The sequence below is a fragment of the Anas acuta genome, chromosome 17 (assembly GCF_963932015.1).
Source record: "Anas acuta chromosome 17, bAnaAcu1.1, whole genome shotgun sequence".
Lineage (NCBI taxonomy): Eukaryota > Metazoa > Chordata > Aves > Anseriformes > Anatidae > Anas > Anas acuta.
This window is the reverse complement of record NC_088995.1, coordinates 2,517,068-2,635,969: the sequence shown is the minus strand read 5'-3', so window position 1 is coordinate 2,635,969 and position 118,902 is coordinate 2,517,068. Positions and strand designations below refer to the sequence as shown.

The window sequence follows — 118,902 nt, the reverse complement described above, 5'->3', positions numbered from 1 at the left end:
GAGCACAAGAAGCGCTGCTACGTGCTGGGACGGTGGCAAAATCCCATCTGAGAGCAAATCTCTGTGCATGGTGGGGCAGGCAGGCAGAGAGGGAGCCCGATCCGGGCTGGGCTGTGCTAGGGTTGCTCGTGCTCGGTGGGGGCATTACGGGGGCTGAAAGGGGGCTCTGGGACCCGCTGTGCCCAACTCCAGCTCACTGTGCAGCTGCACCTGGGAGGCTGTGTAGTTTAGAGCAGCTCTAAAATATTGTAGAGCATCCCTGGCCTGCAACCTGGTCCTTGCAGTATTAGACTTGGACCAAAAGGGGTTTTTTTGTGGCTGGTGCCCACCTAGAGCTGAGCTGTGGACTCAGAGGCTGCCTGCCCAGCCCTAGTGCCCATGTCCAGCCTGCCTGCTGAAGGTTTCCAGCTGGGGCTTCAGACTGAAAGCTCTTTGAAGGCTTCTTGGAAGGAGACTGAAGCTGAGGATGGACTCCAGTGATGCTACCTCCAAGGGGATGTCCCAGGACGGACGGACACATCAGGAAGCAGCCGTGCCACCCCAGCAGGTGAGGGCAGCACTGCAGCTGGACACAGAGACCCCATCCCCAGTACCAGGGGGGTTTCTCCTGGTCATAATTTATCCCCAACATCCCCTGGGGAGGCAGAGCGGGGCCCCGGTGCTGCAGCATTTCCAGCACTCAGGGGGAGCACCCACTTGATGCAGTCCTGCCCATGGGACCCAAAATGCCCCTACCAGCAGCTGCTGCTGACTTAAAGCAGCAAATTCAAGAGCTGAGGTGAGCAGGAGTTTCCGTTCAGCTCCCCCTTTCCCCACTTTTGTTATTAAACAAGCTCTGTGGGGCTGGAGCCTGCTCCCAGAGGCTCTGCCCGGCCATCAATATTTGCTGAGCACCTGAGCTGCCGGCGAGTTATGTGACCCCAGCCTCGTCCCTGGGCTGAACGAAACCTTATCTCGCCCAACGGGGCTGCAGCATCCAACCGGGCCTGTGCCTTGCGTGGGAGACACAGGAAAAGCTGGAGGCCCTGGGGAAAAGGCAAAAGCTGATTTGGAGCCCCAAAAGAAGATGAAGTGGCATGGAGGAAGCCTCTCAAGGGCTCCTGCCACAAACCCAAACATCTCTCCCTTTCCAAGGGCCCCGTGGCTGCTGCCCAGGAGGAGGAAGGAGCACCAGGGGATGCACCACTGGGTCCCCCACAGTCTCCTCTGGGGACAGGGGTCCCAAGAACCCTGTTCAGCACCTGGGACGGGTGGCAGGACGCAGCCGCGTTGAAGACTGCCCTAGAAGACACCGCCACCGGGACACCAAGCTCAGAGGGACCCCCCAAACCCACCCCAGCACAGCCTGACCCCACAGGGGGCATCTCCAGCCCTCATGGGGGTCACGAAAAGCAGGAGCAGCAGCAGAGGAGCTGGGAGGGCGACCAGCATGATGGCTCTGCCAGCCTGCTGTGGGTGGCCCGGCCGGGTCTGCTCTTCCAGGGGGACAAGCAGAGCAGCTGTCACCCCCTCGTGAGTATGAGAGGGCAGGAGAGCATCCATGGTGCCACCTTGTGCTACCTGCCACTGTGGTGGCCTGCCCAGCTCTCCTGCCCAGCTCTGTCCCGTCCCCCCAGGAGCTTTTTGGGGGATTTTTTTTTTTTCTTCCCCCTTGTTTTGTTCCCATTGCTAAGAGCCAGGAGCTGCTCTTCCCACAGAGCCTGTCCTGGGTGTTGGGCTACAACAGCAGCCTGGCCGTGCACAGCCTGGCGGGCGGGGAGGACCGGGTGCTGCTCTACGTCTGCTCCCATACAGCCGTGATCCATGACATCCTCGGGGGCCAGCAGTACCACCTGCAGGTCTGGTACACAGCTCCCTCCCCTCCTCTTATCCCGAGCACCTTCCCTTGGCCCTCATCCTGGTGCCTGCATGTGGCCGGAGCGGCCGCCTGGGCGCTGCGGGCATGCCGGCTGCTTTGGGGACACCTGTAACCCCAGTGGGGACAGAGGGAGGAAAGCAGAGAACCCCGGGGAGAGAGGATGAGGAGATCCCACAGCCAAGCAGCTGATGAATGCTTGAAACAAGTGACTGGCTTGGAGCATCCCGGTGCTTCTCTCTTTCCCCAACCAGGGCCACGCGAACACCATCTCTTGTCTGTGTGTGAGTGAGGACCGGCGCTGGGTTGCCACTGCTGACGGAGGCCCAGACCCTCTGGTCATCGTGTGGGACACTTTTTCGGGGTGAGCTGCCGGGAGCCTCCTCCGTACAAACCCCATGTGTCTGTGGGTCATGGAGGGACTGTGGGGGCAAGCCCTTTGCTTGGGAGGAAGGCCTGGGGAGGATGCTCAGCATCAGTGCCGGCTGCTCCAAATCCCACACCAGCACCCTGCCTGCAGACTCCCTCCCCTCCCCAAATTTAGGTTTTTCTCCACAGGATACCCGTGCGCACCATCTTTGACAGCCACCCCGGTGGCGGGGTCGCCGCTGTCGCCATCTCCCGGGACGCGAGGTATCTGGTGACCATCAGTACTGGCAGGGCGCAGGTGAGGAAAACATTGCCCCCTTTGGGGCTTTGTGGGTACCTGGGAGGCTCTTCTTGTGGGTGGGGGGCAGAGAGCGGGTCTGCGTGGGTTTTGCTGGATTTCATTAAACTGAACACGGTAGAGCTGAGAAGCAGGTCTGAATATGGGATAAAAGCTCCCAATGTGCTTTCACTGAAGCAATTCCTAGCAGTGCTTACTGAAATTGAGCTGTCAGGCTATGCTATGTTTATCCTGCTCCAGTCTTTTATATCCCCCCCATCCTCTGAAGCTGGAGGATGGGGCCTGCCTGGAGCTCCCAGGAAGCCACAAACGTCTCCTGGTTTCCCCCCTTGTGACAGAAAGTTTGTGTCTGGAGGTGGACGTCTCCCACCGAGAGCCCTGTGTGCAGCACAGAGCTGAGGCCTGAATTTGGGCTCCAGGTGAGTGCTGCGTGGACCTAGGGCCACCACGCTCTGTTCAGTGTGCCTGGATAAATGCAGAAGTTTTGCATGAAAGAATAAAGCAAGGAACATCACTCAGCTTGGCATTAATGCAGCTCTCACCTTTTAATTTCAGGATTTTGTCGTTTTTAACCCCCAAAATCCCCATGAGTTTGTCAGCAACAGCAAAACCCAGGTGATATTTTACCTGTGGGTGAGTAGGACCGTGGGGAGTCCTCCTCCTAGCACCCAACGTGCTACCAGGGGGCATGGAGGTGGCGTGGGGCCAGGTGCCTGCACCAGGCCGGTCCCACCCATGTTTCCCATGTGTGTTTGTGTGCCCTGTGATGATCATCAGCTTTTGGGAGAGGAGCAGGCGGAGGGGAAGGTGGTTTTGCATGCTCTGAGGGGTCTTGGAGCCTTCTTGGCCCCCAAGCCCAGCTCTGGTCCCCAGCTGAGGGTGGGGAAGGGACACACAGCTGCTGCAGGGTGATGTTATGGGGTGGCTGTCCTCACAGGGACTCACATTCTGCTCTCCCCACAGAGTGATGCCGGCCTGCAGTACAGCACTCCGCCTTTAACCAAGCAGGTGAGCGTGTGGGGAAGGCTGCACGTCCCCTGTTCGCCTTCCTGCTGGCAGCACCTCCACCCTGTCCCCATGCAAAACCAGTGGCCACGTCCCTAGCCTGTCCCCCTCGGTCTCTTGAGGGGGGACAAGCCGGGACAAGCATCATCTCCTGAGGCTCGCTCCTGCAAGGAGAGCTGCCTGCAGTAGTCCCAGCTCAGAGCAGGCAAGGACCAAAGAGGAGAGCCCAGGACTAACTTGTGGCCCTGCCACTCTCTCTGCAGACCTTCAACAGTGTGGTGGGACACTTCAGCCAGTCGGCTTTCCACTTTAACAACGTGCAGGCTCTGACGGGCACCTCAGCCGGGAAGCTGGTGCTGTGGGACATGGCCCGTGCCCTCTCCCTGTCCGAGGAGGCGCAGGTCCAGCCACACAGCACGAAGGCCACCAAGCTGGTGCCGATGCAGAGGAGCAGCATCACGGTGCTGACGGTGCTGGAGAGGCAAGGAGCTGGCACTGTTCATAGCTGTGGGTACAGTGCTTGGGCACCTCGGCCCAGAAATGGCAGAGAGAACGGTGGTGAGCTACTGACAGTGCTGCAGTTTTGCACTTGGACGTGTCACGGTCACGGAGGACACAGCCACATCTCGCTCAGCCTCCGGGCCTCTGCCGGCAGAGGGAGCAGGCAGCCTCCGAGCAGCCCTGGGGACAGCGCTGGGGACACGGCAGGGTCACAGCAGAGCCCTTCAGCTGCTGCCCTGGTCTGTGAGGGGCTCTTCTCATGCACTTGTGCGGAGAAAAGGCAGAAGGGAAGAGATTTGTTTCTACCCAGTAAATACTTGGCTGTTCTCCATCAGCATGCTGCTCAGACGCTTTCCACGGGCCTCATCCCGCACAGCTCAGGGACAGGCGCTGCGTGTCCCCACGGCCACCCCGTGTCCCTGCCCCGTGGGTTGCACCAGTGGAGCGGAGGGCAGGCCAGACCTGCTCACGGTGCCTCTCGAGTCCTAATGCAGAGCTTTCCCTTCCCTCCAGCTGTATAGTGACAGGGGATGTGAAAGGCCGGGTGAAATTCTACAACGGGCGGCTGCAGCTCCTGGCCTGCTACAGCCACAGCGGCGTGGGGCCCATTTGCTCCATCTCCTTCTCCAAACCCCCTCCTGAGCCTCCTGATGCCGCCTCAGCCTGCTCCAGCACCGGCAGCCAGCCCTTCACCACCGGGTGAGCCTCCCCCCATAAACCCAGCTTTCTGCATCTGCCCTGTGGGCACTTCCCAGTGCCCATCACAAACTGGTGGCCCCAGCATGTCTCGGATCACGAGCCGGGTGTGATGCCTCAGTACAGGCTGGAGAATTTTTGGTTTATGCCAGCATGGGGACATCCAGCTGGGCACAGAGCCGCACAGCTCCTCTGTCACGTAGCTGGCACGCCAGGCAGGGCTAATGCCAAGCCCACAGCTCCCGCTGAGCCCCTTAATCCTCCCCCCTTAAATCCCTCCCTGGTGGCTATTTCCAGTCAGATTTTACCACCGATGGGCGAGATAATCCAGGTGGTGCAGCGCTGGGCTGCACAGCACAGCTCGGGGCCTTGGGGCAGCCCCAGCGGGGACATGGCGATGCCTGAGGGGCTGTAGGAAGTCTGTGGGACTGATGATGCTGTTCTGGGGCTGCAAACCATATGGCCACTGCTCCTACTGAGACTCTCCTGGCAGTGTCTGTCCATCACTGCATGTGTTTTCCAAAGAGCCACGTGGAACAGGTTCGTCTCCAATCTGGAGCAGTGCCCCGGGAAGCGTCGTGTTTTCCCAAGTTATTCCATGTCACCTTGCACCTCTTCCTGGCAGCTCCGGGGAGCACCAAAGGCAGAAAACCAAAGGGGAAGCTGAAGGACTGCTGTCGCCTGGCTGCCTCTGCAGGAGGCCCAGCATCCTCTGGAGGCCAGTTCAGAGGAGCAGAAACCAGCGGTGGCCATGGGCCAGCTAGAAATGTTGGCTGCAGCCACGTGTGTCCAGCAGGGCCGGGCTCCTCTGCCTCAGCCCTACACAGTCCTCTCCTGACCCTCCTGTGGGGCCCAGCCTCTCAGTCCTCAGGCCTGTTTGACTGATTACTCAGATGCCTTCTTTACCCGTCACCATTTAGGCGGTGGGGCCGTCCTTGCGGTGCTGCAGCTGGCGCGGCCGAGCCGACGAACAGGCGGCTGCTCTGTCTGCACGCTGGGTCTTGAGCTGTCCTCTGCCCCGTCTGCAGCAGCAAGGCCAACTTGCAGCCACTGACAGTGGTGGTGTGGGGACAAGTGAAAGGACTATTCAGAGAACCCTCAATTGCTCGTTTGTCCATCTCACACACCAGTGACTTGCAAACGGCAAAAGCTACCCAGATGGCGTCTGTCTTCTGACTTGCCTACCCAAGTAGAAAAGGGAACTGGTTCCAGTGCCGTCCTGTGGAGATTCCCCAGGGTGCAGACACAGGGTGCCACCTGCCTTCCAGGTCAACAAGTGTCTGCGTACTGTGTATCGCAAAACATAAGCGATCGTCCTGCTAAGTTGACAAAAAAAGACTGTGTAATATCGCTCAGAGGGACACGAGCCAGCTAGTCTGATTCATCAAATTTTGTTTCTCTCACTAAACAGGAACTTTATCCTTTCAACCTCTGATGCAACAGTGCTCCATGTTGCAACAGACGGGACAAACTTTGAAAAAGTCATGGAAGAGGCCAAGAAGGCAACGACTGCCATCGCCTGTCACCCCCGGCAGGCACTGCTTGCCGTGGGCAGTCACTGCGGGCTGCTCAAAGTGTGGGACTACCAGCAGCCCAAGTACCTCGTTAGCAGGATATTCACTGAGGCCGGCATCCAGTGCTTGTCCTACGACCCCGAAGGTATCCTGGTCTCCTGATCTCCCCATGTGCCAAGCACGGAGCTTCCCAAAAGAGGGGTTGTGGTGGGATTGTTTTCTGGTGGGCTTTGCAGGTTGCTTTCTGGCTGCTGGTTTCACTGATGGAAGTGTGTACATCCTCGATGCCATTTCTCTTCAGTCCTGCTGTGAAGCCTTCAGGTTCTCGCGGGGCGCCGTGACTCACATCAGCTTCTCCCACGACTCTGAGTACCTCGCAACCGCTGTAAGCCTGCTTGGTCCTCTCCAGCTGCCCCGTATGGAGCTGTCTGCCCCAGTGCTTCCTCAAGGCAACAATCCTCACCCTCTGGGGGTCTGCAGAGCTGGCAGGGCTGGCATAAGCCCTGAGGGGACACGTGTGGCCGCCCACTGCTAGCCAGGGGACGTGCCCAGGGGACTGTGGCATGTTGACCTTCATGCTCTCGTTCCAGGATGAGAAATACGCGGTGACTGTTTACAAAAGAGTCCTGCAAAACGGGCAGAGATGCTGGGAACACCTGGCAGGGCTCTACTCCCACTACAAACCCATCCGGAGCATCCTGTTTGGGGTTCAGCTGGACAGCAACGAGCCCCGGCTCCTGAGCCTCGGGGAGGACCGGCAGCTGGTACGTCGATGTGAGAGCCTGAAGGGCAGCAGGGTGTTCTGGTTGAAGTCCTGTCTGGACAAGAGAGGGAGACTCAGCCCGTCCCCACTGGCTGTTTGTCAGCCTGGCCTCGGGGCAGATCTGCCCAGGGTTTGGGGATGAGCCTCTGCTCTGCCGGCTGCTTGCCCTGGCTGCTGCAACAGCCACTAGATCCGGTTAATCTGCCACGTCCAGGATGCTGGCAGATCGCCGTGCTTCCTTGTCTTCCCTCCAGGTGGAATATGACCTGAGCAGCAGCAGCAAGGACCAGCTGGTGATCTCGCACAGGGACCGGGTAGAGCAGGTTGCTGTGCCCCTGTGCTTGGCCTGGTACCCCCAGTTTGGCACTGAGTCCTTCATCCTCACGGCCAACAGCTGCTACAAAATGAAGCTCTACAACACGACGACCAAAATGTGCAGGTTGGGGGGAGATTCAGTCCCAAGCCCCCTCACCTTCTGCCTGGGAGCCCCATCCTGAGTCTCTGTTCTCCTCTGCCCTGCTCACACCTGAGCCCCCACCTTGAGCTCCCACCTGCCCTCTCCCCACCTTGAGATGCATCAGCTGGGCATCAGCTGAGGAGATAGGAGCCCATCGGACCAGCACAGGGACTGATCCCTGAGCACTAAATTCCTCTCTTAGCCCGGTGTGGTCCCTTCTGGACAGGGATCCTGTGCTATCCTTCGTGCTCCCCTTATCCACTCATCCTCATGCATCACAGCGTTTCAGAGGGAGAAAATGTTTTTGTGAGCCCTAGAGTGGGTGACAATGTTGTCTGCTTTTAGGAAGACCCTTCTGGGACCAACTTACGGTTCCCCACTGGAGAAGATACAAATCCTCCCAACAACAAGCACTACAGACCCCCAGAAATGCTATCTGGCCTACATTACAAAGGACAAGGTACAGAGCCTCTTACAGGGCATATTTTGGAGCACTGCTGGCTTAGACATGGGGGTCAAGGGAACCTTCCCTCATAGGGCCAGGAGAAGTGAACTACAGCACAGTCCCAGCCCTCACCTCCTCCTCTCCCCTTACAGGTTGGCCTGCAGATTTTGCCTGTGGATGGCAACCCTCACAAGTCCTCAGCTTTCATTTGCCACCCAGACGGCGTCTCAGACCTGGCCTGCTCCTACGACGGGTGCTACGTCTTTACGGCGGGGGGGAACGACCGCACTGTTCTGAAATGGGAGGTGAACCTGAAGTGAGTACTGTGGGAAGGAGAAGGGAGTCTTGTTGTGGCTTTCCACAGCTGCTTGGCCAGCACAGCTGAAGCAAATGTTTCCCAGCATTTATACTGAGAATGGGGCTTTTGTCCTGGAAGGTCTCTGTTGGTGTCCGGGGCAGCTAAAGCCAGGTCTCCCAGCTATTTCTTTTCCCTCTCTTTGCATCGTCTCTTCTGCCTGGGAAATAGCATCCAAATGCCAAGAAATTGAGGGATTTCTGGTCCTTGTGAGAGTCTGGCCGCTGGGATAGGGATTATCTGGTTAGGGGATCAGGAGGAGTGTACGGGGCCACGGCTGATACAAAAAAGTCTGTTCTCCAAATGGGATAGGCCAGCATTTGTGAGGAAATCCCCACTGCATTTGAAGGCTGGATTTAGGACAAGCCACCGTAATCCCATAAAGCTCTGCTTACACGAGCAAATGGGCTGCAATAAACGGGACGGCTGAAGGAGCCAAGGCTGCTTTGCTCCTGAGGCATCCCGGGCTCTGGCCCAGCGTGCCAGCAGCGAGCTTCTCTGCCAGGTTTCCTCTGCCCTTGCCAGGGTGTGTGGCCCTTCATGGCCTGCCAGGCGGGCTCCTGACCCAAGGGATGTGTGCTCCCGGAGGTCCCATGAGGCAGGATCTGGATACCATTGCTCGGCACGCCAAGGACTGAAGCTTGCTGCAATGTGGGCACTGGCAGAGGGCTCACTGCAAGCACACGGTGAATGTGCGTACATCGGAAGGGAGCAGCAGCTGGGAGAGCAGTGTGGCCTCTTATTTTTGGGGTGTGCTGCCCCTACGAAACACCCTTCATCTTCCTAGGAGGCAGATTTTGTGGCTAAGCATGCAGTGGTCCTGTGTAAACGGCTCCTGCAGGTACTGCCTGCACAGCACAGAGCCAGGAGGGTGCTGAGCTCGCTCACCTCTGTGCGCCAGAACAATGAAACCTGGGTGGGAAAGCAATGGGCTTATTTATTTTCTTTTCCACTTTGTGTGGCTTAAGCAGTCGGGGGTCAGAATAAGCGACATTTTAAGGAAGGCAATAGAATATAAATGATCCTTCTTTATAATGGTTGGCCAGAGTCCAGGCAACACTGAATTTCTGTGTAATTTGTTTTTGGAGCGGAGCTCTTGATGAGCTAATTATCATTTTATTGCTGCTCCTGGCATCTTGTGCATCTCCACTGTGTTTAATACCCAAATAACTTAATTATGAAAAAAAAAAAGCACTGAGCTTGCAAAAACCAGGTGGAAGCAGTGCAACGGAGGTGTGCATCGAAGCTGCAGCCCTGCTGCGGGCACGGGGTGTTGTGTGGCAACGCTGTGGCGAGATGGTGCTGCCAGGCTCCCTTTCCTTCTTCATCTGCACAAACCGAGGAGATTCTTCTTGCTAAAGCTGCCTGGGAATGGGAACGGAGAGGTGCTGTGTCCGTTTAACATGGGCTGCACCTGTGGCACTGCTGCTTGCACTCGCAGCGTAAGGGATTGCGCCGAGCTGTCGGGGAGGAACGTGTTGGAGCGAGGGACAGGGAGCTGGCTTTGTGTGGTTTCTTGCACACACCGAGTCCCGGCGCTCCGCACGTTCAAAATGCTGATCTAGCTAATTCGTCTCCCTCAATGTCTCTATAAGGAAGCAGGAAAGCTAAATGCCAGACACCCAGCTCGAGTCCATGGAAAAGCTGCTGGCTCCCAGCCCCGCGCTCGTTCCCCCAAACAAGAGGGCCATTCAGGAATAATTAATTCCCACACTGTGCTATTGTATGTAAAACCTGGGTATGAAACATGCTGTAGAAGTGCAGGCCGATGATAAAATCGCACACGGTTCAAGGCAATGCTTCTCCTTCCTGCATTCTGAGGCCGGGGATTTTATTTATTTATCGAAAGTGTCTCTGAACAATGGCTAGAAAGGGAAATGAGCCATCTCCCCCTGCACAAACCCTTCCTGCACCTTCTTTTCTCTGCCCATGCCAGTGCCTTGGAGGCTGCAGCGTCCCTGGGTGGGGAGGACCTGGTCCCGTTCTACAGCCTGCTGGAGGGCGGCCGAGAAGGCGAATTCTTCAGGGTAATTGTGCTCACCGTGACCGCTGCGCAGCAACATCTGGTTGGAGTTTAAGATTCATTTATACAGGCCTGACATTTCTTTAGTTTTTTTGTCCAGATCGCCTTTAACAGCGGTCTCATTGATACGCCTGTTAGTGAACCTTAAAAGAAGCCTTATCTCCCTCGCCTGTTGGTGGCTGAACTTTACAGTGTCTCGTTTGAATCCCTTGCAGGAGCTGGAAGACTATTTCTACTATGTGCAGCTGCGCAGCCAAGGCATCGACGCGCTGGAGACCAGACAGGTGTCAACGCATATTCCCTTGGAGGAAATTCCTTCTGTAATGAGAGCAATGGGATTTTATCCATCAGAGGAAGAGGTTTGTCAGATGTTTTTATTATTATTAAAAAAAAAAAAGAGCAAGAATGATTGCGTTTACTGAGCAGCCTGAGGGCCAGATTCAGACCCTTGCCATGCTGGATGGCTCTCAGGGTATATCTGCTGGCTTAAATGTATTTAGCCTGGTCTGCATCAGTACTGTAGTGATCAGAATTTGGCAGCAAATTTATAAAACAGTAATGGCTTGTCACTGAAGAGCTGGACAGCCGCAGGGGTAGGCTGAGACAGACCTGGAGCCTGAGAGTTCAGAAATGCTCGCCCAAAGGTGACCTCAGGGTGCTGTGCAGGCTGAGTGCCCAGAGCCTCAAACCAACAGCCAACATCTCTGTAGAGAGCTGGGTTTCAGAGGATGAACTGAGAAAGCTGAGGAATGACGTTGTGGACAAGTTGGCCATGGTCCTGGGCAACCTGCTTGTGGGGGGAGGTTGGACCAGATGGCCTCCAGAGTCCCAACTTCAGCTGTCCTCTGCTTCTGTGTTTCTGTGAGTCTTCCTTTGGCTCCCAAGGCACAAGTCTCCAGCTTTCCACAGTCCATAGGCTAAAGTACCTTGTGTGCAGGCAATGTTGTGCTTTGGTCTTCCTGTGCCTTCCAGGAGAGTCTGAACTTCTGTGCTTCTTGGTGCTGTGTGAGCCCGGTCTGGGAGGAGACAGCCAAAGCGTGCTCCACGCACTACTGGTGCGGGTGGGAGTGCCCAGCTCCGTGCTTTTGGGATGCTGACAGAGCCTCTTTTTCTTGTTCTGTCTCGGGCTGATGAAAGAACGGTTTTAGATGGAGCCAGCAGCTTTTATTCCCACGGAACGTAAAGCTCTTTCATAACTGATAAACTCTGCAGAAGCTCTCTCTGAGCTCGCCTTTGAGGTTGCAGCAGAGGAGCTTCCTATCAAACATTTCTTAAGAGCTTTTTAGCTTCAAATTTTACGGCAGGCAAAGACAAGTGATTTAATAAGGGTGCTGCTGCTTCTCCCTTTGTAGCTTTTTCTACGAGGCCGATTGCATTGTGTACAGACCTCATTTGTAACCTGGCAAAAGGGCAATTAAAACGCATCCAAAAAAAATAATAATTACAGAACCTGATGCAAGGAGATTTAAATAACAACCTCCTAGCACCAGATACAGCCCTTCAGCGCAGGAGGGGTTCTCCCAAGGGAAGCAGCACGTCGCTGCGCTCCCTTCGGCTTTCCGCGGGGGAGGCTGCCTGCGTCTCCGCTGACTGTGCCGGACCCCCCAGTGCTGCAGGTCGGTGCCACCCCATCTGCCCGGCCGTGTCCCTGCCAGGGAGCCCGCAGCAGGCTTGCTTTGGAGCCCTGGCACCCCCAGAATGTTCCTCCAAGCTGGGACTGCTTTGTCCTTGTGTCAGGCTGCGGTGTTATTCCCCGGTGCTTTGTTAGAGCTTCTCCTTGGCTCATTGCATTTTTGCCTCTCAGGGACAGAGAGAACATATTCCTCTGAGAAATGTCTCCGGAAGAATAACTGTTAACCCCCCCCCTAAATGAAAATCATAACAGCGTTTCAGGCGTGGAAAGAGGTGCAAAGCTGCTGGGAAAGCAGGCAACCTGCAATCTGCTTCTCAAAGCAGGCAGGACAGTATTAAAATGCAGAAAGTCCATCTCTCTCCGGAGTATTTTAATAAAGGAAAAGCAGGAGGGAGAAAGAACAGCTTGGGCTGAGTAGCGAGGCTTTGGGGAATTGGTGTTTTTGTCTGTAGTTCAGTGGGGCTGATAAAAAACCTAATCCCAGATCAGCCAGAGCTGAGTCAAATTGACTGCTCTCGCCTGGCACGGCATTCACTACGGGGAAAACATAAGGCGAAGATTTCCCCCTTCCCTGGGCTTCATTCAGTGGAAAAACTTGTGACACGAGGACAAAGGCTGAACGCAGCGTCCTCCCCGGGGAGGTCTTGCATCAGCTTCCCTCCCTGGGGGGCCGCACGCACGGTGCGTGCCGGCACGGGGACTGCTCTCGGTGCTTTTTCACCGCCCACGTCTGTGCGAGGGGCTGCCCTTCGGGGCACGAGGACACGAGGGCAGGGAGCAGGAGCTGCCCGTTGGACCCATCGGCACGCTGCCAGCTGGGCTGATGCACGGCACCAGACCTCAGGAAAACCACGGGCACCCAGCACGGCCGGTGCGTGGCACGAGCAAGTTTCAGATTTGTCCCGTGCCGTGACAGAGCCGTGCCAGACGCCTGTCGAGGCGGGTGGAGGATAATAGGAGATGACTGCTGATGCCTGCTGGGGTGTGTAGGTCCCTTGTGCAGCCTGGTTGTGTCAGGAGTTGCGTGCACGTATTTTTGTAGCGGGCTGGTGTATTTACTGCTCTGCGGGTTGCCTGCCCGCTGTCCCCAGAGTGCAGACACAGCTGCAGCAAGGGTACTGGGGACAGCTGCAAAGTCATGGGGAGCCCTCGCCATGCAGCCCCTGGGGATGGTTTCTTCCCCTTCTCGCAGCAGTAACATGCAGCTTCCTGGGCAACACGCTTATCTGAGAGGGACAGATATTCCAGAGTGCTGCAGGATTTACACTGTTAGCATTAATGTAATTTGGAGCAGAAACAGCTCACTTCTACTTGTGTAAATCTAGAGCAACTCCATTGGCACCACTGAGAGCTACCACACCAGCAAACAGAGGAAATCCAAAATGATTATGCATCTGCTACCCCCATTTTTAGCTGAAATTCTCGTAACAATGAGCCCGTGACAGTAGCTGTGTCCATCCTCGGCTGCTGAGCACTAGTGCACTGCTGGGATCTGCCGTGACACCTGCGGCACCATTTGGGGGATCAGAAGCCGTCCTGATGCTCTCCAAAAAGCAAATGTCTGACAGTCTGCCTTGCCTTCATCTGTAGATCGAAGAAATGATAAATGAAGTAAAATTCAGCGAGTATGTGGACACCGGAGAACAAGTGACAAAAATCAATTTAGGGGATTTTATCAAACTTTATATAAATCATCGGCCTGCGTTTGGCTTGTCAATGAAAGCCATACGGCGAGCGTTTCAGGTTCTTGGTTATGACAATGAGAACGGAGACAAAGTTATTGACAGAGGAGACTTACTGTTGCTGCTTCAGTGCAGAGGTGAGTTATTTTTCTAATATTAGTTTTATGCTCGCTAGTTCTGTCTTCAATTTCAGAATGTATTCACTGCAGCAAAAAATTAATCTGGAACTATAGCTTGGTAACCAGGGCAGGCGTGGGGAGCCACCTGCCTTAGGATTTTAAACTGAATAATCACGTCTGTTGTCTCAGCTGCACTTCTTTTGCTGCTCTAGAAATTTCTGATGGTCTGAAGGATCTTTTCTGGCAAACAATGAGTATGGGTCTTGGCAAATCGTATCCTTCCTCCAGTGTACCCTTATTACCATTCCCCACACAGTCTCCAGAAAGATTATAAACAGCAAGAAAAGAGGGTGACAAGAGAGGAGGGATGAAATTGGTCAGTCTTGGACTGAAGCTGAAAAGATGGCATGGTTTTGTTCAGCTGAATCAGAGGAAACACTGTAAAGGCATGTATAAATGTACTTATGGCCAACGCTAGAGTGGTAAATTACATGCTGCTATTGTCTTGCTCCTGCTGTCAAAACAGGGAGCTTTTAGTGCAGCTAAGCACTAAAACAGGTAGAGGGAAATGCTGTTTTACTTAGCACAGCACCCAGTAAAACTCCTGGCCACAATGATAAGTAGAAAATGAGGATTCAAGCAATGTGAGAAAGGTTAGTTATGTATATGGATGGTGTGAACATCCATAAATAGATAATTAGATAGGATAGAACAGTTTCATAACAAATCTATAACCTTATGCTTCAGGGTACAAGCCAGCCACGAGCTGGGAACAAGCACTGTGTTCACTTTATCCCAGGATATTAGAATAAAACTTTCCTGCACCATCCTCTTCCTCTGTGCAGAAATGGCTACAGCCCTGGCCACAGGGCTACCTGGTCTGTGGTCTGTCCTGGGCCGCAGATTCAGTGGGAACAGCAGCTCAGGCTCCTGCAAGTGCAACATAGCCTTAAGAGCCGTTTGCATCAGACCTTCTCCCTTTGATAGGCATTTTTGCCCCAAATGCATGCAAGACAGGGGAACTATTTTCCTTGGGATCAACATTTTCTTGTGTTGGGATCATGTGCTTTGATTGGTGATGGGATCTGTGTCTCAGAGAAGCCAAGTCCCTTTCCAAACTACCCTTTTTTGTTTGTACATTGTTCATGTTTGAGTTGTCTTCTGTTTTTTTTGTGCTAACACCATAACCCAAGAGGCTGGTTTTACTTCATCACATACAGGAGAGCATATGACGGAGGACGAGCTGGCGCAGTGTCTGGCTGCCCTGCTGAGCAGGCATTCAGCGGGAGGAAGATTTGACCTGGACACGTGCGATCCCTCAGGTACGGGATTAACATTCTGCACTGCACAGAGGCAGGATTGCTTCACTTCCCAAACAGAGTAATTTAAATTGCAAGCCCATTACCCTGTTAGGCCAAGAGCTGTCAAAAACACTGAGATGGGATTGCAAGAATAGTCAGAGAGCCGTAGCTTGTCCTTCATCCATGCAACAGTTACATCGGTGTCTCTGAAAATAAATGAACAATGAAATGTAACTGAGACCTGACAGGATTGCATTGCTCTTTGTCTGCTGGCTTGGAACCAAAATTGGAAACACAGAGTGGAAGGTTTACACGCCAAAGTCCACAGGCAAAAAGGAATCCTGCACTATGCAAATTACAGTGTTGACTTCACCCAGGCAGCAATGCCCACAGTAACAGAACTCTTGATAAAAACCACGTTCGTATGCAGTTAATGTCCCATCCTACCCCAGTCTAGAGCAGTGACTCAGAGAGCTGATTTCACCCATGTCACCCTGCCCATTGCCACTGGGAACACTGATGAGCACCGTGCTTTGTGCACCTCATGTCCCAGTCCCCACCAGTCCGGAGCAGCACCTGGTGAGCTGGCAGCAGCTGTGTGCTGTGCAGGAACCACACAGCACCGCACACTGACTGCAGTCCCTGGGTGCCCGAGGATCCTAGAATCATGTCAAACCAATGGAGTGTAAAAATAGTCTGCTCCCTCGGCTCTTCTGTGGTCTGTATGTACTGCAAGGTGATTCAGCCACACACATTTGGCAGTTTTTCCCCAATAAGAATGTATAAAGTGTTAAGCTAGTAAGCCAATACTTCATGATTACTCCATACATTGTTAAAAGCATTCCATCCGCTCCCTGCGACTTACAAGTATTACTGTTCTGGAATGCCCTTTTTACATTGCTATTGTGTGTTTTGTGTTGTTGTTACTGCTTTCCAGGTGCAGCAGCTTTGACTGAAGAAGAAATTCCAGAGGAAATCACAGCAAAGAGGTTCACTGCTGACATTCTTGGCTTACCTATTGCCGAGCCAGAGAAAAGAACAGTAAAAATCAATGAACAGTTGATCTGTGAAGACTCAGAATTATAGCTGCCACAATTCTCTACTTGTTCCCACCTTCCAACATCCTCTCCTCAAGTATCTGTGAAATTTATATTCTATGTTTATTAAAAACTAAAGGTCACAAACTAAAGTCTGTAAAGAGTGACACCGTGGTTGCTGCACTGTCTTTTTGCACAGATCACCCCTATCCTTGGCTAGAGCCTTCCTAGAACTTATTTCAGGGTGGGTTTTTGCCAGATGCTGTCTGTTTCCATTATGTTAAGAGCGTATTTATTTGTAAAACAAACAGGCAGCAAAATAGCAATATAAAAGTATTGTATCGATTATATACGTTGATAAATGTCCTGTACGAAATGCTTGGAGAGGTTAGACTGGGTTTGTAATTACACAAACAAAACCACCAGACTTTGGTGATGCAAGGAACGCTGTGATATACACTGAAACCAGGTTTCCCTTTTGGCCTTTGAAACTTTGGTTTCCTTTCTGAAAGTAGTAGCTCCGATGAGAAGTGCAATACCGATGGGACAGCATCTTACGGTGTTTGTGTAAACAGCATAATGAGGCTGATACAAGTTGCTGTGGGAAGATCAGTGAAGTGCTGTTGAACACGCTTCCTTCTTTACATCATCCTCAGCATCAATTTGAATAATAATGTAGGGCCTCGAGAAGCGTTCCTCTCACTGGCAATGTTTTTTAAACAAGAGCTTGCTGTTACGCAGCCTGCGAGTTATCCGCGGTTGTGCAATTAGCACAAAGGTGCGTGCCGGGGGTGAGTTAACCAAGTCCAACACCCGGTGTGCGTGTAACTGTCCATTTAGCGATGTGTTTGTGTATGGCTGTGGACGGGTCGGGTTTGATTTTCTACTTTGAACCAGCTTTATTCCACGGCAATTATTTCGGGCAGCTCGGAAACCTCCCAGCCGCTGCCTGAGGCAGAGCCCCGCGGGCCGGGGAGGCTCCGGGCTCAGCCGCCTCAGGGGGGAAGCTCCACACCGGGGGGGGCCGCGGGGGGCAGGCAGCCGGGGAGCGACCGGGTCCGATCCATTCTGATCCGACGCGATCAGATCGGAGTGGATCGGATCCGAGCCGTTCCCCATCTCCCCGCCGTCCCCCTCACGGAGCCCCCCTCACGGCGCCATCCCCCCCTGCGCGGGCAGCCCCCGGCGATGGCGGCGGCTCCGGGCGCGCGTGCGCAGTGCGCGGGCCCCGTTGGCGGGCGGAGCCGAGCGGCGCCGAGCTGAGGGAGCATTGTGCGTGCGGGCGGGCGGGCGGACAGACGGAGGGACGGACTGGACGGACGGACGGACGCCGCGCCGCATTCCCCGCCGCCGAGGCCGCCCTTCCCCTCCCCTCCCTCCCCAGCCCCCCCAGCAGCATGTCGGGCCGCTCGGTGCGGGCCGAGACCCGGAGCCGGGCGAAGGATGATATCAAGCGGGTGATGGCGGCCATCGAGAAAGTGCGCAAATGGTGAGCGGGACGCGCCGAGGCGGGACCCCGCGCCGCCCTCCTCCTCCTCCCCGGCACCCCAAAACCTCCCTGGGGTCCCCCCAAAAAACATCCCAAACCTCTCCTCCTCCTCCCCCCCCCCCCTCTCTCCCTTCCACCTCCACCCCTTCACGGCGCCCTCCCCTCACGGAGCCCGGAGCCCGCCGGGCGGCCGCGGGGGGCGGGGAGCCGGCGGCGCCCAGAAGCCATTTCGCGGAGCCGCTCGCAGGAAGGCGGCGGCGGCTGAGGCGGCTCCATTGTGCGGCCCCCGGCCCTCCTCACAGCCCCCCGGCCTTCCTCACGGGCCCCCGGTGCCTTCCTCAGAGCCCCCGGTTCCCTTCTCGCCGCCCTCGCTCCCCTCCTCGCCCGCCGCCCCCCTCACGGCGCCCTGAGGGGGAGGGGGGGGGGCTCCGAGGCCGGGAGTGCCGCTCGAAGGAGGCTCTTTTTATAAAAAAACACCACATAAAACAGCACCGTACAACTCAAACGGCTTCTCTTGGGTTCGAGCTCCTCTCCCAGCCCCTCAAGGCTCCGAGGTTTGCGCGCACAAAACCGGAGCGGGGCCGGAGAGGGCGAGCGGGACTGCCGCCTGAATTTGTGGTGGAACGGTATAATTAAAGGCTGGTGTCCCCCCCACACACACGGTGGGACGGGTCCCTTTTGTTAGGCCCTCAGTGTGTTTGGGCATTTTCTGCTTTTGTCTTTTTCTGCTTGCATTCTGAAAAGCGAGGCGAGGCGTTTCGGCGGCACAGTGAAGCGGCTGCTGTCACGCTCCGCGCGGGCAGGCCGGCGCTTTCGGTGGGCCACAGCGAGCAGGGACTGCAGAGAGTCTTTCTTCTGACAAGTTGACTCTCTGTTCCCTGATCTTAAAGTGTTTTCAAACGTTTGAAATCCACGGAAAATCCCCTGGGTTGGTGTTAATCTGCATAACCTCGTTTTGTCTCCAACCTGATGAAGTAAGGGGCACCTCTGTTACAACGCACAGCAAACTCTTCAGTTCCATTGAAAGAAAGGCAAAATAGGGAAATAAACGTGCCTGCTACTCCAGCGAAACGGGCTGTTGCCTTTTAACAGCCTGAGCACACGAGTGGGCCAGTTGGCTGGAGCTGGACAAAGAAGCAGGACGTGTGCCCAATAATGCAGGGCACGGGACGGGGATCTCAGACAATCCACCTGCTGAGGAAGGAGCCGGAGCAGCCTGGGCATCACAGTTAGGTTCCTTTTAGGAACTCTTTTCTGCTCAGCTGGCGTTTTGAAGTGCTGTTTGCTGCCTAGTGGGCCAGCTCCGAAGGATCGGAACGATGCGCGGTGATGTGACGCTACTTTTGATCAGAGAGTCTTCCTGCTGGATGTGTGGGACTGTAGTGTTTTGTCTGTAGGTATTTCATTCATGAGCGCAGCGTGCTTCCTTTGAGTCCTAGTTTGTGGATTTCAGGGAGGAGGAGAGGCAGAAGCTTGGCCATTCAACAAAACATCTAGACTTTTTTTTTTTTTCCCTTGGCAAGAGCTGTTTGCCAAAATGTCAGTTGCTATGGCTTCCTCCTTAAAACAAATCTTGCGGTATAAATAGATTTTGTACACTTTAACCCTCATCAAAGACAGCTTGCTTTAAAGGGTTACTGTACAGAATCCTGCAACGTTTCTTCTGATCGCTGTCAGAAGTACCCCGTGGCTTCTTGTGCATGCCTCTCGCAAGTATTTACATAAACCATTTTTCCTACTTTTAAAGGAATCATAATTTGATGGTGAATCTCATGATTACCCACCACCACCTGCAGTCAAGTACAGTGGAAAATTAGCAAGAGAGATTCTGTGTTTTGTGGTTTAAATGTTTTGAGAAGACTTCTGAAATTGAACTTTATACACTAGCAACTCCTGCATCTTCAGAGGAGCCACATAGGCAATTTCAAGTGTGCAGTTTTATTTGCATAATAGGAGCAATTTGTTGCCATCCACAGCTCTTCTGTGGAAATGCAGCCGCTGAAGACTAAAACACCTTGCATGCAACACTTATAGGACAGGGTTTTCTGAGACCTGTGTGCTGAGATTTTTCAGTACCGGAGACGAGGAGAGAGGCAAAACGTGCGTGCCATAAACTTCTGAACCGATGGTGGGTCCAGCCATAAGGATTACCATAAGGTAATCCACAAGTGAAGGGTGCAACAGCCCCACTGTGCAGGTTTCTGTCTGCCTCTGTTGCCCCAGCTCTTCGTGTACCTGTGTGAAGTGGGTTTCCATCAGCTGAGGCTCTGTTCCTTGGAAAATGCATTTGTTAGACAGCGAGCCCTTTGGTGCAGGTGCCCTATCTTCCCGTGTGTTTGCAGAGCGCCGGGCGCTTCTGGTATTGCTGGAACTTGGCTTATAGTAGTAAACAGTGAAGTTGTTAGGCTGTTATCTTGAGATTAATGTGGCCCTATCTCTTTTGTTTAAACCACTCTCGTGAATGAGCTTCTAATTTAGACAACGCTAAGACACGTGTCTTACAGAATACATGGTAGCGTTGTATTTATGTGGCAGAAGTGTTAGATTTTCAGGCCTAAAGAGGGCATTTAAACTTTTTTTGTTAACCATACTTATTATTTATTTTTCATCTAGTTGAAAAAGGAGTTAAATTTACTGAAATTTACTAGTTGAAAAAGATACAGGGTTATTTTTTTGTCTTTGGACAGAGATGTGTAGTTCTAAGTGGGCTCTCAACAAGAGAGGGGAAAAAAGAACTGTGTCCCTGTGTCCTCAACCAGCATTAGAAAGCAGTGGAAATGCTCTTGTCTTACAAAGGCTGGATTTAACTGAAAGAAAATGCAGTTATTTACTAAAAGTAGAGTAATGGGTAGCCAGCAAGCTCTAAGTAGCAAGTTGTCTTGGGAGGCAGTGAAATAATTTGCATGGCTTACCAGCACTGCTGAACCTTCAGACAACTGTGCAAACATTTCAGGATGGAGGCATGGTGTGGCTGCTGGGGGTAGGTACCCCGGTCAGGAACGAGGAAATCTCCTTGTGTTGAGTTGCAGAACCTTTGTGTAAGTCATTTGGCCTTTTTCGGACCTATTTATCCGAGCTGTAATCTAGGGATTGTGGTAATACCTCACAAAGAAGAGGTGAGCGTGGATCGCTGCTGACAGTAGTTGAAGCGCTGTGTGTTTATTATGGAAGCGAGCTGGCTGTGGAGCCAGGCGTGACTTGGGCTGGAGCTTAAAGCCAAGCGTGTGGTGTGAAAGATGCTGAGCACAATAACCACGGGAGGGGAGATGGTGCTGCCCGGTAGCGTGCCTGGCATCTCGCTGCCACCAGTCAGCAGAACTTGTCGGCGCTGCTGCTGTAGCTTCTCTGTTCTTGCCTCCGCTCAGGCTCGCTAACATAGTTTTACGTGGTATGTAATGCTCTGAGATTGAGCTTCTGCAGATTTTGCTGCCCGTGCCTCCTTCTTGAAAGAGATTTTCACTCCAAAAAGTGGTTAGGAGGTTGAACCTCTTAACGGGATGCCTCTGGAAAAGGCTGCCTGCCTGCTGCTGCCCTGTGCCCCTTGATTCAGGCTGAGGGGCAGCTGAACTAAAACCACCCAGTGTGCGAGGGGGCTGTCTTGGAGTGCTGCAGCGATCCAAGCAGTTACCATGGATGAATTGCAGTCTGGATTTTCTGGCTCACGGTTACTTCCTTTTGAGCCAGAGCGTGCTCTCTGACTTCGGTGGGAGCTGGACGTATGTAAAAGGGAGAGTTCTGTCGTATGCAAACCGTGTTTGTCATGACTGTAAGAAAAGCTGCGTGTGGCAACATGGGGCTCAGCACAACGTGGTTAAAAACCTGCTGGCATGTGTAAGTGAAGGAGACTGTCCAACTGTAGCACACTTTGATGAACTTAGACAGAAGGTGGCCTTTGTCCAGTCGTGCTACCTCCTATTTCACTGTATTTGTGGCATGGTCAAGAAACACCACGTGTACTGGGGCTACCTCACATTAGTCACTAGACAAACATCTGCATAGCACTAGGCGTGCTGTGCAAAGCCAGCCTCCATTTCAGAAACATCTTTATTTGTGCATCTGACAGCACTTTGTGTGTATAATAATGGCATTTTCTTTCCCATCCCCCTCTCTCCTTTGCTTGATCCCACAGGGAGGTCATAATTCTGTGATTTTCACCAAACTCTGTTGCAATGCAAGTGAGTGTGATGTGATAATTCAGCATTATGACGTCACTTCGTGATCATCAACAGAAGATGGGGTATGTGGGAGCAAATCCTCGTGTGAATACACGTCACTTTGCTCAACGGTAGTCGTGGTAAAGAGCCAAACACGTGTGTGAAAGCCTTTCCTTGAATGACGATGTATTGGCAGCGAAGGCTTTCTGTTTCCGTGCCATCAAATGTTTCCAGCACTCGTTGCTGCTGCAAAAGCTGCCTTGACACTTTATGTCTAAGTGTAATACACACTGCTGTGTTTGCTCACCAGTGTATTACTTTTATACGTGGAATTTGGTATGCATCTTCAGAGCTTTAGTGTTAGCACACAAAATATAAATACATCCAAGAATCCTGGGCTATTTGAAACGGGGAATCGAGTATATAATTATATAACTTCTGGGATATTAGTATGCCTCAGGCATAACCACTAAAGAAGTGTTGATGTTAATGGCTACCCTACGTATCCTTGGCTGTCCTTAAAATGCTGTACAGATATGGTTTGGAATTTTAAAATGCTTTAACACAATTTCAGATCCGTGTAAGGGTTTGTTTCTGCTTCCTTGACTAGTTTCTGAATTGCCCATAACTAAAATATTTAAGATACTTTTCAGCGTGGAAGATTAAAGCAAAGAAAATTATTGTATGTATTTTAAGTTCTGCCATTTCCATTGGTGTTATGCTTGGGTCATGCATGGAGGAATAGGAGAGGTTTAGAACCACAAAAAATTATGATTTTATTTTTTTAAAAGCTATGGAGTTTGTTAGGGAGACAAGTGAAATTGATCCTTGCCACGTTTTTAGCCCGATGAGCTGTCAGGCTGATGGTGGTCTTCCACCTTTTCCAGTCCGCCCATCAACACAGAGACCAAGCTGTGTAGCAGAGTCCTGCAGAACAAATTCTTGCCCAGCAATTGCTTAACAAAGGTGGCCTGGAGTCACCGGGTTCTGGTCAGCATCTCCAGATCCGTGGGTTCAACAGCAGAGCTGTTTTACAGCCAGGAAAATGGGCAGAAATTGGGGTTTTGCAACAGAATGGGCACGAGAGCTCACAAATTCTTATGCCCACTCTGGCTATTGGCCAGCGAGAGTATTTTGTAGGCACCACTTAGCAAGCCTTGTGTTAGAGGCAGCATAAGTCAATTGTGAGCTCTAAATAAATAAAAAGCCACGTCCCTGATCAGCAGCTGGGGCTGGTGACTGTGCACCAAAAAATGAGGGTTTGGAGTAGAACTGGTTTGGGAGGGTTTGGAGTTGGTTGTTTCTTTTTTGTTTGTTTTTAATGGAAAAACAGTAAATACTACAGATAATACCCTAAGCTTTATTTGCAATACACATTTTAAATTCTGAAGTGAGTTTACCCTGTTGATCTTAAATGTCTGAGAGTCATGTTTCTTTGTTAACAGATTTGTTTGTACTGCCAATGATTTTATTCCATTTTAGAGGAGCTTGTCGTCTTTTTTCTTATTAATACTTTTATGGTCTTAAACCATCCACGCTGCAAATGCTTACACATGTAAAATAAGTGAATAACAGCAGTTTGGTGTTGGGTTTTCTTTTTAACTGTGTTTGCAGGACTGGGATGGTGGTGTGCTTCCATCACCGAGTATCCTTATTCCCTTTGTTGTCTGAATTACTGTGTATTGAATTCAGAAAAAAAAATCCCTATAGCTGAAGGTTGTCAGAACTTAAAGTGGTACTTAAGAAGCTCAAAAGATTAAAATGTCAGGGCTAACTTTAATAATAGAAGGAAAAAGTTACTAATATAGGTTTCCTCCTGTGTTCTACAGTCTGTCCAGTGAAGATGCTGTGTGAGGCTGCTTTGAGATGCTAACAGGTATCTTGAACTTTTGGTTTTCCAGTGCAGCATCTCTAAGTAATATTTTGCTGTAGGAAAAGGCTAAAATCTTGATTTTTTTATTAAACATTTGTTCACCTCCTCCCCCACACCCAAAACAAAACCCCAGCTGGTTTTATTTCCATAATTTCAAAGGTTTTCCTAACTAGAAATGAGTTTAGTTTGTCTTGTATCCTTAAAAAAAAGAAAAAGAAAAAGTTATGTCATGATCATCTCCTCATAATTAAGTACGCTCTCATTATTGACATGCTCATTTCCACTGTCATTTTTATCCCACCTAGAATTAGAGCTCCAAATTAGCTTAAAATTGTTTCTTGACATATTTTAGCCATCTAGTGTACATAAATGGATGCATCTAAACACGCAGAGGGAAAAATGTGCTCCAGAAGAGCAGTGGGAAAGAAAAGAATCTGAAGTAGTCTTGCACTTAAAGTAAAATATCCTCTTGGACAGATCCGAAACATATAAAATTGCCATATATAGCTTCTCTCTTTCTTTCTCTCTCTTTTTTTTTAAAACAGGAAGGTGTCTCCTCTAATAGGAAAACAAATAAGATTGGCTTTCGGAGCTAAAACAAATAGCACAGAGGATGTTTGTGGCATTTGTACAATGTGGCTGCTTTTGATTCCGGGAGCCCTTTCTAAAAACGGAGCTATCACATATGTATTTGGAGTCACATCCAGCTTCTCCCATCCTGCAAAGAACATTATTTTTTAATCTGTAACTGGATTCCAAATCTATTATTTAAATGTGTTTTTAACAACGAAATAACAAAAATGCTTGAGATCTCATGCCAAATTAATTTCAGATGTTCCTGAATTTTTAATGGAATTGGTCTTTGTTGTTAACTTTCAATCGAACCATTTGCAGAGCTAGATTGCAAACCCAGGAACCAGTAGTGGTGATCTGTGACCTGAAAACTGATCTCTGAAATGTGATGAAATTTCTCTGGCATTCTGGACCGTCCTTTAATGTTCTCATTTAAAGACCTCAAGGAATTCATCCCTTAACTCAGTTCAGCCTCCTTTCCATCTCTGCACTCGGTGTCTGTGTGACCCCCTAATGTAGTGACACCCTCTGGCCAGATTTCCTTCACATTTCTCAATGTCATGACTTCGTGGCTGGCTGGCAGGGGTCTGCACAGAGTGCTGTAGGTTCTGCTTTTTCCCTCTGATAGCATCCTCAGCCTCCCCTGCCCAAGAGAGCCAGGCTTTCCTGAGTCTGAATTGGGCCCCACAGCACAGATCGGTACCTGTAGGGCTGTTGGTTCTGAGGCAAGAATTCCAGAGTTGTCTGACAGAAGCGTTGAGTGAATGTTAAATGGCTAGCAGCAAATTCCTACCCAGAAATAAATCTCAGATGGTCAAAATGCATTTAGATTTCTAATGCCATTAAACAGCTTCACGACAATCAAAACACACTGGTCTGTTTAAAACTTCTTTTGCTCTCTGGAAACTTAAGTGAAAATTGTAGGCATTAAATCTGCATTTTCAATAGCTATTCTTCTTAACTGTATTGTTAATCCTGATCTTATTACTGCTACTGCAGTTACTCACCTAGTCAAGTAACAGCCCTCAGAAATCTGGAGGTTAGCAGCGCTCTAGCAAATTTTTGAAATGCAAAGAACAATTTGCACAATGCAGTGCTAAGACGATGTAATAGAGATCATCCTACTTAATAGCCTATTTAAATCCTCGACAACTTACAATAGTAGATTACTTTATTTTGAATACGAATTTTAACTTTAACTTCTCCTGCATTGTAATTTTGTAGGGAGAAGAAGTGGGTGACAGTTGGCGACACATCCCTAAGGATTTACAAATGGGTACCAGTAACAGAGCCTAAAGTCGATGATGTAAGTATCCTGCAGATATCTTGGATTTTTCAAGATGTAGAGACTTGCTTTTAGGGAAAGCTGAACAAAATACGCTCTCAGTTCTTTGAGCCTCCAAGCTAAGACTGGTGTTGGTCTCACAAGCACTTGGACAGAAGAGCTGTAGAGAAAATGTTGATCTCTACAAAAAGTGACGGTGGTGGTTCAGCAGGTGGCAGTCTTCCGGAGTCAGCTTGGATCAATTCTCAGATAACTGTTACATACTCGACTTGAAACTGTTCTGAAATCTTTCTCCAACATAATCATTGATAGAGGTGGGGATGGAAGCAAGACATCAATTATGCTTCTTCTCTTTCTGCCTGATGCCTTAAAGGAAAGCTGCTTTGGAACTGCACAGAGAACATATTGTATCTGTATCACTGTTGCTTTGCTGAAAAATAGGTGCAAAATCTTGAGGTAAGGGTAGGAAACTCCTGTGGAACTGAGACCGCTTGCATTAAGATAACCAGCCCAAGCAGTACAGCCCACGTGCGTCTATTGTAATGTTTGTTTTTGGTAAGTGTTTGGTGTATTCATCATGTTTATACTCTGGTGTGCACTGCTCATTTGCCATAATTACGTGCCATGAAAAACAACAAGTGTAAAATTTCTGTGACGATTAGAGTTGCCTTTTGTCCTTCTTGAAAGCGTGAGCAGCATCTCCATGAACTTGGAAACTTTCCGTTTCCTTCAAAGAACTTGTTCATTCTGTCTAGTTGTCCAATGCTTGGTCTTGATTTTATTGTTTATTAGACATTGCGGGGATTGAGGTGGGGTAGGGAGGAAGCTGGAGAGAGAGAATGAGAAATACTTAGGCTCACAGCTTCCAAAAATAATTTTCCAGCAGTGAAACTATACTTGCATGGTGGGTACAATAGAACTTTAAGTAGAATTTCCGTTGGTTTTCTGGATGGACTTTCAAAGTGCCTGGTACCTCAAGTCAGGTTCTGTGTTAGGAAGAATGGCCTTGTATGGCCGTCTCTATGTGCAGAGTTTAAGTATGGTTTTTGAGCCTTAATCTTCAGGTTTTGGTTCATATTTGCTGAACTGGAGACAGTTCAAGACCAGTTCCTTTCGTGTCCTGCAGTCACGTTCTGCTTGTAACAAGCAGAGGCTGTTCTGCAGCTGCAGTTGCAGGTTTGATGTTGTAAGATTTCTGTATTTTGCTCAGGAAGTTCTTACAATAATAAAGTACATACATTAAAAAACCCAACGACTAGGGTAGAGGTCATTGTGGATATTTAGATTTGTTAACAGACATCCTTTTATATCCAACTTCATCCACTTTTGAAGGAGGATTCTTGCTTTTCACTAGAATAGAAGGATGGGATCTTTTTATTGCTTCATGTTTCAAATGGAAATTATCTATGACTTCAGCAAACACCGATTAGGTTACTCCCCCCCTCACATGTTGCTCCTAAGCCACTTTGACATTTCTTTGAACTGGAATTAAGCTCTATCCTCCCACTAGTTTTGAAAGGCTGTTGTGGAACCTCACTTTGTTAAACAAACAGCAACAAAACCAAAACACCTTTGAACTTAAATAGTTCAGTTACTTCTTTTGTGCCCAAAGTGTCCTTTTACCTTAAGAAAAGCTGAGAGAGATTATCCCCTCTGAACTTTGATTTTGCAACAATAGAGAAGCCTGTGTGCTTTCACCTTTGTTTCAAGTATTAGGGAATAAAATCTGGGTCATTCCATTTATTCTCTCTGAAGTAAAAATACGGTTTAAAAAGCCTAATACTCTGTTTGAGATAAAGGAAAAAGTCTTTCCAGATCCTACTTGTTGAATTTCTTCTGCAGTCTTAGACTGTGCTTGGTTTCATTCCCTTCCTCGTTGGAGAACGATGTCCTAACCAAACGGAGAGGTTGTTTGAACATTCTTCCTAGAGTCAGGCTTTTAATCGTCTTCTCAGCAGGCACGCAGGGTCCTCCAAAAGCAGTGCAGCTGGCTCTTTCTCCTCTGAGACTGATTACGTCACCTCTTAATTGAAAATGCTGCATCCCTTAGCAGATGCAGATTTTCCACGTGATGGATGCCAATGGCTCTTCCTTTGTTTTAAGGCGTGCAGTCCGTACTGTTGTTTGGTCCTGAGCACGTGGTGACCTATTGTCCCTGTAGGACTGTCTTGTTTACGCTCTTTGTTATAAGCAGTCTGATTTTTCTTAATCCATCTTTTAATTTTAATGAAGAAATAGAGTTAGGTATAGAGAAGGAGAAGGTTTCTGCAGCACTGGTTGTTGAGAAAGAGGTAAAAAGCTGTCTCTTTAGTTTTAAAATTCTAGATCTGTCATTATTTCTGGTGTGCACGCATTCCTGTTGCCTAGGTGCATAGTACAAGCTTCCTGACACAAAGGGGAGAATATCCTGAGTTAGGCAGTAGTGTGTTAATACACGTAAAACAGAGTGAGCAGAGTTAAGCAGGCAGAAATCGGGTAGCTTCTGAATCTTTGTCCCTGCCACTGATTAGTGTGCCTCCTTCTTCCCATTGTGGCAGAGATTCTTTTGACCCTGCTTTCGTAGCTCATTGAAGTGAGTACAAAGTTAGCAGCCAACACCTCCCAAGTTCTCTGACTCAGTTTCAGCGAGTCATTTAATCATCGTGCCTCTGATTCTGGGCTTGCAGAATGAGAGGTAGTACTGAGAACTGTTGTGCTTGTTCCAAAAATTGTGCCGCAGCCTAATGATGAAAAACATGTTTAAGTACTAACAACTACTAGAACTTCTGGCTAGTGCTTTGTGTCAGGAAGAATGTTGCTTTGTGTCAATTAGAAAAGCAGTTCTGCGATTACTGGGACTAATGCACTATTGATAACATCAGTGATTATCACCTTGGTGTTTTTTCACTTGAAGTGAGATGCTTACAGAAGCAGTGAGTGGAAAGGGCTTTGTATTGAAAGGTTTTTTCTTTTTTCTTTTTTTTTTTTTTTTTTCATGGTGATAGTCCTGTTTGTGGTACCTTCTGTTTTTCAGAAAAATAAGAATAAGAAAAAAGGCAAAGATGAAAAATGTGGCTCTGAAGTGACCACTCCGGAGAACAGCTCCTCTCCAGGGATGATGGACATGCATGGTGAGTGGGAGAAGGTCAGCCCAAATTACCCTATTACACTGCTGTGAAAGTGGAAGCTAACAGTGTCAAATTCTCCGTTGCTCTGTTGTATGGACAGTGTAATGAGGCCAAAGTGAGAATGGCATCAGACACCAATTTGGTACCTTGCACTTCTATTCTGTGGCTGTACCGACAGTTGTTTAAATGCCGTTTTTATTTGGGCTGTGTATGTGGGGGGGAAAATTGGTGGCAGAGCTAGGTGTGAAAATAAAAATGTGAATATCTACTATCCAAATGCTGTACTCTTAATTAGGTAAAGTAAGTAACTCTGTCAAGCTTGCTGCTTGAAGAACTGGGAGACCCCTAAAGCCTCAGTAGCGCCTACTGTCACTTCTGCAGGTTTTGTACTTGTTTAATTGAGTAGGTGAGTCAGGTCAAAAAAAATCAGCAAGAGCCAAGAGAGCAAGCTGTGGTGCTGCTTTGTCTTCCTTCTCCCTCAATTTGATGAAATTAACTGGTTAAGAAAACATTTTGCTTGCCAGTCAGTTGTTATTAAATCAATTTAAAAAGTGTGCACTGTTGAATATCAGTGTGGTATTTTTTACAGAGAAGCCTGTACAGCTCTAATTTTTTACTTTCTAGATGTTTGGATAGCAATTGTGGCTGAGAATGCAGCACTATTTGAACTGATAAGAGAGGGTCACTTTTTGGCAGGATTTAATTTTTTCATTTCAACTTTATTTGCATTTTTATTGCCTCTTAGTTATTTTTTTTTGCAGTGTTTGCAATGAGAATGATCTTGCGATTAAAGGATTGAGTGGGATATTCACAGACTGGATTAATTTTTCATCAGTGTTGCCAACTTCTTAGCTTTTGCCTTGGTCAGATCATTTAATTTTCTTAAGCCTTGTTCCCCCATCCATAAAGTGAATATAATACTTGCTTTATTAAACATATATCATTTGTGTTTTTAAGCCATACTGTAGAATTTCATGATAAGCTTAATCTTATCTTCAGGCTACTCTGAAAAGAGATGGCTATCCCATCACTGGCTATGCATTTCTGAAGTCCTTTGGATGTAATGATTGTACAGATGCAGAGGGAAGTAGATCAGCTTACATGCTAGTAATTTAACTAATAATGTTTGCTGGGTTAGTTTTCTGTAGGGATCAGGGGCTTCTGTCTCAGTTCCCCATGGTTAGACTGGATTAAAGATTACAGGAAGCTGCACCCCAGTGCTATCAGTAAAGTATTAGCTGAGATATTTAAACCACTGTCATTGGCTTTCACAAAGAAGAGGGTGCAAGCAGGATGTTTAAGTCCAAAGACATGATCTGTGTTGCAATAAGCTTTCGTGATCAAGCTTCTTGAGGCTAGTGAGTATTCTGGACAACTATGGCTAAAGTACTGTTGGTATTAGGACTGGATGGTACATTTTACCTTGATAGCAGCGTGCACTTTTTTGACCTTCAAGACACTTTAAAAACCACCTGCTCATCAGAGCTTTGCGGTGATAGATATCTGTAGCATGAACGTTTAATTGGCCCTTTATTAGGTGGGCTACAAAATTAGACTGTTGCTTCAGTTGATCTGTGTTACTTCTATTATAAAATTCCAGGTTCTTTGGAAGTAACCTGAGTAAAACACTCTTGGTTTTATTGTATAATATTACTTAAAGCACCTTTCTTGAAGTCTTCTGATTTTTAGTAACTGCTGGAAGACTCCTGATTATAGCATAGGCTGCAAAAGTTGTGATGGTGGTGATGTAGACTAAGCTTAGATACAGTGTTAGCATAAATACTACTGGACTCCAACAAGCTAGTCTATACCCTGTGTTATCAGGGGATAAAGCAGGAGAAAAAAAAAAGAATTAAGGTGTGTTTTTTATTCAGATCTTGTCAAATTGGCCTTTTGTGTTCTAAACTCTTCTGTTAACAGATGACAATAGCAACCAGAGTTCAATAGCTGATGCTTCTCCAATAAAACAAGAAAACAGTAGCAATTCAAGTCCAGCACCAGAGCAGAATTTGGCAACACAAGCAGATGGCACTGAAGTAAAGTCTGATGAAATTCAGACAGAAGCAAAGGAGCAGCCTGGTTCAGAAGGTAAGCTGAAAGACCATCCTTAAAACCAAACAAAAAACCTTTATGGTGGTATCATTTATTTGCTTGTCCATTTTAAGAACTGAATAATAACTGTTTGAAATAAATGGCTTCTGAGTTCTCAGCATTTATGTGAAAATGGGCCATAATCTCTCTTGCTGAACCGTGATTCTTCCATACAACAGGAAAGGTCAGACTGACATTCAAAGTCATTTCAGAGAGGAAACAAACAAAATACTTGGTTTATCGTTGTCATAATCTATCTTAAATAATTTCTTCTTTCAAAGTAATGTTTGAAATGTCTGTTTCTATTTAATCACACAAACTCTGGAGTTACTTCTATAGGTCTGGGAATGTTTGTTGCCTAGTGTGAAAGTAAAGTGGAGTTGAGATACTTTTAAATCTATTTATTTTTTTAATTATGCAAAGTATAATGTAAGCTTTCCTTCTCGCTTAACCTTGTTAGTTGCTTATTCAAAACTTAGTTCTGAATGCTGTCCTCGTCTTTTAAAAGAGCTACAATATTGTATTGCCGTTGTACACAGATGAAAAATACGTGTGGGTTAAGAGATTGTTCGGAACCACATTCTTTGAATGGTATTTGGATAATTCAAACATGTTCAGTATATATATTCTTTGAAAGATAAGTGACTTTATCCTATTATAACAGATAAAATGTCCTTAACACCATTCTAATTATTGGGTTGCGAAATTCTTCCCATAGCAAAGCAATTAAATTATGCCCTCCTGATTAAGTTCTTAGCTCAGTGGATCCAGTAACCAATTTAAATTTAGAGCTTTTATCTTGGTAATACTAGAACGGTGAAGTATGTGAAAGTCATCATTGTTCATGGGGGGGTTAAATTTTTACAAATGAATCATCACCAAATTGAAATAAAATAGAATGCCAAATCCTTCAGAGAAAAGCTAAACTAGCATATTTGTGATATGGTAAACTGTAAGGATTTACTCCAAGGTCTAATATTGTCTGAACCCATTTGTGAGAAGCTGTTACATAGCACACACGCTCCCCTGACTAAATTTAGATTCAAGGAAAATCGTACCAAGTTCTCTGGATTAGTTCCAGGGTTGGTTACTGTAAAACAAAAGGGAGAAGTAATGGCAAAAACAGCGCCTTATTGACACGGTCTCTCTGTTGGTAATACGCTGTGTTTAAAAATGTATTAAAATGTATTAAATAATCCACCAAAGTGTTAATCTGATCGAGCCCCTGCAACTGTAACATAATTCAACAGGGTAGGGTTAATGACCTTGTACATCCCTCTCATGTTAACTACACTAAGCCTTGCGTTTTGAGCAAGCACAGGTGTGGGTTTTATTTTTGTTTTAAAGAACAAAAAAAGTTGAAAGCAGGTAGGAGCTGTAACAAGCTGGATGGCTTCTTCACAAGTATGCACCAGACTTGAAAATTCTATGCCCTTAATGGTTAAGATATCTAGCTGAATTTCTAGATTTTATCTTAAATGTAGTATCAAGGGAAAAAAGTGCATTTTAATTATCTGAATCAAAATTCCCCAATATAACTTTGCCCTATAGCCTTAGCTATGTAGTTTGTGTGACATTAATTATCACAATTCAGCCCTTTCTGTAGCTGCCTCTTCTGGTTTAAAATTGTCCTTGCATTCATTCAGCCCTTTTGCAAAGTTTATGTTGAACCTTGTTTGCTGATAGCATCCCACAGTTCTGTGTCCCAGGGTGTGTGTGAGTTTAGCTCCCTCTAGGGACAGATTCCAGCAATTGTCCGCAGCCGGCAGCATGGAGGCAAAGGTCTTCCGTAGTGGCAGCAGCCAGTGGTTTTGATCTTGGAATTTAATCTTAATACATTATATTCATACCGTTATGTATGTTATCAATGGTCACATGTGGGAGAAATTTGTATGTTCGGGGAGTGATAGTGAGAAACCATCCTAAAAGCTCCTGCTGAATGCTTTAATTTGTTTACAATAATTTCTTGAAATTTCAGATACCTCCGATGAACAGAACTCACAGTCTTCAATGGAAAATTCCATGAATAGTTCAGAGAAAGCAGAAATTCAGTCCTCTGGAGAAAATGATATAATTACAGAGGCATCTAAAAACTCTCAGGTAACCTTATGCACAAAAGCCCGATTACTTGGGATTTGGAAAAGAGCATTTTTACCAAAAAGCAAATGTAAGGAAGCCAGTAGTGTATTTAGGCTCATTTCCTAAGGTGATGACAGTAAAGCAGCTGTAGAGTATTAAATGCATAGGTGTATCTAGTGGTGTGGTTAATTTGATTGCCTTCTTGCATTTCATGTAATATGAAGGGTAACACTCGATTGGTCTGGTTTACTTTTCAAGTTCCAATACCAGGCTGTGTTAGTTTTGTAAGGAAGTACTAAAGTTTAATAATAAATGGTTTGGACATAACCTACTGAAAAAGTGCCTTTGAGGACCCTTCAGGGATAAAATGCTTTCTATAAAAGTAAATTCATACAGGGGTTAGGAATGGGAATTTTTGTAGATTTCATGGGCAAAGTGTTCTGATGTTTATTCACTGAGAATACTGAAAAATTCCGGTTGGGTGGGAGAAGGCAATTATCACTGTAATTGTCCCTTTCACACTGAAATCCTCAGGCAGAGCACTGCTCAGACCATGGATTTTCCTCTGGGGTGGTTGGCTTGTTTCAGTGCACACCTTGCTCTTTCAAAACATTCCGTGTTCTGTCCTGTAGAGGTTGCTTTTGCTACGGCAGGAACAAATTCATGTGCACTTGGTGTGGGTTGTGCTCACGTGTGGAGCTGAGGGAAGTCGGGTATAGCCTTGCTGGTGCTTGGAACATTCCCTGCGGCTTCTAGCCCGGAACTATAATTTTGTTTGTCAGTAGATGACGCAAGTGTAAAGAAGCTGAAGTAAGATGTAAGTAGAGGAGTGATTTTCCGGAAGCAAATTGACTTGGTCACGTTATTTTTGTCTCCAGGGATGCTTTGTATTTCACAAATGACACACCAGGGAATTTGTTCTTGCTTCTTGTTTGATGTTTATGGCACCTGAAATTGAGTGCAATGATAACATGATTGTTTTTCTTTCCCCCCACCACCATTAAGGACTCTGAAGGAGTGCCACCTTCTAAAAAGATGAAAGTAGAGGCTTCCCAACAAAACGTTGAAGAGATTTAGACTATAGATTTTTCTGGTCAGTTTTTACGTAAGGTACATCAGTGGGCTTAATTATAGAACAACCTTACTTAAGCATCTTCTCTTGGATGAGGACAGAACTCCTAACTTTTCAAGTTACCAAGCAAAAATCCAAGAAAGCCTAACAAAGGTTTAACTTCTCAGACACTGAAAACTTTTTCCTGTGAAACAAACATTGAGAACTTTAAGTTACTGTCTCTGAAATGGTTGGAGTAAACAACTCAGGAGGGGTCTACGCACTGTTTCTAAAGTCAAAATTACAATTATGTTGCTGCTGTATTTTTTTTCATTTCTCTATTTAACATTGTAAGATATTTAAGGATGGTACAGGTCAGGTATTAGCTTTCATGTGAAGTTCATTGTTCTGGCGTGATGTCTGCTTTTGTTTTGTGCCTTGTGTTCTGAAAACAGTGCTAACTTTTAACTTTTAAAAGTTGTTTTGCAACTGTCTCCTTTGCAAAGTGGCCTATGTTTGTATAATGCCGTGTAGAAAGGCTTTTTCTTTTTCTTTTCCTTTTTTTTTGTTTGGGGTTTTTGTTTTGTTTTTAATTTTTAAATCCCTGGTGCTTAAATCTTAATAAATACAGATCAGGAAGCCATTTTCACTCTTGGAGTCCAAGGAGAAAAAGGAGCTTGATATATTATTTTAGCAGCTATAGTGGAGATCTTTTATTGAATGCATGGCATTCGCAACTGTAAATTTGGTCTTCTAAATACTTAACTTCATCAGAAGTTAACATGATCTGTTTACCATTTATAGTCCAGATCTGAATATATAACACAACAGTTAAAATACTTGCGTATTAGGTCCAGATCTCTGTACTGGGTACAACTTGCTTTACAGAAGTGTTCCGCTATGTACATACATAGGATCAAAGGGATTGATGCACAGTGAATTTACTTTCAATTGGTCTTTTTTGATATGAGGTTTTCACTGAACTGGATTTCATTGTACTGTTCCTTTATAAGATGTTTACTTCTGTGTTCCAGGTTAATACTGTATTTGGGATTTTTTTTTTCCTTTGAGCAAGTCTTGTAAATAAGCCTTGTTTTTTTTCCATAGTATTTGCATAATTGATAGAAATGTTTTTTTTCCAATTATGTCAAATTGTGCTTATGCTCAACTTGATTGAAAAGCACTAAGCATGTGCAACTCCCTTCAAATTAGTGGCATTTAGAAGTGCAGAACCATCTGCAAAGGTCAGGTCACAAGGGCCTGATCTTCCAGTGGGCTTTGTGCTTCCAGGATGGGCACCCGGTTATAAATACTTGGTATCAGTGGGAACCGCTTTATTTCTCACTTTAATTCTTTTTATACACACACGTGCATGTGCACGTGTGCACACACACATGTTGCTGGATCAGGCCCTTAGTCTTTCTTCACTTTGTGTGTGAGAGGTGGAGCTTGTAATTTAAAATATGATCTCACAGCTATGGAAATGGTTGCATATAGTTTGTAAGCTAAGAACTGTAAATACTTTTTTAAATGAAAAAATTGCTTCCAGTTGATACATTTTCATAATTAGCTCTTCATTAAGCTTATTTATTTCTGAATTCTCCAATAGTGAAAATGGCTTGCACTTAGACTACTGCATTGCGTTTGCAATTACCACTTTATTATGGAAAAACAATGGGGAAGTGGGGGGGGGAGGGCGTAGAGGGAGGGAGGATTGGGGAGCCAATACTGACCTTCCATAGGATGTTTGTAGGATTAAACTCCAAATAACATATGACACTCAGTTTCGGAACTTTTCTTTTGTGTTGAAATAAACTTTTTGGATTTTAACTGAATAAAATTTGATTGCAAATCATTCATGAAAACAGTGTGCTCCCTAATAAGTTTTTGGGATTTCTGGTCTGATCATGAAGTCCATTAAGATTCTGAAAAAAAAAAAAAAGGAAATGAGGAGCCAAAAACTATATTTGCACAATATATGCAATGAAACGGTAGAATTCTCTCTTGAATTGTGTGTATGCCTAAAATGTGGATAACTGGTCAATGACGATTGATTTGTATGTATATTACATTCAGATTTAAGTGATATTTTGTGAGAAGTTCTATTGATATATTAAATGGGCAAATTTAGAAAGATTCAAACTTAAAAATATTTTTGATTTACTAACTTTTTTTTGTTATTTTTAATGCTAAAACAAAACAAATCTGATGCCACCTTTGATAAGTAGTCATTTTTACTAATCCCTATCAGGTGCATCACAGCAAGTTTTTAATTTTAATTTTGTAGAAGTTTCCAAGGGAATAAATAGACTTTTTGTTTAGAAACTAATTCCTGTACTTTAGGAAGAAATAAAATATATAAATAGCACTAAAAATACCTCAAATTTTTCATTAGATAGAAACATTTATTGGCATTATTGACATCAACAGGTTTAATTATAAACTTCCTTTTCTCTCCTGTGGCTTCTGCTCAGAACTGTTCATTGTTCTGTGGCTTACAAGATAAGGCATCATAATCATATTCCTAGAGGCTTTATTTCTGAACTAGTAATGCTTTATTTACAGCTTATACAGGATACATTCAGAACTTTTTTTTGTTAACCAGAGATTCTAGTGACAACAGACAACTGAACAAGCAGATAGATTTGGGTTCCTTAGACCTGTTATTGTCAGCCTCTTAGAAAAGAGACTTTGACATTACCTGGTATGAAGAAATCCAAAATAGTGTATAAGACTGTTATTAGTCTTTTTTTGAAGTGCCTGATAACATTTATGGGCCAACGGATGTGATTAAACACATTTTAATGCCAGAAAGTACAGATGGGACCAAACCAGAACATGGAATTCAAACCAACCTGAGGTTTGAAACCAGATCTAAATCCAGCTTTTTTTTTTGGCTTGGACCTGTCTCTACCAGAAACTTGTTTTATGAACTCACTGTAAAAGGGTTTATTGAAAGCATTGAGACGTGGAGCAGAAGGAGAGATGTAATTTTCTTCAAGATGACTGAAAGTTCTCATACAGCTAATGTTTTAGAAATAGTGCAAATATCAAGAAGTGCTTCCTTGCTACAATGCTGAATGTTGGAGCTTCAGTTACGAAAAAAAAAAAAAAAAAAAAAAAAAGAAAAAGAAACTAGAAGCAAGCAAGTAAATTAGCTGAGTTTGTGGAACGTGTGGGAAGGCCTTCCGAATAAGCGATTTACTCAGCCAAACATTTTATAGCAGAACTATTCCTTGGAATTTTTATGCTTGGGAAAGTAGTTGTTAAACATTCCAAAAAGTGCTGGCACTTACAAAACGACAAAAAAATAAAAATAAAAAAAAAAAATCAACAAGGCAGTATAAAATATTGGTTTTGGGTGGCTATCTTCATACATAAACATTGTCATGTTTTGGAATGTTCTTTATATCTAAGGGCCTGTTAGAAGGTGTAAAGAATTTTGTTTTCTTCAATACCTAATCGTTTTCCATCTTATGATTTGTGTGTGTGTGTGTTGTACAGCAGTATAATTTTTCACTTATTTATTCCATCGGTAGTTATGGTTTGTACAATGTACAATGGTTTCATTTCAAAAATAAAATAAAAAATCACAACATGAATGCTGTGTGAATAATTTTTATCAAGAAACTTAATCTCATTTTGTTTTTAAAATTTAAAATAAATTCCCATTTTATAGTCTTTTAAAATGTGCGTTTTATGGTGTTGTCTTATTTGGTAATGTGTAAAATGATTCACTTGATTCGACCAAAGTTGTTTTGATGTGTTAGCAGAACACTGCTTGGGAGTGGGGGTAATATAACAGCAGCAAACAAATAAATACGGGCGATGTAATTACGGCAGCCTGCAGAATAATTTGGTAATTTAAGGTGCTTACTGCGGGTTTGGTAGTCAGCTAAGGTGTTGTGGTAACTTAAGTTTGGATATAAAGTGTCCTGGTTATTTTCAGTGTTGTGTGTGCTTTGTCCCAAAGCAGTTTCACAGTCTGACAAGCAGCTGTGCTGGCTCACTGCTGCTGGAATAGGGAGCCACGACCAGCTTGCCTGCTCCCGGCTCGTTGGTTTTAATGCCTCCCTTGCATTTAATGGGCTGCTCATGGGATCCTCTTACGAACCACTTCAGTGTTCTACCCTGTGAGAAAAAAAAATATATTGTTATTTTTCCTTTTTTATGGATTAGGGAATTAAATCAGAATTATAAGGGGAAGGGTGGAACTGGGGGGAGAGGGAGAGAGGGGAAAAGAGCGGGTATGAATGAGGGTGTAATTAAAGACAGGTTCCAGAAGAAAAAGACTGAGCAGGTAAGGCTTCTGCCAGTAAAGGAGTGAGCAACAGCGCAGCCCAGAAAGCTGGATACAGAGCTGGAGGTTGGCCCTGTGGTTTGCCTGGGAGCAGGATGGGCAGAAGGGTCAGTGGAGCGGTAATGGGATGGCTGGACTCCCAGCTGCTGCAATCAGCCCCATGGTCTGAGGCTGTGAGTAAGTCTCCTTGAGCTCCCATGCCTCCTTCCTCATCAAAACGGGAAGGCTTATCTTCCTGTCTGTAGATTTAGAAGGATAATTTCTTACCACTAAGTGTTGTGGAGTACGCTGCAGGTATATTTTTAATCAGCTCGAATGTCTCTCTGCTCGATGTGTGTTACAGCTGAATTCTAAGTAAATGGCTGTTTCCTCCTGTGCTAAAAGCCTGCTCTGGAGAAGGAACATCAGCAGAAGATGGGGGCCTATGACACTGTGCCTTGCACTGCGGATTGCTAAAAACAGTAAGAAAAAGCATAGCCAAAAGATGCTGCTGTGGTCCCTTAGTATTTCTCTGTGCCTCCTAGGATTGTTGCTGGTGACGTAAATGCTAGTCAAAAGGTCTAACTCCAAAGTATATATATTTTTTAAGGGATGAATCTTTTCTTGCATCTGTGGTATTTGCACTGAGGATGATTAGAGGAGAAAACCCTTGAGCCGCTCTTAAAACCCTAAACTGAAGACTGCTACCTCAGTTTTAAATAATGGTCTGGTGTACTACTAACACTTCTTTGGAAATTACATTGCTACCCAGCAACTTCATTTTAACAAATTACCTCTTTCCATACAGGAAGAAATAAATCTGTAAGCAGGCCACCCTTGCCAGGTTAATGTGCAGGCTGTTGTGCAAGTCCTGTAGCCAGTGCTGCCACTGATGTGTAGTTGTGAGGTTTCATTAGTTCATGTACATTAACGAACTTTAACCAATTTTACAAGGTTTACCCTGAATGTCGCTTTGGAATGCTTTCATTTTTTGCACTTGGAGTACTGACAAGGATGTCTTGCTGGGAGATAGCTTTGTGTTTGGTGGTGGTGGTATTTTTTCTTCTTTTTGAACACCATTATCACTAAGCTAAGCTAGCAATAATCAGCTTCTTTGTAGCTAAATTATGAATGGCTTTTTCTTAAAAATTGTAGTCATACATAGTGTTGACCAAGAGCTGAATGTCAGTCTTGATTTTAAAGGCTTCTCTTTGGAGCCCTCACATGATATGATGTCTTCCTGCTCCTTCCATGTGTGGGGAGATATTTAACTTAACACAGTGATCTGTCCTGATTTCATGCACTCTAGTGCAGATCACTGCAAAGACATAATTGTGATGTTGTAAGAAAGCCTCTTCCTTCCACGCCCAAGACTCGTTATCTCCATCCCTTGAGTTTTCCCTTGCTCTTATTCCTGGTTTTACAAAGCAGAGAAAGTGGCACATGGCAATTTAGTATTTTCCATCCCCCAAGGAAGACTGTGTAGAAGAGCTTATTTTTCTTTTAAGGTCCTAGAGCTGAACATACATAAACGATTTCAAACCAGTGCTTTGGAGTCTGCCACCTAGAATACAGTTACTCTCCTGGTATTGAAGGTTTACTCTACAGAGTACACAATTTATTTATTTTTTTCTTGATTGATATATAGATCTTTATGTATATTTTTTTTGTGTGTATGCGCTGTCAGCTGCTGTTCTCTCCCCAGGCTAATACATCTGTTGGCCCTGTTGATGGGCTTTTATCCATATCTACAGGGATCCACTGCTTCCTTAATGGTGTTGAGAGGGGTGAAATCCAATCTTCCCCTGGAACTATCGTGCTTATTTTATGCACGGCACCAAGCAGGTTCGTGGGTTAGATCTGAGCCACCTGGCTGTCAGGGGAAGCCCTGGTGTCCCAGACTTTTTTCTGTGACTCCGGGCTGACCCCTTCAGCTGCCTTTGCAGCTTCGCCTGCTACTTCTGTAGCTGCCCTGGCTTTTTGCAGATTGCCTCTGGTCTATAATAAACAGTTTTCAATATTAAAGATATTTCATGGCTTTAAACTACTTCTAGTGTAATCAACATTCTTCAGCAAGCTCTTGGCTGTTCTCTATCTCTTAGGTTTATAAGTTTCCCCCCAGCTTAGAGCCGTTTTTCTGAGGAAGTGTATTGCCAAAGACCTCGTGATGATTCTGTTCCTCATGACCACAGCCAGCTCAGACTTTGCAGTCTTTTGGCCAGAGGTGGTTACGCGTTTCTAGTCGAGGCTTCCCCATACACCACCTCATGCCCCATGAGGTTTTCTAGCGGGGTGGAAGTGCCACCAGTGACCCCCAGGAGGAGTGGGGACAGCCCTGAGGGGCTGTGGGGACAGGGCAGCCTCAGCATGGCTCGGGGGCCTTGCGACATGGTGTCCTCCCTGCCCTTCCTTGGTGACACAAGGCCACTGGATGCCTCATGGGGCTGTTCCGTGATGGTGTAAGGGTAATAGGGTGGGTGCCAGTCATGGCCAAGAGCTGCTTTGGGAACATGGGAGCGGGAAGGACGGCCCAAACCTTTGCGCAGAAATCATTTATATTGTAACCGGGCTGTGGGGATCCTGAGGGAAGGGCCGGGGGCTGGACCCTTCCCTGAGGTAAAATCACCTCGGGGGCTGCACTCCCTGAGGTAAAACCACCTCAGGGCGAGCCCGCGGGGCTGAGGGGGCGCTGCGGGGCGGGCGGCACTGAGGCGGGAGCGGGGCGGGGGAAGGGGCGGAGGCGGCCCCGGCGGCCCCGGCTCCTTTAAGCGGGCGGCGGGGGCCGGCCCGGGGCGGAGCGGGGCGGTGGCGGCGCGGAGCTGAGGGGAGAGGAGCGGGCGGCTCGGCCGGGGGCTGGAGGAGGAGGCGGCGGCGGAGGCAGCAGCAGCGGGGCCATGGCCGCCGATGTGTTCATGCGGCCGGCGCGGCTGCTGGGGGCGGCGGGGCCGCTGTCCCCCCGCACGGAGCCCGATGAGGACTCGTCGGACACGGACGACGGCGGCGCCTCGTCGCCGGGCGGAGGGCGGCGGTGCGGGCCGCGGCGGGGGCAGCCGCCGGGCCCCCAAATCATCCACTCGGGGCACTTCATGGTGTCGTCGCCTCACAGCGAGCACCCTCCCAAGAAGGGCTACGACTTCGACACGGTCAACGAGCAGACCTGCCAGACCTACCAGTTCGGGGCGGCCCGGGGAGGCGGAGGCGCCGGGGGGCGCCTCAGCATCGACGCTTCCCTCACGAAGCTCTTCGAGTGCATGTCCCTGGCCTACAGGTACCGGCTGGAGGAGCCCCTTGGAGGGCTTTGGGGCTCGGCCCCCATCGCTTCAGCATCCCCCGGGCTTTGGGGGGGGGAGCCCCAGGGGCTCTGGAGGCTGAGGGGGAGGGAAGGTCCGGGGGGTTCCCGTGAGGCGCCCCGCAGCTCTTTTGGGTGGAATTCCTCTTTTTTTTTTTTTTTTGGTGACAGGTTCCCGCAAGTAGAAGCTGTCGTTGTTTCCTTTGTTCCGGTGGCTGCGGCTGGGGAGCAGCACTTCCTGGGTTTATCTGCGCCTTTTGCCCACGCTCAGCTTTGGGTTTTCGTCCCTTTCAGGGAGATATCCCGATATTTTCACGTTTGCTCCCTTTGTCTGCCTTCCAAAATGGAGGCAGAGCTTTGGAACAGAAGTGGTTTGGGGAAGATGTGTGTCTGCTTGCAGCTTTTGTTCCGTGTGATACAGCAAAAGGGGATCCGCTCCGGTGCCCTCTGGTAGGCACGGCTTGGAAGTTGATTAAAAGGAAGGATGGAAAGCTCCCCCGAGCCTTACCAGCAGGGAGATTTATCTTCCTTTTACCATCTTAGCTTGGTAAAAGGAAACAAACTTTGCCCACCCCACGTTTCTCTATTCTTTGTTCATTTTACAGAGGCTTTTCTCTGTTTGCAGTTTTTTTTTAGCGAACAGGAAGCAATAGAAGCGCCTGTTCTGTATGTGTAGTGAGAAAACGTGACATAAAGAACCCTCTTAGTCTTTTTACCACAGGAGTTATTAGTTACAGGCAAGTGAGTGAGTCTTAGCAAGGTGTGCACAAAGGTAGATGTGAAATCTTGGCGTTTACAAAGGAAAATAAAACTGCAACGCTTGATTAAAAATTAACCAGTCTGCCCTTACTGTACAGGCTGAGAGGAAAATGCAGAGGAACCAAAAGTATTGCCAGCGACAGAACTTGACTCCTCACATGTGTCTGCTCATCGGCCTCAATCTGCTTTATTTTATGTTGGGTTTCCACCAGTGTGTCTTTGGGATTTGAAGGCTGAGGAGCACCTCTAACAAAGGGAGGATTCTGTGACATAAATCTGAGGGTGCTGAAACCTGTTATAGATGCATACATTTTGCACCAAATTTATGTTGGTGGAAAGGGTTTTATCCTGCTTGTTGGTGGTAGTACAAGGCAGGGTGCAGAAAATGTCTTCTTAGAGGTTGCCAAAGAAAAGCAGATTCTTCATGTTTTGTACATGGGTACCTGAGTGTGGGCTTGCTTCTAATCATGTAAAGTCCTGCCCAGGTTCTGTCTGCTTACTGGGTGGCTTTTTTTGCCTAACAGATTGTAAAATTGTCTCTGAAAGGCGAGACCATTACATCATACTGTGATGAGCATAGGTACAAAATGAGGAGCTGTGATGATTTAAAGAATGGTTGATGGAGCACGGAAGCTGAACCTCTGTACCTGAGGAGTGGTCTCTGTCTGTGTTCTCCTCAGGAAGCACATGGCCCTCAGGTGAACAGCAGCTGCCTCCTCTGCCATGCTTCAGGTTTGGTTTGAGGTGTACGAGCTGGATATGGGGACATTGTAGTTATTGTTGCCTCTGTGGCATCTTCCTCCTCATTATCTGATTCAGCACTGACAAAACCTGCAGATACTGTGTGTACATTTTTCCTACAGCCATCACTGGATAGAAATTCACTCTAGGGAAAAAAAAAAAAAAAACACAAAAAAAAAAAACAAAAACTGCAAAACAAAAAGGTGAAGAAATGTGGTTTGTGGCTGTTGCAGAGCTAGCAGCAAGGGGCATGAGCTAAGTAATCATGTTCCTAGAGCTGGATGATAGCTATGTTAAATATAAAAACAAGGAAGTTGATGTAACAGAGCTGTGTGCTGTATTTATTTACAGTTGACACCCGTTGCTAGTATTTCAGTGTTTAAAGTCTTAAAAAGAAGCACTGAATTGTCTGTTATCTATTAGTTTTACCAATGAGCCAGCAAAAAAAAGTTTTTCTAGATTACCTAGATCACCAGGTCAGGGTGATTTATGTTCAAAACGACCAAATTTATGCTGAATCACGTTCGCTTTGGGATGCACAGCATAGCCTGGGCTCTTTTATTTGGCTATCCTTTTTTTTACTTCCTTTTTTTCCTTTTTTTTTTTTCTTTTCTTATATGGCTTTGTGCTGTTAAGAACTGCTACACGTTTTATATCAAAAAAGCTATTTTCAACCATGAGGGAAGTAATTCCCTCCTGCCTTTGAGCAGTACAAGCTAACCTGATTTTAATTTTCGTCATATGCGCCTCAGTCACGTATCCAGCAGCACAGGTAGGAAAACCTCATTTCAGATGAGCCATTTCACAGGGGGGAAATGTGACTGGGGCATGCTCTGCTGTACAGTTAGGAGATTAAAACAATCTTCTAAATCAATAAGTTACTTATAAACGCTACGGTTTACAACAGGTATCACGTGGGCTGCGCTTTATCTAAATGTCACCAGTTTTTTTCCTGAGATTGATTGTGGAAATCATATCACACCAACGGACGTAAAAGAGCCCTGGTTTTTCTCTTCTCATCCTTTCATCGCAGCCCTCTAAAACACTGTGACCTTGCAGGACTTAGTGTGTGTAGGTGACCCAGGTAACTGTGATCAGCCTGTGGCAGGTAGGCACTTGAAAGGCAAAGATGTAGAAAATGTGCTTTCCAAATTGGAAATGGTCTTTGACATCGTTCATTCTAATAAAGAGAAGCTATGCCAATGGTTGAGTGGCCCATAATGGTCTTTAAGCAGAATTTTGTCAAATGATATGTAATCCTGATAGTTAACTTAGTAAAACCCTTTAATAACTTTACAATTATTCAAATATTTACATTGCCCGAGAATAACTTTCCCAAACTGAACTGTATTCTGAGGTGTTCCGATTCCAGCACATCACAATGTATGTTTTTATTCTCAGATGTGGACAGAAGAATTTTTCCTCTTCCTTTTGGACAGCTGTTGTCTTCAGCAGCAGGATAACGCTCGGCTCCTCACGGAGTCCAGGCTGAAGGCTTACATGAAGGAAAAGCTGTGCCTTAAGAAAGGTCACTGGAAACCATGAATCACCCTGATGGGCTGCAGCGTGGGGATGGGAGTGTTCCCTGTGGAAAGCTCTGCTCTGTGAGCAATGGCATAGAGTTTGCTTCAGTTGCTTTCCAGGTGTGGAGCAGTTAAATGGCAGTGCAGAGTTCACTTGGTACTCACGCCCTGTAAGGGAACAGGAGTTTGATGAGGGCCTGGGACCACGGAGCTCATTTTCTCCATGGAAGCTCCCCTCCTGCGGCACTGGGAGAAGATCTGTGCTGCGGAGAGAATGGGCTGGTCAGTTGTGTGTGGAGTGTGGTCACATACGTAGTGTAAACACAGCACAAGCTTTATTTTAGGAATTAATGAGCATGAGTAGTATCCTTAATGTGGGCGGTTTTCTTTTTTAACTCGTGTTACGTATAATTATGCCAGTTGATGTCAATCTTACTCAGCGGTAGGATGTGATAGGGGCTTTGTGGGCTCCTTTATTATTCAGCAGTCTCAGAGCTCTCACCTTCTAATAAGAGCTTAAGGAGCATGCCAGGTGTTGTACTTCAGATAAGAGCCTTAGCACTGCCATGAGATACTCGCTTAAAACCTCCTGGATCCTGCTCGTTAAAGTTGCACGGAACATGACACTTGGTAATGTTGCACGGACACCGCTGGGAGTGGAGGCATCGGCCAGCGTTTGAAAAACTTGCCAGGTCATTTCTAGATCTCCTCTCTCCTCCTCAGCAATCTGACCCCATCACTTCACGTAGCTGCAAGCCAGAAACGTTCCCTTCGCTGGTGGACTGACGTTAGGGGTCAGCTTGTTTCCAAAGCACGCCTGCCACATTTACTTGGTTAATGCAGCGTGTGCTTTGGGAAGTTCTTAGTGGCGCTAGCAGGTCTGAGATAAAAAGCTTCCAGAACTTAATAATGTGTTATTAGATGCTTAGATGCTGATTTAGGAACTGCTCTGACAGATAGACCTGTACTCATCCCTTGAATGAAGCCTAACTTAGCAGCATTGCTGTGCTACGAGTGCTCGCGGTTAAGGGTAGCAAGGATGCTACCTTCAGGGTGCAGTGTGGATCGGGGCGTTGTTCCTGAGCCTATTACCTTGCGTAGGTCAGAGGCCTGATATAGTCACAAGCTTTTAAGCTCTGCTTAAGATGGGCTTTTAAGTCCCACCTTGCCAACCTTGAACCTCAGGAAGGTCTGCAGAAAGATTGCTGAGCTGTTTTCCTCTCGAAGATGCGTTTGTAAATGTTTAGTGGTGGTGTGAAAAGACATTCGTTGAAATTAAGGTTTTGGTGTCTTTGGTGCTGCACACGACTAGGAAGGAGTGACAAAACCTGTGGGCAGGTTTAGATCCAGGAACAATTCATTTTGTTCTGCTCCTGGTGATTTTGGTGGCCGTGAGCTTCTGGTGGCTTCTGTGGAGCTGGCTGTGGAAGGTACTACTGCGGTCTGGGGTGCGGTGATCACGCTTCTTATAAAAGCCCTGTTGTTGATAGCATCTTGTGATTTACCGTTTAATCTGCATGTTGTGTTGTGGTTCTCTTGTCCTGTGTTTCCACGCAGTAAACAGATCTTATTTTCTGGCTTAAATACAATGTGGATTTCGTAATCACAATTTTTGATGGGTTGCTGAAATAGGGAAGAGGGAGCTAGTGCGTCCTCAGATTGCCAGTTCTCAGTAACTTCTGCATGGTCTGGAAAAACAAAACAAAACTTGGCTGAGCTGCAAGACTTGGAGTTACTTTTACTGAAGGTCTTGTGTTGCGTGGTTGTGGTGTGCTCTGAGTGAAGCAGAGTTTGATGCCCACAGAAATTATCACATCGATTTCCAGCTCTCTCCCCCTTATCATTTTTTTCTTTCTTTCCGCGGTGTGGCAAGAGGAATTAGAGCCAAGAAACTCGAAACTCAAGTCTTAACTTCACTTTCCACATCCTCCTTTAGTAGGTCATTGAATCATTCTTGTTTGTTACTCTCCCATGTGGGGAAAAAACACTCCGCTTCTTTGGAAGGCGGGGTTGGTTACCCAGGCACTTCAGCAGCTGCTTATCTGTCCGCGTGTCCTTAAGCTACGATTAGCCTTAAACAAACGGCTGTCTGCCTGCAGCAAGGTAGAAAGTGGTGGGGAGGAATACCAGGAGCTTTGTAGCCATGCTCAGCTGGTGGCTAGGTGTTTCTGCAGTGGCAGAGGTGTTTGAACTGCAGAGAAAAGTAAAAAACATGAACTCTTGTATGTGTGAGCAGGATTTCCCCCTAATATTTGTTCTCGAGTGATCTCTTGCAAAGAAGGAGGAGGGAGGAGGTGAGGAGTGAGGCTAGGGGCTGGCTGAGATATGGAGCAAAATTAGGAGGATCTCTGAGGAATGCACTGAGTGAATCAGAAGGGCTGAGATAAAACCACATGGTGGAGTTGATAGCGTTGATAGAGGCTAAAACAAAGCAACAACAAAACTTAGCAGTTTAGAAGCTTGGACCAGCTTGGATTTACACTAGTACTTCATTTGTAATTAAAGACCAGGCTATATGCCTGCTACTTCCTTTCCTTTGTATGCAGAAATTAATTGCATTTGCAGTTTTCCTCATCTGTCCTTTGATATTTGAATGTCACTGGCACAAGCAGTCTTTAAAGACAAAACTTCTAAGCTACTTCTGAGGAAAAAGGCAAGGTTTCTGAACTCTTTGATGGCTGTTGAAACATTTTACAGCTTTCATACAATTTTCCTTTCGCTCTGGGAAGGAAACCTTTAAAATATCTATACAACAATTGTAGAGATGATTAGGAAAAGTACTCGTTTCAGTTGCCTCCAAAGAAAATAGAGTTTGTTCTTTGTGTTGCAGACAGCGATGGAAAATTCAGAATCTGATTGTTTTTCGTGCAAGCTGGAGTTCCACTATTGTCACCATTTCTGAAGCAGGAAGGCTCGGGAAGTGGGGTTAGCAAAAGCTGGGGTTTCTAGAAGTGACTGCGGTGGTTTCACTGCTAGAACAGAAATTCCAAACATGGGCTCCTCAAATATATGTTTGCTTGTTCAAAAGGGGGTTGGAAGGTCACTTTTGATTATTTGTTTTGTAGGTAGAATGTGCTGTCTTCGTGCTATTTGTAATATGATTCATGTTGACATCCCTTTGTGAGGAAGGCAGTAATCGCCATCGGAAACGTTCCCGTATGCCTTCACCACAGCTTATTTACTTTGTGACACAAGCACAAAGCTTTTTGCTAGCCTTTACTTTCTGGCCTGTTGATCTTAGATAAATCAGCTAGCTGCTTATTTTTCCCTTTCTCCCATCTGAGAAGGGCCAAGGAGGTCTCAGCACTGCAGAGACTCAGATGTGTGCACCGGTGGGTTAGAGAAGGGGAGACAAAGGCATGGAGTTGAGAAGTGACCTGACACGGGAGTCTGAAAGGAAGCTGTATCAAAGGTTCAGCTACAAACCTAAGTAATAAAGGAAAGGAGGCAAAAGGAAGATTTAGGAGGGAAGGAGGAAGAAGACGTACGGCTGACACCTGTTAGAAAAGCCATTGCTGTTGTAACCGATGAGGAGCTGTACAGGTGCAAATTACAGGGTAATAAAAGCAGGCTGGTGTTTTAATACCCATCTTAACGCATCTGGAAGGCAGCAAGCTGCTGCCTGCCTTTGGCATTCCCTGACCTGCGGGCAAAAGGCACCTGCCTGCACCCTGGGGAGCTGGTGCCTGCACTTGGGAGACAAAGCGTCACACTCCCTGGGAAAAGGCTGCACCTTGCAGGCACCAAGGAAGCTTAAATACCCGGTACATAGCTCTCAGTTGTGAAATCTGTGGCTGCTGGTGGCCCTCTGCAGAATCTAGATTATTTTTCCTAGAAAACTCCTGCTTTTAGAACAAAAGGAGCTGTTGTGTTTGTAGCAGTTTGGGTTTTTCTCCTGCAGAGAGCTGCTCTGTTGGGCTTGGAAGTCCGAATGGCATCCAACTCCCTGAGCTGTCAAACACTTCATTGCCACGTGAGGCTTGGCCCCTTTCTGCAAGAGACATTTGCTCAGGAGGTGAATGCAAAACCCCACTGGCCGCAGGCAGCTGCTTTCCTTCTGCCAGTAGGAGAGCCGAGGGCTGCAGTCGCTGTTCCCTCCTGGAGAAGGTTTCGTTTTGTGCTTCAAGGTGTTCACACCAGGGAGCTATTTAAGAAGGAGCTGAGCATCAGCAACAGTTGGCTACCTGTGTGCAATGCTGGTGGTTCTAAGGTTGGGCTGTGCTTGCGTATGTGCAACAGAAAATGGGAGGACCAAGGCCCAGGCTGTGATGAGTAGCCCTGAGAGCTGCTTCGTCACCTCCAGGCTGTAAAGGAGAGGGCTCGGGCCGGGTGGGAGGGCCTGCAGGATTCCCACAGAGCAGTGTTCGAATCCAGTTTTGTTTAATTAACGATATGTCAGTGTGCTTAGGCCAGACCGTGGCTGACCTACTGATAACCCTGGTGACACGATGTGTTCCGTGCCACAGCGCGGTGCTTGTACAGAAGGGGGGTCGATTGCTCACGTAACTGAGCGTTTGACTCGATGAATTGCAGACTTGTTCTGTAGCTCGTCCAAATATCTTAATGACTTGTCACGTTTTAATGACTGGTTAAAGTTTAGTTGGGCAACTTTTTGGTCTGCAGTTTTGCATTCACAGAACATTATTTACAGCACTAATGCACAGTTACAGGCTTTCTCATCCCTCTGCTTCTAGTTCAAGCAATGGTGTCATGCAAGGAAGCTATGCTATGTTTCATGCTTTTTATTACCTGATTTTATTATGTTTGGGAATGTCTTGCATATAGAGAGAAATACATATATTTTTTTAATGTCATGTGAGATTTCTGGATTTCCAGAGGTGTGTATTTATTGCTCGTTTATACCACACTGGAGCGAGCGGAGGATAAATTTGCAATTAAACTGCGTATGTTTTGTTTGCCCTTCTCTCTTTAATCGCAGATACTTCCCTGTGCATTCCCTCAGTGATATGGGAAATGAAGCACAGAATTTGGGGGAACTGAGCAGGAATAGAAGAGCCTCGGCTGCGCCCAGCTGGAGGAGGAAAGGCAGCCAGCTGAAGGGACCTACTCCCTTTCTTCCACAGCCATCCTCCTACAAGCGCAGGAATCTTGTTCTTGTAGCTTTGTTTCTGTGTGAGCACAGAAAGGCTTCCTCCCGTCTCGGTCGGGAAATAAAAGGGTGGTCTTGTCTTCGCCAGTGTTTGGTGGAGTCAGCTTGTACTAGGGCTGGCTCCTGAGTAAGAGCAAGAATTGCAGAGCTGAGCCTTAAGGGTGACTTGGGGGGGAAGGAAAAGATCCAGACAGCCTTGTTCTGGTGTAGTAAGGTTGTCCTTCCTGAGAAGGAAGATTGCCATCGTTAGTGCTGGAAATGAACAAGTATAAACTGCACTTTTTGTGCTTGGGTCTTGCAAATCTGGGGGCAAGGTGGCATCTTGCAGGTCTCTCAAAGCGGTGTTTGTGTGGTCTCCTGCTGTGCTTGCTTCCTGCAGAACCCTTTTGAAGCAGCCCTGCTGCAGAGGTAACTGTGTTGGGAGTTCAAGTGTACACCAGCCCCTGGCTGTTGCTAGAGCAGTGGTGGTAAATTTGGGGGCTTGGTCCTGAGGCTGGGTAGGAGAGGTGTGCAGGAGCATTCCTCACTCCTGCAGTTTGTACTGCATCCTGCACTTAGGACAGATCTACAGGAACGTGCATGATGTTCACAAGATGGGACCTTTTTTTTTTTTCCTCTGATCCTTCCAGCAGCGAAGCCTGTTAGTCCTCATGTATCAGCGTGGACAGGGGATTTTTATTTTTAAGCAGTATCTCTGCATAACAAGATCCAAGCAAACACTGCAGAGGCACGAAGGACGCTTTTGCTGCTGGAATCTGTCATCTTCATTGTTTTCAGAACTCTGGCGTGGGATGTTTACTCAAAATCCTGGCCTCCGTTTCCCTCTGCCACTTCATTTACTCTCTCTTCCCTCAGGGCCTGGCAGTAACGGGGGCTTTGCCTGCAGCAGTTCAAGGACGCGGCAGCTGAAGTGTGGGGCTGAGACTTGTGTCAGGGCTGCAGTGAACGCAGCGATTTCTCAGTCTGACAGCCACAACAGCTCCCTGTCGGTGTGAGCAGGTTGTCCAAACCCTGTTCCTGCCTGCATCACCCCGTCTCTGCCAGGGGCTGCATCGCCTTGGCTAATTTCTCACCCGATAAGGTCCTAGTGCAGGAGGAGAGCCCATCAAACCAGGAGTGACGGTACAGAGCCCAGGCCTGTGTGATGTTATTTTCGTGTCTCTGGAGCAGCTGGAATGAAGTGGCGTTGGGATTGCACAATAGATCTAAAAATAACTTGGGCCCACTGCATTTAATTACTGTCTAGCAACTGTACATTTGTGTGGCTAAACATGAGCCAGCAAAGACTCTTCAGCTAAACTTGTTCTTGCTGCATCTTGCATCCAGATCTGAGGCTGCTGTTAAACTTTTTCACTGTTTATCTTCACTAATGACGTCATTCCCAAAGGGAGAGCTGCCCAGTTCCTCGTGATTCTTCTCTGAAGTCCGGGGCTGCTCTTCAATCTCTCTCCTTACACAGACCTTTTGGTTCTGGAGCTGTGGTATCACACCTGAAGTAGCCTGTGCTAGTTACTGAGAGCTATTACTTTGTAGCAGGTTAGAAACAGAAATGAGCAACACAGTAAAAAAGGAGAGGCATGCAAGTAAAAATGAAGAAAAAAAAAAGTAAAAAAGGAAATAGCTGAGCTCTGGGCCTGGCAGCTGTCAGAGAAGTGCCAAATGGGAAAAGGCCCATTTGGAGGATCTTGTTGCATTTCTGATGTGCCAATCAATAGTTATGGATATTACCTGCTGCCACGTTTCCCAGAGCAAAGAATGATAAAATTTGTTATTTTCTAGCATGGTTGGTCTCTGCTCATTCTGATGAATTCCTCGATGTTTGTACAGAAGCCGTGGCCACGTAGGCAAGCAAGTTAAACTGCTAAAGTGATACTGAAAGTGGGAGCTGCCAGCATCAGGAGGACTTGCTGCCTTTGAGGGAGGTGACACAGCAAAGTCTGTGCTCTGCTAAGCTGTGGATTCAGAAATGGGCTCTGAGATTCACGTCTGCTAGCAGCACGGAAGGACCTGGATGTTACATACCATTCCTCTCGTGCTAGCTCATTGCGGATGGTGTTCAGCAGAGGTAGGAATGTTCCCCACTATGCTTTCAGACTCCTGCATGTTAATGTCTGCACGGATACTCAGCCTGGTCCAGTTTTCTGTTTGCTGGGTAAACACATAGCCCTGGCAGGATGGAGGGCGAGGACGTGATCGGAAAGCACGGCGGTGGCATGCCAAGTGTGGGGATGCAGGGAAAGGGAGCGATCTGCTTGTGTTTGCTCTCTTACAACACAGCTTTTGAGAAAGAAAATCAAGAGGAGGAACTGTAGTGGGGCAATGGGTTAACGACCTCAGAACGCACGCAATAATGACTCCTTTGGATTTGAGGATATGGAAATTTTAAAAAAGAAATAAACTGAAGGATTTCAGTATTATTGTGAAATACTTAGACCTGCTGTGGAGCAAGAGAAGTACTTCATATGTTGACAGCTTGTTCCAGATGAACCTCGTGTTGGGGTGGGAGAAGTAACTTGACTAAAGACACAGATGTCCTCAAGGAGGAAACTGCACGTACTGCAGGTACTTAGCAATCATGTTTGACAGCTAAAATGCATTGAAAATAGAAAGCAGATGTTGTGAAATAGCTGAGAGCCTGAAGCAATCTATCAAAAAGCTGGGACATCTGAATCTGCTGCGGCAGTCCCCACGATGGCTGTTCTCTGTTAAGAAAGCCATTATCCCTGCCTTTTCTACACAAAGAGCTGCCAGATCAGTACAAGTTCAACTCACATCGGTATGATAAAAAAAAAAAGGGGGGGGGAATATAGACACAGCACGAGGAGAAATAAAGGTTCTTCCAAATCACTTGCAGGGAGTAGGTTGGTATCATTTCCTTTTACAACTGAGAAATGTTTACAAAAGACTGACCTGCTCAGAAATGTGCGTTGAGTCAAGGTATGCAGAGGGCTCGGTTAACCTGCTCCCTGGTCAGGAAGGCTTCAGAGCCGGGTTGGGGCTGTTTTAAGCTCTGGCTGCCCAACCCACCTGGGAATTCATGGAGCTGAGTTTTGCTTTGTCCAGGGCTGCCTGCGATGTGCAGGGCCAGTGGGGACGTGGTCCTAGGGCCTTGCTGCCTTTAGTAATTTCTGAAGATAGCTGGAGGAAGGGTTCTGGAAGTCCTGTTCTTGCTGTTCCCCAAGCACCTGCTTGTGGCCACTGCTGGAGACGGAGCACCGGGAAGCTGGGACCTTTGGCCTGCCCGTAGGGGCGTTCGTGCAGCTCTTACGATAAAGCAGGCGAGGCTGGTGCCAAGTACTACAGCGAGCTACATGCTGTAGTACCAGCAGTGGAAAAAATTCCAGGCAGCACTTTCACTGCTAACCTCTTATCTCCATTAGTAGGAGACTTGTCTTTTGCTGTGTAAAAATTACAGCCTTAGAGCGCTCTCGTTTTGTAGCTTTTGCTTGGTGCAGAAACGTGTTTTTTTTTTCCAGCACAGGGCAGTACGTGTCAGTGGCACTCGGGCTCTGGAAGCTGCAGATAAGTGCAGTTGGTGTTGCTGCGTGGCTGCTCTCTGTGATACCAGCCTGCTGCCCTGCTGCTGACTTCCCCAAGGGGCTGCCTGAAGGGTCCGGGTGTCCCAGGGCCCTGCGCACAGCCAGCCGGTACGTTTGTGCCTCTGGTGCCTCTGTGGTTGGATGGTGTCACCGTGTGATGAGGTTTCACTCACTCACTGTATCAAACCAGCAAAATCTTAGTGAAAAGCACAGCTCAACCACGAGGCTCCGTCATCAGATGCACAAAAATCTGCATTAGAAGCCAGTTCATTGCTGCTCCTAATAAAGTTTTGCTCAGTGAGTCTCTAGGAGCCCAGCGTGCCTCCCATCTGAGTATCCAGTCGCACAGCAGAACCCTCCAATCTCCAGTAAAAATCTTAGTGGAGCTTAAGTAGCCTCAAACTTTTATCAGCAGTTTTTATTAGCACATTAGTAGGCTTGGATCTGACCTTGCGTGTGCTGATTGTACCCTGTGTGCACGGAGTGAGCTTTTAAAACAGAGAGACAGAGCCTGGGAAGTGTAGAGAGATTTGTAACAAATGCCATTTACCTTTCATCTGAGCACTCAGAGGGACCCTGCAAAGTGAAGGCAGCCTTATTGTGATTTTTGCACTTGGAAAAAACACGGTTCAAAAAGAGGCGTGTGCTAGGGACGTTTAGCAAGAGGGAGTTTTGCTTTGATTGTTTGGTGGGGGCTGTTTGTAGGAAGATTCAGGACAGCTCTGATTGTCATCTGCTTCACTTGGGAATCCCCTACATGCTTTGGGACCTAGACCATGCAGGTCCCTGCGTGTCCTTGGACAGGGGATTGTGAGTCCAGCTGCCCTAATGAATGTGTGGGTGTCTGGCACAGGAATTTCTGAGCTGCTTCGCTGGTGGATATTTGGTCGTGGTGGTTACTGCCAGCAGAGGAACGACTTTATAAGAAAGGCCGCTCGTGTGTAGTGTGGAGAGACAGGAAGTAAAGGAAAGCTTTAAACAGCCCCTTTGAAACTTCCTGCTTCTGATTAGAGCACTTTACATGGCGAGGGAGGGAGACATTTGAAGTGGTTGATGAACTCGGTGTATGCTAGGTGTATTCAGGCTCCTAGGGAAGGTTCCTGAGCTCCTCAGCGACCCTGGCTGGAGGTGAGTGCTGGAGGTGTGATCCCAACGGAGATCCTGAGAGGAAGCACCGCGAGTCCCGAGCTGCTGATGGTCGGTCAGGTGCAGTTATAGTGCTGTGTACCCTGACTTCATTTGCAGGATGGGGGCTTTTCTCCCCCAAATATAACACACTCAGCAAGAGTTTCTGTTCTGGCTTTTCAGTCTCTTTTCACACTTCTGAAAGCTTGGAGGCGTCATCGTGTCATAATCACTGTGTGCTCATCCTGGTACCTGGCCTTTCTGGAAAAAGGGATGTCATTTGGATTTCAGTGCCACTGAATTTGTCTTTCCTCAGCCTTAAAGGGAGGGACACGGAAGGGAGGAGAGGATTTGGAGTTGTAGTTGTTGGAGCCTGCAGTCACAGACAGCACTGCTAAAACTTCACACCCCGAGCATCCACAAACCTTCTCGGCTGTCTCATTTTCAGCGATTTATCACTGAACAAATTGTGTTCATTTTTTTTAACAGGCTTTGAAAGCATTTCCTGCTTGTGTCACAGAATCACGCAGACACTTTCGATCTCTGTGCTTGTGTGCTATTCAGTCCTGTATCTATTACAGAGTTAAAAACCTTTATGCACAATCATTATAAAGTAAAAAACTGCTCTCGAGTGCGACTGGAGCTGTGCTGCCAGGGACAGCGCTGGCCTCTCCACCCTGTGTGCAACCAGGAATCTCCCTCGGCCTGTCCAACCCTAACTTGGCAGCGAAAGCCCTGTGGGAAAAGTGAGGCGGATTCCTTGCGGTGAGCATGAGCACGCTTCTCCCTCGTGCCCACTTAACCCCAGGAGGGGTCACTTACACAGCTGCGCAGCTCCTGCTGCTCTCGCCGCTGACCTGGAGGTGAAGGTCTGTCAGCCACCGCTCCTTCCAAGCAGGCTCAGCCTTTCCTGGAGGCTCAGCCTTCCTGGGAGGCTGCGGGTGTGTGCTGCTGGATCCCTGGGAACGTGGCTGCTCCTAGCAGGGGCCGCAGGAGCCGCCTTCCCCTGCTCCCAGCTGCTCGCTGCTTGCTGGAGGCTGGTGCTGGTGAAGTCACTGTGAAAGCATTTGTCTGCGCTTGGATCCAAAGAAGTAAAGATTTTCCTAGGAGGTGTGTGTGGCCTTTCGGAGGGGCCTTTTTTCTATTTAACTCCTTTTTTTTCCCGAATTCCAGTCTCTTTATGGTGACTCTGGCAGGGGTTTTCTCCCTGTGTTACCCTCCAGTAGCCTTAGTAGTAGCAGCACCGTGCCATCACCCTCCTCCTATCTCCTGGGTAGTTCCTGGCTTAGCTTTTATGTATGGCTTCAATAAACTGGGTGTGCTGTTGAAGCCTTGAGTCTGCAGTAACTCAATTTGGGAACGAGCCTGGTGTTTCTCACGCTGCAGGGAGCCGCTCGCAGACAGCTGCTGGGAGAGCTTCCTTGCACAGGGGGCGAGGTGGAGCACCTCTGCTTTTTAAAACACTGAAGTCATTTTCAGAATAAGATCCCTGAAGTCTCGGGGTGTATTTATAGGCTCACAGCGCCGTGCCCAGAACGTTACCCTACCCTCCCCTACCCTCTGTGGCAGAAGCTCTGGTTTCAGGTTTCTGTCCCCGGTAAACAGCTCTCGGTTCCTGTCGGTATGAGAGCTGCGCTGATCTGCCCTGCTGATAGGGTTTGTTTGGGTTTGTCAGGGGCTCTCTGGGTGAAAAGTCTCTGAACCACAATTTAGGTGCTTAAAATAAGGTCCTGGATTATCTCATCTCATCAGCCTATTACCCTAGGCTAAGGCCTTAGCATACCAAAGGATCCCCACCTGCTGGTGGCTCTGTGCAAGAGGGTCCTCCTGGTAAATGGGCAGGGAGGTGCTCAGGGCAACACCTCTGCTTCCTGGGCATTTGCACATGAGAAGAGCCCTTTGCAGTGAGTGTTTTGAGAAGCTTGAGCAAAACCCGGTGATAGGAATCAAGTTTTAGGAAGTGGAGAATTTCAAAAGACTGAGGAGGATCGCTTCCCATAGACTGAAGGTGCTCTGGAAGTGCGTGGTGGAAAGTCAGCCTCACGAGGGAACGCAGGACAGGCTTCAGAACCAAGGGAAAGCAAATACTTGGGTGAAGCTCCTCTGCCTCCCAGCAGGGATTCTGTAAGAAAAGTTCATGTAGAACTGATTCATCCTCGTTGTGCCAACTCAGCATTATTAGATACAGGATGAAATGTTCCTTGAGCAGGAGGGAAGCTGCAGCAAGGCTGATGGAGAGGAGGTGATGGGGAAAAAGGGTGCTTTGGGTGCCGTGGCTGCTCTCTGAAAGGGAATCGTGCAGCAGGGAGGGAGCTGACAATGAAGCTGTTGGCGGAGGTGATACAGCAAAGAAAATCTGGCAACTATCACAGCCCTCACTGCTGCAGATCAGAGCGGAGTTACTCGTGGGCCATTGCACATTAGGGGCCCGTGGTGTGTTAAAATTGTGTCTTTTTGCTCCTTCCAGACAAAGACTAGAGTAAGTGTTCCCTAAATGCAAGTCCTCATTCCGGTGGTTATAAAATAATTCTGACAGCTGTGTAGGTGATGCAGGATGCTCGTTTCTGGTCGTCCTGGCCCCGGAGCACTGAGCTGCGTGAGGCCGCGTGTGCAGTCCCAGCAGCAGAGAGGAGGAGCTGGGTGTGAAGGTTTGATCTCCAGGAGGTTGATTTCAGTTGTTGGCCTGCAGCTTGCAGGCAGAGAACAGCTGCCTGGCGCTCTGGTTTCAGGCTTGCTGCTTTACATACAGAGATAACGTGCTCATTTAGCTACAAGGGTGAGTCATCCAAAACATGAGGCATTACGCTACACCGCAGAAGACATGAAAAGGAATTGACTTTCCACCTTCTTACCCGGCTGTTGTTGGAGGCAGTGCTGGTAGCACCTCCTGTTCTGAGCGCTGCCCACTAATTCCCGCTGTGGAACTGCACTTCTGGTTATTTAGCTGTTAGAGCTGAACTTTCGCATGTTTAAGCCTGTGGCTTTTGGATGAGACGTTGTTCAAAACGGTTTATTCTGTTCCATTAATAAAGCTAAAATAAATGATGTTGCCCACATTAAAAAAGGAAGCCAGAAAAGCTTGATTCATTTTCCACAAATCAGTTACCCAAACGTTTGGAACCAAGGTCCTTGAAATTTGGCAAGAGGGTTGCTCGTGTACCACGTGAGTGTTTTGTCCTGCGAACCTGCTTTTGAGCTTGGTCAGACTGTCATCTTCGAGGGAAGTGGTGACAGCAGCCGGTCCAAGCAGCGAGTGCAGGGGTGGTCTCAGCGCGTCGGCTGGAGGTGAGAACAGGGCAGGGAACTGGAGGATGCCGTTTGGCAGGCAGGCACAGGCGTGTCACCTCACGTCGGCCAGATCAGAGGAGCGGATAATGAAATGTTAACAGGTCCGTGCCTCAGTTTCCCCCCTGCAAAATAAAAGGGAAAGCACTGTGGAAAAACCAGTGAGTTGAGCCTAAGCAATGACTATAAATTATGTTTTGAGTGCTGAGAAGCGAACAGCACGGGGGGCCAGCAGGGAAAGTGCTAAACTAAACACTCGGGCTGTGCTGCATGCCATTCTGTGCTATTCTGTACACGGAGAGGCTTAGGATGTGGAAAAATGGCTCGTGATCCTATAATTAAAGCTTTTAATTGTGAGAAGTGTGCCGAGATACCAGCAATAGAAATTGGGATGCTTTCTGCCTTTTTTAGTGCTTGCATACGCTACCATACATTTCCTTTTATGTAGAATCGAATGATAATTCAATAATAAGCATTCATTGTTGCTCAGTTCCAGTTGGAATTTGAAATCCACTGTACAAAGGATGTCTTAAATCTGTGCAGGGAAAATTCAAGTCCACACTTGAATCACTGATCCTTACCTCAAAGGAAGACTTTTAAAAAACAAAACTGAATACTTAGAAATTGCGATAATCTTCACTGTGTGCTCTCCACATCTACATCTAATCTGCCAGGAAAATAAATTACAGATTATGTCATTTCATACCAGAACAGAAACTTTGGGTTGCAGTGTTTGTTTAAACAAAAAATCAGAACAATTTCCTGGGGAGTTTATTTTTTAAATATAAGCCTGTATTGCTGCAGAAGTTTTGTGGCTCTCCTCATTGTAAGATTTTTTCCTGCTCACTGTGTTTACAGAGCTTACTTCTGGGGAGAGGTCTGAGGAGGGCTGAAATTCTTACCCACGCTGTTATCTGACCAGCAGACACCAGCAAATCTGATTAGTTTAATGTTTATTTGTAAAGGCAGAAAACCCTCTTTCATCGAAGACACAAACTGATTCTATTTTGTCTTGAATTCCCTAGCCAAGTGTGGAAAAAAGTCGAGACTGCTTTCTGCTGTGTTCTTCGTGGACCAAACCAAGCTGAGAACCAGCAATGCTGGTGGATGGGCGAGCTTAAGTGCAGGAAGGATCAAGGAGAGGTGGTGCTCAGGAGTCAGCGGTGATGGATGGTGATGGCCAGGCCTGTTTCTCAGCATTTTTGACTGAAATTATTGCTGACGTTATTTATGAAGCTTGCTTTCTCGCTGTTCCAGCTCTGTAGTAAAGTAAGTCCATATGAGACAAATGTCTGAGAAGCAGGAACATTTTTAGAAGTATGGTTTCTGACTGGAAAACAGAAACTATTTAAATAATCTGTGTCTTTAAATAGGCACTGGCTGAAGGACACTGCAGCCTCCAGGTCTCCTTGGTATTTGTCCTGTTCCCTGTTCCCCTTCACCCCATGCTATTTCGGCTCTCTTTTTGCCCTTTTATAACTTGCCTGAAGCCTGCTTCTCTGGAAAACATTTCTCCAGTCATCTTTCCCGGCTGGCCACCAACCTTCCTCTTCCTGTAGCAGCTATTGCCCTGTTAGGTTTGGCTAAAACTACAGCACAAAACTTTTTTCCTTGACTGATGTAAGGATGGCGTAAAAAGCTGTCAGCGCAGATATTCCATCACCAGCACAGATGTGGTCTTTGTCACGGCAAGAGCCCAGATCCTGGGCAAATCACATTGAACTTTAAAACTGAGCTTAAAATGATAGATTTTAAAGCTAAATACAAATGAAGAGCGTTTCGGTTATGGTGTGTTTGTTGGGTCAGGAATGTTTGCTCCTGCAGTGTGACTGATCTTCTACTTTCCTGTTCCTTTTCAGGAGGTGCATGCCTCAGCCTTCCTGGGTGAAATCAGTCTAGATGATGTGTCCTGGGCAGGTGTTGCAGTTCCAGTTTGCCAGTGGATGACTGGTTTATTTTTTAACACTTCTATCCTGAGCATCATGTAATTTAGAGGCAGTTTGTCCCTTTTAGTATCTCTGTCCTCAAGATTGAAGTGTTGTTTTTAAAAGGACCAAACAATGGGAGAGTTTGGTTGTTTCAGAACATTTGATGTAACTTTAGCACAAATTTCTCCTTTGTGGACTTTGGGCAACGTAAAATCCCTCCACAGCCTGGACTCTGCTACTGCGGGAGGATCTCAGGTGAGGAAGGTGAACTAGGTAACCTCGAGGAAATGAGCTGCCTTAATGCTTGCTTTTAAAATGAGCTCTGGCTGGGATTAGTGTCCTGGGGCAGCAGCTGGAATTAGCTTTGTATCTACAAATAGTAAGATGTGAAAGTGTGGCCTCCTTGCAAGTCCTACAGACTTGCTCAACGTAGGAAAGTTTTTGTTTCACTTGCCTGCCTCCTTGCTCCAGCACACAATGCATATAATCTTATTCTCTGAATGAACCATTGTTTGGGGAAATACTGTTAGTTTTGGCTCCTGGAGAGCTGAGCTGACAGGCCCAACTCCCCAACAAAACACTTCGGAGATTAAAAAACAAACTGAAACCATTCCTTCCGAAAAAAAATGCTGGGGACAAGCCAAAAAGTTTATTTTCTGTGTTGCTAGAGAAGTTAATCTAATTAGCTACTGTAATACCAAATTGGATTTTTTTTTTTTTTTTATTGCTTAAATTAAAAGCCTCTCTACTGTCACCTGCTGTAAAAGGAAAAATTAGCGTCTACCTTAAATACTGAAAGGTCACGACAGGAAGGAATTGGGGAAAAACGCAGGGGAAGTGGGTTTTAGGACAGGAGTTAACAAGGCTCTTTTGGCACAAAGACAATGGGAATCTGTTAACTAAATAGAAAAAGCACACTTCTGGAGCTGGTTCCTGCAATTGAATTTGCAAAATTCAGGTGTGAAAACACAATAATTAATTGCTTAGCACTACAGTACACAAGAGCCATATGGCCTGTTTGAGAAGGGACTCCTGCAGGTCCCTGATAGCTGCATTTCAAGGTATCTTTGCTGTATCTGCTGTGAATATATATTTGGGCGGCAGGGTCAGGCCTGTGGAATGTGAACCTCGGTGCTCAGAGGTTTATGTTTAAATTCCATCTACGATAGATCTAGGCCAGGTGCTATGTGCGGGCAGGAGAAAAAATAACTGCTGAGCTGGAGAGGCAACTGTAGCAGGAGGTTTTCTTCCTTGTCCCTACATACCAAACCAAGTGGCAGAGGGTGGGAATGAGGCTTTGACACGCAGAACACAGCAGCGTGACAAAAAATCTCTGTCCCACTCGTAGCTCTGTCATACACACACTGTGTAGCCTTGGGTGTATAATTCGGCCTTAATGTTTGTTACCTTATTCTTAAGCAACAAATGGTGCAGTACCTTTCTTTTTCTCTCGGTATTATACAGACCTCATGCACAGCATTTAATTCAGCACAATCGCAGGACAGCTTGCCAACTGGAGTTCCTTGGTCAACACCATTCACATGTCATGCTGTGGAGAATGCATTTGATTTTTTCTGGGTGGAGGAAGGGGCTTTTTCAAACTGGTATTTAAGGCAAAGCCTTCCCTATTGTCTTCTATCAAAAAAAAAAAGAAAAAGCTGAAACTCAGTGCTAAACTCTGCTGGTTTGACCATTTCTGAGGTAGGCTAAAACCAGGGAACTGCAGGTTGAATCAGAAGCGACTAAAGAAGTAGGTTTTACTGTGTGGATTACGTGGTGGTGGTGTACCTTGCTGCAAATCTGGTGGCATCTGAATGGTTTTCCATTGCTTTTAGAACACAGCTGCACTTGCCGGAATCTCAGGAGTGGAGTTCAGGTGCTCGCAGGTTCCTTGTGGCTGCCGAGCTGGCCAGCGAGCTGCTCCTCACTTCGTGCCAGAGCAGCAGGAGGCAGGTCTTGGTGGCTGGTTTTGTTGTTTGCTCTGCTTTCTTTCTTTGAAATCTGGAGATCGGCTTCAGGTAGGCACTGCTCTCAGTCCCCGAGCTGTTCAAAGTCATCGACTTTCCATTGCCTTTGGAATTGGGAGCAGTATCTAAACATCGCTGTCAGCTTCATGCTGATTTCTCTCACTGAGGCTGAAGTTGTTTCACTTACGACCTCAAGCTGGGCTTGTGCTTTGCTCCCATGGGAACTAAAAATAATAATTATTTTAAGAATAGGTTCTTAATCACTTCCTTCTTTTGATGCACTACTTTTTGTTTAGTATTTTGGAAGAATGTAATAGAAAATGTTTTAAAATATTTGTGTTTTAATTCCAGTTCTAATTGCCTTCTTGAAGATGCAAGGAGTATACAAAAAAAAAATCATTACAGTTCCTTTCAGGGATGTATAAACATATATATACTTCTCTTCCAAGAAAAGCATTTCTTGCTGTTATTCTGAAGATTATTAGTTTTTTTGCTTTGGCAAACTGTCCAGTCACATGGAGCAATTGAGATGAGCATTAAGTTGACGGATTTCTTATTCAAAGGCACGAGGCATTTTGTCAGTGTTAATGGCTTCGCTCTGAACTGTTAATGTACAGTGGAGAAATGGAAAAGACGTGGGTTTAATCTGGGTTTAGAACGAACACTAAGCCAAGCCAAGATGTACGGTGAGGTTGTGAGTGCTGGCTGTGTGGTCAGTGCCGTGAAGGTGATGAGTTGGCTGGCGGAGATGGGGAGAGGATTTAACAAAGTGGCACAACAAGCTTGCAGAAAGCTTGAAAACAGAATGAGATGATCTAGACTGGGTTCTAAAATGAATGGAGATCCGTTGTGTGCCCTGAACCCCCAACAGCTGAGCAACAGGGAGATAAAATTGTGTGGAGATCCTTCTGTAGACTGGAAGTGCCCACCCTGAGGAGGCAGCTCACAGACCCTGGTGAGCGCAGGACTCGCTTCGTAGCCAGCCTCTACACCCACTTCCCGATGCATACAAAAGAGAAGAGTAATCCTGCTCTGTGAGTACTTGTGTAGCTGCTGTGGGATAGTAAATCCACAGTGCCCCAGTGGAGGCCACCTCAAATCCATCTGCTGGCACTGTGCTGCCGATGGACCAGGTGCTTGGAGGTCTCCAAAAGGACAAGGTTTGGAGGTGACGTTGCTCCTGTCGCTCGTCTGTGCACCCTCCACCACAGAAGACCTTAATTTCTTGGTTTACAATGTTTCGAGACAAAGCTTGTGCCTTGGCTCGCCTTGTCCTACTGATGGCAGTTTGGGTTGTTGGTGTGCTTATGTGGTAGTGAGGGTAAACAGACAGCAGAGGGAGACAAAGTAGGAAGATGTGTGAATAAAACCACAAAAAATGAGAGAGGGAACCTGGAGAGAGGGGTGATACGTATACTTTAATCTGTGACTTGAAATTTACTACATTATGAGTATTTCCTGCTTCTGCTGCTCTCTCAGGAACATGGATCGATGATTCACAAAGTTGTATTTAAGGGCTGGGTACTTGGTGTTCATAGTGTTTACTGGAGTCCATGCTGCTTCTTCCTTTTTCTCCCCTCCACCCCAAAGACTATTCATACGTAAGCTATTTTTCTTTTCAGCCTTCCCTTTCCTTGGAGAAACGTTAATATTTCGAGTCTGTTGGTGATCCTGCGTGCCCAGCTTGCCCAGTTGCATTTATTAGCATTGTACAGTTGCTGGGTGGTGGATTTTCTTTGGCCAAAACTGGCATTTCGTTCATCCTTTCCAGTATTGCCAGCCTAGAAAATCAAATAGAACTGCAGAAATGAACTTATGTTGACTTCATCCAGCTCCTTGGCAAAATCCAAGCCAGGCAAACCTACAGTGCAGCCAAACCTGCGAGGTTTGGGGCTTAGTTGTGAGAACTCTTGTTCTCAGGTAAGGGAAACTCCCAGGCTGGCGCTTGAGAAGATGGGAGGGATACTGGCAAGGAGAAAAATTTGGGTGAAATGAGTTTTAATCCTGAAATGCTTGCAAGACCTGTTGTGACAGTTGTTAGCAGGCAGATAAGAATGTGAAGAAGTCTTGAAAAGTGGACTCCAGTCTGGTGTAAGCCGTGGACAGTGTGGCAGAAGTTGTCACTGGCCAAGTGTGGCTGCTTGTACCTCTTTCTGTTGGTAGTTTGGCAATTTTAGGGGGACACTTTGCTCGATAGGAGCAGCAAGGAAAAAAAAAAAAAGAATTCAGAGTGATTTTGCTTTCTGTGTTGTTTTAGTGGGAAGCTGGTGTCACCAAAATGGAAAAATTTTAAAGGCTTGAAACTTCAGTGGAGAGATAAAATCCGTCTCAATAACGCCATCTGGAGGGCATGGTACATGCAGTGTAAGTACCAAACGGGGCTGTGTCACTTGCTATGAAACATTTTCTGAGACCCATGTAAGAAGCAAGAGAGAAGTGAAATTACTGTCTAATGAAAGGTTCAAAAATCTGCTACAGGCTTGGATATCTGCAGGGCTGTCATGGCAGTGTGCATGAACCACTGCTCTGCTAGAGGTGTCCATGCAGAGGCTCTACTGAGCAGTTGAGCACAACCTGAAATTTCCCCATTTCATGTTGGTTTTCTGGAGAGAATGCTGGCAATATTTTTAATTTTTTTTTTTCACATCTTGCCCCAGAAGTGAGAGGGCTTCCAGCAGAGCCCACTTCTGTTGAGCACTCAGATTTTCCCTTTTCTTTCAGACCTGGAGAAGCGCAAGAATCCTGTGTGCCATTTCGTGACTCCACTGGATGGCTCTGTTGAGGTAGATGAACATCGTCGGCCAGAGGTATGTGAAACCTGAGGAAGAGACTAACAAGCTCTAGAGATTATAGTGCATTTCCTAATCCACTAGATAAAAAAACAGCTTAGTAATTCTTTGCTCTGTTGTCTTTATCTAGAAGGATCTGTTAAGATAAAGGTGTGCTGTTGAACCACTGTTTCTAATTTTATCATATTGATGTGATCAAGGAGCTACCAAAAGAACACTCGTTATCTGTGTCACCTCTGTCTGTGTTCTAGTTTAGTGAAGTGCAATTCGTATAGTTAAGATTTTGACAGCCACTGCTCTGGCTGGAGATGGCCCAAGTCAGTGGGAAATCAGTGAGGATTATTTTTAGAATTGAATCTAAGTGACCCCCTGAGAGTTTTCTTTGTCTATTTAATCAATGAGGTGTGATTTCAAGACAACAAGCAGTTTGTTTTTCTCTGTCAAGGTAACTTCACAAAAAGAGTGAGTTTGTGTACTTTCATTTTTGCTCTTCTGTACAAAATGCAAATAGCTGCCCTCTGGATCCTTCCCGAAAACCAGACAGGCCCTTGATGTGGCAATGTGTGTTGCTCTCTGTACTGCATAACTCTAGAATAATTTATAAATGCCAAAACCCTTCTAGGAAATGACAGTGTGGCAACTGTTACCGGAAGGAGTTCCAGATGACTTTGCGGAGCTGTCTCAGATTTTAGAAAGAACAGTTTTGATGTTTGTGTTGAAAGATGACTGTTGAACGCAGAAAGGTTGTGCTAAGGCTCTCACTAGTCTGCTGCCCCTAATTTATCACACACAGCTATTTGTAATGCATTAAAGGCCTGCACCATTCTGATACTTTTGTTGCTACTAGTTTGGGACCTGTGAGGTCACATTCTCCCTGAGCAGGACATGAAAATTTTATGGCTTTGTATCATTCTTAGCAGCTTTTGTGTATGTGCACGTATGTTCTGGCAACCTTGTGAAATTCTCTTTGCCTGTTTTCTGCAGAGCAAGGTGTTGCTGTTCTATATGTTATATTTTATTAAATTCATTGTTAGTTTTTTTGTCTTTTTTTTTTTAAGTATTGGTTTTAGTTAAGCCAATGTGGGAGATGCTGACAGTGCAGTCCGACATCATCTTGTTTATTGTGGGAAAGATGAAGTTAGTACTGTCAGATTTAATCTGTGATAGCTGAACTCTGGGACAGCTGGTCTGCTGATACGTGAGCTCAAACAGAATTAGCATGATTTCTTTTGTATTTTTTCTGCCTGAATATTTGCTTGGATATTTATTGGACATTCAGCCATTATGTGATTCCGTGTAATTCATGGTATGTGTTTGTGTTCTCAGGCCATTGCAACAGAAGGGAAGTACTGGAAACGAAGAATTGAAATAGTCATCAGGGAATACCACAAGTGGAGAACATACTTCAAGAAAAGGGTCTGTTAGTTTGCACAGTGAAAGTAGCTTGCTTGAACAATAGTTGTTGCTTTTTGAGTTTTGATGTCACTTTTGCTAACGTGCACAAATACTTAAAATAGATGTTAAGCAAATACAGGCACACTCATCTGAATAGTCCCAATTAACTAAAAATGATTGTGCAGGGACTAATTGTGCACGATAGGGTATTTCAAGTTCCGCGGTCAGGTTTTCTGCTGGTATATACAGGACCTGTTCTGACTTTAACATCTCTTTTGTTCTTTTGCAGTTACAGAAGCATAAAGATGAAGATCTGTCAAGTTTGGTCAGGGTAGGTGATAACACTGATAAGTGGCAGCATTTATGCTTGTAGAAGCTGCAGTAAGTAACAAAGCTGTAACATACCTTAGCTTGCATTGATTAAAATCTAAAGACAAGCATCTTGCTTAAATCTTGATTAAGGTTAGACACCTTAATGTTGATGCATCATAAAGAACAGCTTAAAAAGCTTAAATTGGATGGAGGAGAGGTTGAATGTAAAATGCTGTGACAGAAGAAATGAGAAGCAGCTTGGGGTGTGCAGAAAGATCGATTTCTTTGAGAGCGGGCACATTATTTCATCTTGTTACTGAGTCATAGCTGGCACTACTGCCTTACTTGTGTAAGTGGATATGTGACGATGTGAGAACTACATGTTGCAGATCCTCCTGCTGTCAAAATATTGGCAAATAATGTGCCAGGATCCTAAAAAAGACAAGATGTTTAGAGGAACAACAATGCCATCATTTAGTATGAAAAAGAAATTTTCATGAAGCCATCAATTCTACTTTGGGCATATAAACTGATGACCAGAAGCATTGTTCTGATTTGTTTTCTTGTTGGAACTAACCATGAATCTGGATCTGTCCCAGTTTCACAAAACTCTCAGCTGTTTTGGCCATGAGCTCCAATGCACCATCATGCTATGCTGGTGTAGTTAGTGCTGCATGCTGGCTCGGCCACAAGAACCTGACCCTGTGTGCTTTTAGTCTGCAGCAAAATGGAAGGCAATACAATTTAGCTCAGCCTGTAGTGAAGGAGGGGTAAGCCAAGTCACATTATGTTGTATTTTTCACAGCCTAAAATTGCCCACAAGATTATAAAAGTACCTTTTGCAAAGTCAGATCAATTACATTTCAGAGATTCTTGTAGGCATCAGGGTAGGAGTTGTTTGCTCTGATTTTTTCCTCTGTGTGTTATTTTAAAGTCTTTATGCAAACCAAAGAATCATTAAACTGTAGGTGCAAAAATATACATATCATCACTGAAACTAGAAAGCATTGTTGCAGGTGTTTTGTTTTATGCATTACTTGTTGACGTCTGTTTTTGGGGAAAAACCTCTCCCAGAGTGTCATGGTATTCGATTGAAGTTTTCTGCTCAAATCAATGAGCTGAACTTGTTTTATTAGAAGTACCACTGATCTGTTTGAGTGTATCTCCTAAAGGAGAGTTGTTTCTCTTAAAATGGAAAAAAATAATGCACTTAAGTGTTTGCACCTGACTGCATTGGCACTGTCTAGGCAGCCTGACTTGTCTTCCTTTCCTTTGGCAGGACGATGATGTGGTTCTCTGGCAAAAAAGAAGATATGGCAGAGAAACCCCTGTACCTATGGAGGAGGGCAGCCTCTTGGATGTTGATATGCTTATGTCTGAGTTCACTGACACACTGTTTTCCACACTGTCTTCACATCACTTGGTTTCCTGGCCAAATCCCAGAGAGATAGGTGTGTGTTGGCTGTTAGCTGTGTTGATTTTTGCAGTGGGAATCTCTAGAAGTCTGATTTTGCTGCTTTTTTAGTCTTGCTTTAGAAATTTTAACTTACTTTGCTGACACAGATAAAAATAGCTCAGAGAGCATAGCTGTTTAATAGATTGTAAAGTGTGGAATCCTATGGAGCCACTGCACTTTACAAGGAGTGTAACTGAAGTAAAGTTAAATGGATAATGGCTTATTTTAAAATACTGTGCTATGAGCTGTGGTGGTTCAGGTGGTGATTCTCAGCAAGTTCATGTATCACCCAGCAGGGGAAAGACAAGAGGCTTGGGAGCAGTAAGCCTGTGAGGTGTCCATGCTAGTCCATTCCCAGTTGCTGGTGAGGGTTATGAGAGGTTCACCTCTTCCTTTGTAATAGCTGGAAGTTTTGTTCCCTAACAATAGTCCTGAAGAAGTGCAGATGCTCAGTTCATTTCAGCAGATTTCAGCGGCAGTAAACAACATGGTTGAGCCTGGCTGTGGAGTGTGTTGATGTTCCAGCCAAGTGTGAGTTACTGTGCAAGTGATGCATAGCTAATCTGATCTTTCTTTTCAATTTCCCAGCACACTTAGGAAATGCTGACATGATTCAACCAGGGCTTATTCCTCTCCAGCCAAATATTGATTTCATGGATACTTTTGAGCCTTTTCAGGGTAAGAATCAGATATATAGTCAATTATTTTTTTTTTAAATTGTAATGATTTATGAGTTTGTGTCTAACAGAAGATTAAATGTTGCAGATATCTACTCTCGTTAGAAAAAATGACGTTTATGTGAAAGATGGAGAACATCTGGTGTATGTCTTCATTGTTCATTATTTCAGGCAGATGTGTATGTGAGGAGGCTATTGTTACAGTCCTTCAATCCTGTGGCTTCGAGAGTTGTTTCAGGATTGTTTATTTCAGGGTTTGAACCTCGTTGTTAATTTAGCATTCAGAGGAATAATGTTTAGACCTTAAGACATTGAGTAATTAAAGACAGATTGTCACATGTGGACAGGAGCAACCCACAGAATTGCTGAAGTTTTGCCATTTAACTAACACTTCTTAAGGATGAAATGTTAAGTCCCGTGTTAGAAACTCAGGACATTTCTTTGTTTGCCTTGACACGTCGTCTGGTACCCTCAAGAATTATGTATGACATGAAACTACTGTTGACAACTTTAATGGTTATGGACCTTTGTGGAAGTCAAAAGTCACATCTGTTTCCTGGGCCTTCACTCAGTCTGCATCAGATCACTGAGTTTTGTGAGCATTGAGAATCACCTCTTGGCTTTCTGCATATAGGTGAACCTTAAACAATATATTGATTTTTGCATTGTCCTCAGCTTGCACGAAAAGTGATGAAGTCTGCCCTGAAGAGATCAGTTCTTCTGGAAGACAACAATTTATTGCTCACTTAGTTGTATGAAGCAAAACATCTCATGGTTTAATTATTTGCTAAATAATAATGCCATTCCTGTGAATTGTAGTATTTCATGGTACAGTGGTATACCATGAATTCAAGAAGTAGAAAATTAAGAGATGACTTTCTGTGTTTCAGATTTATTCACACCCAGTCGTTCCAGTAATTATTACCCCTCTGTGTCTGCTGCCAGCTCAGCTACAATGGACAGCAGCAGCCATTCTTCCCAGGTAAGAGAGATAATTAGTGTTTAAAATAGCCTCATCTCAGACATGTATGCACTGTGTATACTTTCAGACATGAGCCATGTCCTTCTCAGAAGGAGTTCAGGTGAGATTCAGGGGTGTCACATCTCAATCTGTAAAACTTCTCTTTTCTATCAGTCTCCTGTCCTGCCGTCGGGTTCCTTGCCCAACACACTTCCATCTGGGAACATCAGCGATGGACTAATTGCTTCCTCAGTACCTGCTCCTGTCATTCCTGATGTTGGCACTGACCAGTGTTCCAGCATTAGAAGTGGGGGATCTTTCATCCAGCCAGCAGACTTCGCTCCTGACTCTTCTCTCAGCGGGCCACAAACTTTTGTCCCGGTGTTTCAGACACCTTTGCCACTGCTTCAACCTGCGACACAACAGCACCAGTCCCCGTTGCCTGCAGTGCCTCTGAATACTAGCTTAAGCTCTCCACCATCTGCTTTTGCTGCACCAGAAACCCAGAAGTTTGGCCTCTGCGAATCTACAGTTATCACCCACACGGCTTCAGCTACGTTGACGCACAACGCCCCTGCCACCACCTTCAGCCAGAGCCAGAACCTCGTCCTGGCAACGCAGCAGCCAGGTGCAGGAGTGCCTTGTAACCTGGCTTTCCAGACTACTGTCCTGCAGGGGCAACCCCGGCCCCAGATGCAGTCCCAACTGACATTTGCACTCCCCAAAGCCGTTCCCCTGGCCAGCGCTGGGACAAGGCCCAAACAGTCACAAAAAACAGTGCCTGCTCCGAAGCCTGAAACAGTGTCCTTAGTGTTAAAGAATGCCTTCATCACCCCAGGTGAGAAGCACTGGTGGGTGATGTTCTTCCTTTCTGAGTGGACTAGCAGGAGGGAGAAACCTTCTTGTTTTTCTTGATTTACTTAAGTAAAAATGCAGCTTCCTGAGGGTGTTTAAGGAGCCCTCCAAATCCACTGGCACGTGACTACACTTGTACAATGGGGTGCTCTGGACTGCTGCGAGGATTGGAAGCAGTTTGCTTGTGTGTGTGCTAGGTTGACCTGCCAAGGGGGTCGTTCGCTAGGGGATTTTCAACCCCAAGATTGTGACTCCCTTGCAAAATTTGTGCTGAGCTGTGTAGGTGCATCATTGTGTGGGTTAACTAGAGCTCTGTACTCCTAACTTCCTGAAACCTTGGTTTTGATGTTTGGTACTGTTCTGATTAGCTCTGTCCCTTCAGAATATTCAACGAAGTGGGGCAGGGAGGCAGAGTGGGATGGAGAACAGCAGGTCTGTCCCTGCCACTGCCCCACTGGGTGCCTGGACAGGTCGCTGTGTCTGCCTGTGCATTGTCACACTCTAATAGCAGGGTGCTGCCTTGCACACTGCTAACGCTTCGGGTGTGTGCTGAGGTTCAGCTTAGAGTCTTTGAGAGTTTCTTTGAGCCAGAGTGCGGTGTTGGCTAGGGAACAGCTGTTGAAGGGGACCCCAGCGCTGGTCCAGATGGAAGTGGGGGAGCGTGCCTCTCATCCACAGGTTATCAGTCCCCCTGGCAGGACCAGGGTGAGCAGAATCAGTCATTCCGGTGCGGTAGGAGTTAAGACAGGCAGGTAAACAGGGATTTTTCTTCAGGCAATCTAAAGACTCTTGAGTTACTGTCAGGAGCGGTGTTTTTTCAGTTCAGTGTGTGAACGCCTAACTGGCACGCTGGGAGTTCCACGTTGGGTGTGAACTGGTGATATTGGCACTTCATCAGGCTGCAAATAGCAAGTGTGAGCAAGAGAGAGTTTTTCATGTGGGAAAGCTCAAGGCTAGAGCAGGACAAGCAGTAAACTTTTTCTTGGAATTATTGCACGCTATTTTCAGCCTTGTGCTGACTGGGGGCCAAGTGACTTCAGCCATCTGAAATGTGCAGCAGCAATCCAAGAACAACCCTGCCTGGAGGAGTAGCAGTAAATACGCTTTATTAAGAAGTAGGTATGTCTCTCAGGGCCTGGCACCTACAAGAAGTTTGCTGTTCGGGAGTAGAATAGGCCCAAGGATCTAATTCTAGCATGTCACTGTGAACAGGTGATCCTGGCAACATTTCTGTCTATGGTACATAATGAAGCATGAGTCCAGGTACTTCTAGCATTCAAGACATTACTCACCTTGTAAAGCATTGCGGGCAACGTTCACTGTCAGAAAGCCTTTGCTCCTAGCATACTTCCTTGGATTGTTCCTCACCCCTTGTATCGCTTTCCCAGTACTTTATCAGTTTATTCTGTCACAACCAGCAGCTTTGTTTCTCACGTAGATGTAAAGCCATTGGCGTGTTTCAATTCTGGCCGTGGTATGTGTTCTGGGATCACAGTGCTCCTAAATCACAGGGACAACAAGCTCAGAAGTCAAATTTTTGTAAAGTCTGTACTTTATTTTTGGCAATGGAGTAAACATCAGTACTTATAACTGAGGCATTAATGTGTACAGGACAAACAAATCATCTCATGAATGCAAAGAGAAATGCATAACCTTTATAACCTTTTCTAGAAAGGGATGTATGTGGTTTACTGTCTTTTGATATGATGACTCAAAAATAAGCACAGGTTATCTCATCAGGCACACAGTTTCATATGGGAAAAAACTCTGCTGTCACCACTTCAGTATAAATGTTCTAAGCAAATGAACCAAAGCAAATAATGGCTAGAGGGAAACTCAGTAAATTTGAGCTGAGTTTTCTCAAAAAGCGTGCAGAAACTTTGTCTTAATGAACCGTTCTTCTGTGAAGGCAGCTATAACAGAATGAAGACACATTGCACCTCCCAGATTTACTACCTACCTGTGTAGAAACACCTTAAAACAGCGACAGTGTTGCTAGAAACCTGAGAAATTATTGATTAATCTGGTATACTGGAATCAGGGGATTGAGATTATCAGAAAATTGGTGGCACTTTGTGTGGCAATGAAGTAGTACCAAATAGGTGCCCATTAATCTATTCCCTCTGTTCAATACCAAGTAATTTCATACAAAATAATCTCTACTTTTTTTTTTTTTTTGTCTTGTAAACTATTCTAACTAAATTGTATTCTTCAGCTGCCTTTCAGGGACAGTCCAGAGCAGTGATTGTAACTCCAGCACCTTTAAAAAGAGAGGGGATTTTGACGCCAGCCATGTCTCAGTCTAATGTTGCAATTGCACCAGCTGGAATTGCCAGAGTAAGGAGAATAAAATGAATATGTTTGGTTTTTTAGGTTTGTTGTTTGCAGGTCATTAGCCATACTGCACTCAGGAGGGTAACTAGTCTGTTAAATTTCACCTGTTACCCAGTGTGTGTGTTTGTGCAATCAGCATTATGCTTACTTATTTTTATTGTAGCTACTTGATGGGCCTGGAAGTGCTATCTAGTCTTCACAGCCCCTGTCTCATACAACAAGATTACAAGGAGGCATGCATACGCTGTACCACTAGTGGGGTTGATTTGTGCTCTGTTAATCATGCAGAGGCTAGCAAGAACCCAGGATGCTCACCTTTCCATTTACAAGTTGGAAAGTGTGCCTTGGAGAACATGAATGAGTTTTCCAATATGTTGTATACAAGAAGATGGAAATAGATTTTAGCATTTTGTGCTGTTGACGTGTTGTAACACTGCATTAAGTTATGAAAGGATTCTGGTTTCCTGCCAGAAGCCTGACTTCAGTGCCTGCCAATTCTTTACATATTATTAGCCCTTGTTTCATGTCATCAGATTGTTAATCATGTATTAATTTGTTACTTTTAGTGAAAGGCAAGGTAACAAACCTCTCTCCCCCCTTCTCTTTTTCTCTTTTCCTTCTCCTCATGTTCTCCCGCTTTCTTTTCCTTTTTCTTTCTCTGCTTTTCTCTTTGCTGTTCCTGTGCTGTTCCCAGGCTCCCGGGGTGACGGAGTTCCGTAGTAACATTCTGGTTGGTCCAGCACAGCAAGCGCCAAGTAGCCAACAAACCCAGTCCACAGTCTCGCATCTCTTCTCTCCTAGTGTAGTCCAGGATGGGTTGGTGAAAGGAGAGCAAATCCCTTCCCACAGTAGCAGTTCACAAGTTCCTTCACCTACACCTAGTAAGTTAGAAGGCTGTAAGCATTTTCTCTCACCTACACACTCAAGCACGTTTCCATCGGTTAGACAGGGTGTTAATTAGCCTTGAAGATCCCAGGATACTTTTTTGAAGGAAAACTTTTTGGGCCCTTCTACCCTCCAGCTTCAGCTGCATCCAAGTGTTTGCAATTTTTTTCTTAAACTACTGTCCAGTGTTCCCACAAGCTGTCATTTTGTGATTTGTAAGTGGTTCCTTTCTAAAAGGATGTGCTGTCATATTCGCAAAGGACTAATTAAGCCCATTTGAAAGGCATCTGTGTAGAAAGTGCTGAATAGGTTTATTGTTCGGTATCCTAACTGTAATTTTGACTGGAGGATTTCAGACACAGACCTTATTAATGGTAGGTAAGTGAAAAAGATTCCTTTTGCATGCATGTTGATATCTGGGCCAGTTTTAGACACTTATGTTGGCTTTGATGGTAAATGGCTTGTTAAATATTACCATCATGTCCCAGGCTATTAGAGCCTCAGATGGGAGAGTCCAGCACCACAGTGGAATTAGATCCTATACATTCAGTATGCCTTTGCTTAAATACCTGTGCATGTGAAAGGAATATGATATTTAGTTATTCAGGATGCATTACCGTTGTGCCGTGGAATACTAAACTTCCCCAGTGTTCTTGACATTTTCTAGCATGTGGTTGCTGTATCAATGAACATAACTTAGTTGTCGACTGCATTTCGGTTTTGTTCTGAATAGAAACTTTTCAGCAGTTATATTTGCTACAGGATGTTGTTTGTTAACATGCCTTGTCTGTCTTCCTTTATGAAGGCCGAGACTGTCAGAATTCTGGCCAAGCTTCCCCGTGCACCTCTGAGCAGAGCCCCAGTCCGCAGTCTCCCCAGAACAGCAGCTCAGGAAAACCTGCCACTGACCCTCAGATGGCTGCATTTAAGGTGTGTGTCCGTTCCTTTGAGGTGCTTTTCTTTGCCTTTGTAGCTACTTTTCTCCCCTGATGTCTGAGCATAGATGTGAGAGTAAGCTGTGCTTCAGGAACAGTGAAATATTTGTGCCTGGGGCTTAACTTGCATTACATCTGTCCTGCTCTGTTCAATTTAAAATGTCAAACTCTAATAATCTGCTCAGCTCCTCAGAGACATATCGCTGGAGAGGCTAAACTGTACCTTTTGCAGTTCCTGATGTGGCTCACAGGAGTCTTATGGCAGGACTCAGTTTACTTGGTCAAAGGTTTCAGGCTGAATTTTCTAAACTGTGGCTTTTTGCCATTGTTCTGCTGGAGCTATCCAGGTCTGCAAGGTTTTGGCCATTGCTGGAGGGGGAAGCTCTCAACCTGCTGAGTTAACTTGCATGTCTCCAGTGATGCTATGCTGCTCTATAAAGAAACAGCATCAAAGACTCTAAAAGTTATAACTGTAAAACACTTCAGGAGTTACAGGGATAAGAATTTGGAGATGGCACATGAAAGCAGGCTCTACGTCATCACAAGCTGACCTTGTCAGAATATTTTCTTTGGCAGTATGAGAAACTTCTCCACAAAAAACAACTGATGCAGGAAAATCAACTCTAACTCTGCCATCCATTTTGTGGTGACAGGGAGCATTAGTTAAGCATTTTGCAAGTGCCTGACCCATTTTGGCTTCTTTTTGTATACCTTATGAGTTGATCTCAGCTTGAGTGCTCACAGGGCAGAAAGGTAAGTTTAAACTCTTGCAGCCTGTGATTGCCCTCAATTCTCATTTTTTTGCCAAGGAGAATCAGAACTACTGCATGCTGAAAGTTACTCATAATGGTTTGCAGAATTTTGCTTAGCATAAATGCTCATGATCAGTAGTTGCACTCCCTGATACAGAGTAAATTTTAAAAGGAACGAACTAGGACTGGTCAACGGTAGGAAAGGGGCCACTAGATGGAGCAGTGCTCTTAAAAGTGAGGGCACCCCAATGAAAAGGCTTTATAGCCCTTTGAACTCACGTGCATTTCAGTTTTCAATTCCTGGCATGTGTAATGTCAGTAACTCTTCTGTAAGTTGGGAAAGTGATGTTTGCTTGTCTCTAAATGTACACTCCTTGCTGCTGTGCACTGTTAAGACTGAACAGTCCTGTGTTGCTCAGTAACATTGTTTTTTCAGCTTGGCAAAATGTGGAGGGCGTGGGAAATCTCAGTTCTGCTCCTGAGCTTTCATTTTCTGTGGGTTTGGGCAGCGACTTAACTGCTTTGTTGCATTGTTTTCCTTCACTGTAAATTGGGGTGATGGTGAGCTACCCTTGGAAAGCTTAGCTCTGAAGATAACGCATTCTAAAATTGCAAATGCTTTAGTTTTTCCAAAAGATGTTGGTGGAAATAGCTCCAAACTTTTTAATGGTACAAAGGAGAAGGTTAATTCCTAACAAAGGCTTTATCCTCAGAGTAGGCCAGAATTAATAATTCTTCTTGTTTTTTTATAGGGCTACTTGTTGATATTAGTAGACATTCTGTATGTATTAGGTAAAAATTATGTGTATTGTTTTAAATTTTAAGACTTCAACAAAGTTACATGTACCCAAAGCATAGAACTTGACTTCAGAAAAAGTGTGTTTAAGAGTATTAAATAGGAATTCTTATTTTGAAAGAAACTGTACAGGGTTTGGATTTGAATTTCATACTCTGAACCCTTTTTAATCACTTACATTTTTTGCAAGTTTATAGTAATATAACTTGGACTGGAAAGACTATAAATGCCATAAGTCAACAAAAGTGATGCTGAATGTGAATAGCAGAAATAATCATAGCAGTAGAACAATAAAGGAAAACAGCATAATTTTATTTACACAGATGCAAAGAATGAAGCGTATTTCATCAGAACAAAAGCGAAGGTTCAATATCAGGATTGGTTTCAGTACTCTGAACAGCTTGGTTTCGGCCAGCTCCAAGTCGGTAAGTAACTTGGCAGCACTACTCATTTCATACAAAGCTTCAGTAAGAGCCATTCTGAAAAGAGTTAATGGATCTCTCTGCTGTTGACTGAGTGTGCCAGTCAATCAGTGAAGATTCCTGAACTGAGGGACTTGGAAAGGGATGGGTGATAAATTTGTGGCTTATAGTCAATGTGTGAAAGCCCTTTGTCTTTTAGGCGTTGTTCTTCTGATGCAGCTTCAGATGTTGATCAAATCTTTTGTGATGAGATGCTGCAGCTTTAAAGCTCGACAGAGAAAAAAGTAAAACTGCTCTTTGCAATCCTTGCTCCTAGCACCCCAGTAATTAAGTTTTTGTCATGAGTGCAGCGTAAGATGACTGCATTTACTGCTAGGTCACCTTTTCTTCTGACATGCTGGCATTTTATACCAATTTTGGACAGCCTCTAGTCCCCAGAGCTGGACTTGAAAAGCTATGACCAGTCAGTGCTGTGAGCTTTTTCTGCCTGAATAATGAGCCAGCCAAAGGCCAGGTAGATGCTGTTGGTGTTCTGCTGGGCATGGCAAAAGAGACCTAGACATTTGGCCTGAGCTAATACGCACAATTCTGAGCACAGTTTGTTAGCACAGGCTTTGTGCTGTGCTAACCACATTTGTGCTGCATTTAGTCAGCTAAGAGCATGGTAAAACAATGTTTTGCACCTGCAAATACTGTTGAAACATGTCCAAAATGTGCAGTGAAATTTCTAAAACTTCCTACACGTGAGAGATCTGTACTTCCTGATTGGGGGTACAAGCCTGGCCACTTCAGATGATTTTGAAACCCCCTCTGGGACTCCTCACCCAGCTCCTTTTAAGAATTTGGCCGTGTGCCCTTAGCCTTGCAAATATTGTCATTTTTTTCTCCTGTCACTTGTCTTTTGTGTATAGATTTACAGAGGAAAGAAAATCCCTTCTCATTGTCAAATGTCTTTGTAGAGATTAAGAACATTTTCTGCCTATGCTCGTTAATTTAGTTCATAAAATGAAACCAAAATCATTAAAACACAGGTTTGTCTGCACAAGAACATTCTAAATATCCTTTAAATATCACAACCCTTTGAAACATAGAAAATAAGAAAGGTTATTTATACCATGTTGATTTGTTTACCCAATTTTTATATTTAGGATATAAATTGTCAGAATTTCACTACCTGTTTTGAATAGCCTATTTGAAAGGTAGTCATTTTTGAAAACTTGGCGTTAGTGAAATGTCTGTTTATTTCATTTCTCAAGTACGGATTTTTAATTGTTTCCTCAAAACTGGAAGTTTATTTTAAAAGAGTTTAGTGACATTGTTTCTGTCTCCTTTGGTGATAGCTAGAGCACATTACCTTCTGGTTTAATAACTGCAGGCTTCCCAAACTAAATAACCTAAGTTGTCAGTGAAGGAACAATGCTTCTAACAGCACAATAATGTATCAACAGGTGCAGCACATCCTTCAGTACCCCAAGTAAGAATTGTAAACATTTTTAAGAGGATAGACAATGAAATAAAACACTTAAAATTATGACTTTCAACAAAATAGCAAAAATGTAACTTGGGGAATAAAACAACCACTGCAATTGTATTTCTCTGTATTAGTGTGCAAATGGGAGTCAGAAAAACGAAGAGTTCAGTAATATCTTAAGTGTTTCTGTCTGCCTATGTGTGCTTTGGCAGGATGAAGGAAACTTAAAAGGTGCTGAAGTGCTTTTCTGGGTTTTACCACAGATAAGGGGCAAACTCTTCATCCGTCTAGCTTTGTTCCAGAAAGTGAGCTCTATGTTTGTGTTTGGTCTAGATCAGCCATGCAATCACTCTCCAGAAAACAGTAGAATATATCGCTAAACTACAGCAGGAAAGAACACAGATGCAAGAGGAAACCAGGCGCCTTCGGGAAGAAATCGAGGAGCTAAACGCTGCCGTCATGTGAGATTTTGGGAGATTTCTGTAATGAAGCAGAGCAGCTTGAATGTTGCTTTGGCTAACAGCAGGGGATGTTTGCCTCAGGTGTCATGCCAAACAACAGATGGGTATTGAACATCAGTAAAGATGCTACCGACTTCCAAACAAAAAGCAAAGTCGTTGTGGGATGGGCATTGGTAGCAAATCGTGTGGATTTTCGGCAAGCTCTGAGCATGAACGCTCAACAGTGGTGTCACCAGAAAAGATGCATTAGATCAGTTAGAATAAATCTGAGAAGCCAGTGATGGTTGTTTTTAAAGCTAGGCTCACTGGGTGATGAAACGCTCCTACTCTTCATGATGGCTTTGCTGCAGTTTTCTTTCCAAATGCAGTCAATTTTTCCTGGAAGCAGTGTGGTTGAGTGCATAGGATTTGGACTCAAGGAGCTTGCCACTGACTGAACATAACTCTGATAAGTCACTTCACCTTCCTGGTGCCTCAGTTTCCTCTGTGGGTTTACAATAGTTATGTGCTATTGCAAAGCATGTTGAGAACCCCAGTGTTTTTTCTTCCATCCACAGAAGTGTTAGGCTTAGGCATTATGTTAGAATTATCGGCAAATCAAAATCTTTTTCTTTTTTTTTTGTTCTTTCTTTTTTGAAGATATGATAACATCTGTTTGGTTTTATTTTAAATTGATCTGTTTCTTAAGAATCTTTGTAACATTTTCTTCTCTAACACCGCTCAGGAGTAAGTCTGTAAATTTTAACTTGACTCCTAACGTGCCTTTTTCTAAGTGGATGCCAAAAACTACTTTGTTCTATGTTATCCTCTGTTCTCAGTTGTGTTGCTTGTAATAAGATGTAGCAGCTTGAAAAATTGCTTTGCTGCATGAAAATAGACACAATTGATTTGAAAACAGTATGTATTCCTGGCCATAACAAACTCAATGTGGGGGGGTCACGCACAGAGAAGCCACCTCAGTCTGAGATGCTGGGGTTGCACATATTTTTCATGCTATAATTTAGCCTGGAAGAGGAATGTGCCCTTCCTGGTGGGGATTCTGACCTCAGAGCATCTTCTTTTCAGTTCTTGCCAACAGCAGCTCCCTGCTACTGGGGTTCCAATAGCACGGCAAAGGTTTGACCGCATGAGGAGGATGTTTGATGAATACGTGAGGAACAGGACCCTCCAGAACTGGAAGTTCTGGATTGTATCCTTTCACATTAACCTGCTGGACCTGAGGTTTGGTGCTACTGTGTTTAGAGCCAGAAACTCTGAATTCTGATGCTATGACTTTAAGCCAAGTTAAGTAATGCATGTCCAGAGTTGTCATTTGCATCTATATATGGATACGAATTCTTGCCTTGTAGACTGTTATGAGGTAAAATTTGCTCTCCTTAAAGTATGGGAAGTAACTTGGAAGAAATGCAGTACAAAGGTAAAGTTTTCTTGCTCAGTTATTATACCACAAGAAATGTGTAACGAACTGTTTCTCTAACTCCGGCTCTTGTTCACTTTTTGCAAAGGACTACAGAGAATGACAAAGATTTTCAAAAAATAAGATTATTGTAGACAATTACTGAAACTGCTGTAAAGGCAATTTTGAAAACTTGCATGTTTCTCCTTTTTTTCAATTTTTTTTTTTTTCATTACGACAAATCAACTTAGTTTCTCTTTGCTTCTCAAATGCTAGCAGCTGTGCTTACAAATGAGTGATAATGCAGAAGATGGAGAGAGACAAGCTGGGAATGGAACCAGGTTAGCTAATCCAACTTTGCTATCTTGGATCAAATATGATTAGCCTGAATCAGTTAGGGGATGTTAGGAAATAGCAAAGCAGAAGAGCAATTATTAATGAGCAGAAGTGTTAACTTTCCCCCTTCCTATTAAAGCTTTGTACCTTTTTATGTGCACGTATTTCATGTGCTTGTACTCTGCTGGTTATCTCCCCTGATTATCAGAGTAGATACATCCATGCTTATCAGAGTAGATACATCCATGCTGGTGTCTGCATGAAGTACAACATTCTTAATATTTTAGTATGTAAAAATGCTTCCTTTGGTGCTTCCTGGTTTCTCTTAGTCCTAGAAAGCTAGACTCATCAGAAGTTATCTGGGATGAAGGTGCAGTTTTGGGTAGCTGCGCCTGTGGTATCTAGAGAAAGACAAAGGCTGTTGTAGTTGGTAAAAGAAAAGGTTGGTAGGCAAAGCAGTCTTCCCAACTTCCCTTTGCAAGTCAGGATGGAATTGTGAGGGAACGGTTTTCTAATAACTGGATAGATTGCTTAACACCTGCTGGCTTATTTCAGGAGGTCTTGCAGTAAAAGCTGACAAGGTCCAGGGGTGAGTGCTATTAATAATTTTTTTAAAAAACTTCCTCCTCATGAAATGACTGTAAGAGAGGGAAGGGCAGTTTCATTACAAATATGAGAATATCACAGTTTCTGTTGCATATGAGAGGGAAGTGAGTAATCTGGTCTTCGGCTACTGGAGATAACCCAGGGACAGAATATTTCTGAATAGTAGAATATCAACAAAAGGATACCCAGTCACTCTGTAAAAGTCCATAACCACATGCAAACCCCCTAGAGTATTCCAGGTAATTGTTAGACCTATCTTGTTGGCAATAGTGAGAAAGTTGATTGTTAGCAATAGTGAGAAAGATAGGGGTGTATCACAACCCTGAGATTGGTTTGGGCCTCGTTCTCACAGGCTGCTGACTGTAGTCAGAAAATCCCATCTGGGCTGACATGGTAAAACCACAGATTTTGAGCCTTCAGATGAGTTTTGTCATACAGCCAACTTCTGAAATAGACTCCAACTTACAGGTACATTTACTTGCTGAGTTACCATGGCAGTGTTAGAGCAAGCTGTTCTGAGTTCAGGTATGGTGAGTGCTCCAGGAAAGCTCATCTGAAAGACTCTTGAAGTCTTTGTTCAGCTGCAGTAGCAAAGAGCTTGTTCACCTTAAGGCTTCTATGTTCTTTTGCTATAAAAGCATCAGTGTTACGTGAAAAAGGTGGCAACAAAGAAATAGTACAAACTACATGTACCTAGTTTTCAATGCTCATGCACTCACAACAGTGCAGATTGTTTGTGGGAGATCAAGTCAGTCATACAGGAATTTTGCAAAAAGTAATCAGTATTGGTAAAATGTGAACTGAGCTTCAATATTTTCCTTTGTCCTAGTGTCACAGATCTTAAAAATAAATAATTATAATTAAAAAAACTCTTTGAAATGTTGTAGTCTAAAATTTGTTTGTTTTCTCTGGACATGGAGCTCTATTATTTTTTCCCTTAGAATGTTTTGAAGTCCTCCTTTGTTATCTCCCTTAACGTTTGATGATTTGCAGTTCAGCATTATTATTAAGCCATTGTTTGAGTCCTTCAATGGGATGGTTTCCACAAAAAGCTTTAAGGATCTGAATCAAACTGCAATAGCGTGGCTGGATCAGCACTGTTCTCTCCCTGTTCTGAGGCCAAGTAAGTGAAGTTCTATCAAGCAGTAATTTGAGATCACAGTAAGTGAGACCATATACAATACCATTTCTTAAAAGAGTAGGACAGATGCTGAATATGATTTTTTAATCCCTTCTTACTGTCTCAGTGGAAAAATAAGAACGTCTTTTAGCTGCTTGGTTGCATGCTTAACACTGAACAGAAAAAAATTAATTGTTTAATATAGATTCTAGAATTTAAACAGTCTCAAGCAGCATTTAAATTTTAAATATTCCACTCTAGTTAAAGAGTGGAATATTTTTTAAATATTTTTTAAATATTCCACTCTAGTTAAAGAGTGGAATATTTCAGCAGTGTGATTTGTCTCGTTATGACGGAAGCGACTTCTGAAGTTTGCATTCCCCATTGAAATGACCTTCTGTTTGAGCATGATTACTTGACTCTTTATCACTTAGAATTCAGCAAATATTTATGTTTACAATTATAGTTGCTGAGAAGTGCTTTTTTTAGTAGAAGAAATAGGTAGATCTCTGTTGTTGTTTTCTGGGCACAGTTCTTACGCATCTGTGTTTCTTGCTGTTGCTGTAAGTGCAGGTACATGTTTTGAAGAAAAAACTACCATAATTCATAACAATTGCAGTACCTGCACGCTGTTCTGCATGGATTTGTTTGCAGTTAGTCTAATGGCTTTTTTGATACTTTCCTGACTTTTCTTCACAGTGGTGCTGAGCAGCCTTCGGCATCTAAGTACAAGCACCTCAATTCTGTCAGATCCGTCGCGCCTGCCAGAGCAAGCCACAGAAGCAGTTAGCAAGATGAACAAAACAGCTGGTGAAACCTAACAACCAAAGACAGTGAGTTGCTTGTACAAGGGGTGGAGAACCTGCCAGTCTAGCAGCCTGGTGAGTCTCCTTTCAGTTGGTGCACTTTAGAAAGAATACTCTCCATCACCCAAGACCTTCAGGGCATCTGTCTCTGCCTTCAGAATATGTGGAAGTGTGATGCAACGTTGTCATAACGTTTTGATTCCTCTTCAGTGCTGTACTCTACTCCATGAAGTGAGAACACCAAGCTCAGGTAAATTTAGCAGGTTTCATTCCTGCAGGCAGCAATATATCTCCATCAATGCAGCATGCATCTGTATGCAACAAACATCTTTCTATGAAACAGCTTCAAGTGCTAAGTTCTCTGAAGTGTAAATCTTGTACACCAAGGAATGTTCCTTTCAAGGGGAAATATACTTTCAATTTTGTGAAGCAAAATCTGCTTTTCATTTTGTTTTCTGGTGTTCAGTTCCATTTGTTTTACTTGAATAGTAAACAATTGTTTAAACAGGATTATATTAAAAACCAAAGGAGAAGAAAAATCCATCAGCGACGTCAACTCATGGAAAATACTAGAATTAAAATCTCAGGCTGTGTTTTGTGTATTTTTATTTTAATGAGTGTACCATTGCATATGATCAGTTCCAAGGCATGCTTTATTTTCTAGCAAATAAAGTAGCTGATTTTTATTATTTTTCTGATATAGCCATTGCAATTGAGTAGCAGGCTGTGCAGTAAGTGCAAAAACGCAGTTTTAGATTGCACAGATTCTGCAATCAAGATAGACACATGAATTTCATATCCATTTCATCTCTAAACTGTTTTCTTGCACTCTGCAGAGTTCAGCTGCCTTCCTCATAAAATGTGCACATATAAAACACATCCACAGGTAAACATCATAGTGTTTCAAAGACAAAAATTGAGTTCATAGTGTTAAGAAATTGGCTTTTTTTTTTTTTTTTTTGTCTCAGAAAACGTATCAAACCACATGGACTTGTAGTCAGTTTTTAGCTTCTCTGTCTTTACCTGTTCTTTTTGCTTTTTATTTCAAAAACCTGAAGGACTTAGCCAAGCTTGGTCTGTATGGTAAGGTTATGTTCAACGGGAATTATAAAACACATAAAGATAAGTTAAAACCCGCGTAACATTTTTCTGTGGCAGTCCCTGAAGTACTGGCCTATCGCTGGAGATAAGCTTAGTCTTGTTACAGCAGCAATAGTCTGTCCATCCTCAGACAGCACTGGGATGTTCATTCTGGCCAGTTTTTCTTGGTGTAGTCTGGAATGATCCTATGACCCTTGTAATTCCACTCATTACTTGATTCTGATGCTTTAGAGCTATTCAGAGTGTAGATAAAGTTTCCCTGTCACTTCCCCCAAATAGTTTCTTGCAGTTTGAAGAGCAGGCTGTCACAGTGCAAAGCTGAGGAGCAGCTAAAAAGTTTGGATGTAGCACGTTCTGAAATGGGGTCAGTAGGTTCTCCTTCAGGGGATGTACTTTTCCTCTGCATTGTGCCTCATCTTCCCCACTTGGTGGGCCAAACCTTAAAAAGCAATAATAGGTTTGGGGAGTGGGACAGAGCACAGAGAATAATTTTCCTTTCTTCCTTGTCCTGAGATTTTGCAGCTAGTGGCTTTCATTGCAGAGTTGGCTTATGTGTGAGCAGGACTGTAAGAAGAAGAAGGCAAAAAGGGCTGCCCCAGGGCCCTCTCCCTGAGCAGGGGCCTGTGAGTTGTGCAAGAGGGGGGCTGAAAGGGACTTCTGCGGGAGGTGGTTCAGGGGGAAGGAACATAAGGAGAAGACAAAGTGGCATGACTGAAGTACCAGCGTGCCTTTTTGTAGCTGTGCATACAAACAAGACGCTCTTTTCTTTTTACAGTACGTCTGCCATATCATTTAAAGCTTGTGGCACATGGAAAAAACTGTGTCCCTGTGACAGAGCCAACAGCAACCTAGGCTTCACCTAGGAAATGGTTTGTTGAAATAATGTGTAAAGGTGGTCAGAGCACCGAAATAGTAAGTAGCTTTTCTAGGGGGACCCATATCCAGGTCTTTCATACAATGTGCTTTATTCAAAGAAGCAGTATTTTGGGAATGCATTTAGATAAAAGATGTTGAATAAGTTTAAATTTTTAATCAGTGCTTTAATCCTCCCTTTTCTATCACTGTTTGTGAACGTGGTTCCAGTTAAATCATTTAACTGTGATTAGCTGGGGAGCGCCCCTCAAGTTCTTTACTGGGCTATCTTGTTGAGATGCATAGATACCTACATGCGTATTTGCATGTTAAAAATATGTATCCGGTTTTCTAGAAAGAAGTCAGCAGGCAAATTGTCCAGGAACAGACTTGTGTTTTTGCTGTACTTTTCAGATAAGCCCATTCTGTAATGCTTCCCCTGCGATGTGGTCTCCTGCTCGTCAGGCAGCAGTTTTGCCTGATTTTTTTTTTACCATGTTCTTAACCAGGTGTCCGCAACTGAGCTTGCACTAGTATTAACAACACTACAGTGTTGTCTCAACAAGCAAAATGGGCTACAGGCTTGCCTCAGAGCCTAGGGAAGTATAACGATTTCTAAGCTTAGTTCCTACTATTTCAGATCTTACTGGATGAATTGGAAGCTAAAAAGGACCTTAAAAGAATAGCAAGGGGAGAGGATGTATGACTGAAATGCTAAAAAGTATTGCCCATTAGCAGTTTTGATCTGCATGTGAATGGAAAAAACATCACACGCATTGCATCATGAGTTGGTTACAATTGGAGGGAAAGTGCTTATTGTAATAATTTCTGATGGAGAAACAAGCTCACGGCACTTCTAAAAGACTGCAAATCTTAACATAATAGAGAGAAAAAAATAAATCAAAGATCACTTACTAGGCAAGAGTGTAGGAGGGAGGGAGGGAGTAGTGTAAAGATACTTTCCGCATAGTGCAATTACCAGAAATCATGTGGCTCCTCTTCGAAGCAGTGATTCAGTGTATTTTCATCACCTAACTCTTGCAAATCAGAATTCTTTTCTCTTATCAGTCAACTTTGTGAAGGGTGTGATTTTACTTTATTTGGAAGCACAGGAGGAAAAAGCTGTGGTGTATCTTATCTCTGCACATTTGAGGTACTGAGGATTGGTATGAAAAGAGATTGGCCACGTATGTATTAATTCCTGTCTAGATTCCCACTTGGTAATGTATTTGAACTGCTTAGTCTTTCTGCCTTCCTCACTCGGAACTCTAAGTAATATACTTCTTTTTTTTTAAATAAAACAAAATAAGTTTGGTACCACTTACTCCCCTGACTTACGTAGTCCGACTTCCTCTATGTCACCAAAGTACATTAAGCAAGCAAAACACGCCGTGCCTGTAGTCTACACAGAATTACAGATGATGCACGTCAGTCGTCAGTGAATTGGTCTGGACCTTTAAAGAATCCCCACATGAGCAAATGCAGCCCATAATTAGTCAAATCCAACATATTTTGCTCAATAAGGGAGGGGATAGATAAAATATTTGTGGCCTGCGATACCCACCAAGATCAAACAGATTGTCTAGTGGTGCCTTCTGACCTCAAATTCTATTAATTAATACACTGTAGAAGCCCCCACTCTCCCCCCAGCTTCCAGAGAAATTATGCATTATGTGATGAACTTATTAGTGTTGTACGATGTTTCCTGTTAAGATGAGGAATAAGCAGTGAAAGCAAACTAGAATTGAATAAATTAATTAGTAGTAGAAATGGAGACAAGACCATGCTTCATCTGGACAGTCCAAGCTCTGCGCAGAACCCATGGATTCCTTGTTACTCCCATTTGATCCGACTGCCGTGTTCTTCCCTGCTTTTCCAGAGCCCAAGGGGAGCTTTCCTTCAAGGGAGACTTACTAGAATGCTTCTATCCGTGCCTTAGATCTTGGGGTCCTGTATGCATTTGATGCATCTTAAGTCTTACATTCTTACCCCAAATAAGTGGAAAACTCAGTGAAATGACAAAGTGGGGGTTCCCTTGGTTTTAAGAGAATGTATCGTCTGCGTGGCATTACTGTGCCCCTTTGAACCTGAGGTCATGAAAAATTGTATGGATGGATGGGAGGAAGGATGGAAAAAAATGGTCTTTCCTGCTGACTTCACTATCCTTCCCTCCCACGTACACAGGGGCACACCTACCCCGAAGTCTGACGGAAACCTAGTAAAGATGCACACAATTAAATCTCCAAATCTGGAATGGCTTAAAAAATCAAAGGGATGGCAGGTTGCATTGGAAAATAGCATCCCTTTATTTTGTGCCCTCATTCTGTATGTGTACACTCTTAGGCTCACATGGTAGAGGTGAGGGGCCAGGTAAACTTTATTTTGTTTGTGAGAAGCTCACTACAAAACCATTCAATAGCATAATGTTTTTTTTAGTCCAAATTATTGGGAAGCTAAATCACTTCCTGTGTTTCTGGGATGGATAATTCTTGCCTCAATGTTCCTAACCTGAAGATACTGCTAAAATAAAACTGATAGTCAACTATTTTGACTTTTTTTTTCTTCTCTCTTTTCTATCATTCTTTGCACTTTTATTGTAAGGAAAAACACCCAGAATGAAAAGGCTGATGATCCCTGGTTTAGGTGCTTTATGGATTCAGTCGCACAAATCTCAGAGGACTGTGGACAGCTGTTGGTGACTTGTAGGAGGTATTTTTTTTAGGTGAGACAACAGGAGTTTTCCTATTTCTCTTTCAATTGATATACTTGCATTTCTGAGGAGATCGTTTGTTTTTGAGGGTTTTCTTGTATGGGACCCCAGTACTGTTTCCACAGTGTCAGCTGAGGCCTGAACTTCCCTTTCATTTCTTGGATGGATTTCATGCTAATTTCCTATGTTAGAGCAGAAGTGGTAGTACCAAATTGTAGATTGATCTGCAAAACTTGATTCAGTTAGAAGGAAAAACATCTTAGGTGTGTAATACAAAGACTTTCTAGCCATTGTCTGAACTGCTTTTATATCTGAACATTTCCAACATAAATAGGATTTTGAATCAGAAGATACCGGTTAGGAGCAATCCTCTTACTTAACAATTCAAAGAACAAATCACTCCTTTTCTTCTTGTATTTAGATGTGTTTAAGTGAATGGAGTTCATTCTTGTTGTTTAAAAAAAAAAAAAAAGCTTGGAGGTTTGAGGACTTCAGGTCGTACTCTTGCTTTTGCCTAGGTTTCCTGTTCTGTTGCATGACACAACTTCTGTTGTGCTGTCGATATGTAGCACTTTTCAGTAGGTCTGTTAAATTGTGCAATGCATTTTTTTATATTTACAACCAAAACAATAAAGGTTATTTTTTGGAAGAAACTAGTTGTAACGTCTTCATTTTTTACCTGGAACTTGGCTTCAAAGTGGGGAAATGGTAAGTGGAAATCTTCCCGAACCTTGCCATTCCTTTTGCAGCTCTGAAAGGTGACAAGGGCTCATTTCTCTATTATCAGTGGTGTTGAAGTCACCTCTTTGGGATCTGTGTGTTTGGCTTTCCCGTTGCAAGGCTTATGTCCTCTTAAAATGACTCTGTGCTTCAGAAGATGAAAGAGACTTGATGTCACTTGGGCCCTTCTTGACTGGAAGAATCAACTCTGCTGGACTTTCTCAGAATATATGAGTGGTTTGTCTTTTCCCAGACCTTGGCCACCAGGCTGTATTTGCTCTGTGCTGGGTTTTCCCTGTCTCACCAAAGCATTAGCCGCATTAGCAAAAACTGAAAATTACCTTCTGTAGTCACCTCTGTTCCTCTTCAGTGATGCGTGTTAGGGACTGGGAAGGAACAGGCTGGCTACAGCATGACCTCCACAAGTCCACTTGTCTGCAGTGCTTACATTTTTCTTCACCTAAGTAACACTGAGCTTGTTCTTCCACATTTTGCATGATGTTTTCCAAATGTATTGTGGTTCTGATGTGTTCCTAGAGTTAACAGACCCTGGTTATTGATTATATTAAGCATAACAGTGCAAATGAGTTCTTGTGACAAAACTAAGCAGATAAAAATCTCTTTATTTCTATGTCTGCTCTTAACTTACCAGATAGTAATTCAAAGGTAGCTTTGGCCTTTATCCAAGAAAGGCAAAACTCTTAAGCTTTTAGGGACCACACCGATACTTTGAGCCCCGATGCTCTAATTTCTTACAGGCTTGGATTTGGGGCTCTTGGTTGAAATACTGCCTTGGATGGTGGGCTCTTACCGGGCAGCACTAAGTTTGGATAACATGTTATTCCCATGGAAATGATGTCAGTGTTAGGCAGTGTTAGTGTAAGCTGCTTAAGTCCATTTAAAAAAAAAAATGAAACGTGTCATTAAAGTCAAAGGTGAAATGATGTTTTTTGTTTTTTTCTTGGTAGGATGCTACAGCTTTCTGCTTCAGCTGTCAACCTTGGTGATATATTGGATTTTCTTGGGTCTAGTGGAGGCAGCGCTCTAGTGAAAGTGAAAGGTAATAGTTGAGTGAAAAGAGGGATTTTATTTTAAAAGCATTGCTGAAGAGTTGGTGCTCATTAATCTCACCTTTGTGACTGGTTGCTTTGACCTAATATAGCTCATAAGAAATTCTGATGAGTCAGGCCTGCGATTCTGGGAGAAGGCATAAGAACGTACAACAGTTTTCTTGCTTTGTTCGCACTTAATTTTTTTAATATCTCTACCTTGATCTCACACAAAGCATTTTGGTAGGAGAAGTTGGTGAAGATCAGTGCTATTTAAACAGCAGTAAAACAACGCTTTGGCCTGACTTCACTCTCAACCAAGCACACAAATGCTAGTGGTACTGCAGCGATGCTATCGAACCTCTCTGGGAGGAAGCTGTGGCTGGAGAGCACTGTTTCTTTATTACTGATTTTGTGGTGATTTCAGCGAGGCTGGTATAGCTGTAGCTGATACGCCAAAAGACAGTTACTGAAATGGCTTAGTTCTGTGGCTGATTCTGCTAATCCCTGAGCAGTACAAAAAGGAGACCTAGATTCGCTCTAAGTAAATTAATGCCAATTGAAATCACCGCAATAAGGGAATTGGCACTTCAGTGGGAGAACAGCTCAGGACTAGCTTTACATGTACTGAAATCCCAAATATTTTCCTGTGAGTCTGTTGTAACCCAGCTCTGGCAGATTTTGCTTTCTCCCAGCACTATTTGAATCTGGGGCAAAAGGAAAAGAACCCAGTGCTCACAAGATATTTTGGATATATACATATGTATATTACTTATATATATACATGTATATATATATTATATATATTTATTTTTTTTAACTTGTATTTACCCTTGGGAGCTTTTCTTTAGATACTCTCACCCATAAGCACTTTTTCCTCCTGAGTTTTACTCATTCTCAGGAGGTGTGCAGACAAAATACATACTTGGGTGGCAGGGAAGTTCCCTGTGTGTCAACACCGGAGTCCCTGTTATCATCCAGAGAGATGTTTCATATCTTCCTGTCTCAGAAGAAGGTGTATGCATCACAAACTCCAAGGCTTGAGCATCACAAAATGGAAACAGACCGACAAAACATTTGTCCATCACATCCCTAAGTCCTGCTGCCTGCCCTTCTGACATTTTTTACACAGCCTGTGTAAATAGGGTACCCCTTGGCAAGAAAGCTTTGCCGGTGACCACCTCACCATGACAGCAGAGATCAAAACATGGTGCAGGTGTATCCCCAACTTAGTTTGCCCCAGGGCTGAGGAAGATTCACCTGAGCTCTGGTGGCAGGACCCACCGTGGTTGTGATCACACTGTTCTGTCCGGGGCTGGCAGCACTGTCCTGGGATGAGATCCTTGCTCTCTGTTAATATTTGAGGCTTTTTTTGAGAGTATCTGGGCTTTTGAGCTCTCTGTCTGGGGCGTGGGCTAGAGAGGTCCTGAGAACCTCATGAGAAGAAAGCCACACAGCCACATCTGCAGTGCAGCTAGGGGTGGCTCTCAGGTCTTCTCAACCGTGTAGTCCAAACTCAGTCATCCAACAAGTCACCCTAACTGCTCCATTTCCCTCCCTGTTCTGAAGCTGCCCCGTCTTCTCCGAGCAGGGGGAAGAATTTTCAAAAACAAAGCCTCTGCATCTGGCTGTGGTCGGCAGGGATTGACTATGTTGAGGCAGACAAAGGAAAAGCCAGTACCCGAGCAGCCAGATGGCCACACAGTGCTGACAAATTCCGGGCCTGTTTGCCATAAAGTGTGCAGAAATGAGTACAAAGCAGTCAGAAATGCTTTGGTGATACACTTGTGTCACATCGCTTCAGCCTACCTGCAGCCACTCTTTCTGTCTCACCTCTGTATGCACTTCTGTCCTGTTCTCGCTCCTCAAAGGGGTGCTGGCCATAGCTTCCTGACCTCAGCCCTTTGAAGTTTGATGTTCTGGTACCCAGCTGCCTCCCCTGCTGCATCCCAAACACTTGTGGCAGCATGCTGTTCTTTCTCAAGCACAGAAGGAGAGCAGGGGCTTGCCACAGTTTTGCACAAGCCCGTGTCTCCCTGCTCCAAGCCTGCCCCCTGTGTGTGTGAGCTCACTCCTGAGGTGAGCTGAGTCTGCAGGGCTGACGCACACCTCTGTGCCTCCATGGGAAGAACAACTCTTCTTTTTTGGGGGTCAATTTTCCTTCTCAATGACGTTAATTGGTACCAGCCATCTGACTCACTTTTTCGTCTTGTTTGACGTTCAGGCAAATGTTTCCCTTTCCAAGGAAAATGCTTTTGTATAAGAGTTACATACTCAGAAGGTGAAAGAAAAGGCGCGCATGAGACACAAAACCACAAGGAGTGGCCCTGTATAATCCTCTGATTCAGCAAGGTTTAGGTGGTTTGTATCAGCCACTGGAAACGGTGATGTTGAAGCGCTCAGGATTTACACGTCTGCCTGCTTGCAGTGGTTGGTTGACCCTACCTGATAAGGTCAGCAGATGCCACTTCTGCTCGGGGGATAAGCACATCCCTTGTGATCCTTTTGCATTCCCTCTTCCTCTACTCAAAATCAAGGGTGTGAGGTTGGAATTGCACCTCTTGGCCCTTGGGGAAACTGGTAGACCTTGAACTAAGCGGGTTAATTTGAGAGAGTGCCAGAGCTGCTGGTGTCTCTCTGCTTCTCATGGGTTGGCACCGAGCCTGGCAGGTGACCTTCTGATGCAGAAGGTATCAGGAGCAAAGGAAGCACCTTTGAACTGCACTTACCGTGCTTGCACAAAGCTCACACACAAATCAGAGGTGGTTTATTAAAATGCTCTTTGAACTTGAGGTGTGCCAGCATGGCACCAATGGGAAGGAGAGCTGATGGTACCTGTGTCAATGTCAGAAACCAGAGCAGACGTCTCAGATCTGCCTTCATCCTTCTTTCTGCTTCCACTGTGACATCTCCACGGTGGTGTCCCAGAGTGGTCCCATTTGGGAGGAATTCTTCCCTTGGCCCCAGCAGGGAGCGTGGTCCCTCAGTTCCTCTTGGGAAGGTAGAGTGCTTTCCTGAGAGCACCCAGAGTGGTTGGTGCTTTTTGGGGACTGGCGGTGGCTCAGTTATCAAGAGGTAACTCTCTTCCCAGGGAAGTCTGGGGAAAACAGGACCAGATCTGCAGCAACTCTTGTTGTTTTAAAGACAACTCTTCCACTAGAGTCCATAAAGACCTTGGGCTCTGCCTCCTGTTGCTCACAACTCATCAGCATCCAGACATTTGGCAGGGCCAAACACCTTCCCTGCAGCTCCCCTGCAAGTGCTCAGCACCCGGTTCACTATGCCAGGGGAGGATACAGGTAAGCCTCTTGTAAAAAAATAAAGGCCCAGCTTCGCGCCCTCACCTCCTGCTATAGAAGATGCTTCACCAGAACAAAGGGGCCAGGCGTGGCCATGGACTGGGAGGAGAAAGAGCTGCATCAGCACCAATGGCACCGTGCTGAAGAACCACCCAAACAAAAGGGTAAGTCGCTTTCCTCCCTACTGCTTGCATTGAGAGGGTTTAAAGGACGATGGAGGAGGTGGGCTGGTACCACAGTCCCTTGCTCCAGTTCCTCTTGGGCTGTTGACACCTTTGCAGAGGAGGAGGAGCACTGGTGGCACTGGGGTGGAGGGGCTCAGTCCTGCTGCAGCCTCCTGGACGTTCAGAGCAGCAATCAGAGTGCTCCAGAGCAGGCAGTCCTGTGCTGGGCTGGACCACTGTCAGTGAAAGGATGGCAGCAGGGAGAGGAGCAATCCTGTACTTGCATTTTAAATAGGTGTTTCATGTGAAATTAATTTATATATACATGTATGTGTGTGTATATATAAATAATGTTAATTTCAGAATTGGTTCTAATGCTTACACTGGCTTGAAATTTGCATGGTGATTTGAACTGAACTCATTGCATTATTAACCTCCCCGTTATTGGGATAATCAAGGGTTGATGCAAGAAAGGAAAAACAAGATGATGACAGGTCCTCTTGCTCCTAGGACATTTTGGTGCCTGCTCTGTTACCAGCTCCAGGAGCAGCAATTGACTCGGGCACCATTTGGCATGTTGCTCTTGCCTGAGCTGATGGAGCATCCTTCCAGCAGCGCTGCTTCTTCTGCTGAACCTAAGCCAGGCTCGAGGTGTGGTGCAGAGCCGCAATAATTCAGCCTTCACAAGCTGGGGCTGAAGAGAAAGCAATTTACCCACTGGCAGGTCCAAACTTAAGAAACCAACTGGGAGCAAAAGAAGTGAAAGTGCTGTGATCTTTTTGCATGTCTATCAGTAAAAAGTGGGTAGGAAAGGAGATGTGCTGTTTGTAATGTCTTTATCACAATGACCAGAAACAACAAGTTCAATTTTCTGTTTAACAAAGCATTAGTTTTCCAATGCAAAAAGACTGTAAAAAAAATTTACATAATAATAATAAAAAAATCACCAGTAGCAGTTTTATTTAATATAATTTTAATTAAATGCCAGGTTTTGTCCAAATATATAGTGACAGAAGATGAGGAAAACTGTTCACCTAAGTAGTAAATACATCATTCATCTCTTTTAACATTAAAATATATAAATTAAAAATCTGAATAAATATAGAACACAAAATTGCTTAAATAAATTTATAAAAATAAATGTATTCTATAAATTCATAAATACAATTTGCTAGTAATCAGAAGTACAAAATCCGTCTGCTGAAAATCAACTTCTCTTTTGGAAAATAATTACAAAAGAAAAATATAAATAACATGAAAATCACTGAAATCGTGCCTTCCTATTTGCTAATTGATATCGTGACTGGTTAATTAAATCACTCTGACTTAAATCAGTGCATCCTTTTGATATACTGCTGCAAATAAAACATTATAAATATTTTTTATAATAAATAAAATCAATAACTTAAGACATTCATCTTTTAAATAGTAAACTAAACTAGAGTATATATTTATGATCTACAGGATAGTAAGCACATTATTAACGTTGTCCCTGGCATCAAACTGGTCACAAGTACTGCTAGGTACGTTCAGCCAAAGCTCTCGTATCCTACAGTTACTGTTCCAGCTTGGCATATTACATTCCTACTGCAGAGTATATTTTTGTTGCATTTTGCATAAATTGCTCATATTTCTGTAAAACCAGCCAGGTGTACCTCATCTTCTTTGCTGCGTTCATCCCCCCGAACTGCTCGCAGACCTTCTGTGGAAGATCCTTGCTCCTGCAGGTGTAAGGCACCTCCCGTTCGGTCATCGTCACGTTTAGCTGGATGACACTTGCGTTCAAAGCCTGGGTGATATTCTTCCCACAGATTGCTTCCGGATCATTTCGTATGGTTTGCAAAATATTGTAGAAAACGTGCATGCAGCAACCTGCATCCAGAGGTGGGCATTCGGGTATTTTCTTCACCATTTCTCTGACTTGGAGGTCAGCAGTTAGCCAGCTTATGGTTCTCGGTGTTACAGTACTGCATGCGTTCTGCAGGAGAGGAAGAGGAGAGAGAAATCGTTAAATCTTTTGGTTTACGTCTGTCCTGGTAGTTTCCACATGAGACTGTCTAGGAGCGTACACACCTATTTTTCAGCTTGCGTCTGCTTGAGGTTTTTTTGTTATTGTTCACTGGCTGTATTAACACCTACGCTCCTTTATCAAGCAACTATTATACACTATCTGTGGCTATGATTGCGCAGCACTTTCTGTCTTAATAACCTGCTTGGCATTGTTTTCAGCTTTCCTGAGTCTTTTTTGTTTTTAACCATATAGGTAAAATTTACTCACGTAACACATTTGCTGTGACCAGAACAAACCTGTTTCAGAAGAAATGGTTTTGATTTCAAGAATGAATTCAGGGGAAATGCTTTATACTGATTTTTATCAGTGTTTTCTTGGGAACACGTTCCCAGGCATTGAAATTTGCCTATGGTATTGACTTTCAGATTCAGTGAACATTCTGCTGTCTCCAAGGAAATGCAAGGCTGAGCAGGATTTTCTGCAGAAGTGCTCCTGACTGCTCTAGCATTAAGGTCAGACTGAAGAGGAAGCCAGTTCTCTCCATCTTTCCAGTGATCTGACTGGTGTCACCCCAAAAGCTGCCTGCTTCAAGCTCAACGTGACTCAGGAAACAAAGAAAAATGTGTGAGACCACAGTTGGCACACCCAAGCTGTCCTAGACATTGCTCCAACTCTGTCCTAAAATAAGACAACGCAAAGTCTTTCCTTCTGTATGGAATACAGAGAGGTGCCTCTTTGAGGTTCTAACCCAACTATTTCTTTTCTGATGGTCTTCCTAGTATTTCGTAACTAAATCAACAGATTCATTCCCAGACACAGGCCCAGCAAATGCAAAATATTACACTTACGTAGTTTTTGAACAAGGTAGTTGCTTGCTTTTCTAGCACTAGGAAGGGCCTTATTCTGGAAGTAGAATGCCTCTGCCTCTGTCCTGTAGTAGTTTTGCCATCTTCGGATGTTGGTGCCAAGGAGACCAAAGGAGCCAGTGAGCAGAAGAGGAAGATTACAAATCTGGTGATTTCTGCATTCAAATGAAGAAAAGAAAAAAAAAAATAATACAGTGAGTACAGCCTCAGGCATCTACGCCGTTTTTGCAAAACTTCCTGGTTCTGTGCAGCGTGCTGACTTTCTAAAGCAGAGAGATTTGAGCGGCTGAGCTAATGACGAGCATCAACCAACGCAACCTTACGGCACGTCCAAGTGGCACCCACCTGTCTGGCGTTTCATGGCGGGCTCAGGCGGCGGCTGGCTTGGCCGAAAGCTGGTGGGATGTCGGCGTTCAGGCTGCTTGGTGGCTGGAGTGCTGCAGCTGGGGACAGCCGAGCTGCGTTTAAGTACAGCGGGGTTTTGCGTCAGTGGCTCCCCCATGTTCTCCTGCAGATGATGGTGTGGGATTTTTTTTCTTTTTTGAAAGATTACATCAAAAATTGGTTCAAATGCGTCGTCACTGATTGTGATCTAGCGTGCAGTTTCAAACTGACACAGATGGTGTCCCACATCGTCTATTTGACTGGGAGTGCAGGACTCTTGGCTTAGCCATCCCATCTAAATCCCTGGGAGCTCCAAAATGTAGGACTTAGAACATGAATTGTGTTTTTTGTGGTTTTTGTATTTTTTCCAAGCATGATGGAGCACGTAAGCACGCACCTGGGTTGTTGAAGCCAGCAACCATCTCCTGCAGGGGCCAGTGTAAGAGTGGGCTAATGGCAGTGGAAAAGCCATAAGAGGCTTCCAGATGAGCATATGTATCCCTCTGCTGGATCTCTGTAAGACCCCATCCCACTGGTGTAACACCCAGTGCACCCCATCAGCGGATGTCCAGGATCCACCTCCTCAGCTCTCGCCCTTCTCTAACTCTGCCGAACTTGTTTTCTCTGTGTCCAGTTACTAAAAGGAGATTCTCATACACAGCAAAACAGAGAAAAAAATGTTCCTAGGACTCAGAATTATTTGGGGGTATCACGGAGAGAGGTGTTTCTTTGTGCAGGGTGCTCTTTCAGACAATGGTGAGTACAGACAGCTCCTTCCAGGTAGAAGAACCGTGCTGAAGGGGCGCTTGTTTGGAAGCACTGAAGAGCAGAGGGATGCAGCTGCTTAGAACCCCACCGTGTGCTACGAGGTGTGTGGATGACATGAGTTTGCACATGTAGGCACACGTTGGGCACCAGGCACTGCCCGTCCCCTTCCAGCCCTGCCACCCATCACACTGGGGATCACTCCTGGACTGTCCCTGCCACTACAGCAGTACAGGAGAAGCTTTCAGCTCGGCTTTTCCCCAGAATAAAATTCAGTCGCTGGCAATGCTGTTTTAAAGAATTTCCGAAAGTTTGACTTAATTTTCTGCCGAACCGAGGGTAGCGGCTTGCCTGGTTATTCCACTTCGAGCCATGCCGCTATCTCTTGGCGTGTGCATGCTCCGCACATCCTTTCCTATCTGTGCAGCTGCAATAAGCTGCCGAGCTGATAAGGGAGCAGATCGGTATCCGTCCTGCAAAACCCAGCGCGAGTGGAAGTTCAGTGTTCCACCACGCAACCACCAGACACCACAGAGCATCTGCAATTTACTTGGTGAAGTTCTGCTGACACGAGCTGCTCTGCAAGCTCCCTAAAGTGGAATTTGTTGCTATCATCTCCACACCTATCGCTGGAAAAAATAGATAAACCCCTGAGTGGGGAGACCTGGGTCTGACCTCAGAGAGCTCTGGGGCTTTTGCCCCTGGGCTCAGTGACTTTTTCCAAGAGCGGGCGCTGGTACTTTTAGCTGTGAACTTTGTTTTCCGATGGTCTTGCGGTGCTGTGGCAGCGGTGCCCTCTGCGCCAGCGATCAGGGTGCTTTTACTGAGCACACGACTGCTTCCTCCCTGAAACTCGAGTGACTCTCAAGATGTAGATAAGTGAAATGGCAAACGCTGTGCTGCAGGTCCTTGGCCAGGGGACGGGGCTGATGCTGCACCTTGTAAATGCCGCCCACTCTTTCCCTGTTGGGGAGCAGCCTTCAGATCCCAGAGGGAGACTGGTAAAAGCCTGGGATTTATTCCCAGCCTGCAGTCCCATCCCACACCCCCTTCACGGCCCCACACAGCTTGGTCCCCAGGGCATCGCGTCCCCGCCATCTCCTAGCGACAGGGACGGGTGCCAAGAGCCAGAGAATTCCTGGATGGCGGCGCCTGGGCCCCGCTGCCTCTCGGCTGCTTTTCGGGAGCACCTGCAGCTCCTGGGCCTGCGGGACTTCCCCTGCGGCCTTGGCAGCTGGGTAGGGGCTGGGGGGCACAGTGGGATGGGGAGGGCTCCACAGGGGGCAGGGGGTCTGTGGGGTGCTCACTGCCTCTCCCCTCTCCCTCTCCGCAGAACAAGTCCCGCTTCGGCGCACGCACAAGCCCCTCGGGGCAGGAGGAGGATGAGGACCTGCTGCTGGGCGAGGAGAGCCCCCAGGCTCTGATGGAGCTGCTGAGAGACCCGCACAGCCCCTGGGCCCTGCCACCGGGCTGCAGCCCCCAGGACCAGCAGCTGCGGGATATGGCTGTGCAGGTACCCCAGCTTGTCAGTGGCACCCGCGTCCTCCAGGTCTTCAGGTCCCTGCGGATCGTCGGCAAGGACGTAAGTGCAGGCTGGCAGGCAGGGACGGGCTGGTGCCCACAGAGCTGCCCACCTCCAGGCCACAAATACACATCTGCTGAGGGGGAAAACATCCTGGGAAAAGTTTCTCCAACCCGGGGTCTCCCCAGGTGCTGCTATTGCAGCAGGGATCGAGCTGCTGGCAGCCCCACTCGGTGTGTTACACTGATCCGTGCTACACGTACATCACATGGATCAACACCACATCTCTGCGTCACCTTGACCCACATGACACGAGGTGGTTCAAGGTCACGGTGGCCAAACACAGCTCTTCGTAGGTAGAGGAAGTCGACGAGGATCTGCTGCAGTTACAGCACCTGGAGGAGCTGATACTCTGTGCCAACCAGATCAGCAGGGTAACCTCGGCCAACCTGCCCCGGACACTGAAGGTGGGTGAGCAGAGCCTTGTGACAGTGGGATCGGAAAGAGATCCCGTGTGGGAACGCTGCACAAGCTGAGCAGCTCGAGGGTGTGCCAGAAACTGCTCATTGCAAAGGGTGTTTGTTGTTCCTTCTGTCCTGGGCAGGTCCTGGAGCTCTGCTGCAACGCTGTGGCTGATCTGCAGGAGCTGTGTGCTCAGCCCCCTCCGCAGCTGCAGCACCTGGGGCTGGGGTACAACAGGCTGTGCGGCCCCTCGCAGGACAAGTACCTCACTGCGGACTTCTGGTAATGCCACAGGCTAGCTACTGGGAGGTGGGCAGATGGGGACAGATGCCCCCAAGCCATCGAGATGCCCTGCATTAAGAAATTGCAGCCCTTCAGCAGTTTTTTTTTCCTCTGCCTCCAACACCCCATCAGTGCAGCGTGGCTTGTCTCGGTTTGCTCCCTTCTGTCTCACACTTTGATGTGAGCTTTTTGGGGCAAGGTCTGGCTTTGCTCTTCCCAGTCCCTGCTGGTAGTCTTCCCTGGGGAAGGGGATAAAGCTTAGGCTGTATCACTGAAGGATGCAGTGAGGTAATTAATGGATGCTAAAGAAAGAAAAAAAAAGGTTTTGAGTTATGGGGCAGACTGGCAATGGACTATGTGAGATTATGCTTTCGGGTTCCCCACTTTCACCCAGTTTGTGCCACTGCAGGTTGTTGTGCTGAGGAATCAGGATTTCTGTTTCTTTTCTCAACTCAGGGCAGCAGTGCCCTCAGCTGGACGTCGTTTGCCTACCGTTACTGCTGGATTCTCTCCTTCAGGCCAAATCTCGTCTCCCTTGACCTGAGCTTTAACAACTTAACAGAGCTGCTGGAGCTGGTCTCCCAGCTCTCCAGTCTGCAGAAGCTCCGGGTCCTGGTGCTCCAAGGGAACCCTCTGGCTCTCATTCCTGCTTACAGAGGCTTTGTTGTGGACGGCCTGCCCCAGCTGTCCGTCCTGGATGACATCCACATAGAGCCCAATGAGAGGCACCAGTTCCATGGTTTGGCAAGGCAGCCAGGTGAGGCAGGCAGGGGACCCTGCAGCAGCACGTCTATAATCGAGGTGGTTTTAGCCTTAATCAGGTCCAAAGGTTGCAGGAACAACCCAACCCTGTCCCTGCAGCTCTGGCTTGGTGTCATGGCCTGCCCCTGTCTTTGTTTGCCAGACACAGTCTGGTTTCACACTGTGTGTTTCCCTCTTGAGCTGCTGAAAGAGGAACATCTCTGCTGACATTCCTGAACATCTGGGAAGATGCTGACGTGTGCTGCAGCGCCAGCACAAAGTGGTGCCTGCTCCACAGTGTGACACATCCTAGGCTGGGACAAGATCCCAGGGCCTTGGGGGCACCAGGGCGAGGGAAACCCCTCTTGGTGACCCCCTTTCAATGAATTTATGCACTGAGTGTGCTTTATTGAGTCGAAAATATTAACCAGGGAGGCAAACGAACCAAGCCAGTTGTTTGCATGGCTTTGGAGTGACCCCATGTGGCTATGGCTTGTCACAGCACTTGCAAAGGGTGGCAGGGAGGGATGGATGCTGAGTGGTGGGACTTGGCATCCTGGAGGTTTCGTCTTGCTCCGTGCCTTCCTTGCTCCTCAGCAGGATTGTCTTCCTTTTAGAGCTGATAAGAAGTGAAGCACAAGTGGTTGTGAGCATTGGGAAGATCAAGGGAGTTCCTGATCCCAGCACTCTCCAGGAACTGGAGGTTGACACCAAGGCAGCGGCGATCACCTACAGCTACTGTGTGACCTACGAGTTCGCAGAGGGAGAGGAGGTAGAGGACGGTGGCAGCGCGGAGGTTGGTGTTTAACTGAGCTCCTGAAAACAGGAGGCTCTGGCAGACAACAAGGGGGACTTCACCTCCAGGCTGCAGAGCAAGACCATTCATAATGAACCCATCATGGGCAACAGTAAGCCAGGGACAAATTCCTGTGTGGCCAAGTCTGGCAGCACTCATCTCTGCTGGCCATGTTCCCTGTCCCTCTGGGTAGTCCAACGCTGCTCTGCACATGGGAGTGCATTTGTGGCCCTCCTGCAGGTGCCACCATGCAGCTCGCCTTGCTCTGTCCCTTCTCCTGATGACCAGGATGGGTTGGGGAATGGGATTTCAGAGGCAGTGCTGCTCCTGGGCCTGGTGCAGACACAGCCAGACGTGCCATGCCAGGTGATTCCTCTCTGTTCCAGGTAACAACAATTCATCAGAGTCCTGCGGTGGCCACCCTTGGTGCAGACAGCTCTGCAAGGGACATGGGGGAAACAAAGGGCCAGCAGGAGTCTGCAGCCGTGGAGGAGCCCACGGCACATGCTGGTAATGAGGAATTATAAATCCTCTATCCTACTGGTCAGGGCAGACTCATGATGGGTAACAAACTGGCACCAGTCTTATCCTCTCCCCAGAAAGAAAAGGTCACCTCAATTTTTTTATTTTTTTTTTCCTGCGCAGCACATTTGTTTGTCACCCCTGGAAAGCCCTGGGCAGACACCATTGACTGCAGCTACAGGAAGGAGCACACTGCCAAGGACTTGGTGGGGCTGAAGGGCTACCTGGCGGCTGGAACGATTGTCTCAGTGGTGGAGGAGAAGGTGAGTGTGTGGCAGGGCCAGATGAAAGGGGCAGGGAGGGAAAATAGCTGCTGGGGGGGGCAGCAGTGGCACCTCACTCCCTCTGGGAGGCACTCTGGGATGGAGGTGGCCCCAGGCCAGGTCCTTGGGTGTCCCAGTCCCTGCAGCGCCAGCTCCTCTCTCCTGGCAGGTGCTCTCGTGGCCTGTTGATGCTGACCCAGAAGAAAATTCAGTAACAAACAAGAAGGCAGGACAGGGGCTAAAGAAGGATGGTGGCAAGGTAGGATGCCTGGAGGGAACAATGTCCAAAAAACATCTGAGCTACAACAATAGCGATGGGGCAAGGAGGGACCTTTTCCTGTGCCAGATTTGGGTGTCAGGGAGTTCCCTGGATGGAATTCCCTCCATCCCAGACCTTCAGACAAATCTCTCCCTGCTGTGGGAGGAGGGCAGCAGCTGTTTTACACACCCCTCAGGCTGGATACAGAGGTGGGCGTGTGGCTGGGCCCAGGTTACCTGCTGCCTGATAAAGGGGCCCCAACCTTCAGCTGACACTGATCCCATACCGGTGCTCTGCAGGGTCCCGTGCCCAAGGACAAGCAGAAGCAGAAGCAGCAGGAGAAGAAGAAGAAGAAGCAGCCGTGTGAACTCCGCAGCGACCCACCCATTCGGAGGACCCTGGGCTCTAGGAGAGTGAGCCTGGAGGCCCTGCTGGCCACTGAGGACCTGGTGGCAACAGTGTGTGACTTTGGGATCCTCATCACCGAGCAGCCGCTGCAGCCACCGAGTCTGGAGGAGAAAGTGGTAAGGAGCATGTCCTGGGGCAGGGCGGTGGGGACGGGCTGCTGGGGAGGGGTTTCAGCACATCATGCCCTGCTCATCCGTCCCTCAGTTCCCTCTCCAAAAAATGGGGCTGAAATAGCCCTGCTGGAGCACCACCCACCACTGCTGGCATTGTTATTTGAAATTGGCATTATCAGTAAGTGCTGCTACTTTTTGTGGGCTTATGGTAAGAAAATAGGTGAGTTTATCTTAATTTCCAAGAATGTGAAAGCAACCCCTCACGCTTCCACTGATCCTCTCTCTCTCAGCATGGCAACGTGCACCAGCTGTCCTGACACTTTGTGTTTCCTGGAGTCTCTTCTCTTCTCTGGGCAGCCCCTCTGCTGTGCTCCCGCTTCCTGTCACCACTTTCTTTGGCCCGTTAAATCCTGGTGCCAACCCAGGCGGTGATGACTGTCACAGGACTGAATGTGGGCACTGAATTTCAACACCGCCTGAGTGTGGAAACGTCTCTCTCCACAGGACAAGAAAAAAGGCAAAGAGAAGAGCAAAAAACTGAAAGCAGAAAGTCAGGCCAGCCGGAAAACCACAGCGTCTGCCAAAGGTGAGAGAGCTGGAGCTGGCTGGGCAGAGAGCAGCGTGTGCAAGAGCAAACACCAACGGTGCCCAGCCCGGAGGCAGCCGCAGGTTCCCTGCCACCCTGCCAGCTCTGCCACACAGGACGCTTACTCACATCCTGAGCTTGGGGCTCTGAATGCTGTCATTGAGGCTGTGGGGGTTGTAGGGCCAGGCACACGCCCTGGTACACACATCGTGGTGTGAGCAGCTGTCTGGGATCCATAATAAGGTCCTCATCCATCTCCAGGTACTTTGAGGAGGGGATCGGTGGGCTTTCCAGCTCTGAGCCCAGGTGCTCAGCCTGCCCAGGAACAGACCCCACTGCTGCCACCCCTGCAGACACCACCCCAGCCCCTAACAGGCATCCCCTGCTGCCCAGCACGGACGTCAGGCTTTGCTCTGTCAGCACCATTGTTTAAGCCACTTGCGGACAGAGCTCGCCCTTCCTCTTGCAGGTTATTTTTCCAGCACTCTTGTTTTGACTACAAAAATAACAGTGCCAGCGCGCCAGAGGGGTAATGCAAGAGCAGGAGGAAGTGGGGGAGGTGGCTCAGGGCGATGCCAAAAGTTGCTCAGGGGTTGAGGACAGCATGGAACGGGCTAGACCCCTCTCCCCAGCACCACCGGGAGCTCTCAGAGGAGCCCCGTGTCCCTGCTCTGGCCTGAGGTTGAGTTGCTAATTTAACAGTGCAATTAACCCCCCTTCCCAAAGAGCTCTGGCTGTTTTCTGTGCACCCTCACCCTTGTCCACGGGAAGGACTTCAGACCCTGCAGTCCTATGCTGGCTGTGCTTGAGGAAGCCTGCCGGCCTTCCAGCTACCCAAAAGGAAGAAGAAACTCCTTGGGTTATCACAGCGTTTGTTCCCCACCACAAAATGCTGATTTGCAGTGCATGCTCAGCAGCTGCTGAAGCAGGGAGCTGCTGTCATACGATCGCCTAGTGCTTTTTTCTTCCTTTCCACCCCAGTGCCTGTGGTCAGTGTGTGTGTAGCAGCTCTTCTCTCTATCTTGAGTGAGAACAAACCCCTTCTGCTGGGGGCTGTGTGGCTGAGCATGGCGTTGGGTGCACAGAAAACAGCTGCCGCCACAGAAAACCCCAAGTAGTCAGCGACTCGAGTTCAGCTTGGCCCTCCCGGCCCCCTCTTGCAGGTGGGGGATGACAGCCACAGCCTCAGCCTGCAGCACAGCAAGGTCTCAGGGTGCAGCTCTCAAAAGACACGTCAAAAATCTGCCCCACGGTTTGCTACACCCAATACCAGCAGCATCCCGTGGCAGTGTGCTCTGCTGTGACTCACGAGTCTCACACACAGCCCGACCACAGCCGGGGAGGCGAGAGCAGCCGTGGGGGCTGGTGGGCCACTCAATTGTCACCGCAGTACGCAGGTGGTATCCGTCTGTGTCACCAAAGCGTGCTCTGGACCTTCGGTGCTCGCTCTCCGCTCCCCTGGAGCTGCAGCAACGGCTGCACCGCGGGGCACCGGGGACGCTCCTGGCCCTTGCAGCCGGGAGCTGAGGCTGATTTGCATCCCTCCATCGGCAAATGCACACAAATAATAAGTGCTCTCAGGGAAATCGGGATCCCTTCCAGGCGGCTCAAAGGGGAAAGGCAGCAAGCTTTGTCTCGAGCAAACAATTCGCCCAGACATTGAAGGATGCCTTCGGAAGTAGTCTCACGTAGGTCTCCTTTACCTCGCGCTTGATTTTCCAGGATCCTTGGAATGATTGATGCCTGCGTCGTTCTTTTTTCTTGGAAATTACAGGGCAATTTCACTACAAAAAGCAAAATTGCACCCAGATTGATTAACTGCTTAAAGATCGGGCTTAAAGAAGAAGCTGGGCTTACCACCCTAACTCATTTTCAAGTGGATTTTCCTTTAGGGCCCGGCAGTCGGTGCTAATGTGGTGGGCACAGCCCCCTGCACACAGCCGCTTTTCAGGCGATTTATCCTACAAAGTCCAAGGCTGATTTACCACTTTCTCCAGGAAAAAGAAAAAACAAAGACTCCACTGAGCCGGAGGAGGGCCGAGGGCTCGAGGCAGTGCCGCTGACAGTGGAATTCCAGGTGCAGCTGCTGCGGTGGCCATCGGCTGCTGCTCAGAGCCCGGGGAGCACGGTGGCCGTGGACAAGGCTCCCTAAGGCGGCCGTGGCTGGAGCGAGCGACGGAGGTCAGTGAAATAAAGCCCACGGGGACACTGCTCGGCTGCCGGGGCTGCTGAATCGCCAGGGCCGTGGGATGGAGCTCAGTGGTGGGTGTGCGGTGTACCGGGGGGACTGGGGGTGCAGGGAGTGGGAATTGGGGGTGCAGTACGCAGGGGAAGGGATTGGGGTGCAGCATAGGGGGGAATTGGGGGTGCAGTGTGCTGTGGGGGGGCTGAACTGGGGGTGTAATGTGCTGTGTGCGTTGGGGATTTGGGGGTGCAATGTGCTGAGTGTGTGGGGGAATCGGGGGTGTAATGTACAGTGGGAGGGGAGGGATTGGGGGTGCGACGTGCAGTGCATGCAAGGGAATTGGGGGGTGCAACTTGCAGCAGGTGGGGGGCAATTGGGGCTGCACCGTGCGGAGGTAGAGTTGGGGATGCAGCGATCGAATCTGGGGCGGGGCCGGGCGGGGCGGCGGCAGCAGCAGCGGGCAGCTGCCGGTGGGAGGAGGAGAAGAGGAGGGGAGAGGAGAGGACAGAAGGAGCCCGGCGTGGCCAGCGCTGCCCGGCTCCCGGCTGGGCTCTGCCCCCGGGGCTGGCTCCGGAGCCCGGCCCCGCGCTCCCTTCCTCGCCGGGACCCGCAGCGGTGAGACGCGCCCCAAAACCGCGTTGGGGACGGGGTGGGGGGGAGCTCGGGGCTGCGCCTGGCCCCGCAGTGCCGGGAACGGGAGGTGGGAGCGTGCGGCTCTCCGTGATCACCGGCTTGTCCTTCTGTCCTTCTTCGTCCCCACAGGGCCTGGATCCCGCACGGGACGTTGCGATGTATCCCAGGATTAAAAACCTGGCGCTTTATGCCTTGTCGGTCATGCTGCTGGCGTGTCTTTTTTACCTAAAGAGAGAGGCAAAGTTGGCAACGTCGTCAGCAGAGCAGAAAGTGGATGTAGCAAGTCGCAAACCCAAGTCTTTAGCTTTGGACAACGCCGAACCCAGTAAGTGTTTGCCGGACTTGACCCTCGCCAATTCTTCCCTCGCCCTCCCGGAGCTTCACCGCATCTTCCTAACGTACAAGCACTGCCGGAACTTCTCAGCGCTGCTGAAGCCTTCCAGGTGCAGTAAGGACACGTTTCTCTTGCTGGCGATCAAGTCTCCCCCGATCAATATAGAGCGGCGGGTGGCGATCAGGAACACGTGGGGGAAGGAGGGCTCCATTGGTGGCAGGCACATCAGGCTGGTGTTCCTCCTCGGGCGCTCGGAGGCCAAAATCCAAGCGCAGCCCCTGCACCAGCTGCTGGCTTATGAAAGCCAGGAGTTTGATGACATCGTGCAGTGGGATTTTGCTGACAATTTCTTCAACTTGACTCTCAAGGAGCTGCATTTCCTCCGCTGGTTCATGGAGGACTGTCTGCATGCCAGGTTTGTGCTGAAGGGTGATGATGATGTCTTCGTCAACACTTACAATATCGTTGAGTTCCTCCAGGAGCTGGACCCTGAGCAGGATCTCTTTGTTGGGGACGTGATTGCCAACGCCCGGCCCATCAGGAACACCAAGGTCAAGTACTTCATTCCAGAGACCATGTATGGAGCCCCCTTCTATCCCCTCTATGCGGGCGGAGGGGGGTATGTGATGTCTAGAGCGACAGTGCGCCGACTCCAGAGCACCGCAGAGGACACGGAGCTCTTCCCAATAGATGATGTCTTTGTGGGAATGTGTCTGGCAAAGATGGCAGTGACCCCAAAGAACCATGCTGGCTTTAAGACTTTTGGGATCCAGAGACCTTTCAATCCTTTTGATCCATGCTTGTACAAGGAACTGATGGTTGTGCACAAGCTAAACCCCACTGAGATGTGGATCATGTGGACTCTGGTGAAGGATGAGAGCATTCGGTGTGCGGTGTCAGTAACACACCCCTACAGAACCGGTTGGAAATGAAGCTCCTGATGAGCACAGTAGGATCTTGGCTGGTGACGGATACAGGGTGCTTAAACTAAAAATCAGGTTGTGGTAGAAATGCGTCCTCTACTAACAGGCTGTACGTGAGCCATAGGGTTTTGTTTGCAGTCTGTCTTTGTTGGTGGGTTACTGAATTGTCAGGGGAAGGGGACGGGGCTGGTAGCTTGGTGAGACGCGGCGCAGGGGACTCGGCTCGGTTCCTCCTGGCCATGCTGGGGCCCAGGGAGGTCACAGCTGCTGCAGGTAACGTGAATGAGGTGCCACCTCCTGTGGAGGTTCTGCAACACTGAGGCTGGTGTCGGACTGCCAGCCTAATTCGCTCTCTCCTGGGAAAGGTAATGATGACTAACAAGTGACGGAGCACTTTAAATTATTTCTAACCTTTTTAGTCAAGGCAAGGGTAGAAGAAAGGCCGGTGTATGCTGCTGCATCTGCTGCAGTGCAGCTCCATTGTCCCAGGCCAGCAATCCCACAGGTCCTGTGGGGCAGCAGGAGAAAAGGAATGGAGTGTGTGTGGGGGAAAGCCTTAAAAATGTATTGCCTTAACAGCACAGTAATCCGAGGGATTGGGCTCCAATTTAAGCCCTTTGGATTTTACAGAAAGTTACTACAAGTTTACTTGCACTAGAAGCTTTTGCACAAACAATTTCTGATCTAGTCTGAGCAGAAATATGTCCTGAGAGGTAGTTAAGTCCCAGTGGCTGCAGCTTTTCATGCTGCGTGGGAGGTGTTTGGGGTTTATTTGCTTCGTTTGCTTGTTTTCATTGGGTATAAATAAAATACAGTTCTGAAAGTATTCACAGGAATCTTTCTGGGTCTCCTGAAAGCTAGAACTAGGAGCCAAAGCATGCTGACGTCTGGTGATATTTGCATTAAGGAGTCATGGATATTAAAGAGTATATTAAAGGGTTATGAGGAAATGGAAACTTGTCACTTCTGTGAGCAGCTGCTGCTCTCTGCCCACGGTCCAGGCGCGATGCATTGACACAGAAGCCGTGATTAATCTCTTGAGTGCTCTGGAGTAACTAATTTGAGGACCAATCAATTCTGAAGCTGAGATTAGCTGACAGTTTATGAAGCTTCTCAGCCTTGCTGCCAGATGTGCTGTGCAAGCAGGCAGCGACCTGGAAGCTTAGAAAAATGTAAGGGGAATGAGGGTGTGCAATCACAGGAATCAGAGCTGGTTGTGTCCCAGCTGCTCAGTGTTCAGGGCCACCAGCTGTGAGCTGGAGCTTCTAGAGGTGCCTGGGGAGCACTGCCAGGAGTTCCTTGTCCTGGCTGCTTAGGCTTGGAGAGCATCCTGAGTCCCGGGGTGTGCCAGGCTCCCTGGGGAGGCTGCCTGCCCCGTGCTGCTGTGGGGTGCAGTACTGTACAGCCCGGGGCTGAGGGGTTCCTGGCAGTCCTGTCTGACAATGTATTTTCCTTGCAGCCTTGGCTTTCTAGAGCACCAGCTGTAGGTCAAGTTTAGCTCCACTGCGTGACTGTTACAGCACGAGTTGCCACTCTCACGGGAGCTGTTTCTGTGCTACATGAGTAGGTGTGCGTCTAAAAAAAAAAAAACCTTCCGTGAGCCTATGTGCTCCTGTAGCAGCTGCTACTCCATCTCACTGCAGCCCTAGCAGTTACTAATCAGCTGTACCTGAGACACTACACGTAGTTTTAGACTAATTGGCTTTGTAAACGAGGTTGAGTATCACGCAGCAAAGCCCTGCATTTCTCAGCACTGTGCCCTGGGCACCACTGCCTGTTCCAGAGAAGAGACTGGACGGAGCGAGCTTGGTACGATGTCAGCTGCTCTGGCAGCGTTTTTCTGATCCCCTCACTGAGTCCAAATGCAAACTCAGGAACATCACACAGCGAGTGATGTCATGGCAGTTCTGGGCTTAAGTGCGTAGGCTAATTCCCCGCACGCAACTCTCACTTCTCAAGGAAGGTGCAGGGGGATCTTTTCCACCCCAGCTGGGAGGTGCCGTGGAGCCACTCAAGTATTTCTTTCCCTTTTTGACTTGATTGCACTGACTAATTGCTTCCTGTCACAGCAGTTCAGATGCGTGGGGGTAGAACCTGTGTCAAACTGTAAAACAAGAAGTTGGGCTGCAAGGGGGGGGGGGGGCAGGCTCTGAAAGGGGAAGAATGGCCACTTCCCAGACTCCTGGGTTGATGTTCATCTTTCTTAAGCCATATCCTTGTCATGCAAGCATCTGAGTGGATTTAGTGCAGCACTGTGACAGAAACATAGCCTGTATGTGTGTTTCAATCAGTGGCTTGGTGGTTCTTCAACTGCAGCACAGAACAAGCAGAGCAGATGCGGTTAGAAGGCTGACCTGAAGTTGCCTGTAGCTCTTGAGGGTGTGGCTGTGCCACTGCTACAACAAACTGGCACATGACAGTTGGGTCTTCCCCAGTGCTCCAGCCCAAAGGCGTGTTTGGGACCTTCTGACTACTGGCACAGCAGATGCTGGCATCTTCCTGTGAGCTTTGATTTCAGACCCTGCCTTCCCCCTTGGATACAGCAGCATCCAGTGAGCATCAGGAGCAAGGAAAGTTGTTGGGTTTTTTTTGTTTTTTTTTTTTTCAAACCTTTTACTATATAATCTAAATTTATAGTGCTGTGCAGCTGAGATTGCATTTGTTCAAAAGGCAGGCAAAAGGAGACAGAGAAAGGCTCGTGTTACAGCTGAAAAAAAAAGTCCTAGTCAAGCAGAACTCAGTTTAGTAACAGCAACCTCACCACATGTAGTGCATCTGCTGCTAATTTATAGTGGAAAATCTTATGATTGCGTGCCTTCTTACAAAAGGTGATGAATGGGGATTAACTGACTCAAATCAGCAGCGACAGAGTTCTAGCCAGTGCTACTGTACAAAGCAATCTCAGCTAAAGTTTATATTGTCTGTACAGCTAATTCTGCAAATTTCACATGAAGCTGTCAAGTTAGAAAATGAACACAGTGAAAGACACTTGCGGTTTTAAAACCTGCAGTGAAACATTAAGCTTACCAAAAGAGAGAATTCAGATAATTTTCCTGAATCTTGTGCTAGAAAGTACTCAAATACGTAAAACTCACTTTTGTTGCTTTATAAAGTCTGCAGCGATTGTCACAACTACTCTGTAACCACAGTACGTTGAAAATCACATCTTATGCTTCCTGAGGAAGGCAGCTGTTCTACAGGCAGTGACTCCTGGGTGAAAGAGACTGTTGGAGACTGTACTGCACTGCAAAACTTCTCCAAGAAGAGCTTGGGTAACTCCATCAAAAGTTTTCAGCTCAATAGCAAATGTTTTCCCTGATTGCAATTAAGTGCAATTAGATATAGTTGTCAGACTCAACTCTGTTACAAAGTCAAAACAGAAAACAGCACTTAATCTCTTATCTATGTGGGCATACATGAAAGGAAATGCACAGTTTAATAACGGTGACTACTAACGTATCATTTACTTCACAGGTTAAAAATTATCACTTTTAAATACACGTCTTTGGCTGATACCTAGTTAGCCCCTATGTCAGAGAGCTCCCAGAAACACATCGCACCATGGGTAGGATCCTGCCGGCAGAGACAATGAACAACAAGCTATCCTTGATAGCGATTTTCACATTTGCATAGTTAAACACTTAAATAATCAAATCTATAATTATTACAAACGTGGTAGGCTACAAACAAGGTGAAGGCTTTTTCAGAGTCTTGGAATTGACTTGATTTGTAAAGCAAGCCTATTTAGGGGAAAAAAATGGAATCACAGGCTTATTTCAGCAGTTTCCCACTATCCACTTAGAAGTTTAGGACCCCAGGATTTCTGATCAATTCTCACGTACTCGAAGGTGACACTTCAGTTCTTTTCAGTCTTCCCGGAGATAAGGGTCTTCACCTGCATCTGTACTTCCTATAACACCCTGCGGCAATGAAGACTCCTCTCCTTGAGCTTTTATCAGCTCTTCCGTCTGAGCTTCTGCTAACTTCGTCTCTGCTTTCTGGGACAGCTGCCGCACTTCTTGCACTTGTGATTTCACTAGCTGGATGTGGCTTCGGGCTGTCACTGAGGCTTGATCTGCACCTGAAAAGCAGTAATTTAAATTCATTAGGTTAGAGAGCACTCAGCAAACCTTCAATTAAGGAAGCAACTGTCTGTAATTATCACCTGCTTTGCTAAGTGTTTTGATGGCTCTTGGGCTGTATTAATGCTAAATGCATTTACTGTTCATTTACCAGAACCAACAACATGCCGACCTTGAGATTTTTGTGTCCCCTTGAATTCCTCCAGCCCAAGCAGCTTTCAGCCAGCATCTGGTCAAATTGGATCAGCTTGTGCTGTTGGGTTTGAGAACTAAGCCCAGCCCAGTCACCATGTACCGGGAACTTTCAGTCCTTGTCATGGAACTGTCATCAACTGGAAAGCGTGGCACTGCTGAACATGGAAACCTGTTTTCCTGTGCTCCTACAGATCGTATGACTTTTTCAACAGTTTCAACAAGAAACATGCAGTTAGGCTGCCCATGGATATTTACCTTTTTCGTCCTAGTCTTCTTTCTCTGCTCCAATAACTTTGCCAAGTCAGCTCATAACTCAATCTCAGAGCTGTCAAGTCTCTGCATGTTTTGTGGAAGTGTGTGTACAGGGAGAAAACAAAATTCCTATCGTCCCTGAGCAAAAGGCAAATACTCTCACTTCAGTAAAAGTGAATTCAGCGAGGGGCACCTAAATGTTAGCTGAAAGATTCTCAGTATTTCTGCTTCTGCATACCTGATTGATACGCAGCTTCTGCTGCCATCTCTGAGAGACGTAACGCTGTCATCCAGCTGGACTCCAGCCTCAGGTATTCTTGCTGTTTTGTTGTCATCTAGGAGTAAAATAAAGTATTACTCAGCTTTATAGATGCGTATCAGAATGCTCTTCCAAACCGTTGTGAAAAGGTCAGCAAGTGACACAACAGCTTTCTGAGCAGCATAAATGAAGCAAGTTGCTGACTGAAAGGAGCTGATTGCTTACATCAACTCTGGCTCCTATCACCACCTGCCAGACTGCGTCTACTTCTTCGGAGTTCATCTTCCCAAGAAGATTTGAGTATTGCTTGTAGAGAGACACTAGTGTATAAACCGCCTGCAAAGGAATCATTTCACACAGTTACAGGAAAATCTGTAAGTCACTGATGTCATCTCAGGGTTAACTTCTGTTAATTAGTCACAGAAATAAGAAAAGAACTAACCTGTCTGTGTTTAATCCCCAGTATATACAGAGGGTAACAGAATTGTTTAATAGTACCAAAGGTGCTTTGTTCTTAAGTGTACTGTTAATTTTAAAGATGTTGAAAAAAGAAAGGAGTACACTGAGTCAAACAGAACTTTCATACTCCAGGAGTATGTATGCATCGTTCTGGGCTTTTTGGAATCCAGAGCATGGAACTGCCACTCTGATCTCCTGCTCTGAAAGCCTGCTTGTGCTACAGGAGTTCCTTGCACACAAATACACTTGTACTGCATGAAAAGCAGAAATATATGAGTACACTACTCATGATCACTCAGCTTACCTTTGTATACTCTGTCAATGCTTCAATCAATGCGTACGTTGTTTGAGAGAGGAGAGTGGAAGTGCTGTCTGTTACCAGTGAAACTGCTCTTTTAATCAGGGCATCGTTACTGAGAGAAGAGGAATTCTGTTTCTGAAAGACAACAAATTTGCATCATCTTTACAATGACACTGAAGTATACGTTATTGTAACAAATAACGGTAAGCAAAAGCAGACTGTTAATTACAAGCTTGGACAGCCTAATTCTTAGCGGTGTTTCGCCTTTCTCTGTAGAACACGGCAACCTTTTTTAAGACGTTATTGAAGGTAAACCCCGTCTTTCTCATTTCTGTTCCTTAACAACTACACAGATAACCACCTGTGATCCCCGAGAAGGAACGAGGATGGTACTAAGGTAAACATTAACTCGTACAACGCTAGGCAAGTGGTTTTGACTAGAACTGTTTCCCCCGATCCTATCTCTCTCATGACATTACCTCAATGACCGGGACTGCGCACAGCGCCGCTCCCAGCCCCACGCCCAGCACCTGCTGCCATCGCCTGCTCCCTCCGGAGAGGCCGGGCTGTCTCCGGGCGGCCGCCAGCACGGGGAAGCCTCGTCTGCAAGCACAAAACACGGGGGTCAGGCACAGAAACAACGCGTGGGGCGGGTGTCAAGGAGGAAAGAAACGTGTGGGGGCTGTTCCAGGCGACCCAGTCAGGAGGAGCCTTCTGTGATACATCCGTGTCTGACCCATTCTGCGAAACAGCCGCGTTTGCACATGAACAAGGTTGTTTAAGGTCCTGTTATTTAATTACAGCTATAAGGAACAAAAGGCAGACATGGTAAGGCAGGGCACTGCTGGTCCCGCGAGGGAAGGCACGCATCTCGTGCGAACACGCCGTTAATATCCAATCGCGTTGAAAATCGGGCTTTAAAAACACACCGTTAACATTCAACCACACCGAGAACCGGGCTTTAGGACGCGCTTATCGGCAGCAGGCGGTACCTGAGGAGCGAGCGGCAGCTCCGCAGCCAGCGCCCGGCGGCGGCCATCTTGGGACGGGGCGCGGCGGCGGAACCGCGTCACGAGCGCGGCGGCTGGGGGGGGGGGGGGGGGGAATCTGCGCATGCGCAGCGTGCGCGCGAGCGGCCGTTGGTAACGGTCGTGAGGCAGCCGTTAGTAACGGTCGCGGGGTGGTGAGGCCGTGAGGTGACTTGAGGGTCTGGTGGCCCTGAGTGGTCTCAAAACCTCCCGGGACGGCCTCAAAACTCTCAGGAATGGCCGCAAAAGCCTCGCCCAGCCCCAGCCCGAGGTACCTGCTGGGCTCCCGGCTTAGAACCAAGCGCGGCCCCTGTTCTTTGTGCCCCCGCGGGTGTTCTTCAGCTTTACTCTTAGTGTATGTGGTGCTGCGTTGGCTTTGGGTGGTTCTGTGCGGTTCTGTGCCTGTGATAATCCCCTTCTAGGGTCTCTATAGTTACACATGAAAAGCCTAAGTCGAGTTCAATTACCTTTTCTTTTTTTTTTTTTTTTTTTTTTAATACATATATACCAGAAAGTCCTGCTGTTCTCTGTGAGACGCTTGACTTGTCACACTTTAGCTTTAGCAGGGCACTGCTGTACCAGTCATATCCTTCAGCTGCCCCCGTATTTAAAGTGTTTATTGAAAAGCGTTGCATGCTCAGGAGTGCCAAATGATAGCCCTATGGGTGGTGTGGTGTTGGTGCCCCCACCCCACAAAAGTGTACCTTGTAAAACCAGCGGAAACTTTGCACTGATTTGAAATGGCTTTTTTTAAGACTTAAAAAGCAATTACAAGTAATTTCTCCATCTCTCTTCCCACCCTCAGTGAGGCAGAGCTAGGCAAGGCAGGACTTGTTTATCTGAGATGTTGGTCACACACAAATTGTGTCGCATCCCTCCTGTCCTTCCACCACACTCAGCGGGCTGCTGTACCCTAGAGGTGGGCTGGGTGTGGGGTGGGACTCTCGGGACAAAGCTACTGGGAAGCTTTCAGATCTTCCAGGGAACAGGGACCAATGTCTAGGAGATAAACGAACTGGCAAGAGCCACAAAGATCAGAAAGATGTATGTGTATAGATACATTTTTTTTTTTTAATCTTTCCTTTTTACATAAGAAAATAAGATTATGCTTAGGCAGTAACAAAACAAAATGCTTGCAGAGTCGGTGCAGGAGGAAGGGACTGCCATCCTGTGCGCTGAGCGTGGAGCCTGATGCTTTGGGCCAGTCTGTGGCTGCCGGAGCAGAAGGGCAGCAGTCATTTAAGCACGAGGAAGTACGTCGTCCAGCCGGCAAGCAGCAGTGCTCCAACCAGCACCGTGTAGCTGAACAGCACGAAGGCCAGCAGCTCCCTCAGGACCTTGAGGAAGTGGATGGCAAAGGAGTCTGGCATGGTTCTTCCCAGCACCACGGGACAGGTAAGGTGTCTGGAGCCGGCTGCTGCCTTGTTCTTCTGCGCTCTGTATGAAAGAGAAGCAAAGGGATAGGATGGGTTTTTCCCAGAAGGATGGTGTGGCTCTGCTTCGGAGAGAAATGGTTGTTTGGGAGGGTTAACAGCCACCCAGCCTCCTAAGCAAGTTGCTAATTACCGAAGTGTAAGTGTGAGGCTTGTCTTGTGTGAGCTTGTTCAGACTTTTCCTGGGTTACCAAGCTGTGTGCAGTGTTGAAAAGGAGTTTGGGATCTGAACAGTGTCTCCAAATCAGGGCTGGTAACTGAGCAAACTAAAATATGGATGCACACGTAGTGGTCGCTGTTGTGTAGCTAAGGACCGGTGGCCCCCGGTTCAGCCGGATCCTGATGCCTTTCCCCCGTGTCGGTGGCTGTGCATCCAGGAAGCTTCACAAGCGGAGTGTTCGCTGATGCATTACCACCAGTGTGTTCTGATAAAAGTGGTCAATTCCTCCAAGGAAGCCACCATTAATATTTAATGACATAATTGCATCTAATGGAGATACTGGCACAAACTGAGCCTTTTGTTTAAGAGTGAGGAAAACTCGGGCTTAAATACAAGTTTGCACAGAAAAATATTTCTGTCTCACCTTAAAAATAACCTTTAAATGGGAGACGCAGGGTAAGATGTTTTAGAACGCATCTTCCATCTGTGTTTTGAAGTCGTATGAACACGTCACTTTAGAAGTTGCTTGTTTGTAAGTTTAATATAAAATCTGTAATTTCACAAAAGTTTTTGGCTCCTCAGACTTAAATCTCTAAAGGTCCAACTAAAAAATTCTGCTGTCTCCCTGACTCGCATGTTCTTTTTAATTTTGGTCACAACTATTCCTGACAAAATATCCCCAGTCTTGGTGAAGCACGTAAAGGGAATTTAAAAACAGATTTTGGATAAAACTAACTTAACGGGATTATGTCTCTTCTAGATAGTCTAAAGCCAATCAGAATAAACTGAATTCCTGTTCTGCCACTTTGAACGTTTTTTAAAAAGCACGATGAAGAGTTCACAGTTTGATTAAAATTAAGTCATTCTTTTGCTTTTATTGAGTCAGTTATTTCTTTCTAAACTCAGGTGCATGTAGACATCATGGGAGCTATTGCATTTTAAAACCAGCTATGGTTTCCCAGTTGTTCAAAGCATTAAACTTTGATATTTATTGGCTTTTTGAAACTTTTAATTGTCTAAAGTAGCGCCGACAAAGAAATAAATTGCTTACCCAGGTAGACGATGGGGTCTACTTCGTAAAGTTCCTATTCCTCTGGTTCTGTTCTGCAGCTGCCCCTTGAATTTCTGGCTCCTGGAAGGTTTGTACTGTAGTTTGATCCCCTTCTGAGCTGCTCATCCGGGAGGCAGGAGCGATGAGGCTGTATTTGCAGCCCGCACAAGGACTAATGCACTAGGTGTGGTCAGGACCAATTATTATATGACAGAGCGCCTTTGCGCGCTGCGCGGCACAGCAGTACAGAGCACTCCAAATAGCTCCCCTTCCCCGGAGAGCTTTTGTCAACGGCGTTCGGTGAGTTTAAGCACCATAGCTTTCCTAGTGCTGTCAGTCAAAACCTGCATTTGTTTAAATGTGCTTTTTTTTTCCCCTCTAACAAAGTATTGTGTCATCGAATGCTTCTTATTGTGCAGTTCAGTTACCTGGAAGACTGCTGTAGCTCTTCCTGCGTTCTCTGAGAGCCCCGTGCTTCTGTGGGCTGCTCAGGGAGCAGGGTGTTTGCCTGAGGATTGCCCATCAGCAGCACAGGACAGGTTGGAACTGTGCAGACTGAATCAGGCCCTTTTATCAGAAGCGAGTGAGCGCTGAAGGCAGTCTAGTCTATACATAATTGCTCTTTCACTGCCCTAGTATCTTCACCCATGCACAGCCAAAAAGTCACCCCTACCTTTTAGAAAGCAAGAGCTACAACTTATTGGTGGCAAGTGGGGAGGAGGGAGGTAAAATACACGTTTATTTTTAGCAAAACTGCTTTCTGAGAACGCTATATGAAAAGTGAAAGTCTTTGGGAGTGGAGGTTGGATAATGTTTGCTCTTCTTTTTGCTTGTAAATCAGACAAATGCAGACAGCAGAGAGAAGGAAGAGTGTGTACTGCAAATCAAATCTCTTACCTACAAAGATATTATGATGTAGAAAATGGCCCCTTAATTTAATTAAGCTCTCTTGTTATCAAATTATTACCCGCATGGTCAGCAAGGCCTTAGACAGAAGCAGAACATAATCAAGCTGCTCAGGAAGCCTGTTAAGTAGTAATTGCTCCTCCAGAGAATCGATCAACGTCAAGATGGCTTTTTTGTTGTTGTTGAATAGTTCCGGGAAGAGACTTTGTCTAGTTTGTGTATCCACATGGCTCTTGCTTGGTGGTGGTGAGGGGTACAGTCTGCAAGATTTATGCAGTGTTGTTGGTAAATTAATCTACAAAGTGTTCGCATAAAGTACTTTTTGAAATAAATGTTGTCTCTAATGCTACTAACACGTTTATTGACCCAAGTGAAAAGGTAAGTAAGCTGTTGAATTTGTGCTCTGCCTTTGTTGCATTATTCATTTGTGTTGGGCCACAAAATACCCTGATCAGTGCTAGTCGTTTCCTTGTGATTAATTTCTAAGACTGAAACTCAGAGTCATAACCCTAACAATGTGGGAATTTTTTTTTTTTAATGCTGTACACATCATGTGGGATAAGAGAGCCAAAATGTTTGCAAAGAGAGTGATTTAATGTGTTGTTTGTTTTTTTTTTTAAATTGTTTGTAACAGTTTAATAATGAAGTGCAGTGTGAAACAGAGTCCCCAGTGTTTGTTGGGAAGGGTGTGAGTATAGTGTCAGTGTCACAGGCATCGGCAACAGCCCCTGGTCTGCTTTCCCAGCCCCCAGCAATTAGCAGCGCGGAGTCTTCCGGAGCCAGAAGCTGCTGCTTGCGTACGTTGGCTCAGCAACGCCAAGGCCCCAGCCCCCAAGGCCATGGAAAATTCCGCTCTACAATTCTGGACTCTGCAACAGCAAGTACCACAATTTGTAAACTGAACCGAGGAAAACAAAAAGGGGATCTGTTTTAAAGCTGCTGCTTGCTGGTCCACTGAGGCAGCTATTTTTGGTCTGCATCCCATGTGGGGAGTGCCTGTGTATGTGTACGTGTGTCTTCTAACATAAGCGTTGGGCACACTGAGGTAATTCATACTCTGGAGGTGCTTTGCCGTCGGGTGGGTGCACCTAGGCCAAACAAGACACATCCCACTGAGTGTCAGAGAATGCTTGAAGTAAAAGGCTAGCGTGTTCCTTGTCATTTTCATGCTGTTATTTGCATTTGCAGTCAGTGCTGTTGACATGAATGTGGCTAGTTCAAGATTTATTTGTTGCTGCCTGTGCTAGAGGAATCCCAGTGAATGTCTTGGCCAGACAGTGGACTTGAGTGTGACTGAGGGATAGGTAACCACAAAAGTGTGGTGCAGGCTACGCAGGCCCTGTAGGAACCCTTCTCTGGCTGCCTGAGAGCCATGTGGTTTCCAAAGGGGCACTGAGGACATGTGGCAAAGCCTGGTAGAGCAGCTGGGGCCAAAAGGAGCCTGCTAGTTTACTCTGTTTCAGTTTGGTGCTTTGTGAATTACGTGTCATTGGGTTTTTGTCTTCAAGAGGCTATCTAATCCTCCGCAGTAAAAAAGTTACTGCTTCCCCTTTGGAGCGGTTATCTTCCTCTTGTACAGTGTTCAAGACGTGAGAAAATTTGGACATGGCCCTTTTAGGTTCCTGTTGATGTGAATGTAGCGGAGCTAGAAACACGAATTCCTCAGCTTTTAGCAGAAAGATGAAAGCAGGACAGACCTTTCCAGCAGAATTATAATGGTGCAAGTTTTAGCCATGGTAGGAAATGCTAATAGCAAAGTGTTAGTTCTACATTTTATTTTAGTAAAGTGATGCTCTGATATTGGGGGAAAGGACTTTAAAAAATAGCAGAGGCACCCTGTGAAAGCTTTTCAAAGCACAGGTTCAGCTGCACCCAGTCTGTGACAGGAATAGATCCAGCACATTGATGGAATTATCAGGCAACAGCGACAGACAGGGAATAATGGCTATCCCGCCCCCGAGCTTCTCAGGAAGGTAAAAAGAAGTAATTGCATTTCCCATTAAAACTAAACAGAAAGAAAAATGGTAACAGCTCTTCAAATAGAAGGACCAGGGCAAATCCTACCCTGCCCCAGCACTTGTTTGCTGATTCAGACCACAAGCAGGGACTTCTTTTTTTCCCATAATTTATTTCATGGTTAATGCCTTTCAGCACTGTTTGTCTGCTAGGAAGGTCCCCAAACAAACAGTAGGAATGCAAGTGCAGAGAGGGATGAGGGGAACTGCATCAGGAGCAGGACCACTCAGGGGCATGCCACTCTTCCAGGAGCACGTTTCTTTCGTGTTCCAGGAGCTATTCCAGAGGCTGATGTACCTCTATCAACCCAGGGCAGCTCATGTTTAGTGTCTCTTGCCACAGACCCTAGAAAGGGGCAGGCTCCAGTTTTTCCATCAAGGATTTGATCCAGGTGGTCCCGTTGATGAGTTTCGTGGTGGCAATGACATACTCTGTGCCTCCGTCTTCCATCTGAGAGAGAAATCTGAGTGCCGCTATTTCTGCGTACGTCACGCCTCCCAGGAAGAACACCAGTGTGACTCGGTTCTCACCGTGCTGACCTGCGTGTTCAGAGAAACATACAGGTTGGCTTAGTTTTATTTTAACGTCTCCTATCCATCACCTCTCAGGCAAACTCAGAATGTCCTAAACCTAAAATAAATGTAGCTGGTTTAGAGGAGAAACCTGTTGAGCACAGAACCGGCCTGGGGCCCAGAGGTGCAGACTCCACTGCCAGCTGAGCAGTCTCTACAAAGTTTGCTTAGTA

General features: G+C 46.3%; 8 protein-coding genes across 11 annotated transcripts in view; 5 read left to right on the top strand and 3 right to left on the bottom strand.

Moving 5' to 3' along the window:
* The first annotated feature begins 466 nt into the window (after positions 1–466).
* Positions 467–16,205, top strand: CFAP251 (cilia and flagella associated protein 251). Its single transcript, XM_068654234.1, has 19 exons — positions 467–547; positions 1,674–1,843; positions 2,414–2,522; positions 2,861–2,941; positions 3,078–3,155; positions 3,486–3,530; positions 3,782–4,008; positions 4,542–4,727; positions 6,136–6,383; positions 6,475–6,623; positions 6,829–7,002; positions 7,256–7,440; positions 7,804–7,918; positions 8,056–8,219; positions 10,195–10,285; positions 10,497–10,640; positions 13,505–13,733; positions 14,936–15,037; positions 15,954–16,205. The coding sequence occupies exons 1-19, from the start codon at positions 467–469 to the stop codon at positions 16,100–16,102; spliced, it is 2,727 nt and encodes a 908-aa protein (XP_068510335.1). The 3' UTR covers positions 16,103–16,205.
* Positions 16,206–17,285: 1,080 nt separating this feature from the next.
* On the top strand, positions 17,286–36,890 carry BCL7A (BAF chromatin remodeling complex subunit BCL7A). 2 transcript variants are annotated; one of them, XM_068701275.1, is made up of 7 exons: positions 17,290–17,542; positions 21,672–21,779; positions 25,367–25,448; positions 28,441–28,537; positions 30,455–30,622; positions 32,604–32,725; positions 33,710–36,890. In XM_068701275.1, the coding sequence occupies exons 2-7, from the start codon at positions 21,745–21,747 to the stop codon at positions 33,779–33,781; spliced, it is 576 nt and encodes a 191-aa protein (XP_068557376.1). In that variant the 5' UTR covers positions 17,290–17,542; positions 21,672–21,744; the 3' UTR covers positions 33,782–36,890. The 2 variants fall into 2 exon arrangements, with proteins under 2 accessions (XP_068557375.1, XP_068557376.1); XM_068701274.1 differs by lacking the exon at positions 21,672–21,779 and having other exon boundaries at positions 17,286–17,542.
* A 3,927-nt stretch (positions 36,891–40,817) lies between these two features.
* Positions 40,818–87,381, top strand: MLXIP (MLX interacting protein). 3 transcript variants are annotated; one of them, XM_068654513.1, is made up of 17 exons: positions 40,820–41,302; positions 63,558–63,664; positions 64,022–64,107; positions 65,416–65,505; positions 65,774–65,815; positions 67,076–67,247; positions 67,841–67,930; positions 68,820–68,911; positions 69,065–69,728; positions 71,961–72,082; positions 72,774–72,960; positions 73,770–73,894; positions 75,771–75,872; positions 77,674–77,801; positions 78,867–78,990; positions 81,133–81,262; positions 81,959–87,381. In XM_068654513.1, the coding sequence occupies exons 1-17, from the start codon at positions 40,929–40,931 to the stop codon at positions 82,078–82,080; spliced, it is 2,757 nt and encodes a 918-aa protein (XP_068510614.1). In that variant the 5' UTR covers positions 40,820–40,928; the 3' UTR covers positions 82,081–87,381. The 3 variants fall into 3 exon arrangements, 2 of the variants coding, with proteins under 2 accessions (XP_068510615.1, XP_068510614.1); XR_011088643.1 differs by lacking the exons at positions 77,674–77,801; positions 81,959–87,381 and having other exon boundaries at positions 40,818–41,302; XM_068654514.1 differs by lacking the exons at positions 71,961–72,082; positions 72,774–72,960 and having other exon boundaries at positions 40,819–41,302.
* A 2,057-nt stretch (positions 87,382–89,438) lies between these two features.
* Positions 89,439–104,092, top strand: LRRC43 (leucine rich repeat containing 43). Its single transcript, XM_068654143.1, has 12 exons — positions 89,439–97,224; positions 97,320–97,568; positions 97,865–97,975; positions 98,113–98,252; positions 98,771–99,009; positions 99,611–99,789; positions 100,176–100,299; positions 100,435–100,574; positions 100,744–100,833; positions 101,133–101,357; positions 101,859–101,940; positions 103,938–104,092. Exons 1-12 carry the CDS (start codon positions 96,871–96,873, stop codon positions 104,090–104,092), a joined length of 2,088 nt encoding a protein of 695 aa, XP_068510244.1. The 5' UTR covers positions 89,439–96,870.
* An 822-nt stretch (positions 104,093–104,914) lies between these two features.
* Positions 104,915–106,841, top strand: B3GNT4 (UDP-GlcNAc:betaGal beta-1,3-N-acetylglucosaminyltransferase 4). Its single transcript, XM_068654139.1, has one exon. The coding sequence runs from the start codon at positions 104,915–104,917 to the stop codon at positions 106,022–106,024; it is 1,110 nt and encodes a 369-aa protein (XP_068510240.1). The 3' UTR covers positions 106,025–106,841.
* A 2,608-nt stretch (positions 106,842–109,449) lies between these two features.
* DIABLO (diablo IAP-binding mitochondrial protein) lies at positions 109,450–112,709 on the bottom strand. Its single transcript, XM_068654140.1, has 6 exons — positions 112,556–112,709; positions 112,043–112,166; positions 111,567–111,698; positions 111,029–111,139; positions 110,783–110,879; positions 109,450–110,096 (listed from the first exon to the last, which is right to left on the bottom strand). Exons 1-6 carry the CDS (start codon positions 112,600–112,602, stop codon positions 109,882–109,884), a joined length of 726 nt encoding a protein of 241 aa, XP_068510241.1. The 5' UTR covers positions 112,603–112,709; the 3' UTR covers positions 109,450–109,881.
* A 1,117-nt stretch (positions 112,710–113,826) lies between these two features.
* LOC137841343 (uncharacterized) lies at positions 113,827–113,961 on the bottom strand. The gene has a single exon (XM_068654142.1). The coding sequence runs from the start codon at positions 113,959–113,961 to the stop codon at positions 113,827–113,829; it is 135 nt and encodes a 44-aa protein (XP_068510243.1).
* A 4,288-nt stretch (positions 113,962–118,249) lies between these two features.
* Positions 118,250–118,902, bottom strand: part of VPS33A (VPS33A core subunit of CORVET and HOPS complexes) — an 8,311-nt gene continuing 7,658 nt past the window's right edge. The window contains exon 13 of the mRNA XM_068654138.1: positions 118,250–118,696. Coding sequence (XP_068510239.1) covers positions 118,503–118,696 — 194 coding nt within the window. The 3' untranslated portion in view covers positions 118,250–118,502. The remainder of the gene's footprint in view (positions 118,697–118,902) is intronic.

Coding starts and splice junctions, on each gene's coding strand:
- B3GNT4 (XM_068654139.1), top strand. CDS start 104,915: ATGTATCCCAGGATTAAAAACCTGGCGCTTTATGCCTTGTCGGTCATG.
- DIABLO (XM_068654140.1), bottom strand. CDS start 112,602: ATGGCCGCCGCCGGGCGCTGGCTGCGGAGCTGCCGCTCGCTCCTCAG. Junction 112,167..112,555: donor AGCTGCCGCTCGCTCCTCAG/GTACCGCCTGCT, acceptor TTGTGCTTGCAG/ACGAGGCTTCCCCGTGCTGG. Junction 110,880..111,028: donor TGATAGGAGCCAGAGTTGAT/GTAAGCAATCAG, acceptor TTTTACTCCTAG/ATGACAACAAAACAGCAAGA.
- LOC137841343 (XM_068654142.1), bottom strand. CDS start 113,961: ATGCCAGACTCCTTTGCCATCCACTTCCTCAAGGTCCTGAGGGAGCTG.
- LRRC43 (XM_068654143.1), top strand. CDS start 96,871: ATGGCAAACGCTGTGCTGCAGGTCCTTGGCCAGGGGACGGGGCTGATG. Junction 98,253..98,770: donor TACCTCACTGCGGACTTCTG/GTAATGCCACAG, acceptor TCTCTCCTTCAG/GCCAAATCTCGTCTCCCTTG. Junction 101,941..103,937: donor AACCACAGCGTCTGCCAAAG/GTGAGAGAGCTG, acceptor CACTTTCTCCAG/GAAAAAGAAAAAACAAAGAC.
- CFAP251 (XM_068654234.1), top strand. CDS start 467: ATGGACTCCAGTGATGCTACCTCCAAGGGGATGTCCCAGGACGGACGG. Junction 2,523..2,860: donor TCAGTACTGGCAGGGCGCAG/GTGAGGAAAACA, acceptor CCCTTGTGACAG/AAAGTTTGTGTCTGGAGGTG. Junction 6,384..6,474: donor CTTGTCCTACGACCCCGAAG/GTATCCTGGTCT, acceptor TGGGCTTTGCAG/GTTGCTTTCTGGCTGCTGGT.
- MLXIP (XM_068654513.1), top strand. CDS start 40,929: ATGGCCGCCGATGTGTTCATGCGGCCGGCGCGGCTGCTGGGGGCGGCG. Junction 67,248..67,840: donor GCCAAATCCCAGAGAGATAG/GTGTGTGTTGGC, acceptor TCAATTTCCCAG/CACACTTAGGAAATGCTGAC. Junction 77,802..78,866: donor GAGCTAAACGCTGCCGTCAT/GTGAGATTTTGG, acceptor TCTTCTTTTCAG/TTCTTGCCAACAGCAGCTCC.
- BCL7A (XM_068701274.1), top strand. CDS start 17,451: ATGTCGGGCCGCTCGGTGCGGGCCGAGACCCGGAGCCGGGCGAAGGAT. Junction 28,538..30,454: donor AGGGATGATGGACATGCATG/GTGAGTGGGAGA, acceptor TTCTGTTAACAG/ATGACAATAGCAACCAGAGT. Junction 32,726..33,709: donor AGGCATCTAAAAACTCTCAG/GTAACCTTATGC, acceptor ACCACCATTAAG/GACTCTGAAGGAGTGCCACC.